We start from the raw sequence: 144,179 nt of genomic DNA, 5'->3' as shown, positions 1-144,179 counted from the left end.
AGGGGCAGGAGACGGCAAATCCGGGCCCACTCTCGGGCAACATGTCTCGGGTGGAGCCACTTAAAGTTTCGGTACCTCAGTTTCCTCATCTGAGAAACAGGAGATGGCGGGAAGATCAAGATACAGTAAGAGGCGTGGAGAGCCAACAGTGTGGGCTAGAATCCTGCTTCTATCCCTCAGTTCTTGTGCATATGAACTTCAGTTTCACCATCTGGAAAACGAAAAAAAAAAAAAATTAATTCACCTCTCACAGATTTAGTATGAACTTTAAAGAGATGATGTACATTAAAATATGGAAAACAACTGGCATGGTAAAAGTGCCCGATAAAATCATAAATGCCTCGTCCTGAATGTTCAGCCATCCATCCACTCAGGAAGACGTGCTGAACACCTGCTGCGTGCCAGGCACTAAGTTGGGTGCCGGGGACTCGCAGGCAGAAATGACAGAGCGGCTGTTCTCAACTCACTCATCGCTTAGGAGGATACGGTGACTCGCCTCCAGCTTTTCATCCTTCAGGAAGTCACTCCACATCTCTAATCCTTGGCTTTTATCAAGCATAAAATGAGCGATGGCGTGGGAACTTGGAGTTAATCAGATGCAAACTATCACAGGTAGAATGGACGAACAACAGGATCCTCCTGTAGGACACAGGGAGCTGTATTCAATAGCCTATATTGAAAGTGAAAAACAACGTGCGTATATGGACAATGGAAGCACTTTGTTGTACAGCAGAAACCAAGACAACATTGTAAGTCAACTACCCTCCAGTCAAAAATAAATAAATAAATAAATAAATAAACTAGGATGCCAGAGTGAACGCTAATAGAGTAACTGGGAGAAACAAACGTGCTCAGCAGCTTCTGGAACACAAAAAACCCTCGGAAACCTTTAAGGAAGGGCGGGGGTGGTCTCCTAGGCTCTTTACCTCTGTAGGGAATATGAATGCTCTAGGTACTACCCTCAGGGCTATTACTGTCTTCTTTCTTCAGAAAACAAGTCTGGAGGTTTAAGATTCTAGCTCTGATAGTTAGCAATAGAAATCATGATCCTGAGGGAGGTAAAACAATCAGAAACTATCATAGAATTAAGAGTGAGCGAGGAGACTTCTTTTATCATATTCACTGAGAAACGGGCTCTGAGGCTAAGATTCACGTGCGTGTGGCTCAATGGGGGTGCCTTAGGGTCAGCGCCTACGAGGGAGACGTGGCAGCCAGACCAGGGCTGTGATGCGTTTTCAGTCAGTGGTATCCGACTCTGTATGACCATAGGGACTGCAGCTCGCCAGGCTCCTCTGTCCAAGGGCCTCAGCCAGTCCCTGCATGAGCTCTGCAGTGGAGACAGCCCTGGGGAACTGTCAGCTGTCACCAGGAGACAAGGGGCCAAGCCTCTGAGTCCCTGACTGACCAGTCTTGGATGCGAGTTACCTTAAGGGAGATGGCTCTCTTCAGCCGAACATAATTCCTGAAGGGAATTCAAATATGAGGTTGGATCAGAGAAATGCAAATCAAAATCACACAGGGGTACCATCCCACACTGGTCAGAATGGGCAGGTTTTAAAAATCTACAAGTAACAGATGCTGCAGAGGGTGTGGAGCAAAGGGAGCCCTCCTACAGCATTCGTGGGAATTCGAGCTGGTGCAGCCGCTGTGGAGACCTGTATGGAAGCTCCTCAGAAACTAAAAATAGAGCTACCTGATGATCCGTCTTCCCTTGTAGCTCAGTTGGTAAAGAGTCTGCCTCCAATGCAGGAGACCAGGGTTCGATCCCGGGGTCGGGAAGATCCCCTGGAGAAGGGAATGGCAACCCACTCCAGTATCCTTGCCTGGAGAAGCCCATGGACGGAGGAGCCTGGCGGGCTACAGTCCATAGCATCGCAAGCGTTGGGCACAACTTAGCAACTAAACCACCACCACCACCACCACCATATGATCCAGCAATCCCACTCCTGGGCATAGATCCAGACAAAACTAAAATTCAAAAAGATACATCCACCCCTACATTCACAGTGGCCCTATTGACAATGGCCAAGACATGGAAATAACCTAAATGTCCATCAACATGTGAATAGATGAAGAAGATGTGGTACATATATATATTCAAAGGAATACTACTCAGCCACAAAAATGAATGAGATAATGCCATCTGCAGCAACATGGATGCTGCTAGAGATTATCATACCAAATGAAGCAAGTCAGAAAAAGAAAGACAAGTACCATGGGATATCATTTATATGTGGGATCTAAAGTATGGCACAAATGAACGTATCTGTGAAACAGATTCACAGACTTAGAGATCAGACTTGTGGTTGCCAAAGGGGAGCGGGGGAGGGCTGCAGGGAGAGGGATAGACTGGGAGTTTGGGGTCAGTAGCTGCAAACTATTAGATCTAGAATGGGGAGACAACAAGGTCCTACTGTATAGCACAGGGAACTATACCCAGCCTTCCGGAGTAAATCATAATGGGAAATAATACAGAAAAGAATGTGTATATGTGTATATATATATGTATATGTGTATATGTATATATATATGTATATGTGTATATGTATATGTGTATATATATATGTATATGTATATATATATATGTGGTTTGTTGTGTCAGTCTCTCAGTTGTGTCCGACTCTGTGACTCCATGGACTATAGCCTGCCAGGCTCCTCTGTTCATGGAATTTTCCAGGCAAGGAGAAGGGTTGCCATTTCCTTCTCCAGGGAATCTTCCCTACCCAGGGATCAAACCCAGGTCTCCTGCATTGCAGGCAGATTCTTTATCGTCTGAGGCCCCTGGGAAGCTCCATATATTTATATGGGGTCCAAGCAGCTCACCGTGGCATCTGCTCTGGAAGACACTATCATTGGCATAGAAGACGTTTGGAGCTGAAGAGAGGAAACGTTAAGAGTAGCCAACTAGGGAACCAAAGAGAAGAAGACGCTGCAATTAACTTGAAACGCAGCGAGTTGGCTCTTGGATGTGACTTTCTCCAGCTCTCGCCAGGCCCACATATCATGCAGGTATGAAGTGACGTTTTCTGAGAAGGCAGTAAGGAACGTGTTTATAAGACAAAGGATGATGCTGTCAGAAACACCCAAGGAGAAGCAAAAGTGGGTGTTCTCGAGCACAGCCTGGGTGGAGGCCCCCAGCCAGGAGCGCTGCAGTGTGTGTGTGGCATCAGCGGCGGTGGGGTATGTCCCAGGGTCTGCCTCGGCCACTTTCTGGACAGTAGACCACTTCTCCTCCCTGGGCCTCGACTTCCTCATCTTAAACACGCAACAGTGGATGGCACTAACCCTCAGGTCTCTTTTATTCCTGTGTACAAATAACTCCAGATCTGAATCGACCTTGTCAGCAAGAAAATGTGGTTAAAAAAATGGATGACTTGGCAATTGCTTAGCTTTCTGCAGGAAGTTTAATTTTGTAGCAAGGCTTTCTCTGTATCATTCATTTTCCTTCTATCCTGCCCGTTGAAATGCTTATGGACTTTTGTATTACTGAGTACTTTTTTTCCTATTCTTTTGCTGTTTTACATTTCTACTCTATTTTTCAATTTCTTGTCTCCTGTTCACTGTACAGTCCCTGGATAATTTTCGCTCACGCAATAGATATATGTTATCTGTGTTACAGAGATCTGCTCAGGCGAACATAAAAGGGGAAGATGGTGGTAATTGAAAGGACATCGAGAGGCTCAAAGGCTCAACGGGAAACTGGACCAAAGGCAGCGGGTTATTACTGTTGTTCAGTCGCTAAGTCCTGTCTGACTCTGTGCGACCCCATGGACTGCAGCACACCAGGCTTCCCTGTCCTTCACTATCTCCCAGAGTTTGCTCAGACTCATGTCCATTGAGTCAGTAATGCCGTCCAGCCATCTCATCCTCTGTCATCCCTGTCTCCTCCTGCCTTCAATCTTTCCCAGCATCAGGGTCTTTTCTAATGAGTCAGCTCTTCGCATCAGGTGGCCAAAGTGTTGGAGCTTCAGCATCAGAGGAACTGAAGTCCTTTTGGAGGCTAAGGAACAATCAGCAGCACAGAAACCATGGCGTGACTACAACAGCCCGACCTGAAACCTACCAACGGCGCAAGCGACTCTGAGCCCACACGCTTCCCTGCTTCATTTGCTGCAGATTTAAGTTGGGGGAAATGAGACCCTGTTATTGGCTGAACTGAGGAGTCCTGTGAGGCCCCTCTGCCCCCCACATGGCACAGCTTCCGATCTCTCGACAGAAGGCAGGTGAGGAAAGACGCTCATTGCCTCGGTGTCCACGGACTTGGGTGGGCATGGGGATCCACTCATCCATCCAGTAACTGAGACCACTCTCCAAGGAAGTCAGAACACTTTCAAGAAGGAATATGGATTCTGACACATCAAGAAATGGTGACTCGGTATGACAGACTGTAGGCTCTGTTATACTGAGTGAAGTAAGTCAGAGAAAAATGAGCATTGCATATTAACGTATATGCATGGAATCTAGAGAAATGGTATGGTTGAATCCATCAGCAGGGTGGGAATAGAGAGGCAGACGCAGAGAACAAACACACGGGGCGAACTGAGAGAAGCCGTGACTTATATACACGGCCGTGTGCAGAGCAGACAGCTGAGGGTGCTGCTGCAGAGCGCAGGGAGCTCCGCCTGTGCCCGAGATCACCGAGAGGGGTGGGGTGGAGGTGGGAAGGAGGTCGAGAGGGAGGCGACGTATGCGTGCTTGTAGCTGGTTCACCTTGCTGTACGGCAGACACAACATTGTAAAGTGAGTCTACTCCAATTAAAAATAAGTTTAAAAAGAAAGTATATAAGAAATGAATCAGTATGTAGGTAAACATAAAAAAAAAAAAAAAAAAAAAAAGATCAATGGCTGCTCCAACAGGTGCTGAAACAACTTTTTAGGTGGCTATGTGCTCACACATAAAATGCTGGACAGTTTGCCGAAAGCGAACAAATGCTTCGTTTTAAAATAGATGCAGAGGCAAAGCCATTTTAAATGTTCTCCTGCAGTAGCGGGGATTCTGCCTTGAGCTCTGGCAGAAGCACAATATCTAAGCTTTCTTTAATGGTGCTAGAATCTACAGTGTAAACTTGAAAGTCTTAATCTGAAAGGGAATGGTCTCCACAGCTGGGCACCAACTCACAGGCTTCCAAATTTATTTTCGATTATTACATTTCAGACAAACAAGACTGTTTGCTGAGTACATCTGCATACTGTCCTTGTCATTTCCCTGTATGTCTCTTTCTTGTCCAGAACAAATGTCGTGTTCTTCTAGTCTCCACCATGGGATCAAGCCTTCCTCTCTTCTACCGCAGCATTTTATGTGCCTGTCTTGTAGTTGTTTATAATTTTCCGCATAGAACTAAAGCTACTTATACCTAGATATTGTCCTCACTTTACTTTATACCATAAACTTCTTTAATACAGGAGCTGGTTGATATACTTTTTTAAAAAACATTTATGTTGTGAAATACACTCTATACAGAAAGTATAACCGAAATTTACACAAACTCCTTTAATATAGGAGCTATATTTGATTTACCTTGTTACCATTTTTACTGCGAGACATATATATTTTTTAACTGCATAAAACGTGTAGGTTTAGTTTAATAGTGGAAAACCCCAATATATCTACCATCCAAGTCAAAAATAGAACAGCAGCCTCTGTACATCCACTCCCATACATCTATTTGTATCCATTTGTGGTTTGCTGTCTTTTTATACAATAAGAGAAAAACGGCTGAAAGGTCTGGGAGAAAAAAGTACATGTGTGTTTAATTTCATCAGTAATCAAATAAATGCAAATTAGGACAACAATAAGAAAAACACTGACCTCTCTCCAAATTGGCATAATTTAAAAACCCAGTTATACCAAGCGTTGGCAGTGGGAATTCACACACTGTTGATGGGAAGATAAATTGGCACAACCACTTTGGAAAATAACACATATTATTTAGTAAAGTTGAAACTGGATATAGCCTATGATTCAGCAATTACACTTTAAAATAGATACACCCTAGAAAACTGACTGCATATGTGCACTGAAGTACTTGACAAAAATGGTCAAATCAACATAGCTCATCTTTACCCTAGAGATAAACCAAATTAACATGAACAATAGATTGAGCAACTAAATTTTGTATTTTTCTATTGGGTTGTCTGATTTTTTTCTCACTGATTTGTAAGAAGTTTAAAACAAACATTTTATACTAACACAAGTGCAGACACACACTAACTTTTTAGTTGGTTAAGTACACTACAAAAATAGTATCCAATCACCCCCCACACACACACCTCGCTTGTGAGTCAATCACAGACCAGCGACTGAGAAATCCCATGTTACAAATGGGCAATAGGACTCCTGGGCTTGGATCTGGATAGGTGAGTGGTGATATCCTACAGAAGTTTCCCCATAAAGTGGAACTTCTCTGGGGGGAAACAGTTGTTCTTGTAAGTCCAGGTTCTTCACACAATTTGATAGGAGCAAGTCTCAATTGTCTTTACTGCAGCATCAGCAGATGAATGGATAAAGATGTGGTGTGTATATATATATATATATTGCTGCTACTGCTGCTAAGTCGCTTCAGTCGTGTCCGACTCTGTGCGACCCCATGGACTGCAGCCCACCAGGCTCCTCTGTTCATGGGATTCTCCAGGCAAGAACACTGGAGTGGGTTGCCATTTCCTCCTCCAATGCATGAAAGTGAAAATCAAAGTGAAGTCGCTCAGTCATATCCGACTCTTAGCGACCCCATGGACTACAGCCTACCAGGCTCCTCCGTCCATGGGATTTTCCAGGCAAGAGTACTGGAGTGGGGTGCCATTTCCTACTCAGCCATAAAAAGGAATGAAACTGGGTCAGTTGTAGTGATGTGGATGGACCTCGTGTCTGTCATACAGAGTAAAGTAAGTCAGAAAGAGAAAAACAAATATCCTATATTAACACACACGTATGGAATCTAGAGAGATGGTACCACCAGTAAGTGGTAGAGTTTTGACTGGAGGCTAATTCTTCCGTCTTGGAATTCTGGACGTTCTCATCATCCCTTCAGAGCCTGGCTCAAGTTCTAACCTCTTCCAGGGAGCTTTCCCCACCTTCAGGATTCTTTGTCACCTCTGAATTGTTCTAAATATTATTTTCTTTTTTTAAATAGATAATTTATCAGATGCTTTCAAACTCAGTAAAACAAGCTGAGACCACAGAGTTTGGGAAGATGGACACACTAGTGATGCTATGTGTAAAGCAGATGACTAGTGAGGACCTACCGCAGAGCACAGGAGACCTACTCAGTGCTCCGTGGTGACCTGATGGGAGGCAAATCCAAAAAGGAGGAGATGTATCGTGTGAGCTCTGTATCAGCTATACACATCGCTGTTCACTTTGCTGTACAGCAGAAACTAAGACAACACTGCAAAGCAACTACACTCCAGTAAAAATTCATTTTTTAAAAAAGACGAGAAATGAATTCCCAGGTCTTTCCCTTCCAACTGTATCACTGCCAGGATCTTTCGGTTTGTTTCTTTTCAAGCCTTGGTTAAAATGTCATCGCTTTAGAGGGGCCCTCCTCCATCCATCATAGCTTCCTAAATGTTTTTTGTATACTACTCCCTTAACAATAATTGCAGGACTTCCCTGTTGGCACAGTGGATAAGATCCACCTGTCATTGCAGGGGACACAGGTTCGATTCCTGGTCCGGGAAGATCCCATATGCCACGGAGCAACTAAGCCCATGCGCCACAACTCCTGAGCCTGGGTGCCTAGAGGCTGTGCTCCACAATGAGAGAAGCCACCGCAATGAGAAGCCCGGCCATAGCAGTCAAGAGCAGCCCCTGCTCCCTGCAACTAGAGAAACTCCAAGGACAGCAACAGAGACCCAGTGCAGCAAAAGTAAATAAACATCTTTAAAAATAAATAAATAACCACAAAAGCCTTCAGTGGTCATCCATCTCAAAGTATGTGTCTTGTTTCACCACACTATTTGCAGGCTCCTTCCGAAGCAGGAACAATGCAGTCTATTCCTGGTTCCTTCACGGACCTCACACCATGCCTTTCCTGCTGCTTCTACCCAGTAAATCCTGGCTGGGGCTTGGCTGTCTCCGCGGGATGCAGCATTCAAAGAGCCTAGAATGACAAGAATGACATGCCCTGGTCCATGCAGCTTCCGTAAGATAGAGGAGCACTTCCTGCCAACCAAGCCATTGAACACTGTCACGAATCCCAAAGTGCATCACATCAGTCATCATATATGCAGGAGGATTTGCTTTGTTGAAGTAGGAATTATATCTGATATCCTTAAATCTGTTTGTATTCTCCAGACTGCCTTGCCACACAGCAGGAACTTATCATGAAAGGCTGTCTTTAAATGATTTATACATCAAATAAGTCATCTATTGAAATTTACTACAATATAAGGCTACTTTTCTTTTCTCAGAAGATTGAGCAGGGACGTCAAGATTTATGTTCAAATCTGGGCTCCTTTTGTTACCACTCAGCAAGTAAGTCAACTTCTCAAAAGGTTGATTTCCTCAGCTGCCAAATGGAAGCACGAAAATCCATCTCCAAGTGAACCAATGAAAGTAAAACTTTCTTTTGATACATCAAGAGTTTTACAGAAGGTAAAGGATGAATAAGAGTCAAGTAAGATTTGGTTCTTGTGAGGTGAAGCAAGTTAAACTGCAGGAATCAGAGTTTTCAATTGTAAAATGAGAGAATTGGTGTAGATTATTTTTAAAGTCTATCTTGGCTAAAGAGTCTATGAGTCTGTAATGTTCACTTCAATTATCCAGGACTCTACATATTTTAATTTTTCTTTCCATATACATAAAAGCTAAACAAATTATCTCATGCACAAAGGGAGACTCTTATTTAAAATAATTTCAATCATGAATCTTTATTCAAAAGGATAATCTACCCTGATGTAAATAGTTGTCCCAATTTATGTGCGTTTTGCATTCTGCTTTTGGACATTTCAGGAAGGAATTCCTCCTGGGCCTTTATTGTGCTAACTTGAGTTGCAGGCCTTTCCCAGTGTCTGTCCTGCCTCGGACCACTCCTGCAGGGAGAAGGTGGGGGTTGCTAATAACCAGATGAGCATATAGTCTCTGCTTGACAGATTTCCCAAGTGGACCTGAAAATTACTATGTCCCCACAGTACTTGGAAACAAGACGTCTCCTTCTGAGTAGCTTGTGTAAATGAATGCTCATGTAATATCAGCTTGAAATGGGTCTGCTGCAGAACTAGGGGCTTGAGGGATAGGAAGGTAAGTGATGGATGGGCATAAAGGCTTGGACCCAAATAGCGTGGACAGAGTGGAGCAGCTCAGGAGCCAAAAGGGGAACGTACAAGAACGGTTAAGTGAGAGCTATTACAGGAATCTCAGCTGTATCAAACATGCACTCATTATCATGGGCCTGTTGACATACTTTATTTTATGTTATCCTTACCGTTTAGGGCTTCCCGGTGGCTTGGTGGTAAAGAATCCACCTGCCAATACAGGAGATGCAGGAGACATGGGTTCAGTCCCTGGGTCCGGAAGATCCTCTGAAGGAGGAAATGGCAGCCCACTCCAGTATTCTAGCCTGGAGGATCCCATGGGCAGAGGAGCCTAGCGGGCTACAGTCCACGAGGTTGCAAAGAGCTGGACACGGCTAAGTGACTAAGCACACACACATCTTTACAGTTTATCCCAAATGTTGGGTTCAAAGCCATTAAATGACTTTCTAGAAGTCATAGCACTGAGAACAGTAAGAATCTTCATCCAGCCCTTGACCCTAGAACTAGGACCTTTACACTGATTTGCTGTCAACTGTACTGCCAGTGTGAGGTGACTCCAATTAAAAGAGAGACAATGTGCAGGCGTTAGGCTTTTAACTCTTAGAAGAGCCTAAACTGGGAGATAGAGGCAGAAAGAAACATGCCCAGAAACACACATTACTGGATATTGTCATAGTTTTAATACAAAAAAACTTTAATTTATCACAGGACCTAATTGCTTAGTGGTGAGAGAAGTTCTTGCCTAGGCTGAGGTTGAAAAGAGGATGAAAAGAAAAAAGGAACACAAAACAGGAAGAGGAGAAGGGAAAAGAGGAAGTAGAAAAAGAGAAGCAGGAAGAGAAAAGGGACTTCCCTTGTGGTCCAGGGGGTAAGACTCTGCTCCCAGCACAGGGGGCCCAGGTCTGATCCCTGGCTGGGGAACTAGGGCCCACATGCCTGCTCCAACTATGAGTCCATGGGCTGCAACCAAGACCCAGCACAGCCAAAATAAATAAATGTTTTTTTTAAAGGGGAATAAGAGGAAAAATTTAATGATATCTATCAACGTAGGAAAAGAAACTGAGCTATGAGTGGAATAGACTCAATGCTCGCATAGCTGCCTCCAACACTCACCTCCAAATCAGCACGGTGAGCTCTGTAACTCCTATGAGATGCTGAGAAGGACCCCTTGGTGAAGTGGATCCTGGCCATTAAAGCCTGTTCTCTGGTGTGTGTGGCTGAAAAGTCCTCCCTGCTCAGGCAGGGGGGCAGGAGGGTGGTGAGGTAGGTCCAGGCTATCAAGGCTTTGCAACCACAAAAAGCCCCCAGTGCATTCAGGTGATGGTGACCAGGTGCTAGAGAAGGTCTCTCCTTCAGGTTGGACTCATGTCCATTTCTGCTTCTTTCTCCATAAGACCCATGCTCAACCCTCCTCAGACCGAGGCTGCCCTATACATGGTAGAGTTTGATCATCTCAAAATCAACTTGACCTTCTAAGCTCCCTGATTTAACCCACTGAGATTTCTGGTTTGGGACTTCCCTGGTGGTCCAGGGGCTAGGAATTCCCCTGCCAATGCAGAGGACACAGGTTTGATCCCTGGCCCGTGAAGATTCCACATTTGGTGGGGCAACTAAGCCCACGCATCACAATTCCTGAGTCCCTGTGCCGAAGCTATTGAAGTTTGTGGGCGCTAGAGGCTGTGCCCCAAACAAGAGGAGCCACTGCAAGAAGCCTGCAGACGCAACTAGAGGAGACCCTGCTCAGGGCAACTGGTGAAAAGCCTGGGCGTGGCCACAAGAGCCACCATAGTCAAGAGAAAACAAATTAACAAAACCTTTTTTAAAAAAGACCTCTGGTTTTCACATTTAAGGTAAAAAAAAAAATTGAGATCTTGAAAACATGAAGTATGTGACAACTTAGATTCCTCGTAACTATAAACATCAAGCAGCTGATGAGAAGTAAGATTAATCACCACTCCCTTCCCACCCACTCACATCCGTTCACACCGCCTAGGCCACGAAAGCAGACGTGAAGGTGGACTTTGGCTGTGAGTCATGGTCATTCTGATCTTAAGAAGTACTTTTCTGCAGGCTTTTTAACTTTTGCTCATCTAATTACAGAGCATCTGAAAGGAACAGGATTTTCGAGGTGAACTGAATTATTGAAAAAGCAGAAGCAATGAGGGCACAAAAAACTTTCTTGTGTATTCATGAGATTCACCAAACTTAGGGATGAGAGACATGAGCGTTTCACTCAAAGACAAATATCCTTTCTCATAGCCCTTGGGCAAACATATTTTTTTTTTTTCTTTAAACCTTCTGCAACCTTTGGTAGTTATGTTAGATCAAGGCCAAAAGCATAGAACAGAGTGCAGGCACTCAAAAAGGAGCTATAGTTATGCAAGTTAAATTTTAAACAATTTAACAACTGAAGCAAGGTGGCTTATCGCTTCCTACCAAGCTTGTGCCAACACTTTAACGGGAGGGACTCCCCTGGTCGTCCAGTACTTAAGACTCTGAGCTTCCAGTGCAGAGTGTCAGTCCTTGCTGCGGACCTAAGATCCCACAGGCTGTGTACTGCAGTCAATAAATAAATACCATGTGGGGGACACTTCAGCTGAAGGAGATGGAGAATACAAAGGTGTGCAACCTGCGAGTGAGGTTGGGAATGCGAGCAGGCAAGAAGGGTGGCGGCGGAAGGACTTCATACTTGGACCGGCGCCCTATCCTTTCAACCTCAACCTTCTCTGAGACGCTATTAAACATATGGAAACCTCCTTTGTCCGCATTAGAAACTTTTAACTTTCAAATCCGTGGATCAAAGAAATGAAAAGCATAATTCCACGATACATATTATTCAATGAAGATGTAGTCCTTCTACCCAATTTTAGTAACAAATGGAAATTTCCTCCAATTAAAATAAGGAGAGGGAAATTCAGTGCACTCGGTCTATGCTTTGATCTTCTGCTTTAAAGCATGTCAGGAAACGAATGCAAGAAAGATTTAAACATCCCAGGATGTTGTTCACTAAATATAAGGTTATTTCTTCTGAGTGAGACATTTCAAAGGGCAGCTTTTTACCATTCACCTAAGCGCAGAAGTAAGCACTCTTCTTGGAGAAGAAAGAACTGAAATCTGCTAAACCTCACAGATGAGATGGCATCTAAATCTGAGGGAAACTTCATCCATTAGTACCTGCCTACTGCCTTGTCGTTGCTGTTTTTCAGTCGCTCAGTCGTGTCCGACTCTTTTCGACCCCATGGACTGCAGCACGTCAGGCCTCCCTGTCCATCACCAACTCCCAGAGTTTGCTCAAACTCATGTCCATTGAGTCGGTGATGCCATCCAGCCATCTCATCCTCTGTCGTCCCCTTCTCCTCCTGCCCCCAATCCCTCCCAGCATCAGGGTCTTTTCTGATGAGTCAGCTCTTTGCATCAGGCGGCCTGTGTATTGGCCTACCTCCTACTCACATTGAAAGACTGGGGATTAGGTTTGTTGAGTATTTTCCAGAGAGCACTTTTCACTTCTTTGTTCCTGAGACTGTAGATCAAGGGGTTCAGCATGGGAATCACCCACCGCGTAAAACACAGATGCTGCCTTGTCCGGGTCCACCAACAGGTGGAGCTGGGCTGTAAGTACATGATGATGATTGTCCCGGAGAAGATGGACACAGCCGGGAGGTGGGATGTACAGGTGGAGATGGTCTTCTTCCTTCCTTCTGCAGGACGTGTGTGTGCCATGGCAATGCATGTGAAGAGGCAGGAGATAAAGATGACTGGGAGGTTGAAAAAGCCACTAAAGCTCAAGAGGAAGAAGACTGCCAGCTGGCTGACGGCATGTGTCAGAGAGCAAGAGAGCCAGGAGTGGAGAGGTGTCACAGAAAAAGTGATTGATTTCATTTGAGCCACAGAAGGAGAGTCTGAAGGTGTCTGCGTAAGAGCCCACTGTCAGGAGGGCACACGCTCCTGCAGACACGGTGTTGGTGTGGTGAAGGGGCCTACACGTGGCCGTCATTGGCCGTGGAGGCCAGGACGAAGCACTCAACGGTGGCAAATCCCCCGAAGAAGGAGGACCGAGCAGCACATCCATTTAGGAGATGACTTTGTTCCCTGAGGGCCGTGCCACCACCATCTTAGGAGCTATAGCTGATCAGTAACCCAGATCTGCAAAGGAGAGGCTGCTAAGGAAGAGGTGCGTGCAGTGTAGAGGTGGGGGTCCGAGTAGATGACCACCATAATCCCCCCATCCCCACTCAAAGTGATGAGGTAGATGGACAGAAATACCAAAAAGAGGGGAACCTGGAGGTTGGGGTCCTCTGTTAATCCCAAGAGAATGAACTCTGTTGCTTCTGTGCTATTCTCCATTGAGGTTTACTTCAACTCAGCCTAAGAAAAGGAGCCATAAACTCAGATGAAAGTATAGAAGAATGATATAAAAATAGAAAACGAACATCTATTGAGAAAGTCCTATGTGTGAGGCAGATGCTAGACCCTTCTATTACATTGCAACAGTTAATCCTGTAAGGCAGGTGCTACAGAGGATGAGAGGGTTGGATGGCATCACCGACTCAATGGACACGAGTTTGAGTAAACTCTGGGAGTTGGCGATAGACAGGGAGGCTTGGTGTGCTGCAGTCCATGGGGTCACAAAGAGTCGGACACGACTGAGCGACTGAACTGAACTGAATTGATTATGCCCACTTTACAGATGAGGGAGTTAAGGCCTGGGCACTTAAGAGTGACCAGAACAACCTAATTAGTAGAGGTCAGAACTAAATTCCCATCTTTATACTTCTGAACCCAAAGTCTGTACACTCAAAATTTGAATTATTACCTGTTTACATCCTTGGGAAAACCACGATATGTCTGATAGACTAGTTTTTGAGATTTTATTTATTCAGTTTTAAGATGTGGAGACAGGAGAGAAAGGGAGAAAGAAGGAATTCAAGGGAGAAAACGCTTCAGCTCTGCATGACCTTGGTTTATCTGCAACTGCAGCAATGAGACTGATAAGGAGCCTTTCTTATTACATGAAAGGAGACAGTCCAGCCTCTTGAGTTCAGATGATAAATACACACACAAGTGTGGCAGCTGGCATCAGAAGATGGGCTCAGCTAGCCTGAGAAATGCTATCACTCAGAAACCATGGTAATACTCCAGTCCTAGCATCCACTTTCCACCATCGTAAACAGTGCTGCAAGGAACACCCTCGTAGATGTTTCTCACACCTCTTTCTTTCCCTTAAGATAAATTCCTAGAATTTTCTATTTTTATCTTTCCCTTTCTTATTAACAGATTTCCATTCAGTAATGTACCAATTAACTTCCCAACCTGCACCACTTTCTATCACGTTTCAGTTGAGTTCAATTCAGTCGCTCAGTTGAGTCCGACTCTTTGCGACCATGTTAACCGCAGCACACCAGGCCTCTCTGTCCATCACCAACTCCCAGAGTTTACCCAAACTCAAGTCCATTGAGTTGGTGATGCCATCCAACCATCTCATCCTCTGTCATCCCCTTCTCCTCCCACCCTCAATCTTTCCCAGCATCAGGGTCTTTTCAAATGAGTCAGCTCTTTGCATCAGGTAGCCAAAGTATTGGAGTTTCAGCTTCAGCATCAGTCCTTCCAATGAATATTCAGGACTGATTTCCTTTAGGATGGACTGGTTTGATCTCCTTGCAGTGCAAGGGACTCTCAAGAGTCTTCTCCAACACCACAGTTCAAAAGCATCAATTCTTCGGCGCTCAGCTTTCTTCACAGTCCAACTCTCACATCCATACATGACCACTGGAAAAACCATAGCCTCGACTAGACGGACCTTTGTTGGCAAAGTAATGTCTCTGATTTTTAATATGCTGTCCAGGTTGGTCATAACTTTCCTTCCAAGGAGCAAGCGTCTTTTAATTTCAAGTCTGCAATCACCGGCCACAGGACTGTTACGTTTAGCCAGTCCTTTTTATTTTCTTTTTTCCCTTTTGACATTTGGCATGTGTGTGTGCTCTCTAAGTGAGCAGACACAATATCTCACCATCTACAAGAGGCAGTTCCCTGATAGCACACATAAGAACACTGGGGCCTCTTAATTGCAGTATCTGTACAAAGTCCCAGAGCAGGATTTATCAACCACAGCGCCATTAATATTATGAGCTGAACAGTCGTTTGGTTGTAGGTGGCAGTGGCGGCGGGGGAAAGCCTGTCCTGTGCTTTGTAGGAGATTTACAGTATCCCTGGCCTCTGCCCACTAGATGCCAGGGACACACCCCCTTCCTTAGTTGTGACAACCAACAATGCCTCCAGACCCTGCCAGAAGCCCCAAAGGTCCATGGCGTCATCCCTGGTTGAGAACCACTGTTCAGGAGATTATAAAACTCTACTTGTGTTCACAGTTCATGTGACCACAATGTCATGATTTATGTGTCTCATGTATTTCACAGTGTACATATATATTATAGACCATATTCAGGTATATGTGGTGTGTTTACTCAGTCACCAGGTTGTGTCCGACTCTTGCAACCCCATGGACTGTAGCTCGCCAGGCCCCTCTGTCCATGGGATTCTCCGTGTTCTTATACAGATGCATATGTATGAAGAAACTGAGACTTGGTGACATAAACTGACTAGTTCAAGATCCAGAGCTGCAGCAAACATCGCTGCTCACTGGTGAGGGAGTCCAGGAAGGGAAAACTGCTTGCCAAGTACCTTGGTCCCTCAACTAAAGACATACCCGGCCTCCTATTTCATAAACCAAACATCTTCCCCAACAAGAGGTATGATAAACAAGATGGAAAAACTCCAAGAATGAAAAGCAGCTGACTTAGCGTGGTCTCTGAATTCTATTCCAAAACATCTTCTCAAATGCTTAGTCCATTTTCTTGGTTAATGCTGACCACCCAATTATATATACCTAAGCTGTAGGTCAGACTTTATTTTTCTGGGCTCCAAAATCACTGCAGATGGTGATTGCAGCCATGCAATTAAAAGACGCTTACTCCTTGGAAGGAAAGTTATGACCAACCTAGATATTGAAAAGCAGAGACATTTTGCCAACAAAGGTCCATCTAGTCAAGGCTATGGTTTTTCCAGTAGTCATGTATGGATATGAGAGTTGGACAGTGAAGAAAGCTGAGCACTGAAGAATTGGTGCTTTTGAACTGTGGTGTTGGAGAAGACTCTTGAGAGTCCGTTGGACTGCAAGGAGATCCAATCAATCCATTCTAAAGGAGATCAGTCCTGGTGTTCATTGGAAGGAATGATGCTTAAGCTGAAACTCCAATATTTTGGCCACCTCATGCGAAGAGCTGACTCACTGGAAAAGACCCTGATGCTGGGAGGGATTGCGGGCAGGAGGAGAAGGGGACGACAGAGGATGAGATGGCTGGATGGCATCACCGACTCGATGGACATGAGTTTGAGTGAACTCCGGGAGCTGGTGATGGACAGAGAGGCCTGGCATGCTGTGATTTGCCGGGGTCCAGCCCCAGCTGATCCAGGGTATTCGAAGGAGAGACGGCTAGGCGAGGGTCGGGGAACAACTGCTTAATTAAACGTTAATTAAGGATATAAAGAGTAATGGAATAAGGATAGCTCAGTAGGAAAATTCAGTGGAGAAAAGAGGCTGAGTAGCTTGGTTTACGCGGGGGACCAATAAAACTTCAAGACAAGAAGCTTGCACCACTTACGTAGGCCGCAGGCGTCCTTCCGTTCTCCCGAAGGAGAGGAGACGCTGAGGCCTCCCCGGTCGGATCTTAGAAGCCCAGGCATAATTAGTAAGCATGGTGGGTTCCGCGCTCCAGATGGAGACTCAACCAGAGTGAGAGAGAGAGAGAGACATGGGGAGACCAGTATTTCGAGAAACTGATCCCAATTCTTTATTTTCCATGGTCTACTTTTATACACTGAGGTGTTATGCAAAAGTCACGCGGGGTCAGCAGTCCTGACTTTTATCAAAGTCAGGTGCTTCATACAAATGTATACAGAGGTCTTAGGGGTGTTACATCATCTTCTGGCCAGGGGGCCTGCTGACAATTTACGACCCTCTCCTTGTGACAGCGGTCAGTCAACCAGGACACTTATTTCTCCAGGGGTGATTATTCTTAAAACAGACGCCACCCAAATAAAGTTACATTCCTATAGGGTGAGGGTGTAGTGGGTTTTAGTTAAGGAAAGAATTTACTTAGCCTAAGGTCTAACGTGATTAATATCAAAGGTTAATACTTATGTCTTCTATATATTCATTAATGTGTATAAGGGCAGGGGATGTGGAGACTTAGCAGTAAACATTGGCTCAACAAATGAAAAACCCTTCACCAATATGATTTCTAATCAGCCCATTACACTTATACTAATAATTTTCTAACTTTTCTAAAGAACCTGTTTTTAGAAGGTTTAAAGCATCTCCTGCCTCTCATGGTTGGGAGGCTGTGAGCAATCACATGTGGCCGGACAAGCCTGTCAGGCAGGCTAGAGAACCTTCAGAGGAGTTTGTAGGTTAAAACACTCTTGTCACGCCCAGGGATTATTAACTGGAGCTGTAAGCTAACTCTTTTTTCAGAGAGAGGTAGTGGGAGACAGCCCCCCGTAAAGTCAGAGGTGTAGGTGAAAGCACAAAGCAGAAAGTAGGCAGACTCTGGTTTTGGGGGTAGATGCTCGAGAATTTCCAGGGGGACTCCTGAGGCTCGATCCCGCCTTTGCGTATGCCGAGCCTCCTTCCTCATGACCTTTGTCATGGGCGGAGTGCCTCACGCTGGCTCCAGGCAGTGATAGAATTCCAGTTGAGCTATTACAGATCCTCACTCAATATGCAATATGCCGGCTCCCGGCAGTGATTCATGGGGTCGCAAAGAGTCGGACACAACTGAGCGACTGAACTGAACTGAAGTGAACTGAAGCTGTAGGTCTGATCTCTAACCTTTATTACCCACTCCCCATATTGAATTGCTCCAGAATGGCATCTTGGTACATTATTAGCCTTCAAAGTGTTTCTGTTCTCCTGATGGACAATCCTTTCTATTATGCATTGCAATCACTGTTCATAAATGTGTCCGGACCCAGAGCAGCAGAGAGAATCCAGAGTCAGGGCAGAGACAGAAAGGCCCTACTTGTCCCCAGCACCCTCTCTCGCAGCCTGAATCCACACCCCATTGCTGAGTGCTGTGCCCTTCCCACCAAAGCCCTCCAGAGGACAAGCTTTTCTGCATAGCCCTAAAATAAATACCAGAAGGAGCCTTGAAAAAGCAAAGACATTTTAACAAATATTAAAGATATTGCTTTATTTAATAAGTAACAAATAAGAGGGAATTCTCTGGTGGTCCAGTGGTTAAGAGGCTGCAATTTCACTGCCAAGGGCCCAGGTTCAATCACTGGTCAGGGAACTAAGATCCTACAAGCCATGCAGTGTGGCCAAATAAATAAAAAACATATAAGAAAGTGTGTTGAAAACTGAAAAACATTAAAACTTTAAGGATGAAGGGATTATAAAGTCAAAATCAGCAATAAAAGTGTTATCAAAATTGCTTCTAAAGGGGTTTGAAGAATCTCCCTCAATCATCACATTCCATGGGGGAATCTTCCAAAGAAGAATCTCAGTGGAAAACTATTAGACTAAATTCATGAAAAAGAGATAAAGCGTGTACCTGTTCTGTGCATCAATCTCCACTGCCTAGGCCAGTGCCAGGAGCAGAGTAGATTCTTAAATATTTGTTAAATGAACGGATGGACTAGAAACTCAACAGCTGAGTGAGAATCATAGCTTTAATGCTTACGAGTGTGGGACTGTAGGCAAGCCAATTTCCTCTAATAACAGAGAATTAAGTAAGATGAAATATGAGAAAATCTAGCCACTATGTGGTCTATGGTGGGTCCTCAATACAACTGAATTTATCTTTTTATTAAACTGTTGGTCAATGAAGAGAAAGCAAACTTATGGTTACCAAATGGGGAAGGAGGTTGGGGAGGGATACATTAGGAGTCTGGGATTAACAGATACACACTACTGTATATAAAGTAGATAAACAAGGCCCTACCGTACAGCACAGGGAGCGATAGTCAACCTCTTGCAATAACCATAATGAAGAAGAATACATATGCATATATGAAAGAATATATATGCGTATACACGTACACATAATCGGATCGCTTTGCTGTACACCAGAAGCCAGCACAACACTGTAAATCAACTACACTTCAATTAAAAAAATAAAAAACATTTTAAAAACCGACTGGTCAATCTTATAACCTCGGTTCCTGGATTTTATTAACACCAGCTGGTAGCAGCGATCTACATAGAAATGACTGCGTCATTTTCTGTTTAAGAAAAGGTGACCAAAAAATTGCCTAGGTGATTTTGTCTCATCTCAGGTTTTCACACGACACAGTAAAGTGGGGAAAATGGAACTGAGTCCTTTTTTACACCTTCTTCTGAGCCCCTTTCTCTTAGACAAACCCATTATTTTTATCAACAGTATGAAGAATGCTGGGGGGAAGAAAGTCAGAGAAATTAAACCCAGTTCCTTGGGAATTTCGAGGTCTTAATTCAGAGCTGCCTTCAACTATAGGGTTTTTGAAGCCTGCAAAAGAAAAGAAGCGCTGTTCAGTCTCTGAAGGCCTCAGATTTCAAAAAGTAAAAGATTTCCTGAGGCTACGGAGTGAGCGTAAAGGCAGTTCAGCCGCTGTTACAGTTTGTTTCAGAGCTTAAGTGAGTGGTACCAAACTACAGGAGAGGCTTGGGACCTCTTGTGTAGATGTGGACTCCTCTGGGAGGATGTTGCCTAAGTTCTCAACCCCAACCCAGGGCTCAGAACCACGCAAACAAGGGATCAAAGCACCACTTTCCCGAGGGAACGAGACATGACTGTGATATGAAAGAGGCTGAGAGGCCCAGGGGACGGCCAGGCCTTTGAGCAAAGGCTAAAATGATTGATGATCAAGTTCCGTCAAAATGCCTTCAAAGGAACTGCTGGGTCCAACCATCCCCACTCTGCCCATGGAAGACTTACTGTGAGTATCAGGATTTGGCTCTAAACCTTAGAGAGAGGTAGTGTGGTTGAGTGGTCTAAGGCCCTGGATTTAGGCTCCAGTCATTTTGATGGTGTGGCTTCAAATCCTGCCGCTGCCACACCTTGAGGGTTTCACTTTTGGGACTTCCCTGGTGGACCAGTGGCTAAGACTCCATGCTGCAAAGGCAGGGGGCATGGGTTCTATTCCTGGTCAGGGAACTAGATCCCACACACCACAAATACGAGTGTGCATGCCACAACTAAGACCCAGCACAGCCAAATAAATAAATATTTCTAGTCTTCCCTGATGGCTCAGACAGTAATGAGGCTGCCTGGAGTGCTGGAGACCCAGGTTCGATCCCTGGATCGGGAAGATTGCCTGGAGAAGGAAATGGCAACTCACTCCAGTATCCTTGCCTGGAAAACTCCATAGATAGAGTAGTCTGGTGGGCTATAGTCCATGGGGTCGCAAAAAGTCAGACATGACTGAGTGACTTCACTTCCTTCTAAGACTAAATGGGGAGAAATTCTAATTGTTATTTCACTTAATGTTCACTCAACTCTATAAGACCTCTATTATGTCTCCAGTCTTACAGTTGTAAAAACTCCAGTTTATACCTAGCACCCCAATCTTTGTTTCTAATAATAATCGCTAATAAAAGGAACCAGGGCTCCTTGGAGAGATGATTGCTTCCAAGACTAGAGCAAGGACCAGTCAAACCTGGAGCATCTCGCCACTCCGGAAGTAAGGAAGTGCTCAACCCTGGCTCGCTCCGGCCACACTTCAGCAGTGTGCTCTGCTACTCCTTTCGGGGGTCCACGCACAAGAGCAGGGATGGTCTCAGAACCTAGAAAAGCATCCTCTTTTCCACAGGGACTCACAGATGCATTCTCCAATAGAGTCAGCTAAAAAAGTGAAGCTTATTAACCTGTTTCTTATATGAAAATATTTTGCTTTACAAAAAAATTTGTGTTAGAATAAATTTAAACTTTTATAAAAAAAAAAAAATAAGTGGCTAAAGTAAGTACCAAGCTAGGTGCTGAAAGGGCAAAGATGTTTTTGCACCAGTCTTGGAATTTTGCAGATCTCAGCTTCTTGCACATCCTACTCTGAAGACTAGACCTTCCTCATCGCTCTTTCATTTGATCACTACGCAATCGGGGGGAATGGAGAGAGAAAGAGGGAGGGACATTTAAAAAGACAGGCAGAGAGGGGAGAAGAATGGGAGGAAGGAGAAGAAGAGAAAGGAGAAGGAGGAGGAGGGGGGAAGGAGGTGAGAGAAGGGGAAGGGAGGGATGAGGGGCAGGGGAGGAGGGGGAGGGGAGGAGGGAGAGAGAAGAGGAGGAAGGGAGAGGGAGGAGGGGAAGAGGGGAGGAGGGGGAGGGGGATGAAGGGGAGGGGAGGAGGGGAGGAGGGGAGGAGGAGGGGAGGGCAGGAAAGAGAACAAGAAGGAAAAGGGAAGAGAAGAGGCAAAGGGAGTGGAAAGAAGGGAAAGAGAAAACTTCACCTTGTACGTCTAACATCCTAACTGAGACAATCTAGTCAGGATGTCTGTTTTCATAAAATAATTTAGTTCTCCCCTTTATCCGTGTTTAATATTATAGACCAAATTAAACAGCTTAAAATGGAGACTATTAACAAGGTAAAATGGAATAGTCTTGGGTGTTGGTGAGAGAGAACCCGCTGCTCATCAGTTCCTTGTGGTCCTAATTTACCTCCCTCCTTTTCTCTCCCAAAGGCTCTGAGTTCCCAGGGGGGACACTTCCACTTGGACTCCTGTGGCTCCTTCACTGTTGGGAACCTCAGAAGATCAAGCCCAGACTTCACCATCAAACGGGTATACTCTGGGGTTTTAGAAAAGTGAAGGAGAAAGAAGGGGCCAATCCTGACTTTTCAGTTAGCTCAAGGCCACGTATCTTTGATTGAATGCTGCCACCTCGCGGCCACTGCGAGGCTTTCCTGCGATGAGCTTACTGGGGTGCCGGCTGGGGGACCAGAGCCTACGTTCCCTGGCACCCTGACCAGTGAGTTCACTGAGGAAAGACGCTTTGGACTTACAAAGAATGAAGAAGCTACTAGTCTTCTTAAAACGCTAATTTTGTGGACTCGTGGATGTCAGTGCCTTTTAAGACTCAAGAGATCATGAGGGGTTAAGGTAGCCAAAGCAGCAGTGGCCCAGTGGGGACAAGGGCCGTCCCTAGAGCCAGACGCACAGGTTCAAAGCCTAGCTCTCCCCGTCCCCAAGCCCCTGTGCCTGGAAGCCTCTCCATACCTCTCTTTCTCATTATGGGGTTGTTGTAAGAATCAAGTTAACGGACATAAAGTACCTAGAACACTGAACACTATAAATATGTGTTATTTTGTAAATATCTAATTTGATTGAGGATTAAACAGATTTATAGAGATGAAGTGATCCACCCAAAGCCACAAAACTGATTAGCAATATATTTGAAATTCAACGGACATGGTTGAGTTTAGGAGATCGTGAAGGACAGGGAAGCCTGGCATGCTGTAGTTCATGGGGTCGCAAAGAATCAAACACGACTGAGCGACTGAACAACAAAAGGCTCTGAGACCCCTGACTCATTTCCATCCATCAGTTTACCCAGAATCTCCCAAGCTTCTCTCGAGTCTTCAGCCCCACTGAGGTCTCTGCCCTTTCCACAGGTGACGCCATATTCTTTACTAAGATTGGGGCCACCTGATTTTAATGTCACTTCAGTCACCCCATCTAATTTCACATTGCCCCCTTCTGCCTTCCTGGCTCGGACCTTGCCTTGCCCTCTTCTTCTCCTCCTCCTCGAAGCATGCTGTTGATCCAGCCTCTGCTTACTCCTGTGAGAGCGTTACTGTAGCTACTGGCCCATCCTTCATACCTTCTCTCGCTTCCTCTTACCCTGTGTGTCCTCAAGCATGCATAAGTTACCCACCCTTCCCCAACTCTCAGAAGGCTTTCTCCCACCCTAACAGACACTGTGCTCCCCCAGTATCCCTCCTTCTATCATAAGATTGTCATCTGCATCGTCTCCCGCTGCACCCTCAAGCCACCGCACCACGGCGTCAACTGTTTCCACGTCCGTTCTATTGAAACGGTCTCTGAAAGGCCACTCGAGAGCCTGCCTCGCAGACACACAGGCATTGCCATCATACAGGGACCCGTGCGTAGGAGGGCTCCGTCCTTGTGGTTTAATGCTCTGCAGTTGCTCTTTTCAAGTTATCAGTAATTTTATCTTCAAATGTGTGTTTTGCAGGTAAAATCTCCGAGCACACCCAGGAGGCTTGGGACCTCCGCTCATACTCCCCTCTGCTTCCCCTTCTCTCTTCAATCCACCGTGTTCAGAACTGCAACGACTTGCTTGTTGCCTACAGGATAACATGAAACCTCTCCAGCCTGACAGTCAAACCCAACTAGCCCAACACACCTTTTTTGCTGTATTTCTCTCTCTTTTTTTGTTTTACTTTTTATTTTATATCGGGGTACAGTTGATTTGCAATGTTGTGTTAGTTTCGGGTCTACTGTAAAGTGATTCAGTTATGCATACACATACATGCGTTCTTTTTCACATTTTTCATCACATATAGGTGATTACAGAATGTTGAGTAGAGTTCCTGTGCTATACAGTAGGTCCTTGTTGATTATCTGTTTTCTATATACTCAGTGAGTGCTGTGTGCTGAATTGTTTCAGTCGTGGCTGACTCTTTGCAACCCTTGGACCATAGTCCATCAAGCTCCTCTGTCCATGGGATTCTCCAGGCAAGAACACTGGAGTGGGTTCCTATGCCTTCCTCCAGGGGATCTTCCCAGTCCAGGGATCAAACCCACATTTCTTATGTCTCCTGCATTGACAGGTGGGTTCTTTACCTCTAGCACCTCCTGGAAAGCCCATATAGTAGTACATATATGCTAATTCTCTTTTATTACTATCAAGTACCCTACTTCATCGTACATACCCGAAAAGGCCCACAGTGGATCCTCAGTAAAGGAACTCCTCTCCACCACACACCAAGCACTTTTCCCCTTTGCTTACTTCTCGCCTCTCCCCTTGGGGTTGGAATGCTCCAGTTTTCCTTTCTCATTTTCACTTGAAGATTCAAATTAAAGCCATCTCCACCATGAAGTTTTTTGCTGAGATTATGAAAAACATATGTGTGTCCTTCTATTTATAACACTTTTCCAAATTGCCTTGTAATATTTTGTTGTTGTTGTTCAGTCGCTAAGTCGTGTCCGATTCTTCGCAACCCCATGGACTGCAGCACTTCAGACCCCTCTATCCTCCACTATCTCCCAGAGTTTGTTCCAATTCATGTCCCCTGAGTCAGTGATGTTATCCAACCATCTGTTTAGCTCTGTGCATCATCTGCCTCCTCTCGTTTTCCTTCCTAGTTCCTCTGTCTCGCACTGCCCTGACCTCTGCTGCCAGGCAAGAAGTCCTTCTGTACAGACAAGGTCATCTCAGGCCTGGATATGTGACTTTCCTAGGCCATAAGGTCCTCGAGGATAAGACTAAGGCTTACTCATCTTAGATTTTCCTCAGGGGCCTAGAACCGTGCCTGAAAACAGAATGACCAAATTTTGCACCTTCTATCTGATTCTCGGTTTAATAAAGTGGACTAGGAACAGAGATGTCATTTGAGGAGCTCAACTTAAAAAGAAATGTATTTGCCTCTAACTCACCAAACTAGCATTCAGATCATCAGACGTGGTAATCTTAAAAAAGCACTGTATGCTTCTCATTAGGAATGAAAATGGAAAAGTATCTATTTGTAGATTTGCAAACCCTGAGGGCTTTTTTGTTTGTAAAAAATAAAAAAGAGCAGCTTAAACTGGTGCTTTGAAATATCTCTCCCCCTCGCCTTTAAGAGAGAACCAGCTGCGTCAGCTGTGTCCCAGAACATTGGCGTGTGTAAACGCACAGAAGCTGGACCCTTCCTAAAACGTCTCATCTCAGCCTCCATCTCAGCTGTTCCCTTTAGTATCTTTTTCATCTTAAGATGCATGCGTACTAAGATGCTTCAGTCGTGTCCAGCTCTCTGCAACCCCGTGGACTGTAGCCCGCCAGGCTCCTCTGTCCATGGGATTCTGCAGGTAAGAATACAGTACTGGGTTGCTGTGCCCTCCTCTGGGGGATCGTCACAACCCAGGGATCAAACCCGTGTCTTTTACATCTCCTGCACTGGCAGGAGGGTTCCGTACCACTAGCGTTGCCTGAGAAGCCCTAGAGATAGAGCTAATGTAGGTTAAATGAGGCCATGAGGGTGGGACCCTAAACAACAGGACTATTGTTCTTATAAGAAGAGGAGGAAACACCAGGGAGACACACGCACAGAGCAAAGGACACACGGGGACAACGGGGAGGAGGCGGCCACCAGCAAGACAGAGAGAGGCCTTAGGAGACACCAAACCCGTGGACGCCTGGATCGCGGACTTCTGGCCTCTAGAATCGTTAAGAAAATAAGTGTCCGTTCTTTCTGCCACCCAGGCTGTGGTATTTTGGTATAGCACCCCTGGCAATACAAGTGATGATGATGGCAAGGACTTCCCTGGAATTTTGTTTGAATTATGGTCAGGCCATTGACAGGCGGTGCCTACCAGCGCCTTGGAAGGCCCCTGAACTCTTCGCCCCTTGGCTCTGCTTCCTTAACCTGGGCTCACTGTTTTCTATCTACAGGAAGCAGCTAACAGAATGGATTTCCTGCACCGTGGAAATCGTTTCGTCTTGAGCACTACTTTGTCAATATGTTGCTGCAAAGGGAGATTATCAGCTCACACTCAAGTTCTTCTCCTAATCTCCCAGCATTTTCAATTCCACCAGCTTTCATCCTGAGCCCTGAAAAAAGATTTATAAAATCATATAAATACAACTAAAAGCCTGCTATATTTTCATAGTCTCCATGGAAATGCTAGCGATGGAAGCTGTACTGACTTCCTCACGTACCTCTTGGACTATTTTGTTAACGCCTTTTATGTGTGGTTCTTGGAGGTTTACAAAGCTCTTTCCCACTTATTATCTTGGTTAATCCTCAGAGCAAACCCACATGGGATTATTACCCACATTTAGCATATTGTGAAACTGAAGTTTGGAGAAGATAAATAACTTAACTATGGTTGACACCATCTGTAAATGGTACACTCAGCCTCTGAACTTGGGTTTGTCTGATGTCAAGGCTACAGTTCTGGCCACTGTATCCCAAACAACATAGGTTGCACCACTGGATCGCCTTTCTTGCCCCGGGGCCCTCAGCCGTCCTTGAAAATTGGGCCTTATCTCTGAGACGTATTTCACACTGTTGAAGTAAAGCCTAAGAGAAAGAGTCCCAGGCACGGGGTTGTATGAGCAAGCGTCGCCCGTTCCACCGCCACCACTAAACTTGAGTCATCGTGGCCAAGTTGCGGAAATGTCATTTTTCATGGGTGAAATGGAAATGCCCACTCTTTGCCTCCCTAAAGCCCCTCAACCATCGCTACAGTTGATGAAATGCATTAAGCTTTCTAGAACTGGGGACATTTTATTTTATTTTAGTTGAGGTATTGTTGCTTTACAATGTTGGGCTAGTTTCTGCTGTACAACAAAGTGAATCGGCTTATGTAAACACATGTCCCCTCCCTCTTGGACCTCCCTCCTCCCACCCGCCTCTCACCCTTCTAGCTCATCACAGAGCCCCAGGCTGAGCGACCTGTGCTATGCCCCCCTAGCTGTCTGTTGTACACACGGTCATGTATATATGTCAATCCCAATTTCCCAACTCACCCTAGCCCCCTTCAGCACTCCCACGCCCACACGTCTGTTCTCTACATCCCTGTTTCCATTCCCGCCCTGTAAATAGGCTCATCTGTGGCACTTTTCTAGATTTCACAGGTATGCATTAATATACAATATCTGTTTTTCTCTTTCTGACTTACTTCACTCTGTATGACAGACTCTAACTAGGTCCATCCACCTCACCATAAATGACTCAGTTGTGTCCATTTTTATGGCTGAGTAATATTCTACTGCATACATGTACCCTATTAAAGTTCTGAAAACAAACGCTTACTATACATCCCAACTGGAGGAGGCCATGGCAACCCACTGCAGGATTCTTCCCAGGAAAATCCCATGGACGGAGGAGCCTGGTGGGCTACAGTCCATGAGGTCACAAAGAGTCGGAGACGACCGAGCGACTGAGTACGAGCCCGCACTCCAAATGTGGTTTGAAGACGTTTCCAGTGAATCTCTTCTAACCGGCTTACCTCCTCCTAACTCCCCCCACCGATGCTCTGAGTTCCTGGGTCTGCTGGTCCTTACTGCCTGGGGCAACTGATGCTTCCTACCGAAAGCACCTGTCGCCCAGATTAAGGGCTTTCTTTGGTCAGAAGCATATCCAGCTTGTGTAGAGGGCAGGCCAGAGACAGCAGAGGTCGGGTGGGGGATTGGTTGTCATCTCATGTGGTCTAATAAACCCCAGAAGTCGTCGAGAGTTTTGAGCTCCGACTTTCCACCCTAGTAAGCTGTTTGTTAGTGCGTGTTAGTCCTGACTCACTTCCCTACTCTCCTGCCTGTACACCCACAAGGCTTCTAAATAAACTACTGCACACAAATCCTAGGCTCGGGCCCACTTCCAGGAGAACCGAAACTAAGAGGCCCTCCAGGCCGAGTCTGTGTAAGGGATTAGCTGTGTGCCGGGGCCCAGCCCCACTGCTGCCTCTTTTGCCCACAGAGAGTGCTATATGCCACCCTTCTTGTTTCCCCATGTTTCCTGGAAGCACCCCAATTTTCAACTTGTCCAATTCACACATTCACTTATAGAGCCCATAACTCCCTTCCCTTCTTTTTTCCCTTTCTCTTTCAAAAATTTCAGATTATTTTAGGAAAATATCTCTCCCTCTAAGCACCCCTTGCAGGCACACCTTAAGCACACCTTACTTCTGAGCTTCCAACATCTCTGAACTCGTATCTGAAAATGGAAGAGCAACCAGACGGGGAAAGTCATATTTTCCAAGTGTCATTGGACATAATGAAAACGTTCCCCCTCAACCTCCAAAATGTTAATAAGCGTCCCTACAAGCTCCTCTCAGAATTACTATAAATATCTTCTTTCTCTTCCTCAACTCCTTCTAACCCAATTTTCTTCAAGTACCAGTTTTCAGAATAAAGGTAAATACAACAATTCTCTTACAATTTTCCAAATTGTCCTTCTTTTTTTTGCAAGTAAGACATCAAGTTTTTCGAACATTTTCTCACTACAAATGCACGTATCACAGTGACATTCAGGATTGAGCCACTTTCTACGGAGGCGCACCGGACAAAGCGGCACGTGCAGCAGGAATCGCGACTCGTGTGTTATTGCGGTGTGACTGCTCCAGTGTGTGGTGCGACTCTCTGTTGTACGATGACACCGTTGTGTGCATACATGTTTGGCCTCCCTCTTCGACCTTCCTCGCACCTCCCGAGGCCATCACAGAGCGCCGAGCTGAGCCCCCTGTGCTCTACAGAGGCTGTGTCTATTTCACACGTGGCGCTGTGTATACGTCAGCCCCACTCTCCCAACACATCCCACCCAGCCCTTCGCCCCCTGTGTCCACACGTGTCTGAGTCTCTACTCCTGCCCTGCAGATAGGTTCATCAGTACCATTTTTCTAGAGTGCACCTATATGTGTTAATACATGATATTTGTTTTTCTCCTCTGACTTACCTCACTCTGTATAGATTTGAGAATAGATTCGAGACACTGCTGTCTTCTGGCTAAGTTGTACATCTGTAACAAGCACAGCTCAAGCTCCAGCACTGGTCTGAGGATTCTTTCCTCCTGATCCAGGGTCTCTCAGCAGATTTCCATTTCCCCTTTCACCTCTAGGTTCTCAGCACGTACAGGCTGCTCTGATGGAGAGTTTTATCTAATAACACTAACCTCACAGCATTTTGAGGGCAAGTAGTCACTTTCTCAGTCTCATATTTTAATGAATGCCACCTCTGTTCTTATTAAGGACCTGCTGACACCTAACGGGCTTCCTTTGTAGCTCAGAGGGTAACAAATCTGCTTGCCATGTAGGAGATCCGGGTTCGATCCCTAGGTTGGGAGGATCCAATTGAAAAGGGCATGGCAACCCTCTCCAAGTGTTCTTGCCTGGAGAATCCCATGGACAGAAGAGCCTGGCAGGCTACAGTCCATGGGGTCACAAAGAGTCAGACACATCTGAGTGACTAACAGACTCAGTATTCTTGCCTGAAAAACTCCCAGGACAGAGGAGACTGGTGAGTTACAGTCCACAGGGTTGCAGAGAGTCGGACAGGACTGAGCGACTGAACACACACACACATACACAGCTGCTACGCTTGCCCCTAAACACGGTCGTCACTGCTTACTTTTTTTTTTTTTAATATTTTTATTATTTTTTTTTAATTTTATTTTATTTTTAAACTTTACATAATTGTATTAGTTTTGCCAAATATCAAAATGAATCCGCCACAGGTATACATGTGTTTCAGCTAGAAGATCTCCTTTCTCAGATTCTCAAACTGAAGCTGCTTTGGATATGTCTTAATGCTGTGCCCACCCCCACTTCCCACCCAGGCTCCAGGGAAGGTCAGTATCTGCCACGTGTTTCCGTCACATCCTCACTCCAGGCTCCCCTCCGCTTTTACACTCTGTGACGTTCTCGGGCACGTTCCCCCAGGGCACTGGAAAGATCTGCTTGGCTACCTTCTGTATTATCTTGAAACTCTTTTGCTCTTCAATGTATATACTCATACAGAGTCAAGATTCAGCGACCTCTTTTGGTCAGTCCCCAGAGTTTTTAAGTTTCCACATCTCCTGCACAGGGCCCTTGTGTTTTTAAAAACTTAGTTCTGACCCTAACTCTGGAAATGATCTAGTTTGGTTTAAGGCGGGCTGCATAGTACAATTCCCCCAGCAGAAGTCACTGGTGGGTATGCAGACTTCCCTGGTGGCTCAGACAATAAAGAATCTGAGAGTAACGTAGGAGACACGGGTTCAATCCCTGAGTTGGGAAGACCACCTCCCCCCCCGACCTACCCCCAAGCCCCGGAAAAGGGAAAGGCTACCCACTTGAGTATTCTTGCTTGGGAAATCTCATGGACAGAGGAGCCTGGCGGGCTACAGTCCTTGAGGTTGCAGAGTGGGACATGAGTGAGTGTTTTTTTTTTCTTTTTTAATGTGATCTAAGCTAGTGCAGTTAGGATGAATCTCAGGACTTTCGCTTGCAAAGCTAGAGAAAAGCACTCTGTCTCCCTCTACCGCTCACAAACAGGGAGCTTATGCCCAGTAGCCATCCTACAAGGTTACATGCTAGAACTCGTATGGAAAAATGACTGTTGTCTTTGTCTAAGTATCACCATGGAGGACTCTATTCCAAAGGACCATTGGCCAAACTGAGTGATTCCTCCTTGAGAGTAGAGTTCTCAATCAATGGCACATTCTTCTATAAAAATATATATCCTCATGGGCAGGAAGAACTCTGTCTTTTGAGAGTAGGTTTTATTTTTTAAAAGCTATAAGGGGACTTCCTTGGAAGTGTAGTCGCTAAGACTCCATGCTTCCACTGCAGGAGGCACAGGTTCGATCCTTGGCCAGAAAACGAAGATCCTGCATGCTGCATAGCATGGCCAAAAAATAAAAACAAAATTTTGGAGACTTCCCTGGCAGTCTGGTGGTTAAGACTCTGCACTTTCACTGCAGGGGCCTTGGGTTCTAATCCGTGGTTGGGGAACGAAGGTCCTGCAAGCCACGTGGCACAGCCAAAAAAAATTAATTAATAAAATTAATTAATAAAACCTATAAGTTATTCAGAACCAAGTAAACAGGTATATTATCAGTATGAGAAAAGTATTATTTTTTAAAAAAGGAGAACTTTTAACTTTTCAGTGGTTTCCTTGTTGCTGAAACACTAGTCCAGAAGACAGAATCCCCTTTTGGACAAATATAAAACCACTGTCCTTATGAAAATAAAAATTTTCACTTCTTAATTTTACCTTAGTAAACTGCGGTTTTTCTTTGACATTTTTGAATACATAGGTTCTTCTGAAATCTCAAAATAGCCAATCCTTAAAAAAAAAAAAAAAAGTCACCACCTGAACGTTCTTTCTGGTTAAAACCCCAAGTTTCTTTTGTCAAATCCCAAACCAACTATGAACACCTGCAAACACCATCACAGAGTCATATGCAGTCAAGAGGATGTTTAGAAACGGAATATGTATTTTGCTTAGTCTGGTACTTGGCCAGCGGGATGAAAGGCCAACTGGCTCCCTGTCTCATCAGCCTCCCTCACAGCTCGGGTGCATTTGGAGTTCCTATTTTGTCGAATTTCACTGTTACCACTTCCTTTTAACCCTCAAATCCCCCTTACCATTCACTCCAATAAAGGGGGCCAACAGGATAAAGCTTGGCAAGAATCATTTCATCCATTCCTGCCCTCCTAGAAGTTCTGTCCCCACACTAATAATCTAAAGACATCAATCTATTTTAAAAATTCAGTCCTATTTTAAAAAATACCTCCAGGGAAGGGGATTTCCTCAGTGATTTAAAAAATTTTCATAACAAATAATCATATGGTTATTTTTAATATTATGGTAAGAGAGATATGTTACAGAGTATATCAAGATTTCTTTTGAGGAAGCATGACTCCCTTTAAAACTGACTTGAGATAGAACTTGAGAAAGTCAGACTCTTGAATAGTCTGACAAGCTTTTCTACAAGTTTACTCATAATATTTTTCAGAGGAACAAATACTTAGGTGGAGCTTTTTTTAGGAGGGGAGGGGGGTGGATTTCCTAATCCAAACTGGAAAATGGTGAAGTGAGGTTTAAAGCGTCCTTCTTCAGAGATGCTCTATGAACAGCCATCCTGCATGTTTTCATGCGACCACTGTGAAGTTGAAGGAAAAGGCACATTCCACTTTTTAAAATAGCTTTATTGAGATATAGTTGATATACAAGAAAACTGGAAAAATACATACAACTTTATGAGTTTGGAGATATGCATCCATATGCAAATATGAATTTGCAACTGCCTAGTGGGAATTATTTTCCTCTGAAGGTAAACGAAGCAATGAAAAAATTTTTAAGAAGCTTTGCCATCTTTTAATCAATCACTTAAGTGCAAAAAAATAAAGTGAAAGCTACGGGCCCCAATTAAAAGTCAATGACTAGGAGTCCCTCCTTTTCATTTCTTCTGATGTAAACAAAAGGCCCGTTGTACAGAAGTAAACAAGAGGTATGATACAAACTTAATTGCTTATTGTGCCTAGCATACAACATGGGAAGCAGAAAATTTATTTACCAAACTAATATGACACTGAGTCATTAAAACCACAAGTTCCTTTATTTATCAGTGATGTCAGGAGTCGAAGTTTTCCAGTTATAATCTACGTTCTCTTGAAAAGGAGAAATACACTGAAGGGAAATACAAGGAACTTAAGAGTGACACCGTGATTCCTAACAGCAAGAATAAAGCCCTGCAGCAGGGACCACCACACTGCTGTAAAGCAATTATCCTCCTGTTAAAAACAAAACAAAACAAAAAAAAACCCAGGAACAGAGCCCACAGCAGGGATTGTGGGAAAGTCAGTCACAGGGAAATGGGGGTAGCTTAAAAGACCCAGTTCTAAGGCTAAACAGACAAGACCTATCTGTAGGACCATCAATAGAGGTGAAAGTGGAGAAAGCTGAGGAAGGCTGGAGTGGAACGAGTGTGTGCATGTGAAAATACACGTGCAGAGGCACTAGACAGCAGGTCCCAGATCAAAATTCAACTGTATTGTTAAAAAAAAAAAAAAAAAAAAAAAAAAAACGGCTTGAGACCAAAACTTAAAGCCGGAAGCCTTCAGACATCACCTCTAGACGCTCCCTTCTTTGTCCATCACCTTTGCTTTCTCTCTAAGCCTACTGAGCAGAAGAAGGTCAGGAACTAGAAATGTACTCTTCCCTCTCTTGGCTTAAATTTTCCAGCAGATCAGAGGAGGGCACGTGTGGGCTCAGCTGAGGTTACACCGGGAAGAGCTTGTTGAAGCAGGGGTGGCAGTACGTCTTGTCATTCTGCTCCTTGAAGACCCCCTTGGACAGCTGCGTCAGGCAGAAAGTGCACACGAAGTGCTCGGGGTGGAACTTGTAGCCCATGGCGCTGATGCAGCGGCCCGTGATGGGCTGTCCGCACCCATGGCAGAGGGTTCCTCGGCGCTGATGGTAGTGGAGCTCACAGAAGGGACGCCCGTCCAGTTCAAAGAAGGAGCCGGTAGAAAAACCACTAAAGCACTCCTGGGAGGTGGGGGGAAGAGAAAGACAAGGGGTGCAGATGTCAAGAAGTAAAGTATCAGCAAAATTTCAGCCTGGAAATCCCTGCTGGTTTCCCGCCAGTGGACACACAGAAGTTAGAATATTGCCCCTCTGCAAACCAGACGAGCAAATGCCCACATGGATGATGTGTCTCGTGTTTCTTTTTTTAAAGAAACTTTAAATTTTGTATTGGAGTATAGCCGATGAACAAGATGGTGATAGTGTCAGGTAGACGGCAGAGGAACTCAGCCATACATAAACACGTATCCATTTCCTCCCAAACTCCCCTCCCATCCAGGCTGCCACATAACACTGAGCAGAGTTCCCTGTGCTATTCGGTAGGTCCTTGCTGGTTATCCATTTTCAGCATAGCAGGGTGTACATATCCATCCCAGACTCCCTAACTTTCCCTCCTCCTCAGCCTCCCCGCCTCCTCGGCAAGCATAAATTCACTCTCGAAGTCTGTGAGTTTGCTTCTGCTTTGTAAATAAATTCATTTCTTCTGTTGCTGTTCAGTTGCTGAGTTGTGTCCGACTCTTTGTGACCCATGGACACAGCCTATTTCTTTTTAGATTCCGCATAGAAGGATGTCATACTGTATTTCTCCTTCTCTGTCTGACTTCACTCAGTAAGACAATCTCTAGGTCCACCCATGTGGCTGCAAATGGCATTATTTCATTCCTTCTAATGGCCGAGAAAAACTTGTATTTCTTTTACGAAGCCCATGTCAAATTCTCTTCCCGAGCTGTGAACCCTCTTACCAGCTGCGCCTCAGAAAGAAGAACCCTGCCTTTCCCGAAACCCAAAAGATAAGCGGGGATACCCACCCCGCACACGAAGCACTCTGGGTGCCAGACGGTGCTCATGGCCGAAAGGTAGTTTTCCAGCACTGGCCGGTTGCAGCCCCCACACCTGGGTGCGAACATGCCCAGGAAGTCCTTCCGGCAATACGGCTTCTTGTCCTTCTCATGAAAGCCTGGAGAGAGGGAAAGCAAGGGTTTGCTCTTGCGGTTTGAGACCTTAAACCAAGTTAGAGACGGAGAAGAGGGCAATGGCGTAAACTCTCCCACGTTGAAAATGCGCTAATAGACACCTACGTCGAGGGGCTGTTATAAGAAACGCGTGAGGCGGTCGAGCCACAGTGTTTCTGAATCGGGCCTGAGTCTTGCAATCCATGAGCTGTAGCCCACGAGGCTCCTCTGTCCATGGGATTTTCCAGGCGAGAATCCTGGAATGGGCTGCCATTTCCTTCTCCAGGGGATCTTCCCAACCCAGGGATCAAACCCATGTCTCCTCTTTACCACTCAGCCACCAGGGAAGCCTGTCTGATTTGCGCAAGCATTTAATGAGCGGTAAGGTCTATTCCTCCTCAATGCCTCTGCGCTAAGTATTCCGTCAGCCTCTGCATTCCCAGGCCTTGATATATGGCGAGCCCCGCCTCGTGTTTCAGAAATCAACTCAAATATCCTCTAATCAGAGAGAATCTCTGCAGCCTGTATCTATCTCTTCATCTCTTTTCCATTGCCTTTTCTCTCTCACTGGAATGTTTGCTCTGAACGAAACTAAGTATTTTGGTCTGGTCACTTTATAATCCCCAGTATCTAAAACAGTGTCGGGGTGGGGCGGGGAGGGGGTTGGGAGAAAAGTGCCTAATATTTAAAAAGAAAGCAATATTAAATAATAATTTCCAAATTGATGCAGAAATCCAAATGTAATCATTCAAACCATACAAACACGTGAATTAGAAATGGATGGGGCTTCCTCGGTGGCTCAGTGGTAAAGACTCCACCTGCCAATGCAGGAGACGCGGTTAGACCCCTGATCTGGGAAGATCCCACGTGTCACAGAGCAACTAAGCCCGTGCTCCACAGCCACTGAGTCTGCGCTCTAGAGCCCGGGGCTGCAGCTCCTGAAGCCTCAGTGCCCTCGAGCCCGGCTTCCACAAGAGAAGCCCCTGCAGGGAGAAGCCCGCGCCCCACGGTTAGAGAGGAGCCCCGCCTGCCAAAGCTGCAGAGACGCCCTCGCAGTGAGGAAGACCCAGCACAGCCCTAAATAAACAAATACTGTGTTTTTTTTAATGGATGGGTTCCTCTTTAACTGGGGAATAGAAAACTGTGATAAAATTGGCTCAAATTTCAAAAGGAAGTTAAAGATGAATAAATGTAGCTACATTAAAAATATATAGGAATGACTTACGTATGGCCAAAAAAGATCATTAGCAAAGACAAAGACAAACGAGAAAGTGAGGAAAATATTTGCTACCTATATGTCAGAAAAATATAACTAAATCAAGGAGCTCCAAACTGGATATACAATTTCAATTATTGTTTTATAAAATGTAAAAAAAAAAAAAAAAAAGAAAGAAAAATCAATCTCTAAAATTTTAATCAAGTTTTAGCAAATTAACCACATATCAAATTGACAACATGACTAAAGATGGCCACAATGCATTCAATGGCTCTAAAACACAATATTTTGACTGTATAATTTATTTATACATAGACTGTATTCTAAAAAGAGCTACAAAAATCTTTTAAACTTTTTTCAATAAGGTTATAAAAGCATTTATTCATGGTAAAACCATTTGTTCATAGTAAAACATTTTTTCAGTTTTCCTGTATGAGATGTATTTCAAGATAACTAAATAGTTAATGATGAAATGGTACTGTTTATATAATCCCATCTAATAAACGCTGAACGAGTGATGGGAAAGTCACCATGTCACAGCTGAGATCACTGGCGATAGGCAGTGATCATCAATGGGGAGCTTGCAAATGGGGGCGAGGCTGCCACCAGTGGCCAATCTTGGCACCAACAGAAGCAGGTCAGGCTTCCCTGGTGGCTCAGACGGTAGACTCCGCCTGCAATAAAGGAGACTTGGGTTTGATCCCTGGGTAGGGAAGATCCCCTGAAGGGAATGACAATCCACTCCAGTATTCTTGCCTGGAGAATTCCATGGTCAGAGGAGCTTAGCGGGCTACCTGCCATGGGGTAGTAAAGAGTCAGACATGACTGAGCAAGTAACACTTTCATTTTTCAAAAGTAGGTCAACCAGTCATTACATACCTCTAGATATGACTCAATAAGAAGTACATAGCAGCCAGTATCTATGACCTATTCTCCCCTAAATACTAAACCTAAACTGAATCAAGTCTCTAGATCTAAATGAACAATTTACAGAAAATACAGGAGAAGGCGGGGTAAGATGAAGATAGAGCAAATAAGGTAAACTTCATCATGAGGCAGCGGCCAGTCAAATCAAGACTATGGGACATTTTATAGAACATAGGTTCCAGTTTCTTAATGAATCAATGCTACAAAAAAGTGAGGAAGAGAGGATTGTTACAGAATTCAAAAATTTTGAGGGATAAAGCAGTCAAAGGCAGTACATAAAGGATCTTGCTTGGATCCTGATTCAAACAAAGCAACTGAATAACAGCATTTAGAAACTTGAGAAATTGGGAGGTGGGTTTTAAATGAAAATAAGGAACTGTTAATTTTGTGAAGTATGAAGGGTGTTTGTTTATCAGTTGGAGATGATGTGTGCTGAAGTATTTAATGGTGAGATGATATGATTTTTAGGATTTGCTTTTAAATTATTCCCTCAAAAGAAAAGGCTAGGTGGTTTAGTAGTGGTTAGAAGAAATTTGTTTGGCAAAATGTTGGTATTTATTGAAATTTCCATAATAAAAAGCTTAAAAATAAACGTGTTGAGGTGTAAGTGCTTTCGTTTTAATACTTGAAATGCTCACTGCCAGGTGCAGATTAGAAGACCCCTGGCTCTTAAAGGTCCTGTGTCCCGGTGATGCGAGGTAAGAAGCCCATGGCGCCTGCTTTTAAAAATCCTTGAAATAAGTCTGCTTCACAAACTGACAACTAGCCCAGAAAGAAATACTTTTAGGGGTACTGTGTTCAACATCATGATTAAGAATGAAACATTAAAGAAAGTATTGAAGTTCCAAGTTTTACTGATTAGTAGTTTAATATCTAATTCGCCAAGTAGTAGAAACAGTGTTAAATAAATATATACGCAATGCTGCAAAACATATGGAGGTATTCATATATTTTTATATTCCTAGTGACAAAGATAAATGTTACTATTCCATTATTCTTTTAGGAAGTCATTTGATAATGTGTATCAATATTTTTAAAATATATAAATATCTTGATCCTAGAAATGAATCTACATAAATAATTCAATAGAAGAAAATTCTATGTTTAAAGATAGTCATTACAGCTCTCCTAAGACAACAGAAGCAATCTAAATATATTGTTACAAATACATTTAGTTGTTTTCAGTATTTGGAACTATAAATAATGCTTTAGTAAACATCTTCAGGCATAGAGTCTTTTAAAATTTGTCTACATGAAGCCCTGATGGAGCAACTGATATTATTAAAATTATTATAAAACTATTAAACAACATGGGAAAATGCTTAAGTGGAAAAAAAGAATTTCAGGTATACTGTAACTTTTATATATACACAAATATTAATAAATGGAGAAAAATATTGGTAGGACAAATTTTTTGTTGCACTAGGTTAAGAAGTTAATAGATTACAAATAAAATTTTATGCAAGGTTTTATTGTCTTCACATCACAAAAAAGAAAAATATAATAAACTGATTCATCCCCAAGCACTTATTCATGTAATATATTCCCTCTGCTTCAAAAATCATTTCCTAAGACACCCAGATGGTTTGGTTCTTCACTTAACTCAGGGGTCTGCTTAAGGGAACAACAGCTAGAGCACTTTATTTCAAGTAGAACCCTGTTACTCTCCCTCATCCCCTCTCCTAAGGTACAGAGTAAGTTAGTTAATCGGTTAGTTGGCTAGTTTGATTACCGTCTGACTTTCTCACTAGGACACACGCACCACGAATGCAGGGACTTTGTTTTTTGTCACTGTCTCCCTAGTTCCTAGAATAGGACCTGATACATATATAGAAGCTGCTCAAAAAACATGCACCGGATTAGCAGACCTGTGAACAGTACTACAACAGCAAGGTTGAGACCATCGGCTTCAGAAGAGGGTCGCCCCGCGTCAAGATTAACTGGAACATGTATAAACAGGTGAACTCTTCTAGAAGAAACTCTCCTTAGAGATTCCACCTAAAACAAAGAGGACCAGCAGCAACCCCGTTTTGGCAACACCTACTGTTTTACTGGTTCCAACTGAGGGCTCTCCCTGCAGGGCTAAATCGAAATTAGATTCTTCATGGCAACCCTCCCATTTTACAAGGGAGAAAAGGGAAGCTCAGCAAAATTACAAATACCCAGCTAGGCAGTGGAGGAACCGATTCAAATCTAGGCCTAGCTTCAAAGTCTAACTCGGACGCCACATCCCTGACCTTAAAGGCATTGTTACCTTGATCTCTCCGTGGGAACTGCGAGTATCAGCTGAGCTTAAATATCATAACCCAATAATTTGGTAAGTAGAAGAGTGCTCTAAATGTGCCCCACTCAAACAGCATGTAAGCAAAACACAAGAAACATTATTTCTAGAATATTATTTCTGCACTTTGACAGTAGCAACCAGATCCAAAAAAGGCAATAGGAGAAGCCAGAGGTTCAAGCCTAAATCGCGCAGCCGCAGTGGTCCATAACCTCAGGTCATTTTGTGATATGCCTTGCCTTGTTCAACTATGCTTTCTTTGAAAAGCAGACGATTTAATAGATTTCTGAGGCCTCTAGATCTAAGAATGTAAACCAATAATTTTTTTAGGCTGTCCTGTGTCCTTCTTTTCTGGCTCTGAGATAAAGAAGAGCTCAGTTGTTCTCTTTGTCAAAGAACGTCTAGAGTCTGATCAAGGACAGCTGAAAGTGGGCATCTAAGTCACTTCAGACATGCCCAACTCTTTGGGACCCTTTGGACTGTATCCCACCAGGCTCCTCTGTCCGTGGGATTTTGCAGGCAAGAATTCTGGAGTGGGGTGCCATTTCCTCCTCCAGGAGATCCTCCCGACCCAGGGATTGAACCCGTGTTTCCTGTGTCACCTGCATTGCAGACCGATTCTTTACCTGCTGAGCCATCAGGGGAAGCCAAGCAAACCAACACCCACAGCCATCCTTCTTGCTTCTGCGGCACACAGACTCTAGCACACATCAGTCACCCGGAGAATCGGTCAGCACGCTGACTGCGTGGCCCCACCCCACCCAGCGCTTCTGATTCAGTAGGTCTGGGTTGGCGCTCGAAACTATGCATCCTTGACAAGCCCCCAAGCTGATGCTGATATTTCATAAAACAAATGGGGTAGAACTGAGCTTGCCTAGAAGTAGGTGTTACTTGAGAAAATTGTGAGACAGGCCGACCGCCCTAGGAATGACTCTCGTCTAGGCATTTACAGGGTAGCTGGTCTCAAGCGTGAGACAGTAGGGAAGTAACAGCCTCTGTTTCAGCTCAGGTGAGCCCCAGGAGAGGACTCAAAAGCAATCAGCCCAACTCACTGTGATACCCCTGCAGTGAGTAATCCAACAAATTAAGAAAGTTTCAGCACTTAACTTTTTGGAGGCTCTCTCCGGGGCCAATTACTCTGGAGGACAGATAAGAAACACTAACAATTTGCAAAAGTACCTTCGAGAGAAGGGTGTTTGTACTCTGGTGAGGCTCACAGCCATGGGGGAAATTAGGGGGCACTGGCGTGGCCTGGATAATGAACAATTAAAGAGAAAGACACGGGCACTGGGGACCCGGTCCCTATGGGAGGACGCTAAGGGCTGGTGTGCTTAGCAACGTGAGCCTTAGAGAGGAATCCTCTGAACTGAAACAAAAATGCAGATGAATTTAATTTCCCAGGAGGCTCAACGGTTGGGCTGTCATTACAGAAACTTCGTGCGTGACTATGTGACCCAGGGCCAGGCAGGATGCCACCTAATTAATGGACTAAGCATATGGCAGGAGGCACGTTTACAGAAAACAATGGATGAAAGCAAGCATACAACCCAAGAGGAGCTTCTGCTTAGTAAAGGGCCTTTTTTGTCACTTGTCTTAATAAATATGCTTTAAGCGTGGCTTCATATCGATTATATAAAGTCATAAATGACCAGTTCAGCCTTGTCTAGTTAGAAGGGGGCCAAGCCAAAAACAATACGAACTAGCTACCTTCAAGGCATTTCCTGGTTATCCTATGGATTGGGGTATTTTTCTTTTGTATTTAACTTATGTCTCTTCTTAAAATATGTATGCACTGGTGTCTGCTCTCAGGCACCTTCCACATCATAATTATCCATGGGCAGTATTCACTTGCTGACTCTTTTACCCAACACACCCTCAGACTTCTATGGCAACCAGTATAATATAAATTGACCATGACTTAGATTAAATCTCAATGAAAAATGCTGTTTAACTACAGTGCAATCTAAACATGAAAGACCTAATGATTTGTGAAAAGCACTGAACAAGCTTGAGTGAGCAAGCAAATTACTACAAAGCACTTTGCTAGTGGATTTTATCAGTCCTACTCTATCCAGGTCTGTCTTCAAATAAACTGTCCCATGTCTATGCCAAGAAAGCAAAGAGACCCAACAGCAGAAGACGGATTAAGTCTCCATCAAGGGGCAGTTACAATGGTGCAGAAAAAACATGGAACATGCAGAAATGAAACCTGAGTCTAAATTCCAGTTCTTTGATTTTCTAGCTGCATGACTTAAAAAAAAAAAAAGTGACTTTACCTCCCTGATGCTCAGTGCTTCCATCTAATACTTGGTAAAATTATTCTCCCAGAGTTGTGCTGGGGATTAAGTGAATACTAGTCAGGAATGTACATAGGGTTTCCCAGGTGGCACTGGTGGTAAAGAAGCTGCCTGCCAGTGCAGGAGGCGTAAGGCGTGTGGCTTTCATCCCTGGGTCGGGTTCCATCCCTAGAAGAGGGCATAGCAACCCACTTCAGTATTCTCGCCTGGAGAATTCCATGAGCAGAGGAGCCTGGAGGGCTGGAGTCCACGGCATCAGAAAGAGCTGGACCCGACTGAAGCAACTTAGCACACATACATGTTAACCTGCCTGATATTTAAGACCTGACCTCCAGGAGAACTAGCATAACATGGGGCTTATCTTCATACCCTTTATTTAAAACAGAAAGATTCATGGGAAAAAGGAGAAGAGGGAAGACCATGCCACAGGTGAAATATCAAAATAGTCTAAAATTTAAAGTAGGTGTTAGAGTGGCACCTAGCTGGGCAGAAACAAAACAAACAGCAACAACAAAAAACCTGAAACCTGATAATTAAAGAGGGAGATGCTGGTAAAACTGAAGCCATCCTGGGCTTCCTGGTGGTCCGGTGGTTAACACTCTGCTTCCACTGCAGGGGGCACGGGTCTGGGCCCTAGTCAGGGAACGAAAATCCCACATTCCTCATGCTGAGTAACATGGCCAAAAAAACCCTCAACCACCCTGAGCTCCAAAACATCAAAGGGGCTCAGGCTCAGATTATTTTAAATTCATGAAATAGTCTTCAAGGCTGGAAGCAGGATTGGTTGAAAGTCTGAAGAACTGTCAGAAAATCAGATTCCCCATCCGAACCACAGATGCAATGATGATTTCTGTAAATTTCAAGTCAGAGGGTCTCAGTGTTCAGGGATGCTGGACATTTGTTATAAGAAAAGAAGTCAAGCTTTCTACTAGAAGTGTTAGTCACTCAGCCGTGTCCAACTCTGCAACTCTATGGACGATAGCCCATCAGGCTCCTCCGTCCATGGATTCTCTTGGCAAGAACACTGGAGTGGGTTGCCGGTCCCTTCTCCAGGGGATCTTCCTGACCCAGGGATCGAACCTGGGTCTCCTGCATTGCAGGCAGAGCCACAACCAGCTCAGAGCCTTTATCGTCTGAGCCGCCAGGGAGGCCTGACGGAATTAAAGTTCTACGTGTTTTAGTAAAAAATGGGAATTAAATAAAAGTTGGCATACTGAATGGTAAAAACCCCATCCCCTAATCCCTTTTACTATTTTTGTAAAGCTGACAGACAGCACAATTCTTTGGTAAAATTTATTCAAGACAGAAGACCTAAAATATTAATATGCAAGGGTCTGCATAGTAATACTGCAGCGCCCTACCTGAGAACCAGCCCACCAGTCAGTGCGTTCTGCCTCACCCACAGAGCTTCTGGTTAGCATTAAAGTGTCTCATTCATTCTTAAATAAAGAATGGGCAAGCAAAGCTCAGCAGCACTTGGCAAAGACCAATGCAACAGGATAGAGGGCATCATGATGTGATAGATGTCAAAGTTCAAAGTGGGCGGCAAGACGTCCCTCAGAGTAGATAGTTATGGACTATCTGCACAAATCTTGGACTCTTCACTTACACCTAGGATATAAAACAGGTAAAGAGAAAGGATCTTTTCCCTGATGCTGGGAAAGACTGAAGGCAAGAGGAGAAGGGGAGACGAAGGATGAGATGGTTGGATGGCATCACCAACTCAATGTCCATGAGTCTGAGCAAATTCCAGGAGATGGTGAAGGACAGGGAAGCCTGGTGTGCTGCAGACCATGGGGTTGCGAAGACTGGGACATGACTGAGCCACTGAACAACAACAAAGAGAAAGGGAAGCTGAGACAGGGATTTCTTTGAGAAAGCTGTGCCAAGTGTGCTCCACCACCATCGCCAAGAGGCATGAGGTACGGTCCCAGGAACCTCAGGTCAAGAGAGGGACTGCAACAGGACCACTCTGAGGGCTGGGTATGGGTGCCCTGCCAGGCGTGGGGTACAGTTGATGGTATGTGACTCATCCCCAGAAAAGATCCACAGGTGAGAGTCTGGTTAAAGGGCCTACGGCCGCTGAATAGAGAGAGGCACCTGAAATTAAGTGCAGTCATTCTAGCCAGCTTCCCTGGTGGCTCAGATGATAAAGCGTCTGCCTGCAACGCAGGAGACCCGGGTTCAGTCCCTGGGTCGGGAAGATCCCCTGGAGAAGGAAATGCAACCCACTCCAGTACGCTTGCTTGGAGAATCTCACCGTCAGAGGAGCCTGGCAGGCTACAGTCCACGGGATCACAAAAGAGTCAGACACGACTTGGCAACTAAACAACAACAAAAAGAAAGTCAGAGTGAAATATACACCAAGCCCAGAGAGGTCAAAGCAAATTAGACAACTTAGAACCTTTCTGCCCTCCAGGCTAAACCCTTCCACCCCTGTTTCAACCCTGGAGGGATCAGCTATGGAGATTAGCAGTGGGTGTGAGAATAAAAGCAAGAAAGGACCCGTGACCGGCCACACCCCTCTTCCCTGGCCTCCTGCAGCTTAAAGGCCCCACCAGGGGAGAGAGTAGCTATCACTTTAGATAAGTTGGAGGCTTTAGTTATTATACAGAATGAATTACCTAAGGATTTAGACTTGTGTTTTGTGTCTTACTTTTCTATTTAGAGTAGTTCATTAAGAATAATCAAAAAAGACATAAGACTGCCTCAAATTTTTATTTAGAAGAAAACTTTCCCTGTGAATTAATTCTAAAAGTACAGGAAAAGAAAAAGAAGCTTTCTGATTTCATACATGAGTCATATTGGTTCAAAACAAACATAAAAAGAAGTCAGGAAAGAAAAATCAAGACAATGCAGAAAACAGAAGGGAGTAAAAAGCCTGCAAGGGGGGGCAAAACAGGTCACACAGAAAGGGTCAGGAACAAGAACAAAATCTTAATAAAAAAACTTTCAGCCACGGAGGCAGGAAGACAGTGAAGCACTGTCTTCAGAATGATGAGGGAAATAGCTTCTACTTAGAATTCTATGTCCAGGACACTTAAGGCAGACAAGATATTTTCAGATGCTCAAGGTTTCAAAGTTTCTACCAGGAGCTACTGGCGGGTGTGCTCCACCAAAATAAAAGCAATAATACATATTCAAAGATGGAGGAAAGGATTTAGTACAAGGGATTCCCAAGATAAAGTATTGCTTCTCAGCAGGCAGGCTGGAGCAGAAGGATGAAAGTCTCCTGGACAGATATCTCCAAGAAAAAAAAAAAGAAACGAATGGAACTGACGTATTACCAGAAGTGGATGACCATTTTGACAAGGATTCCGCAGCTGTGTCAGATAAATTAGTGATAATTACAATGAGAATTAAGCTAATGAAAAAGGGATCCAGATGTTAATTTCAGGAAATAACACATGTGTATGAAAAGGACACCATGATATTAATCGTCATCTTCGTCATCTTCATGTGCCAGGCACTGTTGCAAACGCTACATTGATATTGTCTCTTAAAATCCTCATAATGACCCTATACAGTAAGCATTATCATTTTTTCTTACTTAAAAAAAAATCTTTTTGGTCGTGCCACATGGCATGTGAGAGCTTAGATTCCCAACCAGGAATCAAACCCACGTTACTGCATAGGAAGCGCAGAGTCTTAACCACTGGACCACGAGGGAAGTCCTAAAGTAAGCATTAGTATTAGGTCCATTTTACTCATGAGGAAAGTGAGCTCCAAAGATCCCTTTAACATCGTATGGCTATAAATGCCACAGCCCAGATCTGAACCAGGCAGATGAACCCCAAATCCTCACTGTATATCACCGTGTGTTACATGACTCAGTGGTGAGCAATATTTATGCGACTGTCCACATGTCCACATTGAATACTGACCTGATTTATAATTATGACCTAATTATAACTGAGAGAATAAAGGAGGGGAATTATGTTGGGGGTGGGTGGAGGAGTAATAACATTTCTAAATCCTTATCTGTCTTGGTAGAAAGTTAACACATAATGGCTAAAATTGGACAAAAAATCAATATAGAGGAATATACTGTCTAAAATATACAAGTAAATAATGTGCTGTGCTGTGCTTATTCGCTCAGTCATGTCCGGCTCTTTGCAACCCCACGGACTGTAGCCCGCCAGGCTCCTCTGTCCATGGGATTCTCCAGGCAAGAATACTGGAGTGGGGTGCCACGCCCTCCTCCAGGGGGTCTTCCCGATCCAGGGATGGAACCTTCGTCTCGTTTACCACTAGCGCCACCTGGAAAGCCCCACAAGTAAATAATAGAAGAAGCTAAAATATTTAGAGAGGAGAACTGGCCTTGGGGGTGGAAAAAGGAAAAGCAGGGGAGTGTTCTTTTTTAATATTACTCTTGGCGTAGTATTTGCATTTTAAACTATGCATTTGTATGACTTTGATTTAAAATTTTCATTTAAGCAAAAGGTATCAATGTCAGATCAGGTAGGAAGGGATGGCGTTTGGTACCGAAATGGGCACCTGGGTGGTCGGGGCAGGAACCAAGACCAGCAGAGAAGATCAAGGAAAAGCCCTGCTGGTCCTCTTGTAACCACCCAGGCCGTACCTTCTTCACCGAACACCTCTCCACAGTGAGCGCAGAAGAAGTGCTCGGGGTGCCAGGTTTGGTTCATGGCCGTCAGCACTTTCTGGAAAAGCAACGGAGAGCGATTAGGAAGCTGCAGAGCTGTAAAACAGGAGCCGGGCTCTAACAAAAACTGCGCGAAGGCGGGGGCAGCGGGGCTCACTTACGTCCAGGATGGGGGCGGCACAGTACGCACAGCGCGGAGAGAAGAGATGGTGGTAGTCCTCAGCGCAGTAGGCCAGGCCACTCCGCTCGAAGAAGGGACTGGAGCCGATCTCCCCTTTGCAGTGGGCGCACACGAAGTGCTCGGGATGCCACGCCTGCCCCAGAGCGTGGATCACCTGCAGGGTGAAGCAAAACTTGGCGTGGGGGCCCGGGCACTCGGGGGTCCGCAGTGTGCACGACTCTGGGGCGTGCTCTTTCAACAGCATCCATGGAAACGACATCCCCTGCAGTTACACCACACTGAGGCCAAGACCTCGGGTGCACTCACGCGGCCTGTGGTCCATGGGTATGTGTGTATGTATGAGTCGCTCAGTCGTGTCTGACTCTCTGTGATCCCATGGACTGCAGCCCGCCAGGCTCCTCTGTCCCTGGGATTCTCCAGGCAAGAGTACTGGAGTGGGCTGCCATTCCCTTCTCCACCTGTGGTCCATACTTCAAAGATAATGGCATGGTGTCCACATTCCCAACTTAATAAATGCTCATTCTGCTATACTGCCCCAGAAAATTATAGACACGAAATAGAGCACAGTGGTGACGGACGACATGCTTGGCCTGGAAGGGATCCCGCAAACAGGAGACCAATGACAGTTTTTATTCCTCTGATCTGGACACCTCATCTCACACCCTGTGAAAAGTCAGGTCTCGATGCCCTTTATAATGCCTTGGATGAAGGATGGTGCCCAAGCAGGAATTTGTGGTCATGCTATGATGCTGGGAGCAGCTGAAAGTCATAATCAGTCACTTTGCGCTGGGAAGATTTGAACCAAGGGAGCAGAGGGACAATTATTCTCCATAAGGCAGTAGAGGAAAACGGTTATGAGCTTGAACTCTCAAGCCACAGTCTCCTGGATTTGGATCTTACATCCACCTCTTACTAGACCTTGGACATGTCAGTTAATGACCCTGGGCCCTCAGTTTCCTCATCTTTACAAAGAGCTTGCAACCATTGAAGGGCTGGGTGTATGCGTGTGTGCGCTCAGTCACTCAGTCGTGTCTGACTCTCTGTGACCCGTCCACGGGATTCTTCAGGCAAGAACACTGGAGTGGGCTGCCATGCCCTCCTCCAGGGGCTCTTCCCGATTCAGGATTGAAGGGATAATGCAACCATTAGATAAAAGAAGACTTGTACAGTGCTTAGTCCCACACCCGGAGCACTGTGAAGGATTTGTAAGTATTACTACATTGTCTTAGGTCATAAGAAGAAAGAGCAGTCTTTGGAGGGTAGAGACCGACACACACAGACGTGGATGGCCGTAGCATCAGTGTCTTGGCCCGCCCCACCTTTCCAGCGATCGGTTTCTGGCAGGAGGCACAGTGCCCCTTGGGTACTGTGGCAATCCCCAGGTTCTGCAAGTCCTGCTCCAAGCCCCCCAGCATGGAGTCCAGGGAGGCCTTGTGATCCTGCTTGTCGGATACGGGTTTCTTGCTGGCATCTGCTTTCGCTGTAACCTGTACCAAGAAGAGAACCACAAAGAGAGTCATCCTCATTGGCATTTTCTGCACTATCTCTTAGTCTTTCCCTGAACTTCCTCCAAGGCGCTGGAAGAATCTAACATTGCAACACCAAAAAAAAAAAAAGCTTTCATCTCCCTTTCACTCTAAGTTCCTCAGGCTGAATGAACTCTGACTAGTCTTCCTGTTTGCAAATCTCTTCTGGCAGTAGGAAATTGAACGTAGGAAGAGGATACCTTATCTCTTGTGATGACTGCAGGTCAACAATTCATCTCTTTATGCATTTATGTTGCAGTGTTGATTGGGCAGCTAGTTTCTGCCACTCACTGTTCTAGGCTCGTGGTGCAGAGCAATTCTCAAGACTAACCAAGTGTCTGCCCTCATGGAATTTATTTTCTCTGAGTAACAGACAGTAAGCAATTAAAGAAATAACAGATGATATGATGTCAGGTTAGAAATATGAATTATATATTGAGACAAAAGAGAGTGGGATGGTGAAGAAGAATGGATTCAGATGAGGGCAATCGGAGAAGGCTAAGGAGCTGATACCTGAGCAGATATTTGAGTGATTTACTGAGACACAGAAATATTGATAATTGTGAGAACAGCATTCTAGAGGGAAGGAAGGCCCAGAGGGATGAGATAGTCTGATACATAAAAAGTAAAAAGAGGTCGGGAAAGCTAGAACAGAGGAAGTGAGGATGAGTGAGGCAGGAGAAAACAATGGAAAAAGAGGCAATGATCACACAGAGCCCGCAGGACAAAGCTTTGGTTTTATTAATAAAAATAAATAATTGTTATTACTTAATAAAGCTCCGGTTTTATTCCAAGGGTGATGGAACCATTAGGGCACTTCAGGCATGAAAGGGAAAGAATCTGATTCACAAGATCCCTGCGCTAGCTGAGTGAGGAATTAGGTGTGGACAAAGCAAGAGGAATCAGAGGCGCTCATTACGCAGGAGACTTTCAACACAGCTGGGATCAGAGATGACTTGGGCCAGTGACGGTGGAGAAGGTGGTGAGAGGTGGTCAGATAAAACTTGGTGGCAGGTTGGATTTATTAAAGAGAAACTCCAGTGCAGCTGTGATAAAACATTCAACGGGAAAACTTCAAGTAACAGAACCGTTGCCCAGCTCGTCTCTCTCAACTCCCAGTTTCCAGAGGACCGCGCCTTCCAGACCAGGGGGCCGCAGTGCTTCTCCACGGCCTCTGGCGCTGAAGTCGGAGCATCTCCCGTCCACTGCCCCCACCTCACCTTTCCCATTTCATCTTTGATTACTCAGTAAAAAGCCCCCATTGTGTAAAGCCAGCCAGGCTCCCAGCAGTCTCCTGAAAGTGATCCGTTACCCTTTGCCTTCAGGCCTCTGCCTGGGACAACCTCCCACTATCTCTCTAAGCCAAAATGCTCATTTCCCTTCGAGAAACTTATCATTTGACACACTTCCTTCCTCTCCTATTATATAATGTTAGTTCATGCTCAAGAGATTCGTGTTCTAAAGGTTAACATCGAAAAGGCCTGAAAATAACTAAGTAAAAACACAGCAGTGTGTCTGTGTCTATATATACAATTACATCTATTTGCTGGTATATTTCAGAGTGCTTCTGAAAGGATTATGTGAAAAATAGAAAATACTGAATACCTCCGGGGGCAGAACTGGATGGCTGGGAACACTTCACTGTACACTGTTGTACTCTGGATTTTTGTATAGTGTAAAGGTATGGCTATGCCAAAGCCTTTGACTGTGTGGATCACAATAAACTGTGGAATATTCTGAAAGAGATGGGAATACCAGACCACCTGATCCGCCTCTTGAGAAACCTATATGCAGGTCAGGAAGCAACAGTTAGAACTGGACATGGAAGAACAGACTGGTTCCAAATAGGAAAAGGAGTACGTCAAGGCTGTATATTGTCACCCTGCTTATTTAACTTATATGCAGAGTACATCGTGAGAAACGCTGAGCTGGAAGAAGCACAAGCTGGAATCAAGATTGCTAGAAGAAATATCAATAACCTCAGATATGCAGATGACACCACCCTTATGGCAGAAAGTGAAGAGGAACTCAAAAGCCTCTTGATGAAAGTGAAAGTGGAGAGTGAAAAAGTTGGCTTAAAGCTCAACATTCAGAAAACGAAGATCACGGCATCCGGTCCCATCACTTTATGGGAAATAGATGGGGAAACAGTGGAAACAGTGTCAGACTTTATTTTTTGGGGCCCCAAAATCACTGCAGATGGTGACTGCAGCCATGAAATTAAAAGACGCTTACTCCTTGGAAGGAAAGTTATGACCAACCTAGATAGCATATTGAAAAGCAGAGACATTACTTTGCCAAAAAAGGTCTGTCTAGTCAAGGCTATGGTTTTTCCAGTGGTCATATATGGATGTGAGAGTTGGACTGTGAAGAAAGCTGAGCACCAAAGAATTGATGCTTTTGAACTGTGGTGTTGGAGAAGACTCTTGAGAGTCCCTTGGACTGCAAGGAGATCCAACTAGTCCATCCTAAAGGAGACCAGCCTTGGGTGTTCTTTGGAAGGAATGATGCTAAAGCTGAAACTCCAGTACTTTGGCCACTTCATGCGAAGAGTTGACTCAATGGAAAAGACTGTGATGCTGGGAGGGAGGGAGGGATTGGGGGCAGGAGGAGAAGGGGACACCAGAGGATGAGATGGCTGGATGGCATCACCGACTCAATGGACTTGAGTCTGAGTGAACTCCGGGAGTTGGTGATGGACAGGGAGGCCTGGCGTGCTGTGATTCATGGGGTTGCAAAAAGTCGGACACAACTGAGCAACTGAACTAAACTGAAAGATACGGCTAATTCAAAAAATAAACATAAATTTTTAAATGTAAATAAACTAAGACACACATTAAATCAATTTTAAAACATCACACAATTAAAACTGCTAATGTAGATTTTTTTTTCTAGTATTTTCAGATATGGGGTTCCCTGGTGGCTCAGTGGTAAAGAATCTGCCTGCCACTTCAGGAGATGCAGGTTCCATTCTGGAATCGGAATGATCCTCTGGAGAAGGAAATGGCAACCCACTCCAGTATTCTTGCCTGGGAAATCCCAAGGACAAAGGCTCCTGGTGGGCTATAGTCCATGGGGTTGTAAAATAGTTGGCACGATTTAGCAACTAAACAACAATTTTCAGATATCCAGTGTGATGAGGAATGCACTCAGCTTTATTGTAAATATTAAAAAAAAAAAAACAACTTGTTTCTAATATTTATTCATTGTCTCTCTAATAATATGCATTAGCCATAATGCATCAGAAACAGCACTGAAAAGCCAAAGGTGAGCCACAGAGATAAGATTCCTGCCCTTCAAACCACACACATTTTTATACACTGCCTTGAAATTACTTCATAGTCACTTCAAGGGTGCGTATCAAATACCCCAACCAATTCAGAATGGTTGGATTCTCTACCTTAAGAATTGTAGCTCAATAACCTAAACGGGAAAAGCATTTGAAAAAGGGTCCGTGTGTACGTAAGTGAATCACTTTGCTGGGCACCTGAAATTAGCACACTGCTGACCAACTGCGGCCGTGGCGCTGGTGTAGTTGCTCCGTCGTGTCCCGCTCTTGTGACCCCGTGGACTGTAGCCTCCAGGCTCCTCTGTCCATGGGGTTCTCCAGGCAAGAATACTGGAGTGGGTTGCCATTTCCTTCTCCAGGAGATCTTCTTGATCCAGGGATCAAACCCGGGTCTCCCGCATTGCAGGCATATCTTTACCAACTGAGCCACCAGGGAAGCCCAGAGACTAGACCAAGAGGGGTGGATTTCCTGTCAGTAAGAGTTTAGGACTCATCCTTCCTTTCAAAGCCACGCTTGCACTGCCTTGCTATCCTCCAGCTTGCCATGGGCGTCCTCTATCTAACTCAGGGAGGTCTCTTTAACAGCCCTTCCACACTTTATCCAGCTTTAGTGGCAAACAGTCTGTCTTTTAGTGTAATAAATGTCACCTCGTCTTATGTCTCATTTTATTAAGCACACTCCAAACCCCTTGAAATCAGAACCTGTATCACAGAGTCTTTTATATCCAGATAAGACATCTAAAAAAAACCCAGCACAAATAAACTTATATACAAAACAGAAATAAACCCATAGACTAAAAAAAAAAATTATGGTTACCAAGCAGGTAAAAGGCTTCCCAGGTGATGCTAATGACAAAGAACTGCCTGCCAATGCAGGAAATGTAAGAGACGAGGGTTCGATCCCTGGGTCGGGAAGATCCCTGGAGGAGGAAATGACAACCACTCCAGTCTTCTGGCCTGGAGAATCTCATGGACAGAGGAGCCTGGTGGGCTACGGTCCATGGGGTCACAGAGAGTCAGACATGACTGAAGCTGCTTAGCACATTTGAGGATAAAGGGTGGGAGGGATAAATTAGGAGTTTGGGATTACCATGGACACATTCCTATGTATAAAACAGATAACCAACAAGGACATACCCCTGTACAGCACAGGGAACCATGCTCAATATTTTGTAATAACCTCTAACAGGAAAAAGTCAGATAGAGATATAGACGGAGATACAGAACTGAATCGTTCTGCTGAACACCGGAAACAAATACAACACGCTGTAAATCAGCTACACTTCAGTGAGCTCATCCACTGAGTTAAACTGAGTCCTGAAGAATCAGTAAGGACTTGGGGGAGTTTCTGAAGCGGGAGGCAGGGCGGAGGTCTGCAGAGAGAAGCCCTGCGGGCTGTGTCACAGGACGGTGCTCACCTGCTGCTGCAGCTCACACAGATGCGCCATCAGCTCATCCAACTGTGCGGCTGCTGAGGTTTTAGAAGCTGGTGGCGATTCCTTTGGCTCTTGAATCTCACTGTAAGGAGGAAAGAAAAAAATCAAACTAACACACCAAAACTCAAATAAGCGTTAGACCGTGCCTAAAATACCAGAAAATGCAGTTTTAACTATTAGCCCTTTGCATGCATGCTAAGTCGCTTCAGTCATCTCCGACTCTTTGTGACCCCGTGGACTGTAGCCCGCCAGGCTCCTCTGTCCATGGGATTCTCCAGGCAAGAACACTGGAGTGGGTTGCCATTTCCTTTTCCAAGGGATCTTCCTGACCCAGGGATTGAACCTGCATCTCTTACGTCTCCTGCATTGGCAGGTGGGTTCTTTCCCACTGTGCCACCTCGTTAGACCCACTAACCCCTTAGATAGGACTAAAACTAGACCAATTCAGCAGTTTTACTTCCGAGACTCTATCCTACAGAAAAATCGGACATATCTATAAAGATACATACACTAAAACATTCCTTGAAACACAGAAGCAGTATAGTTTTATGAGCAAATTAAAACTAAATGGAGATACAGTCACATAAATTATGGCCCACCCACACTATAAAATACCCTGTGGCTAAAAAAAATCTGTCAACAGATTTATATGAACTAAGGAAGACTTCTAATTTATACTGCTAACTTAAAAAACCAAGGCCCAGAACAATATGAAAACTCTCCTTCCATCGACACCATTTCAGAAACATGGATGCATAAGTCTGGAGCTGCACACACAGATCTGTAAGAAGACAGGCCTGAAAGCAGTTACCTGTTGAGCTGGTAATTAGGTGGTGGGAGGAGGGACGCTGCTGGTGGCGGTCTCGCAGCTCACCCTGGATATTTCCAGTTTGCCTGACTTTTTTGGTTTGCGTTTGGCTGTGCTGCGAGCCTTGTGGAATCTTACTTCTCTGACCAGGGACTGAAGCTGGGCCCGGCAGTGAAAGCGCAAGTCCTAAGCACTGAACAGCCAGGTGGACAGCCAGGGAATTCTCTGCTCTGTTTTTTTTTTTTTTTTAAAGACTATTTTTCAGAGCAGTTTTAGGTTTATACGCAATAGTGAGCAGAAGATACCTCTTTGACTTTTTACATACGTGAGTTCATAAACTAATTGTGTGTGTGAAGTTATATTTTCAAAAAAAGGTCAGCTATCCTAGGAAAGAGACACTGAGAGAAGCCGGTGAGACGCCAGGAGCGGCAGGCTGGGTGTCAGCAGCGTGATTCTCACGCGCGTGTGTAGCGTAGATGCACACGCGCCTTCACCAGCTACGATTCCATTAAGTAACTTTTGGTATACTACGTTAATATAGTCACAATGTTGCGGGTCCTATGAAAAATTATGTTCATATAAAATGAGTAATGTTAAATGTAGAACATTTTAAAACTGCAGAGGAATACAAAGAAAAAAATAAAAGCACATATTCTCCTTCTTTTGAGAGGCACTGAACGCCCTAGACACGATGCCTTATGTTTTTACACTCTTCTATGATTGTGTATGATTTTAAGAAATTTGAATATTACTGGTTTTCTTCATGTTTTCAAGTTAACATTTTCCCATCCCCTAATTCACATCCTTATCTATCCTTTGCAACCATAATAGTTAACAATTATTGAGTATGTATATAACACTGCTGCTGCTGCTGCTAAGTCACTTCAGTTGTGTCCGACTCGGTGCGACCCCATAGACGGCAGCCCACCAGGCTCCCCTGTAACCTGGGATTCTCCAGGCAAGAACACTGGAGTGGGCTGCCATTTCCTTCTCCAATGCATGAAAGTAAAAAGTGAAAGGGAAGTCGCTCAGTCATGTCTGACTCTTAGCAACCCCATGGACTGCAGCCCACCAGGCTCCTCCGTCCATGGATTTTCCAGGCACGAGTACTGGAGTGGGGTGCCATTGCCTTCTCCAGTATATAACCCTAGGCCCCCTGTAAAGGGTTTTACATGGGCTCTCTTTAAATCCTCATAAAAACAATAAGAGGTAAGTAGTACTACCCCCAGAGAAGGCGATGGCACCCCACTCCAGTACTCTTGCCTGGAAAATCCCGTGGACAAAGGAGCCTGGTAGGCTGTAGTCCATGGGGTCGCGAAGAGTCAGACACGACTGAGCGACTTCCCTTTCACTTTTCACTTTCATGCATTGGAGAAGGAAATGGCAACCCACTCCAGTGTTCTTGCCTGGAGAAATCCCAGGAACGGCGTGGCCTGGTGGGCTGCCGTCTATGAGGTCGCACAGAGTCGGACACGACTGAAGCGACTTAGCAGCAGCAGCAGCAGCAGTACTACCCCCAGATGAACAAACTGGGGCCTAGGGACGTTAAAACCTTTGCTCTACCCTATACAAAAGGCAAACAACAGAGTCTGGGCCTGCAGACTGCTCAGCTGGTGTTCTCTATCACTAAATTATCTTCTGAAAGATGTATAAAGGCAATACAGCGTGTGCTATAGTCTATTGAGCTGATCATTTATTGTTAGATACCTCGATTGTTCCTGATTTTCACTGTTGTAGTCAACACTGCTAAATAAGCGTTTGATACCTTCACTTGCACAGAGTGCACCCTGAGAAGTGGAATCACTGCGGTATACAAGTAACGGAAGCTGGACTAGTGTTTGTCATCAAGTTAATCAAGAAGCTTAGCTAACAGCCCACCAAACTATGTGTGTGTGTATGAGAGAGAGAGACACACACACACACACACACATAAAGCCATAAATAAAGTCAAATATTCTAAAGCATTCACTAAATGTGTTTTCATACATGACAACAAAAATCTTACTATTTTACTTATTTTATATATTTATCAACTAGGGAAAAAGCAGAAGAAAGATGGACATCTTCCTCTCTTAACAAAAAAAGACCGTCTCTTGGGTGCAATATGTGCTACTGGCTCACGTACATTGAAGCATGTAAAATATCATGTATGGAACGAGTCGCCAGTCCAGGTTCGATGCACGATACTGGATGCTTGGGGCTGGTGCACTGGGACGACCCAGAGGGATGGTATGGGGAGGGAGGAGGGAGGAGGGTTCAGGATGGGGAACACATGTATCCCTGTGGCGGATTCATTTCGATATTTGGCAAAACTAACACAATATTGTAAAGTTTAAAAATAGAATAAAATGTAAAAAAAAAAAAAGCTCAGATTAAAAAAATTAAAACAAAACAAAACACCTAACAGCAAGGGCAATGTCGGAGGAAAGCGGATTTTTTCCCTCTTAAAGGACTTTGTTCTTTAGGTACGATATAGCTTCCTGCCAGACACAAGTTTGGGGTTTTTTTTCTTTTTTTCGAAGAACAAAAATGGTCAGGTATGCAAGTGACGGATTTAGTCTTCGGAGGTTTCCAAGGACAAAGTGCAAAGGAGCTCTCTCTCTCCCACAACTCTTTTCAGTCTTAATCCCTCAGGAACTGCTGCCTCAGGCACGTGTCTTAGGAGTACAATAGGTGGCAGGACTGAACACCTCTCTCCTGTGCCTTCTCACCCCGCCCTGTATAATCCAAAACCTGTTCATCCCGCAGATGGGCATCCTTGTTCTTAGTGAAAGGACTCTCGCTGGTTAGTTCCCCCCATTTTTTTTGTTTTTTTTTGGCTGTGCTGTGTGGCATGCAGAGTCCTAGGCCCCCAGCCGGGGATCAGCCCCGCGCCTCCTGCACTGGGAGTGCAAGCCCTCAACTGCCGCCTGCCAGGGGAGCCCCTCTCTCTAGCTGCTAACTAGACGCATAGTGCAGTGTAGAAAGAAAGAGAGATCGTTGTCATAATACCCTAGGAGTAACTGAGTCGACAGTATCAACTTCTAAATAAGAAAGGAAAGACCTCTTGAAGTGTCAATGATGACTTCACTACAGGAAATGCTCCTGAAAAGAGAGAAACCCTCAAATCAGAGCTCCTTTGATTTCTCCCTCCATCTCTAAGATGATGCGTGCTTGCTAAGTCGCTTCTGTCGTGTCTGACTCTCTGTGATCCCCTGGACTGTAGCGCCCCACCCCCCACCCAGGCTCCTCTGTTCATGGGATTCTCCAGGCAAGAGTACTGGAGTGGGCGGCCAAGCCCTTCTCCAGGGGATCTTCCCAACCCAGGGATGGAACCTGTATCTCTTAGTCTCCTGCACTGGCAGGCAGGTTCTTTACCATGGACGCCACGTGATAAAGCACGTAAGTATGCCATTAGTAACAACTTCATTATGCAAAGGTCTTAATAATACCAACAGGGGTGTCAGGATGGCCGAGGGGTCTAAGGTACCAGATTTGCTGTATAGCACAGGGAGCTCAGCTCGGTGCTCTGTGATGACCGAGAGCGGCGGGCTGGAGTGGGGAAGGGTCCAGAGGGAGGAGATATATGTATACTTAGAGCCAACTCACGTTGCTGTTCAGCAGAAACAAACACAACTTTGTAAAGCAAGTATCCTCCAATTAAGAAAAAAATCCTATGATAAACCATAAAAAAAATACAAATATAAAAGTTGAGTTCAAGACTTATCAAGTGAAGGGCTTTATTTTTTCCCCTATTTATTCCTCTGCAATATGTTTATGAAATGTCCCTCCCTATTCTTAACTAAAATTATTTTGGGTCATATAAAAGATATATTTCTAAAAATCATCATATTGTTATATCCACATCTGGTATTGAACATACTTTCAAGGTTGAAAGTAATGTTTGAAAAAAAAAAAAGAAAGTAATGTTTGGTTAATTTAAGTAAGTCAGAGGGAATACTGGAAACAGCAAGCAGGAATCTTGCTTCTGTGTCTCATGCTTAATCTGCACACAGAAGCCTTGTGGGCTCTGAATTTTATCAGCCTCGGGTTTGGATCAGCCCGTTACATATTGACTAGGTCACCTGCATTTCATATCACTCTCCTACACAGATCGACACGGTGAGTATCGTTCAGTAGTGGTATTTGCATCGATTGAGATCTGCTCAGGAAAATTCAAAGACTGAGAGTAAGCAGAAGGAATTTAATTCAGCAATTTAACCACACGGGTGATGGAGAGCTCAGAAGCAGACAGGAAATACCGAGGGAACTCAGAGATCAGGTTCAGCAAGAAGCCATTAGGTCAAAGGCACAAAACGAAGAGGCAAAGTTACCAGACCCCAGGAGCCCAGGTTCCCAGGCAGAGGAGGGAATCAGAAGCCATAAAAGGAGATACAACTGCTGTCAGAGACACTGTGGAGAGAGAGAGACTGGGCGAGCCCACGCCCTAAACGGCCTTGCCTTGCACCCCTCTCCCCCCAGCACCCCCACCTGCCCGGCCCAGTCTCTGCACAGCGCCTTCCATTGTTTGCAGCCGGTGGGAGCCTACTGAGCCTGGAGCTGGTAAAACCCCACCCGCAGGGGTCAGCTCTCCTGGCCCAAAGATCTGTGTGTGTGTGTGAGTAACTCAGTCTTGTCCGACTCTTTGTGACCCCATGGACTGTAGCCCTTCAGGCTCCTCTGCCCATGGAATTTTCCAGGCAAGAACACTGGAGTGGGCTGCCATTTCCTTCTCCCCAAAAATCTGTACTTAGAGGAAAGGCGCCGGGATCAGTGGGTCACGAGGCCAGATACACGGCAAAGTGGCTGCCGGTCGGGCTGGGTTTCATACTAGATATCCCTGTGTTTACTAGCGTTTCCATTCAAGTCTTGGTTTCTTCAATATAAAAAAATATTAAATGAGAAGCTACAGTGTCAGATCAGATCAGATCAGTCGATCAGTCGTGTCCGACTCTTTGCAACCCCATGAATCGAAGCACGCCAGGTCTCCCTGTCCCTCACCAACTCCCGAAGTTCACTCAGACTCATGTCCATCGAGTCAGTGATGCCATCCAGCCATCTCATCCTCTGTCGTCCCCTTCTCCTCCTGCCCCCAATCCCTCCCAGCATCAGAGTCTTTTCCAATGAATCAACTCTTCCATGAGGTGGCCAAAGTACTGGAGTTTCAGCTTTAGCATCAGTCCTTCCAAAGAAATCCCAGGGCTGATCTCCTTCAGAATGGACTAGTTGGATCTCCTTGCAGTCCAAGGGACTCTCAAGAGTCTTCTCCAGCACCACAGTTCAAAAGCATCAATTCTTCGGTGCTCAGCCTTCTTCACAGTCCAACTCTCACATCCATACAGGACCACAGGAAAAACCATAGCCTTGACTAGACGGACCTTTGTTGGCAAAGTAATGTCTCTCCTTTTGAATATGCTATCTAGGTTGGTCATAACTTTCCTTCCAAGGAGTAAGCGTCTTTTAATTTCATGGCTGCAGTCACCATCTGCAGTGATTTTGGAGCCCAGAAAAATAAAGTCTGACACTGTTTCCACTGTTTCCCCATCTATTTCCCATGAAGTGGTGGGACCGGATGCCATGATCTTCGTTTTCTGAATGTTGAGCTTTAAGCCAACATTTTCACTCTCCACTTTCACTTTCATCAAGAGGCTTTTGAGTTCCTCTTCACTTTCTGCCATAAGGGTGGTGTCATCTGCATATCTGAGGTTATTGATATTTCTCCTGGCAATCTTGATTCCAGCTTGTGTTTCTTCCAGTCCAGCATTTCTCATGATGTACTCTGCATATAAGTTAAATAAACAGAGTGACAATATACAGCCTTGACGAACTCCTTTTCCTATTTGGAACCAGTCTGTTGTTCCATGTCCAGTTCTAACTGTTGCTTCCTGACCTGCATACAAATTTCTCAAGAGGCAGATCAGGTGGCCTGGTATTCCCATCTCTTTCAGAATTTTCCACAGTTTATTGTGATCCACACTGTCAAAGGCTTTGGCATAGTCAATAAAGCAGAAACAGATGTTTTTCTGGAACTCTCTTGCTTTTTCCATGATCCAGCGGATGTTGGCAATTTGATCTCTGGTTCCTCTGCCTTTTCTAAAGCCAGCTTGAACATCAGTGTACCACGTACTTAATGTTTTGCCTTTTTTTTTTCTTTTTACAAAGGAAAGAGATGGGAAGGCCTAAGGGGAACACCCAGCAGGCAGCTTCCTAGGACTGGAATAAGCTGGCAATACATATTAGTAAGTTGGCTTCACTCTGACATGAACAGAAAGCCCCCTAAGATGGGAAGTCGTGCCAAGGCTTCAGAAGAGAGCACAGGCCCTCCTTGTATCTTTGTGCCACGTGTGAGTTACTGGTTGCAATTCTGAAACCACGCTCATGTGGTGTATTTCTCTTCACCAAGCGTGAAGCTTTAGCATTTACATTTTAAACCCTTTGATTTGTTTCCCAGAATGCTGTCTATTTTTTTTTTTTTTTAATTTCAAGCTATAACTGAAGAGAGAACAGAAACAGTGGCCCTTTAATTTTTTAGATCGTCAAACTCTGCCTTGGCCAGAAAAAATCATTTAGTAAGTAGAATCTGCAGCAATATGTAATTTTTATTAAAAGGAAATCCCTCCACCGCTAAATAAATGTTGAGTAACCCTGAAAATTCATTGGAAGGATTGCTACTGAAGCTGAAGCTCCAATACTTTGGCCACCTGATGCAAGGAGTTGGCTCATTGGAAAAGACCCTGATGCTGAGAAAGATTGAAGGCAAAGGAGAAGGGGGCGACAGAGGATGAGATGGTTGGATGGCATCACCGACTCAATGGACATGAATTTGAGCAAATTCCGGAGACAGTAAAGGACAGAGGAGCCTGGCATGCTGCAGTCCATGGGGTTGCAGAGAGTCAGACACGACTTAGCAACAGAACAAAACCCACATATATTCATCAATCTGCCATGGAAACCCACTGTCTTAGTTCGGCCCTGATCCTAGCTCTGATTTTGTCAGCGTCTTGCTGACATTTCTTTGGCTGTTTTCTCTTTAGTGAACGGAAGCTCGGTGTCTGGAACAGCTGGGTCACAGCACCTGTGCTGACTCGGGCTGTTTACATTTTGTCAGGAGGTAAAGGAAAAAACAGCGCCCACCCGCGCGGAGGAGAAGATGACCCGTCCGGAAGCCAGGCTCCCTGAGAACCTGGCACGTGTCAGCGGGCAGAACTCCACCACTGCTCACAGACCGTGGAATGAGGGGAGGGAAATAGGAACGCTACTAACAAACACTTGAGAAAGCAAATGATGGCCCAAACATAGGTTGGTAACAATTCTCTAGTAGCCTTCATGTTTAAAATATTTAATTAAAAAGAAAAATACCTGTAGACATTGGGTCCCTGGATTTCGGTAGTATACACAAGCTGCACCTAAGACATGCAAGTGACAGAGAAGAAGTAAGAATGAATTTCTCATTATTTGCATGTTGGATACACAACAAAGTCCCACGGTAAAGCACAGGGAGCTATATTCAGTATCCTGTGATAAACCATCATGGCAAAGAATATGAAAAACAGATAATACATACATACATGTGTGTAGATGATAACTGAATCCCGTTGCTGCACATCAGGAAGTAACATAACATTGTAGATCAACTACGCTTCAATAAAATTTTTTAATAAAAGATAAATTTAAAAAGAATCCTAGTACTTACCCACAGCCAGAGTTAGAAGATGTTTGGAGCTTCTAAAGGGGACTGATGACTAGCATATGTCAAATCTTTCACAAGGCAGAGGAGTAGCAGCCATCCCATAGAGAAAGGCCAAATTCTCAGCACAGCAGCTGCCTTGTGAACAAATACAGGGACCACCCAACCCACCCCGCCCTCAAAGCACTGAAACAGGGATGTCACCCCTCGCAGAAAAGAACCACAAAACAACATGAGTCAGGGCGAAGCCCCTTGAACTATACAGGATGGAGTCGGGGAAGAGTACAACGCGGTTCAATTTAACACACGGGAAAAAATAAGGCGTGACTCTAAAGGGTAGCTGACCCGTAGTTTATTTCATGAGCATATATTTATTAAGTGCCTGTCAGGTGTGAGGGCTAGCGGATGCAGGAGTCAAAAAACAAAACAAAAGAATAGAAATTGTTCCTGAGCCTTACATTACGGTGGTGAGAGACACATGATTAATATGTAAAAAAATAATAAACATTAATGATGGGTAGGAGATAAGAAAGGGGCTTCCCTTGTAGTTCACTGCTAAAGAATCACCTGCCAACACAGGACATGCAGGTTTGATCCCCAGGTCAGGAAGTTCCCCTGGAGAAGGAAATGGCCACCCGTGCCAGTATTCTTGCCTGGGAGACCCCATGGACGGAGGAGCCAGGGGGGAGCCTATAGTCCATGGGGTCACAGAGAGTCAGACGCTCCTTAGAGACCAAACAACAACAAGGGAGATGAGGAAAGGGGGAGGGATGGCGTCCACCGATATACTGGTTGGGAAGGAGCGCTTGGGCAGGGACTTAAGGGAATGAGGACACTGTGCAGATATCACGGGCACCGCGGTCAAGCACCTACGTGGCCTGAGTAGAGTGCGCCAATGAGACAAGAAGAGTCAGGGCCCAGTTCATGCAGCTCGGTGAGCACATACTTTATTATTCAGACTGGGACACCTTTGAGAGTGACGTGAGGTGGAAGTCGCTCAGTCCTGTCCGGCTCTTTGTGACCCCGTGGACTATACAGTCCATGGAATTCTTCAGACCAGAACACTGGAGTGGGCAGCCATTCCCTTCTCCAGGGGATCTTCCCAACCCAGGGATCCAACCCAGGACTCCAGCATTACAGGCGGATTCTTTACCAGCGAGCCACCAGGGAAGTCCTTGCAAGTGAAAGAGAGTACTAAAAATAACTAATATTACATTAAAATGTGTATTTATAGGCCAATATTTTTATTTTATCATATTGGTAGACCTATCAACTAATTCTACTCAAAATAAAATTTTCTAGAACATTTTAAAATGACACATAGCTATGAACATGAAAGCAAAAATTTTTTTTAAACTTTTTATATTGATTATTTGAGCATTTTAAAATGGCACAAGTAAACATTTTTGAGATATATGTATGCATATCTTAATTGGCTACTTAGCCATTGTTGTCTTTAACATCATGATGCTAAAGTTTTTCTGAAAAAATGCCTTTTTTCAACATGATCTTATTTATTTTTACCCTTTTTATTAAATTTCAGTCTTCTTTGAAGCTGTGTTTTACGGTTAATATATCTGAAATTGTTGACACTGTTTCTCCATAGCCCATAATAATTTTAATTGAGAAGATACTCCCTGTCTAGATGGTGATGAACCTTTAAGCTTGGAGCAGATTCTGCTGAGTGGAAGATATCCTCAATCCTATTTTTTGTATTAAAATGTGCAAATATTTCAGCTCCAATATTTTCACACGTGCAGTATTTCTGCCTCCATTCAGCACAACTTTCTTCGATATTTTTACAAGACAGAGGTCTTAAATGATGCCTTCTAACGTTTCATCAAATGTAGATACTGCAAAATCATAGGCCTTCACAATTTCAACCCATTCTGATGGGAATATAAATTTATTCAACTAAAATCAGGAGGTCCATCAAAGTTGAGATGTTTCCAAAACATGATTTTCAAATTAGGTCATGAAAATGTTTGAGGGCTCATCTTTTGATTGGTTCATTTCCTCCCAGGCTTTTGTAAGGAGAAATCTGAGCTACTTCCTTTTTGCAAACTTTGTTGCACATAATTGCAACTTGTTTAAAAACTTCAAAAGCTGAATTTTCATGCTACATGCATTAAATAATCTGATTAAATATTTCCAACTGATTTTGCCCATAACATGGCCTCTATTGAGGTTGCTTTACAAAGTGACTTTTCAAAGGCTCAGACATTTATAAAACCCAGTTGATGGCAGGCAATGAATAGAGAAAATATATACAGCCATGCTAATATATATTTTTAGATTCAACAACAGCTTCTGTCACAAAAGTTTTGTAGATGAGATACACACACACACACACACCCTGATTGTGTGTGTGTGTGTGTGTGTGTGTGTGTGTGTGTGCACATGTGATAAGTTGCTCAGGCATGTCTAACTCTTTTTGACCCCATGGACTGTAGCTCACCAGGGTCCTCTGTCCTTGGGATTTCTTAGGCGAGAATACTGAAGTGGGTTGCCATTTCCTTCTCCACTGATTGTGTGTAAATATATATAGAGAGAGACTTTGTAAATTTTAAGAACCACAGTTTCTATTCTGATTGGTAGAATACAGAAGCTTATTTGGATGCAGTCATGAATTTTATGCACATCACGACCAGTTCCAACTACCTATCCGCTCCACAGGCTTTCAAGTATGAAAAAAACATTGATTTTACCATTAGGCTGTGCTCCATCAAAATTTGTATCAGCATTATCACCCCCTCAAAACAACATTGATCTCCATTGTTGAACCTTTCAACTAAATTTACAATGGCATTAGCAATATCAGATGTTTCATTTTAGACAGAAGAATAAACTTCTAAGTACTTTTCTGTGGTCCTTTGAATGAGCTGTAACAATTAAACCAATTTGGAACTAAAGTTTCTAATTGAGGCCTCTAACTGATTTAATCTGACATTATCTGGTGGCTTGCAAAAGGAGTCAATTAATTATCACTAGTTCACTTAATTACAAGCACAAGAAAACTTAGAATTGAAAATGAGCAAAATTAATTGAGGAGAGTCATTTGGTCCGTATGGAAGGTGTGTATCACAAGGGCATGTAAACACACCTCCTGCAGCTTCACATACTGAATCATCACCTGGCACGTTCTTCTTAAGTATTAACTTCTCAAAACCAAAACTACACGTTTAATTGTCTTAAGAAAGTTGATGATCGGACTCCTCTGGTGATCCAGTGGTTAAGAATCTGCCTGCCAAGCAGGGAACACAGGTTCAAATCCTTGGACAAATGCTGAGCCCAGGTGCCCCAGTCTTGAAGCCTGCACTCTGTACAGTCCATGTTTCTTGACGAGAGAAAGCCCACCGAAACTAGAGAAAAACCAGCAGCAATGAAGACCCAGCACAACCGATAAATACATCATAAAGCTTTTTAAAAAGAAGAGATGATGATGAGTGTGTCTTCTGCACAAAGTATTTGTTCAACTTTGTTAATATTTACCATCCAACATGGGGCAGCAGGGAGTAGAAATATCATTGTTGGTTCAAAAACCAGAAGACACAAATATTATGAAGAAGCATCAAGATCTACTTCAAAAGTTAAGCATAAATAGATTCCACTTAGGGGGCAGATGCTTAAGCACTGGACCACCAGAGGAGTCCCAAACATCAACTTTATTGAGACAGTTAAACGTGTAGTTTTGGTTTTGGTTTGGATTTGGGCCAAATGCTGCTGGAAGTGTTCATTACAGAATTTAAAAACATTACCAAATAATAAAATTAACATCTTTAATATACAATCAGTGACAAAACTTCTTTAACAAGAATACTGGATCATGGAAAAAGCAAGAGAGTTCCAGAAAAACATCTATCTCTGCTTTATTGACTATACCAAAGCCTTTGACTGTGTGGATCACAATAAACTGTGGAAAATTCTTCAAGAGATGGGAATACCAGACCACCTGATCTGCCTCTTGAGAAATTTGTATGCAGGTCAGGAAGCAACAGTTAAAACAGGACATGGAACAACAGACTGGTTCCAAATAGGAAAAGGAGTAAGTCAAGGCTGTATATTGTCACCCTGCTTATTTAACATATGCAGAGTACATCATGAGAAACGCTGGTCTGGGAGAAACACAAGCTGGAATCAAGATTGCCGGGAGAAATATCAATAACCTCAGATATGCAGATGACACCATCCTTATGGCAGAAAGTGAAGAGGAACTAAAAAGCTTCTTGATGAAAGTGAAAGAGGAGAGTGAAAATGTTGGCTTAAAGCTCAACATTCAGAAAACGAAGATCATGGCATCCGGTCCCATCACTTCATGGAAAATAGATGGGGAAACAGTGGAAACAGTGTCAGACTTTATTTTTCTGGGCTCCAAAATCGCTGCAGATGGTGACTGCAGCCATGAAATTAAAAGACGCTTACTCCTTGGAAGGAAAGTTATGACCAACCTAGATAGCATATTCAAAAGGAGAGACATTACTTTGCCAACAAAGGTTCATCTAGTCAAGGCTATGAGTTGGACTGTGAAGAAGGCTGAGCGGTGAAGAATTGATGGTTTTGAACTGTGGTGTTGGAGAAGACTCTTGAGAGTCCCTTGGACTGCAAGGAGATCCAGCCAGTCCATTCTGAAGGAGATCAGCCCTGGGATTTCTTTGGAAGGAATGATGCTAAAGCTGAAACTCCAGTACTTTGGCCACCTCATGTGAAGAGTTGACTCATTAGAAAAGACTCTGATGCTGGGAGGGATTGGGGGCAGGAGGAGAAGGGGACGACAGAGGATGAGATGGCTGGATGGCATCACTGACTCTATGGACATGAGTCTGAGTGAACTCTGGGAGTTGGTGATGGACAGGGAGGCCTGGTGTGCTGCGATTCATGGGGTCGCAAAGAGTCGGACACAACTGAGCGACTGATCTGATCTGTACCCTATGGCAAGAGTGCTCAGCCTCTGTTTCTTCAGCAAGATGTGTATGACGTTAAGCCACAGTTTCCTGTATTTCTCTCTGACCCTGAGGAGACTCTCTGAATCTCACAGATTATCTCACAGACCACAGCAGGGCACAAGCAGTGCTATGACAAGCGGCCAGCAGGGGAAAAAATACCTCCTCATTTTTCTTGCCACCACTTAAACCCAGAGGAGTCAGCACCACTGACTGCTGTGCTTAAGCTCTGGCTGTAAGAGCAGCACCATGAGCATCACCCTCCAAAGGGTGCTGCCAGTTAGATTTTGTCTTAACAGGATCAGGAAATGAGAGACTAGTCATTGTCATTAGTCGTCTCTTAGATCCTAGACCTCGCTTGTAGCTCAGTTGGCAAAGAATTCACCTACAATGCAGAAGACCCAAGCTCCATCCCTGTGTGGCAAAGATCCCCTGGAGGAGGAAATGGCAACCCACTCCAGTGTTCTTTCCTGGAGAATCCCATGGACAGAGGAGCCTGGTGGATTACAGTCCGTGGGGTCACCAAGAGTCGATCATGACTTAGCGACTAAACCACATCTATTAGATCCAGCTATAATTAAAACTGAACATTCAAAAAACAAAGATCATGGCATCTGGTCCCATCATTTCATGGCAAATAGATGGGGAAAAAATGGAAACAGTGACAGATTTTGTTTTCTTGGGCTCCAAAATCACTGTGGATGGTGACTGCAGCCATGAAATTAAGAGATCCTTGCTCCTTGGAAGAAAAGCTATGACAAACCTAAACAGTGTATTAAAAAGCAGAGACATCGTTTTGCTGATAAAGGTCCATAGAGTCAAAGTTATGGTTTTTCCCGTAGTCATGTATGGATGTGAGAGGTGGACCATAAAGAAGGCTGAGCACAAAGAATTGAGGCTTTTGAACTGTGGTGTTGGAGAAGACTCTTGAGAGTCCCTTGGACTGCAAGGAGATCCGACCAGTCCATCCTAAAGGAAATCAGTCTTGAATATTCATTGGAAGGACTGATGCTGAAGCTGAAACTTCAATACTTTGGCCACCTGATGCGAAGAGCTGACTCATTTGAAAAGACCCTGATTCAGGGAAAGATTGAGGGCAGGAGGAGAAGGGGCTGAAAGAGGATGAGATGGCTGGATGGCATCACCGACTCGATGGACACGGGTATGAGCAAGCTCCAGGAGAGCGTGAACAGGGAAGCCAGGCGTGCTGCAGTTCATGGGGCTGCAAAGGGTCAGACAGGACTGAGTGACTGAACAACAGCAATAATAAAATAAGGACTCCGCTCACGGCACATGTGTTTTATATACTCCCACAGGAGACTGTGAGAGAAGCCAGAAGAACCAAATGGGGGTTTATAATCCATGCTGGCTTACTTTAAAGCTAATACTAATCTTTAAAATTTCACAAAAATATGGAAAATCTGGGGTAAAAGGTAAAGTCAATAAGAGGATGTCAAGAAAATAAGCAAAAACCCAGGTTCTTCCAAGTGAACCAAGACATATGGTCACCCATGAATCAGGTCGGTGTGAAGACTGTGGCTTTTTACTGCAAATGAGACGAGAATTCATCGCGGGGTTCTGAGTAGGAGAATGAGGTGATTTGATTTAAGTGTTACAGGATTACCCTGACTGCAATTTGGAGAAGAAATTGCAGGGGGTCAGGTGAGGGGGCCAGTTAGGAGTCTATGGCTATACCTCACAGTGAGAACAGAGACAATGGCTCCCCAGAAGAGAGAAATGCGTGTCCTGAAAACTGTACCGGCATAGCTGGAAGGAAGAGCGGTTAAAGAGGAAGCCTTCCCACAGGCCCGGATTTCAAGTCTGCGCTACTGGTGACCATACGGTGTGCAAGGATGGGTCAGCATACCATAGTTCAGGGGCTTCCCTGTGCTACAGTGCTTAAGAGTCCGCTCTTCCAGTGCAGGACGCACAGGTTCAAACCCTGGCCGGGAAACTAAGATCCCACGTGCAGAACAGTGTGGCCCAAAAGAAAACAAATCATCGTTCAGAAACACCAGATATGAAAAGCATCTTCTTGATTCCTCCTGTAGTAACCCATTCTCACCAAGTAAGCTTCTAATTATAAAGTAGATGCATGTAGACTTATCCATAGGGAAGGATATATATCAACATGTATCAACAAATGTTATTCGTATCTGCTCTACTTGATCCTTTAAATTCTAACCAGAAGTTAATAAATTGGATTTCCGGGGAGGTTAATTCATAATCTTTCCTGAGCGTAGTTTTTTTGTGTTGGTTCCCTAGAGCTTCCTCACCTCTGGATATACAAATAATTGAATTTCCTAATATATTCAGCAGAAAAGAAGAGCCAGAAAGTGAATACCCTAAAAAAGCCATCCTGACAAGATTTAGCTAAACTGTCACCTGGCCTTGCCCAAGTGATCTCTGGCCTTACTGAGTGACATTCCAATCAAACTGCAACATGCATGTCTGATACCCAAATGGTGATATCAGAATATCCCAAGTGAATTACACAATACTCTGCCAGCTCCAGGCTCTAATAAGAAAAAAAAAGTTTCCAAAGACTTACTCTTCCAAGATACTTTTCTCAGAGCTCCTCCTCTTTCCAAAAACAACCACCTTTATCATTTAAAAAAAATTTTTTTTTAATTTTTAAGGAGAAGGTTTTTTCTGTCTCTTGGATATGTGATTCTCCTTTTTGCATAATTTTATTTGAGATACAATTAATTTTCAGAAATGCACTCAAATATGTATATTCAAGATACTTCAATAAATGAAAACTTACTGGAAAGGGATTCGTGTCATCAGGAATGGAAGGGACCTTTGAAGTCTCATCAAGGTTACTGTCCTTTCTCGAATGCTGATCCACTGGAGGAGAAGCTGCCTTGGAGTATTCATCACTTTCCTGGAAGGTAGAGTATTCCAGTTCCTCCAACAAGGCATCTATATCAAAAGATACAAGGGAATCATGATATGGACTATGCACATCTTCTAGAATAATTATCCTCTCGAGTACCCCTGCTACGCCGCCATTTATCTCCCTTTTCTCTTAGGTTAAGAGTTAAATCTAAACTCAAACATCCTCCCTTACTCCTTATTTGACTTCAAGAATATGGTCTGTTTTACCAGGAGATGTTTAATGCCCTCTGCATACTGTAGCCTATCTCTTATTTCCGACAGCTGCGTTCAATCACATAGTCTCACTCTACAGTTTGACTTTCTATCAGATCAGTCGCTCAGTTGTGTCCGACTCTTTGCCACCCCATGAATTGCAGCACGCCAGGCCTCCCTGTCCATCACCAACTCCCAGAGTTCACTCAGACTCACGTTCATCGAGTCAGTGATGCCATCCAGCCATCTCATCCTCTGTCGTCCCCTTCTCCTCCTGCCCCCAATCCCTCCCAGCATCAGAGTCTTTTCCAGTGAGTCAACTCTTCCATGAGGTGGCCAAAGTACTGGAGTTTCAGCTTTAGCATCAGTCCTTCCAAAGAAATCCCAGGGCTGATCTCCTTCAGAATGGACTGGCTGGATCTCCTTGCAGTCCAAGGGACTCTCAAGAGTCTTCTCCAACACCACACTTCAAAAGCATCAATTCTTCAGTGCTCAGCCTTCTTAACAGTCCAACTCTCACATCCATACATGACCACAGGAAAAACCATAGCCTTGACAAGACAAACCTTTGTTGGCAGAGTAATGTCTCTGCTTTTGAATATGCTATCTAGGTTGGTCATAACTTTCCTTCCAAGGAGTAAGCGTCTTTTAATTTCATGGCTGCAGTCACCATCTGCAGTGATTTTGGAGCCCAGAAAAATAAAGTCTGACACTGTTTCCACTGTTTCCCCATCTATTTCCCATGAAGTGGTGGGACCGGATGCCATGATCTTCGTTTTCTGAATGTTGAGCTTTAAACCAACTTTTTCACTCTCCACTTTCACTTTCATCAAGAGGCTTTTGAGTTCCTCTTCACTTTGACTTTCTATATTGCCCTGTATTCATTTTTATCATTGAGAGTCGATCACCCACGAAGATCTCCAATTAGAGAAATGTAAACAGGGGCGTCCCTGGGGGTCCAGTGGCTAAGAGCCCGCACTCCCAATGCAGGGGGCCTGGTTTCAACCCCTGGTCGGGGAACTAGATCCCACACGCCGCACTGAAGAGCAAAGCTTCCACGTGTGCAACTAAGACCTGGCACAGCCAAGGAAATGAGTACATTTAAAATATATTTTTAAATTACTTTTGATTGGAGGATAATTGCTTTACAATATTGTGTTGGTTTCTGCCATATAGCAACATGAATCAGCCATAGGTATACACATGGCCCCCCTCTGGAACCTCCTTCCCACCTCCCTCCCCACCCCACCCCACTAGGCTGTCTCAGGGCAATGGATTTGAGCTCCCTGCGTCATACGGTGAATTTCCGCCAGCCGTCTAATTTCATATACACTAATGTATATGCTTGCATGCCACTCTCAGTTTTTCCCAACATCTCCAGCCCCCGCTGTGTCCACAAGCATGTTCTCTACGTCTGCATCTCCTGCTGCCCTGCAAACAGGTTCATCAGTGCCATCTTTCTAGATTCCATATATATGCGTTAATATTTAATGTTTATCTTTCTCTTTCTGACTTACTTCTCTCTGTATAATAGACTCTAGGTGTAAATGCTACCTGTTTTCCTATCAGAAAAATATAAGCAATTATTTTACAGTTTTCCCAAACATACCAGTACAGTAAAACTGATTCTTAATCCTGATGTTTTTTTTTTTTTTCCTTAATATCCCCAGCATGTAACAAAATTCTCAAGGTATTGGTACTCTGTCTTTTAAAGTGTGGGGAGAAAAATGGATTGATTGGAAACATACAGCAAAATCGAACAAGATGCTTCAGTCCAAACAGTTGAAATTTGTTTCTCTTGTAGTTTTCTTAGGAGAAACCAACGGACTTTCTTGTATGAGTATTACACTATCAACTTTCTCTTTTCAGGAAATTAATAATTAATAAAATCAACACAGGACATATATTTATTTACATTATTCATATAAATATAAATTAAATATAATATGAATATATTGTATGATATATATAATAGTGATATATTTATGTATTAGCCATCCTAATACTTTGAGTCAAGTGATAGTATTGTCCTTATTTTGTAGATTAAGAAAGAGAAAAATATCTTGTGTAAGGTCACACTGCTCCTGAGTGCCAGCTAATGGCTCAGAGGGCAAAGAGTCCTCCTGCCAACGCAGGACATGCAAGGAGATGCAGCTTCAATCCCTGGATCGGGAAAATCCCCTGGAGGAGGAAATGGCAACCCAGTCCAATATTCTTGCCTGGAGAATCCCATGGACACAGGAGCCTGGTGGGCTACAGTCCACAGGTTTGCAAAGGGTCAGATATGAGCGACTAAGCACAGTCTACTGAATGCAGAACCTGGCTGATCCTGAACTATCTGATCCCTGACGTCTGCAAGTCAGAAATGCCAGACCTCTTTTCCATGTGGATTCTCTGGGTCATCTTTCCATGACATGTGCTTCTCTGAGGCTGTTTTCTCATCCACATAATGAAGCAATTGTATCACAATAGTAGTTTTTAAATTGCAGATCCACACCCAGGAGTGAACCTCCAGTGAATTTCTTATCAGAGACTGTAGCGTTTTAAACTTTACAAAACACTGGATTATATTATTCCTAAAGGATCTACCTATTGGAGAAGGAAATGGCAACCCATTCCAGTGTTCTTGCCTGGAGAATCCCAGGGACAGCGGAGCCTGGTGGGCTGCCGTCTATGGGGTTGTGCAGAGTTGGACATGACTGAAGCTCTACCTAGCTCTAAAGTCTTCAGATGGGGAAAATGAACTTTACAGGTCATTAAAAAATGATTTCATTTCCGATGTTGGGGGATGGGTATCTCTTAATGGCATAAGAAAAGATCTGACCATTTTTTTTACAAATGAAATCTTCTACAGATCTTTCTCAAGCATCTGTCTCACAAATATGTTGAATTGTATGCACCATTTTGGACATAAACAAACTGAGCTAAACTCTTCAGGGCTAATGATCCTTCAACAAATAAACTTTAGTGGAAAAGAAGAGACAGAGGAGGACCAATAGTTAAAAAAGATTCAAGAAATTTATAACTGAGTACTACTGCCTGGAAAATCCCATGGACAGAGGAGCCTGGTAGGCTGCAGTCCATGGGGTCGCGAAGAGTCAGACACGACTGAGCGACGTCCCTTTCACTTTCACACATTGGAGAAGGAAATGGCAACCCACTCCAGTGTTCTTGCCTGAGAATCCCAGGGACAGGCGAGCCTGGTGGGCTGCAGTCTATGGGGTCTCACAGAGTTGGACACGACTGAAGTGACTTAGCAGTAGCAGCAGTGGATGAATCTTAAATAAACAAGCAAGAACCAAAGAAGTAAGAATTAGAAATAGTGACTAATTTCAGTGACTGAAAATTCAATAAGTAGTAAGCACTGTTAATGTATTTCAGGTGTGACAAGGATATTTGATAATATTGTAGTTTCTGTTAATATTTTAGGTGTGATAATGGTCACTCATGACATTCAGTTCAGTTCAGTTCAGTTCAGTCGCTCAGTCGTGTCTGACTCTTTGCGACCCCATGAATTGCAGCAGGCCAGGCCTCCCTGTCCATCCAGAATTACTATTAAGAATTTTATGGATATGATATTAGGGTTACTTGCATAATTATATATATATGTTTATAGATGAAATCATACAATGCCTGAAATTACTTTAAAATAATCTAGGAGTAGAAGGAATGGGTGGATGTATAAATGAAGTAAGATTGACCAAGAGTTGTTAACTGTTTAAGGTGACTTAGGGGTACATCAGATTTAAGTATTTTTTTTCCTCTTGTAAATTTTAAAATTCTCTATAATAAAAGGTTTTTTCTTAATTTTTTAAAGAAAACTAAGATAGAAATAGAAAACAAAACTTTTTCTCTCAGACTGAATGCCAAATTTCTGAGTTCCATATTTTTATTCTGTAGCCCTCTATTAAGATACAGCTTCTTTCTTTTCTATTTCCTAAGCTTTACTGCAAACAGAAGTCATGGTTCCTCTTGGATTCAAAATAAAAAGGCATTTACAATAAAGATGAGGGGAGACAGAGGGGGGTTCAGGATGGGGAACACATGTACACCCATGGGTGATTCATGTCAATGTATGGCAGAAACCACTACAATATTGTACAGTAATTAGCCTCCAATTAAATAAATTTTAAAAAAAGATGAGGGGAGAGGGAAGACCCTCTACAAGAGAAGCAAGCCATCTTCCTAAAAGTAGGTTACCCTTACAAGCACCAGCTAACCAGAGTTACTAAAACTCCTTTCAGTCATGAGTTAACAGCCCTTTCTCTTCCTGTTTCCTATGCGTATATATATCACCAACACTCTGAGATTATCTTGCCTTTTGGCCAGATTATGTAATTTAAAGATGACTAATTTCAGAGGATGAAATGGTTGGATGGCATCACTGACTTGATGGACATGAGTTTGAGCAAACTCCGGGAGTTAGTGATGGACAGGGAGGCCTGGCGTGCTGCAGTCCTTGGGGTCGCAACAAGTTGGACCCGACTGAGTGACTGAACTGAACTGAACTGAATTTCAAATGTATGACAAATAAGAGATTACTGCTGCAGGGTTGGGTGTATCAGACTGAAAACTCTACCATCCATTTTTATAGCCCTTTGTCTGAGGAAATCCAGCAATGTCAACATTCACAGGAAAAGAATTAAGGGAGGTCTCTTGAGCGTCTCGGTGGATTGTAATGACTTCGTTCAGAGCTACAGTTTGCTCCTGGTTCGGGTTTGGGTGAGATCTCCTGAGCGGACATAAACTGCCCACAGTGGGGGCAGTGCCGCCAAGAGGAAATACTGGCCTGCTGGGCTGACTGTCCTCCCCACTGCCTCCCCACCTGGGAGAAGGCAGACCCACCCGAGCCTTTCTGCTGGACGTTGAGCTGCCGACCGTCTGGAGGAGTGGCTGAGGCGCGGTTGTTAATGGCCTGGTGAGGTCCGGCCACCTGGCTGGCACGCGTGAGCGCTGCCTCCAGGCCACCTGGTACTTTCTGTATTTTGGGACCAAACTCCTCTGCCATTCATCCTGCTGAGGAAATGTGAAACTGCACCAATCTATCTTTTTTTAATCTTTTAATTATCTGGGTTGTCATATTGGCTGGAACACCAGGGCCAACAGACTTCTAAAGGAACACCTTGTCACTTAATCAGGCTTTGGTTTAGTCATTTAGTCAGGTGTTCCTACCGGTGACGCTGAACAAGTTATTTTGTCTTTTTGATTCCTTATTTGAAAAAAAAGACGTGGATACTTCGTATTTCAGAGGATTGTTTGGAACACTAACGTGATTAACATATATAAAAATGTAGAGTTTCAGCTTAAGTCACTGAATAAGGATTAGTTCCCTTTCCAATTACGACATGAAAGCCATCTTTCTCTTTAGTCGGTCAGTCGTGTCTGACTCTTGCCACCCCGTGGACTGTAGCCCGCCAGGCTCCTCTGTCCATGGGATTCTCCAGGCAAGAATACTGGAGTGGGTTCCCATTTTCTTCTCCATGAAAGCTATGCTGCTAAGTCGCTTCAGTCGTGTCCGACTCTGTGCGACCCCATAGACAGCAGCCCATCAGGCTTCCCCGTCCCCGGGATTCTCTAGGCAAGAACACTGGAGTGGTTTGCCATTTCCTTCTCCAATGCATGAAAGTGAAAAGGGAAAGTGAAGTCGCTCAGTCATGTCCGACTCTTAGCGACCCCATGGACTGCAGCCCACCAGGCTCCTCCATCCATGGGATTTTCCAGGCAAGAGTGCTGGAGTGGGTTGCCATTGCCTTCTCCTTGAAAGCCATGACATATCCCTAAAAAAGCAGAGCTGGATTTGGGTGGAACTCAGCCAAAAACATGAATCTCTCCAACCCTCACACAGGATAAGAATTGGGATTCTACGCCAAGTTCAAAATATATTCTACTCCACGTATTAAAATAGACTTTACTTCCAAAACAGTTCACATTTTAATATTAAATACCCTTTTCCTTTTCATTAACATCTCTTCCCTTCTGTAATTTGCCTTTCTTCCTTCCTCTACTCCTCTAACTCTCAAAACACGTTTTTAAAAAAAGACAATATGCAAGATTTTTTTTGTTGCTGCCATTTGCACTTTTGACATACAACCACCCAAGACACCATGGAATTATACAGCTTGGACGCTGGGTAAAGTTTAGTGACTCAGCGTTTGTAAGCATGATGGCAACAAAAATTGGCAAAGGATATGGCATGAATCCCGAGAATGACAAGCCTGACGGCACGCCCAAGGTCTGAAATCAGGGATCTCTCTGAGCAATGCGGCCCACGGTTTCAGTGCTGGTTTCAGTTGCTTTGGAGTGGAAGGAGGTATCATATTTGCAGGCCGTGGTCATCTGTTCCTTCAGAGCTGCTCTCAATAAAAAGCTTAGCAATGAAGGCGCTGGAGTAACAGTGCTGTGTCTTCTTGATTTAATGCTCAACGATGGAACAGATGAAAAACTCTGGCCTTTCTCCACCCTTTGCGGATCCCTCATTCTCACACTTCTAGTCCATTTATTCTCCTTGTAACAACCCTTTACCCAGTCCCCCCTATTTCTTCCCCCCGCAAATCACATTTCTGAACTTACCGACTCTGTAGCCCCACTATGATCTCCTCGCAGCCCCCCAAGGAGCTAAAACGCTCCTAACAAAATCACAATTTCAAGCACAATTCAGTTTGAAAATATTTGTGCAGAGTTTACTCTGTGGTTAGTACCAAATTCTTTGCCTATTGTGCCTCTAAAAACAGCAAACCCATAGTTCCCCAAAATAACATAGTTCCTCATGCTTCACTCTTGGTTGGCCTGAGGTCAGGAAAGCAGTGAAAAGAAAATCTTCCAACACTATCCTCCATCTGGCTAGAAGTACACCCCACCACACATGGAGATGGCAGCCGAGTCTTCAATCCCTTCGAGTTGCTCCTCCAAGAAGCTCCTCACTCACCCAGTTCCTCCATTGCCTCACAGCCGAGATGCCCTGGTCCCGCACACAGATTGTAGAGCACTGTGTTGGCATGTGCTGGAGAAGAGGACCACAAAGGGACTGAATGAGCCAGCGTGAAGCAGCCTTTATAACCCTTTTTTGGTTCCTTTATTTGCTTAGCACTTCCTCTCTTTAACCTCTGAGCTTCTTCCCTAGTAGTTCAGAGGTTAAAGCATCTGCCTGCAATGCAGGAGACCTGGGTTTGATCCCTGGGTCGGGAAGATCCCCTGGAGAAGGAAATGGCAACCCATTCCAGTACTCTTGCCTGGAGAATCCCATGGACAGAGGAGCCTGGTGGGCTACAGTCCACGGGGTCACAAAGAGTGGGACACGACTGAACGACTTCACTTTCCTCTCTTTTGATGAGATTTTTTTTTTCTTTTTTCTAAGTCAGAGTTTTAAAAACTGAGACATAGAAAGATGGGTTGTTGGATTTGAGTTCTGGTTGTGCATTGGCCAAGGTGATAAAGAAGCAAAATTAATTTTGAAAAATTTGAGAACTTACTATGCGCCTGGATTTATCTTGAATTCATGGGAATGGCAGATTTGTATTTGTGTTTCTTTCCCAGAGTGGGTAGGGTAGCCTGCTGTGAAAGATTCTGAATTTTTTTTTCTATGATGCTGAAAGACCATGGAAGCATAATCTCCTTCATAAAATTTCCATCAGAGTTAACTAGCACTCAATTCATTTTGCTGTCTTTATTTACCCAATTATTCATAAATTATACTTATTTGCTTTTCTAAATAGATCATCAACCCATTAAAGGCAGAACAGGATTCTCTGGACCAGGCTTACAGTTGGATTCTCCGGCAAGGTTTATTTCAGTGGTTTAAAATGCAATCATCTAGCGGTGTCATGAAGAAGGAAACTAGAAGATTTGACACCAGGTTCTTAGGGGCAGATGTTTCAGTCATGCACACTTGCTGTCTAGTTAAATGGCCTTAATTTCTCTCAAAAGTGACACTGGGGTCAACTTTCCCTGTTTTTTGGCTACTGGGATTTTATTCACCTTGAATAAAATAAAGCAATTTCAAAAGGTCTGCTATAAGGTGGCAGTACATAAAGAAGTAAAACTATGGTCTTGTTAAATAGATATTATCCCCATTTTTACCAGTAGTGAAATAGAAATTTGCTAAAGTTAACAGAATTAGTAAGTAGCAAAGCTACTTACTATAATATATATAATAGATTTAATGTCAAAGCCTGTATTCTTTCCTCTACAACCCAGTGGTCTTTTTTTACGGTTAACTGAAAGGAATCACTCATTCTCCCTTCCTTTGTGACTCTTAAAAACTTTTTTATTTTTTAACGTAAAGGAGAGCCCACCTCTGCATTACTTTTCGCAGCCATTGGATGTCAGCGTCATTCCAAAAGTCTGCTCACTGCAAACACAGCTTTGAAAAACTCCCACCCACACTATGCCAGTTTTTACAACTGAAATGCCTTTAGCCCCATCAAAGTGCACAACACTCCACAGAGAAGATGAACATTTGCCCAATCTGAAGTGGTAACTGAGCCAAAGCACTGGAAGGAAAAAGGCTCTTCAGCACTTGGCTTGCAAAGTATTGGACTCCATCTGCAGTTTAACTAAATGATTCATGTGAAATGTAGAATTGGATTCTGAGAGCTCGTTTCCAGCCACTCACTTGGGAGATTTTTAACCCTGGGTGCTTTCGTTTCCGGGACTGAGAAGCATTCCTGCAGATCGCTCCTTCATTATAATGGAGGAAAGGAAAAAAAAAAAAGGGGGGGGGGGAAGCAATGCAAGAAGTTCAGAGCCATCACCGAAGGCAACTCGGTAGATGAGCAAATGGAAACTCCCGTTTGATGCACTAGTCATTGAGTTGCACACGCTGGTGGAAAAAGAAATTCTTACAAAGCTGCTGTTCTGACCGTGCTTCCTGTGTAGCAGCGACATTTAAAAACCGCAGAAGCAGATGGTTTCGGGGTGGGGAGTGGCGGGAGGTGGTGGTGGGAAGCCTTCAGATGTCTGGGGAGGTCACAAGAGTCACGCTAACAATGCTTCACCACTCTTCCTTCCAACCCAGGGGGCACGGGCAAGCCTAAGCAGCGGGTGCCAGTCCTCAGCCCTGATATCCAGGGGAAAAAAAGCAATTCCACAAGTCATTCCACAAACTTTTATTAAGGATCGGATGAGGGGCAGGAATTGTGCCAGACCCACTAGGAGCCGACGGGACCCGTCAACTCCTGACCTCCTGACGCGCACAGAAGATGGGATAATGCAGGAGATGTATGTGAATGCTAGCCGGTCCCCGCGGCGGTGCCGTCTAACTAGAGGTGAGGGCTACTGCGTGGCCACCCTGACATGGTTCGCCAACACCGAGCGAAAAGTTACGGGAAACTCTGCCAGGCGACTCCAACCAGCGACTGGCTCGGTAGGCGTACCCGGATGCGGGCGGGCGCTCAGGCCCAACCCGGAAACGCCGCCTCCCGGAAGAGCGAATTCGAATTAACGGGACAGTCGACTACCTCTCCCAGCGCGCAACGGTCAAAGCCTCCCAGCATCCTCTCCGCCTCGGGGTTCCCATCTGTCTTCCGAAGGCTCAGGGGGAAGCGGAACTTCACTTCCCAGGATGCCTCGGAGCGAGCCGACCAGGCGCGTGCGCCAGAAGGCGGGTCCTCCTTGCCCTCACGACCCCGCCTCTGTTCCACCGCCGCCATTTTTTCAGAGACTTTCATCCGGCGGCCGACGGGGCTTTTTTTCTTAAAGGAGAAGCAACAGCTCAAAAAAAAAAAAATTCCCCCCCTTCTTCCCCGCAAGACCTCGCGGCGCTGGGGACAGAAAGGCCACAGACAGGAAAGTGGGGCCGGGGTGGAGGCGGAAGGACGCCGAGGCTCCCTCCGCGGCTTAAGGGAGAAGGATAGAAAGCCCTTGTGGCGTTAGCGGCTCCTTAGGGCGGCAGGTGCGCGCGCAGCCAGCCCAGGGTGCGCGCGAGGCGGGGAAGGAGGTGCGTTTCCCACCCGCCCCCTCGCGAGGCCTGCCCCTCCCACTGTCCCGGGCGCGCGTTGAGCTCCGGAGGTGGGGGGGAGTAAAAAAGGTCACTTTGGGATTGTCGCGAGACGCAGCCGTTTAACGGTGAGAACGGGTGCGCGGGGAAGGAAACCTCGCGCGCTCCCTTGGAGCCGTTTCCTGATTGGTGGAAGGCTGGGGTGGGGGTGGGCGGAAGCCCGGGACGCCGCGACGTGAAAACCCGCGAGGGGCGGGGCCAAGGAGCCGCTCCTTCCCCCTGATTGGCCCGCTGCGAGTCTGTGGCGGGCGCGCGCGCGCGCCGCCAGCGCTACCGGCCCTTGAGTGGCAGGGGGCGGGGGGGGCGCCCTCGGAGCCGGGCGGAGGGGAGGGGGGAGAGAGGCGCGCAGAGTGAGTGAGCCGGCCGCTCCGGGGGGCGGGGGGAGCAGCGCCGCGGCCGCCGCCTCCGCCGCCGGGACCAGGGGGGGGGGGGGCGGACGTGTCCCGATGCCGGGGGAGACGGAAGAGCCGCGACCCCCGGAGCGGCAGGACCACGGAGGGGGGCCGGCGGCGGCCGAGCCCCAGCCACAGCCCCCTGAGGCGGCGGCGGCGCCTCCCGCGGGGCCCCCCAGCAGCCGCGTGCTAAGGGGAGGCCGGGACCGGGGCCGCGCGGCCGCCGCCGCCGCCGCCGCCGCCGTGTCCCGTCGGAGGAAGGCCGAATACCCGCGCCGGCGGAGGAGCAGCCCCAGCGCCAGGCCCGCCGACGCCCCGGGGCAGCCGGCCCAGGCCGCGAAGCCGCCGTCCCCGGCCCAGGGCAAGAGGAGCCCGCGCCTGCTGTGAGTAACGCCGTCTCTGCGGCGGTGGGAGCGACCCCCCTCCGCCCGCGCAGCCCTCGCGGCTCCCGTAGCGGCCGCCCCACGTGACGCGCCGCCGCTCTGCCCCCTGCCGGCCGGCTCGGCGCCCAGCCGCCCGGCCCCCGCCGCCGGCCCGCCCGCGCCCCGCCGCCCGCTCCCGCCTCAGCGGCCCCCGCGGGGCGCGCCTCTGCCGCCGGGCCCCGCCGGCCCGGGCTGTCCGCGCGCCCTCTGACCGCCTGCCCCTTCCCCCGCGCGGCGGCCTGCGCTGTTACGGGGCGTCCGGGCTGGGAAACCGGCGGCGGGGGCTTCGCTCTCAGCGCGCAGGATGAGGTCGTTCCCCCACCCTTCCCTCCTGATCAATCTCAGTTGTACTAGGATCGTTATGCAGTTTGTTTTTTAACGTACTAAATTTTCACATTCCTTTTCACTGGTTTTCTTAAAAAAAAAAAAAACTTATTAGTAGGATAAAAACGTGGCTTGCCAATTTAAAGTGTAGACTCTGAAATGCGTGTTTTATTTTTTTGACGACTGTCAAAAACAAAAACTTTCAAGATTTCCTACGTCTCATGCTTTGTATTAAGTGCTGCACTTTAAGTCTCACAAACTCATGTCATTGAGCTTAACATTATCTCCTATAGATAAAACTGAGGCGCACACACAAGTGTGTGTTTTTGGATATGTTTTAATATAGGGATTTCGTCCTTAAAATTTTGAATAATATGAAAGGAATTCTTCCCGAGAGGTCGTAGAGGAACCAAGATGACCAGGAATCTACATATTTTTTAAGTGGTTCATTAAAATGTTTCTATGCCTAAAGTAGTGAAGCACACGTGTTTGTAAATTGTACAAATGAAGAACATTAGGCATGGAATTAGTTGCTGAAGACTTTTGTGTCTTTTTGAGTTTCAAGTGAAAAATTTTAAGTAAAAGCAGGAAAAACTGAAGGTGAGGGGAGAAATCAATTTTAAATGCCCCGGCCGCCGCCGCCACACTACCTCCCCAGTAGAGATCCTGACAATATTTGGCTTACACAGGCCCGGTCAATTTAAAATTTGAAACACACCTACTCCACAATTAAGAGTGAAGTCTGTGACCGTGGCGTACGTGTCTTGGAAGACTCTCAGAAAGAAGTAACATTCAAAGGTATAATGTGTTTTAGATGTGCTTTCAAATTATTGGATGTTATTTGATTAACATGTGGCTCAGCTGGTAAAGTGGAGAAGGAGATAGCAGCCCACTCCCGTATTCTTGCCTGAAAATCCCATGGACAGAGGAGCCTGGTGGACTACAGTCCATGGGGTTGCAAAAAGTCGGACGCGACTGGGCGACTTCACTTTCTTTCAGCTGGTAAAGAATCCGCCCGCATTGCGGGAGACCTGGTTTGATCCCTGGGTTGGGAAGATCCCCTGGAGAAGGGAAAGGCTACCCACTCCTGTATTCTGGCCTGGAGGATTCCATGGACTGCATAGTCCATGGTGTCATAAGGAGTCGGACAGTTGAGCGACTTTCACCAATTAACATAATTTAGAGAATTGTGTAAATTAAATTTCTGTGGACACAAAAATTTGTACTTAAAAATGATTGAGCTGCAGTTGGGATTCGATTAATAATTGTTGTAAATAAATTTCATAGACAAAAAATTTAAAGTTTTTACTATCAGATTTTGAAAAGATGTCATTGGCCTTATTTGGATATAAATTCCTTGGACAGGTTAAACTGCTTGTGCCTCAGTTTTATTATCTATAGGAGATAATGTTAAGCTCAATGAGATGAGTTTGTGAGACTTAAGTGCAGCACTTAATACGAAGCATGGTAAGTAGGAAATATTGAAAGTGTTTGTTTTGAGCAGTGATAGGTTGCCTGTTATATACCTCTACTCTATGTAGTTACGGAGTAGTCAAACCTCTACTGGAGTTACATAGTTGGAGAAGGAAATGGCAACCCACTCCAGTGTTCTTGCCTGGAGAATCCCAGGGACAGAGGAGCCTGTTATATAGTAGAGGTATAACTACTGTGTAGTGGAGTTTTTCATGTAAATTCTGCCAAATTGGATTTTTAATTTTTTCTATAACCATACACAGGAAGGTTAATAACTTAATCTTTTAAAATTTTCTTCCATTTTCACCTACCCATTTGAAAGTTATATATGGCTATATCTCCTTAGCACCTTTCCCTCCCACTGATTCATCAGTTTTACTTAGAGAAAATCTTAAGTGTTAGTTTTACCAGCTCTCATGGTTTATTAATGTTCCCTAACTTCTGTCAAAAAAGTACGGAGTACTTTTATTTCCACAATGTAAACGTTACAACAGTTGAAGTTGGATAAGGATGACTTAATTAAATCCCTTCAGTTTTTTTCTCGGCAGTATTCCTTGTGGGGAGAAAAGAAAAGTCTTAATTCTTAAAAGTCCATCTCTCTCTCATCCAGTGTCATAAAAAATCATAGTGTTCTTTAAGCCTCAGAACTATTTCTTAACTGTATATTTTAAATTATAGAGTTTTGATTGGATTGTTTGATAAATTTTCACTTTAATTTTTTTGTTACACGTTTTCAGTTTACTACATACCCTGGAAATCGAAGAACTCCTACAGCATTTCAGCTCTGTAAACCTTGATTTAGCAAATAATTGGGTCTGGTAGTGCGCTGAGCCAGGATTTATAAAGAAAAATGAGACATGGGTTTCAATAAAGGGGGATGATGCATGAATTAGTGGAGGTTTGTCAGATGTATGCACGGTTTACAGATTTTCAGAGTGATACATTTTAAAAAGTAATTGAGAAACTTCATCCTTTAAGACATTTCAAGTTTTGAAGCGTGTGCTCACTGAGCCCTGGTCAAGCGCCTTCTGACCTTGATTTCAGCTGTTTTCCAGATAACGTTTCTCCCAATAAATTCCCAGTAATCAACTGTTTAACCTACCTTTGCTTTTCTTGATCAAGGAAACAGCAAAGTGACTTGTACAGTAGCTTCAAGTGTCAGTAAATAGACTTGGATTGATTGTAATCGCTTCCTCTTACAAGGGAAAATAGAAAAAAAGCATTGCTTTTTACTGCTTACTAAGTGACCTTGGGCAAATCACTTAATCTCCTTGAATATGCTTCTTCATCTTTAGCTGATAATTTATGATTTGTGGAATGAGCTTTACAGTTAGATGGCAATTACTGTCTTTATAAACTTTCCTAATCTTATAACAATTTTTCTATTTGCATTGACATACTCAGGAATTAATGAAAAGAATAGAACTCTTTGTGAAGGGGAATAAAAAGAATTTTTCAGTGAATGTGCTTAAGCAAAAGGCATTAAGTTAAATCTACAATCATTTTAAATTAAAAGCTTAAAGGCTAATAGTAAGGAAAGATAAACCAAATTTGAAGAAAGGTTATATATTAGTACTAAGACTTAGGCTCTTTATTTGCTGTATTTTAGCCAATAAATTCCAGAGTTAAGATTGTTATGCTTCAAATGCAGATGTTTATAGGTATCTGTGTATGCGTATATACAGGTATATACAGGTATCTGTGTATACATACACACACTCCAGCTTATTTCTGATTTAGAAGTTAAAACATCCATTCTCTACTAATAGGGAAACACTGTAATTGTTAAAGTAAGATTACCTTAAATGCAGAAGACTTATTTTCTTCCTGCTGTGTGATAATAAGTCCTTTGATTGTCTGATGCATTTCAGAATTCAATACTTAAATACTTTTTTTTTTTTTAATTTCTCACTTAGCTGTTGAGAAAAGCTGTTCTTTCCTCACCATAAGGAATATAGGAATATAGGCTAGAACAGTATTCCTAGTGGTAAACCTACAGGTTCAGATGGGTTACAAATGAAACAAATACTGCACTGTTTTCCAGTATATGGAATTCCATTTGCGGTTTGTTTTCTTGCAGAAAGTAAAATGGTAGTAAGCCTTTGCTTCACACTTTCTTTCTGTAAGGAGAAGGTGATGGTCATGATAGTGAAAGATGATGGTCGTGATAGTGAGAATGAAGAGGCAGTAATACTCTGAATTGGAAAAAATTCTGGATTCTGTGGCTCTTTAGAGAAGGCTTCAATTGTATAAGCCCGAAATCCTGAGTTTTCCTTTTGCAGTGATCTTGGTAAAGGACACACAGAACCATTCCCATAGGCTTTCAGAAAGTTTATTGCATAGTGTTTCAACATCTAACAATGATTTATGTAACTTTTCATTTAGAGCTAGGATGATGAGCAATATTCCTGTGTTAGTTGTTAATTGGGACATTAAAAATATAATGAATTATAATACCAAGCTTTAAAAAAAATGAATGAGATGAGAAAAATGATATCTAGTCTCTCTAAAGAGAACAGAATTTGTATTATGCTGTGGCTTCAGTATGTGCTTCGATATTCTTTGTAAGAGTCTTCGTTTGTATTAGGTTTATTTTCAAAAAAGAAAAAAAAGGAGAAAACTTTATACTGCTCAGAGATGCTGTTTGGCGTCTTGGGAAAGATCCAAGACAGGTCAACTTTGAATTTGGGTAAGGGCTGTAGAGGAGAGTCATCATCCTGTACTCAGCAGTTAACATTTGATAGAAATTTCCCCTAATTAAAAACATGTGAATGACTTTTTTTTTAACTGCCAGTTTATTACACACAAGACTCTTTACTCTTCCCATCTAATTTGTAAAGTTCAAGTTACATTTATTTCTAGGTCCAGTCTGCTGCCATTTTAAAAATAGATTTTGACTTTAGTTTAACAAATGAATAATTTTAGGATTTTCTCTTAGGTTCGTTAAATTTTTACTATGAGAATTGTCAAAATGTATCCAAAGTAGAGATAATGAACCCTCAGTATTTATCACCTGGATTTAACAGTTCCCGAGGTTTTGCCATTCTTACTACCTTTATCCTTGTTCCCTGTTTTTCTTTTGGCAGAAGTATTTTAGAGGATATCTCAAATATTTCATTGCACCACTAGTTACTGCATTTGTGTAAAATAAAGACATTTTTCTTCTATCACCATTTAATGCAACAAAATTAGCCGTAGTTTCTTTGTATCGATATTTTTTTTACAGTTAAAAACAACTATTTTGAATGATACTCTAGTTATGTGCTATCAAATATGATAGCTGCTTGTGGCTATTTAAATGATATTAATCAAAACTGAAAATTCAGTTCCTCAACTACATAGCTATTTCAGTCGCTCAGGAGACTACCATATTGGACAGTACAGATGTTGAATATTTTTTATCATTGCAGAAAGTTTAGCTGGACAGTGCTGCTCTAGATGTATCACTCTGGAGATGAACCTGAAAAGGATAAATGTTTGTATTTTAAGAAAATGTGCAAGATTATTCATTTACCATTTGATTCTCTTTTCTTTCAGATGCATAGAAAAAGTATCAACTGAGAAAGGTAAGATGGGTCCTTCTTAGCACTCAAACCTTACGTGACTACTTTATAATCTGATAGAAAATAGAATGAGCTTCAACCTGATCATTCAAATTGCTCCAATTTAAAAGTGACTTATTTAGTAATGAACTGTTGGAATAGATAGGCCATATTTAAGTAGTGGCAGGTTTGGGCAAGTGGAACATTTTAGTATTATTTAAAAACCTAATAATTGGAAATCAGATTAGTTGATGTCACTTTATTGTAATTTTTAAAGTTACTTGGTTTTTCAGTAAAATACCAGAGCAGAATGATACACGGTATACAGAGTACAGTATAGATTCTTGTGGAGAGTCATAAATGCATTTTGAAGAATGCAGAAAGAAAAGTGTTCTAAGATTGCAGCCTGGTGAATAATTAAATGGGCTCATTAGGTTATTTCAAATAGCAAACCAGATATATGTATTAAAAGTATTCTTATCTGGATTTTGAAGGGAAGCTAATATTCAGTTTTTTTTTTTAACACTTTTTTAAAAAGACTGTTCTGGCTTTGCAGATTGGATTATTAAAATTGCCCATACCATGTTGAGCCAGTTGCTCATTTATTAAATTTTTTTCCTAGTTATTGACTTTGTTCCTTAATACTGCGTTCAAATACATCGCATCCTTCTTAAAACTAAAACAAAGATACATTTAAGCATATTTAATTTACTTTGTCTAATCTTGGTCCAGTCCTAAAGTATTAATCAGTTAATTTATTATGTATATATGTAATATGAATACATATTATCCTCAATGTGGACTTTTCTCTTTTAAAGAATGCTTTGCAGTATGCATGTACAGGTCCAGTGTAAAACCTGAATTTATGCCATTTAGAAGAATGGTAGTATGGTTAGGAACCAGTAACTTGATTACTCTGTGAGTAATTAGGTATCAGTGACCAGGTTTCTTTTTTTCCTCTGAATTTTATAATCTGCTAGTATTTCATTTCATAGTATACCAGGCAGAAGTATTTCATACTAGGCAGGTTTTTGTGTAGAAGGCTTTGCATGACTGTTTTGTTTAGGAAGTTTTGGGTTTTGTTGCTGTTGATACTTGGAAATTAGAATATGTCTGCCAAGAATGGAAGCTCTTGTGTTCCTTATTCAGAGATCATTTTGGAAATTTTAGGATGTGGGGGGAATGTTGTGACAGGTGACAAGTAACAGCAACTTCTATTAAGACAAAAGCCACAACCTGCATCTGTCAGCTAGAATATCTCCTGAGTCTAAAGACATTATTTTGGGTTGCCTTGCAGTGAACTCACAGAATGTGGTGGAAATTAAGAACTCTGTTGTAGATGACTTTTTAATTGATCTTTTGTGTCGATTTCTTAAACCAGAAGTTGGCATGTTATGTAAAGTTTTGCATTGAGGAGAGATTAAAACTGCATTATGGGTAATTCAGTCTCAGTCAGTACCACTTTAATCCACTTGTTAAATGCCCTGGATTTAGAGTTAGAGCTCAGAGTTTGAATTCAATTTCTGTCTTTTATTGCAAATAAACTCTGCACAGCAACTATTAGAGTTGATAAATTGAGCAAGGTAGTGGGATACAAGAGTAACATACAGAAACCTGTTGTACTAACAGATTTCTTTATGTTAACATTGAAATATCAGAAAGAGAAAGTAAAAATAAAAAAAATTCCCTCTTAAAATTGCCTCCGAAAGATAAAATATCCAGGAAAAACCCTGACCAAGGAGGTAAAAGACTTAAATGTGGAGAACTGTAAAACGTTGATAAAGGAAATTGAAGGTGAATCAAAGAAATAAATATGGAACCACAAAAGATTCAGAATTACCAGATCAATTCTGAGAGAAAAGAACAAAGCTGGAAGCATAACCCTCCCATACTTTAGACTGTACTACAAAGCTACAGTCAAAACAGTGGTATTGACCCAAAAACACACATGAATCAATAGAGCAGAATAGAGAGCCCAGAAATAAACACATACACCTGTGGTCAGTTAATCTTCAGCAAAGAGGCAAGAATATCCAGTGAGGAAAAGACAGTCTCTGCAGCAAGTGGGGTTGGGAAAGCTGGGCAGCTGCATGTATATCAGTGAAGTTAGAGCACTTCTTCACACTATCAGATCAGATCAGTCGCTCAGTCGTGTCTGACTCTTTGCGACCCCATGAATCGCAGCACGCCAGGCCTCCCTGTCCATCACTAACACCCGGAGTTTACTCAGACTCACGTCCATGGAGTCAGTGATGCCATCCAGCCATCTCATCCTCTGGCGTCCCCTTCTCTTCCTGCCTCCAATCCTTCCCAGCATCAGAGTCTTTTCCAGTGAGTCAACACTTCTCATGAGGTGGCCAAAGTACTGGAGTTTCAGCTTCAGCATCATTCCTTCCAAAGAATATCCAGGGCTGATCTCCTTCAGAATGGACTGGTTGGATCTCCTTGCAGTCCAAGGGACTCTCAAGAGTCTTCTCCAACACCACAGTTCAAAGGCATCAATTCTTCGGCTCTCAGACTTCTTCACAGTCCAACTCTCACATCCATACATGACCACAGGAAAAACCATAGCCTTGACTAGACGGACCTTTGTTGGCAAAGTAATGTCTCTGCTTTTGAATATGCTACCTAGGTTGGTCATAACTTTCCTTCCAAGGATTAAGTGTCTTCTAATTTCATGGCTGCAATCACCATCTGCAGTGATTTTGGAGCCCAGAAAAATAAAGTCTGACACTGTTTCTACTGTTTCCCCATATATTTGCCATGAAATGATGGGACCAGATGCCATGATCTTCGTTTTCTGAATGTTGAGCTTTAAGCCAGCTTTTTCACTCTCCACTTTCACTTTCATCAAGAGGCTTTTGAGTTCCTCTTCACTTTCTGCCATAAGGGTGGTGTCATCTGCATATCTGAGGTTATTGATATTTCTCCCGGCAATCTTGATTCCAGCTTGTGCTTCTTCCAGTCCAGCGTTTCTCGTGATGTACTCTGCATATAAGTTAAATAAACAGGGTGACAATATACAGCCTCAACGTACTCCTTTTCCTATTTGGAACCAGTCTGTTGTTCCATGTCCAGTTCTACCTGTTGCTTCCTGACCTGCATACAGATTTCTCAAGAGGCAGATCAGGTGGTCTGGTATTCCCATTCTTTCAGGATTTTCCACAGTTTATTGTGATCCACACAGTCAAAGGCTTTGGCATAGTCAATCAAGCAGAAATAGATGTTTTTATGGAACTCTCTTGCTTTTTCCATGATCCAGCAGATGTTGGCAATTTGATCTCTGGTTCCTTTGCCTTTTCTAAAACCAGCTTGAACATCAGGAAGTTCACGGTTCACATATTGCTGAAGCCTGGCTTGGAGAATTTTGAACATTACTTTACTAGCGTGTGAGATGAGTGCAATTGTGCGGTAGTTTGAGCATTCTTTGGCATCGCCTTTCTTTGGGATTGGAATGAAAACTGACCTTTTCCAGTCCTGTGGCCACTGCTGAGTTTTCCAAATTTGCTGGCATATTGAGTGCAGCACTTTCACAGCATCATCTTTCAGGATTTGGACTAGCTCAACAGGAATTCTATCACTTCCACTAGCTTTGTTCGTAGTGATGCTTTCTAAGGCCCACTTGACTTCACATTCCAGGATGTCTGGCTCTAGATCAGTGATCACACCATCATGATTATCTGGGTCGTGAAGATCTTTTTTGTACAGTTCTTCTGTGTATTCTTGCCATCTCTTCTTAATTTAATATCTTCTGGTTCACACTATACTTAAATTCAAATTGGCTAAAAATGTAAATATCAGATATGACACCATAAAACTCAGAGAAGGTAAGCAAAAAGCATCCTCTTATGTAAATGATAGTAGTGTGGACTGAGAGAAAATATTTGCAAATCTGCAACTGACAAGGGTTTAATTTCCAAAAAATACAAACAGCTTATGCAGCTCAATATCAAAAAAACAATAAAAAAAATGGGCAGAAGACCTAAACAGACATTTATCTGAAAAAAACATACAGATGACTTAACGAGCACATGAAAAGATGCTCATCAGTGTTAATTATTCGGGAAATAGAAATAAAGGTATAATGAGGTACTGCCTCATACTGGTCAGAATCACCATCATCTGAAAGTCTATAATAGTAAATGCTGGGGAGAGTGTGGAGAAAGGGGGGCACTTCCACACCATTGGTGGGAGTGTGACTTAGTGCAGCCACTGTGGAGGGCAGTATGGATGTTTGTTTAAAAGCTAAAAATAGAGCTATCATAATCCAGCACTGCCTCTCCTGGGTGTATTATCAGAAAAAGATGAAAACTCTAATTCAAAAAGATACACATGCCCAGTGTCACGCAGCACTGTTTACAGTTGCCAAGAGATGAAAGCAACCCAAGTGTCCCTCCACAGATGAATGGATACAGAAGATGTGTATTGTGATTGTGTGTGTATGTATATATATATGTATATTTTCCAGTGTATGTGCACACATGGGTGCACACACACACACACACACACACTGAAATATTACTCAGCCATAAAAACATATGAAATAATGACTTTTGCAGCAACATGAGTAGACCTAGAATTATCATACTAAGTAAAGTAAGTCAGACAAATATAAATAACAGATAATTGCTTATATGTGGAATCTGGAAAAAAAAAAAAAGATACAAATGAACTTAAATTTATGGTTACCAAAAGGGAAAGGAGGGTGGAATCAGGACTTTGGGATTAACAGATACACACTACTATATATAAAATAGGTAACCGACAAGGACCTATTGTATAGCACAGGGAAGTATAGTCAGTGTCTAGTTATGATGGAAAAGAACCTGAGAAAGTACGGTGGGGGTGGGTGTGTGTAAAATGAGTCCCTTTGCTGCTCACCTGGCACTAACTTGACGACGTTGTAAGTCATCTGTGCTAAAGTTTAAAACAGAGAAACACCTGCATTATGGGTGAGTCAGTCTTTAAGCCCCACTTTAATCCCCTAGATAAATGCTCTGGATCTGCAGTTACAGCTCAGGGGTTGAATTCAAGTTCTGCCTTTTATTGCCTGGTTAGTACTTGGATGGGATAAATTCTGCCTTTTATTGCAAATAATCTAGTAAACTGAATCCAGTAAAGACTCAATAAAAAGTAACTGTTGTTAAGCTTATAAAATTTCAAAGAAATCCTCTCCAACTCCCATCTCAGTCTCTGTAAGTTCAGTTATTACAGTAGTCGTTCAGCTCTGAGCTGCAGATATAGGTATGTAAGTGTCTTATAGTTCTACAACTAGATCACTGAATATAGAAATGGAGACGATTTTCTAAAGATATCTCTTTGTTTCATTAGTATTGAAAAGATGTTTTCAGGATTATTTTTACTCTTACTCCAAACAACTTGGAAATTAAGTTCTCTCCTTCGATTAAAGGTGAGAACTCTGGACATGTTTGAATAAATGATAATGCACACTCAAAAAAGGAACTGCTGTTGTTTTAAAATTATTAAATTGCAAAGTGCCATGGTCATTTTTCAAGCTGAAATAGTAGTAAAGAAGTGCATTAGGTCCCTGTGCCTACTGTGTTTATTTAACCCTGGTGGATGTGTCTAGAACGCAGTAGAAAATTGCCTCGCGAATAGTTCATTCAGCAAGTGATGGTTGAGCATTCGCTGTGTGTCCAGCACCATCCTAGATACTAGGCTGTGTGGTAAATAAGTGTGGGGTGAAGACATTCTAACAGTGTGACACAGTGAAGGTTAAGGAATGGTCTGCTCCAGTGTAGTTACTGATAATCCCAGTGTTACTTTACCTGCTAATTCTGATCTCACAGACTTTGTTTCTGGGTGGTGTGCAGTGTAGATACCACAACACACAGTAGTTGCATGTAAGACAGCCCCTCCTTTTTTTCCCTTAAAGAATATCTCATGAAATTAGAGCTTGGAGGAAACAGTTTGGAATCCTGGTTGTTTAAAGTTTTGATTGTATTAAAGTGTGGGCTTCATCCTTTATTTAATATCATTTTGCTGTTTTTAGTTACTCTTCCTGTTGTAGTGATGTTTGGAAAAGATTGCCTAGACAGAATCACCAAATGAGTTAATCAGATCTAGGGATTTATTTAGATTGTTTTCATCAGAGTATTTCTCTTTTCCTGTGGTGGTATATAAATTCTTAATTTTTACCATTTGAGTTTCTGCACAAAGGATGTACAAAAAACATTGTCTTCACAATGATACTCTTCTAAAGTTGGCTTAAATATCTAGTTTTGTTTTCATTTTTTAAAAAAGCAAAGGACTTGCTTTCTCTGACTTTTTTAAATATGTTGAGATCGACTAATATTAATATTTCAAAATGGACTTTACTAATTATTTATGGAAAACAAAGTAGAGCTAATTATAGAAATACACAGAGTCACACAATCAGGTTTCTGAGACTCAAGTTCTGACTATTGTAATGCTTATGTCTCAAGAGGCTGACAGTACACTAGATAGACATTTTATCTATTCTGTTTCCTTCCTAGCCCTTTATCTTAAGGTGACAGGAACCACATTATTCCTCTCAGGGTGAGAAAGATCTGCTCAACAACTTGTTCCTTGTTAGGAATGCCCCGTAGCCTTCAGACTTTTTTCTACTTCAAATATCCAGGCCTCCGATGGTTCTTCCCTTCTATTCTAGTTGCCTAGACGTGCAGACATACCTCATGACTAGTGTGGATTGTGACATGGGCTTAGCCTTGATTATCAGTTCCTATTGGTTATGGGATGTTTTATCAATCAGGTCAATGAGTCTTTCTGTCCCTTACATATACAGAAGATAGGTGTATAATAGTTTGCCTATTATGATTCAACATATCAGAACCATCTTGACACAGTTATAAGTTTATCTTGTTATATATAATCAGATCAGATCATTCACTCAGTCGTGTCCGACTCTTTGCGACCCCATGAATCGCAGCACACCAGGCCTCCCTGTCCATCACCAACTCCCAGAATTCATCCAGACTCAGGTCCATCGAGTCAGTGATGCCATCCAGCCATCTCATCCTCTGGCGTCCCCTTCTCCTCTTGCCCCCAATCCCTCCCAGCATCAGAGTCTTTTCCAATGAGTCAACTCTTCGCATGAGGTGGCCAAAGTACTGGAGTTTCAGCTTTAGCATCATTCCTTCCAAAGAATACCCAGGGCTGATCTCCTTCAGAATGGACTGGTTGGATCTCCTTGCAGTCCAACGGACTCTGAAGAGTCTTCTCCAACACCACAGCTCAAAAGCATCAATTCTTCGGCGCTCAGCCTTCTTCACAGTCCAACTCTCACATCTATACATGACCACAGGAAAAACCATAGCCTTGACTAGATGAACCTTTGTTGGCAAAGTAATGTCTCTGCTTTTGAATATGCTATATAGGTTGGTCACAACTTTCCTTCCAAGGAGTAAGTGTCTTTTAATTTCATGGCTGCAGTCACCATCTGCAGTGATTTTGGAGCCCAGAAAAATAAAGTCTGACACTGTTTCTACTGTTTTTCCATCTGTTTCCCATGAAGTGATGGGACCAGATGCCATGATCTTCGTTTTCTGAATGTTGAGCTTTAAGCCAACTTTTGCACTCTCCTCTTTCACGTTCATCAAGAGGCTTTTGAGTTCCTCTTCACTTTCTGCTATAAGGGTGGTGTCATCTGCATATCTGAGGTTATTGATATTTCTCCCAGAAATCTTGATTCCAGCTTGTGCTTCTTCCAGTCCAGTGTTTCTCGTGATGTACTCTGCATATAAGTTAAATAAACAGGGTGACAATATACAGCCTTGACGTACTCCTTTTCCTATTTGGAACCAGTCTGTTGTTCCATGTCCAGTTCTAACTGTTGCTTCCTGACCTGCATACAGATTTCTCAAGAGGCAGGTCAGGTGGTCTGGTATTCCCATCTCTTTCAGGATTTTCCACAGTTTATTGTGATCCACACAGTCAAAGGCTTTGGCATAGTCAGTCAAGCAGAAATAGATGTTTTTCTGGAATTCTCTTGCTTTTTCCATGATCCAGAAGATGTTGGCAATTTGATCTCTGGTTCCTCTTCCCTTTCTAAAACCAGCTTGAACATCTGGAAGTTCTCGGTTCACGTATTGCTGAAGCCTGGCTTGGAGAATTTTGAGCATTACTTTACTAGCGTGTGAGATGAGTGCAATTGTGTGGTAGTTTGAGCATTCTTTGGCATCGCCTTTCTTTGGGATTGGAATGAAAACTGACCTTTTCCAGTCCTGTGGCCACTGCTGAGTTTTCCAAATTTGCTGGCATATTGAGTGCAGCACTTTCACAGCATCATCTTTCAGGATTTGGACTAGCTCAACTGGAATTCTATCACCTCCACTAGCTTTGTTCGTAGTGATGCTTTCTAAGGCCCACTTGACTTCACATTCCAGGATGTCTGGCTCTAGGTTAGTGATCACACCATTGTGATTATCTGGGTCATGAAGATCTTTTTTGTACAGTTCTTTTGTGTATTCTTGCCATCTCTTCTTAATATCTTCTGCTTCTGTTAGGTCCATACCATTTCTGTCCTTTATTGAGCCCATCTTTGCATGAAATGTTCCTTTGATATCTCTGATTTTCTTGAAGAGATCTCTAGTCTTTCCCGTTCTGTTGTTTTCCTCTATTTCTTTGCATTGATCGCTGAAGAAGGCTTTCTTATCTCTTCTTGCTATTCTTTGGACTCTGCATTCAGATGTTTATATCTTTCCTTTTCTCCTTTGCTTTTCTCTTCTCTTCTTTTCACAGCTATTTGTAAGGCCTCCCCAGACAGCCATTTTGCTTTTTTGCATTTCTTTTCCATGGGGATGGTCTTGATCCCTGTCTGCTGTACAATGTCACGAACCTCATTCCATAGTTCATCAGGCACTCTATCTGTCAGATCTAGGCCCTTAAATCTATTTCTCACTTCCACTGTATAATTATAAGGGATTTGATTTAGGTCATACCTGAATGGTCTAGTGGTTTTCCCTACTTTCTTCAATTTAAGTCTGAATTTGGCAATAAGGAGTTCATGGTCTGAGCCACAGTCAGCTCCTGGTCTTGTTTTTGCTGACTGTATAGAGCTTCTCCATCTTTGGCTGCAAAGAACATAGTCAATCTGATTTCTGTGTTGACCATCTGGTGATGTCCATGTATAGAGTCTTCTCTTGTGTTGTTGGAAGAGGGTGTTTGTTATGACCAGTGCATTTTCTTGGCAAAACTCTATTAAGTCTTTGCCCTGTTTCATTCCATATTCCAAGGCCAAATTTGCCTGTTACTCCAGGTGTTTCTTGACTTCCTACTTTTGCATTCCAGTCCCCTATAATGAAAAGGACATCTGTTTTGGGTGTTAGTTCTAAAAGGTCTTGTAGGTCTTCATAGAACCGTTCAACATCAGCTTCTTCAGCGTTACTGGTTGGGGCATATACTTGGATTACTGTGATACTTAATGGTTTGCCTTGGAAACGAACAGAGATCATTGTGTCGTTTTTGAGATTGCATCCAAGTACTGCATTTTGGACTCTTTTGTTGACCATGATGGCTAATCCATTTCTTCTGAGGGATTCCTGCCCGTAGTAGTAGATATAATTGTTATATATAATAGTTATATTGAGATCCTTTTTCCTCCACAACCAGTTGAGAGTTGCAACAGAACACCCTGGCAGAAGAGGCCCAGGGTCCTGAGTGGGCAGACCTCCACTCAGCAGATAAGAATCGGAAACCCCTAAGAGATACTCGTCTCGACCTGTGGACATAATCTTATCCTTACACCGAGATTGTGGGTGGGCAAGATCCTCTGACACAAAGAAATTAGCTCTGAGTTAATGACCCCTTATCTTTTCAGTCCCAAGAAGGATCAAGCTCCTCTGAATTAAAACTAGCCGGGTTGATCTAACTGTTAATATACCCAGGCAAGTAGTCCCTTTAGCTTTAGTACAGTTAATTCCCTACTGAGAATTCCTGAGAGTCTGTCCTTTGCTTATATATCTCCTTAAATGTGACTGGCTTGTTTGATCCTAGACTCCCAATATCCTACCTTCTTATTGACTGATTCTGTTTGTAACTTTAACTCTGAGAATTTCTAAACCCCATTTTCTTTACTGAGACTCTCACTATAAACTTTTGTGTCAGTTATATATTGTATAACAAACCATCCAAAAGCTTAGTGGTTTAAAAGACAATTGTTTGTTATTTCTCATTTGGGCCATTCTCATCAGTGGTCTTTCAGTTCAGACATTTTCATGTCGTGTGGTCTCAGGACAGTGGTCCAAAAGCTGCAAGGCCTCTTGAAGTCATCCCACGGAAAACAAGATCAGCATACAAAAATCAGTTGTATTTGTGTGTAAATATTGCTTACGATAGTACCAGAAGTATGAATTACTTAGGGAGAAATGTGACAGAAGATGTCAAGTATACACTGAAAAGTACGAAACACTGCTGAGGGAAGTTATTAATAAAACCTAAGTTGCTGGGAGGGACTGGAGGCAGGAGGAGAAGGGGACGACAGAGGATGAGATGGCCGGGTGGCATCACCGACTCGATGCACATGATGAGTTTGGGTGAACTCCGGGAGTTGGTGAGGGACAGGGAGGCCTGGCGTGCTGCAATTCACGGGGTCGCAAAGAGTCAGACATGGCTGAGCGACTGAACTGAACTGAAAAAGCGGTGTGCCTTGTTCATGAGTTTGAAGATTCATTTTTAAGATTTTATTTCTCCCCATATTGATCTGTAAGTGCAGTATAATCAAAATCCCAACAGGTTTTTTGGTGACCAGTTTTGACTTTGAAAACTTCTTGAAAGAGTATTGGGGACCCATAGGAGTTTGCAAACTACACTGTGAAAACCTTAGTTTCCACTCAAATCCCAACATGTTTTTAGCAGTGGGATTGATTCTCTAAGAGAAAGAGAAAGAGATGGGTGACTTCATGGGCTTCCAGCTGTGACTGCCACACGTAGGTGTTCCGTGTTTATTTAACTGTTACTTGATTGAAGGACGTTTGGAGGACGTTTGGTATTTCTCAGGTTCTCCCCCAACCCCCGGGGGCGAGGGAAGGTAGATTACAGGTAATTTTTTTTTTTTTAAGAGATTATTAAGATACACCATACATATATAAAAGCACACTTATGGAAGTGTACAGCATTGTGTATCCACAAAGCAAGTCCAGTCTCGTAAACATTCCCCATCAAGAAACAGCACAGTCAGCCATCCCTGAGTGTGACCACTGTTGTTACTTTGAACAGCACAAAGTAGTTTTGCCAATTTTTGAGTTCTGTGTAAGTGGAGTAATTCGTTTTGTACTCTGTGTAGGGCCTCTTTTGCTCCCCATTATGTGACATTCTTCTGTGTTGGATTTGTTATGGACTGTTTATTTTCATTGCTATGTACTGTTCCATTGTGGGAATATATCACAGTTTATCTATTTTTACTACTGGTGGGCGTTTGGGTAGTTTGAGTTACTGGCCTTTATGACTCCGTGCTGCAATACCTATTTTATTAACACAGTTTTATTGAGGCACAGTTTACATATCGATAGTTTAAAATACACATGTTTTTAAGTGTGTAATTCTGTCTGTGTAGATATGTCTTTTCTGACATGTTGTATACAGACTTGTACTTACAATATGTGAGGTTTTCTGTTTTGAGTCTGACTTCTTTCACTTAGCACAAAATTTTTTGGGTTACTCCATGTTGTAGCATGTATAAATATTTTCATTCCTTTGTGTGAAAATACTCCATTTGATCTAAACAGATTGTTCATCACTTGATCTGCTTTTTAAATAGCTACTGTGAATAATGATGGTGTGAATGTTCGCTGCAGTTTTAGATTAAGAATTCACTTTCTTGAAATAATAATTCTTGTGGTCTTTTAGTATCTTACATAAATGAGCTGCTTTTTTGGCACTTGAACCTTCGAGACTTGGTGGAAATGAACCAGCTCTCAAATCTGAATTAAGCTTTTGGACTGGCACTTTCCCATTTCTTTTTTATATGATAGGTGTGGTGTAGTGGAATGTAGACTTTGGACTTAGATATATCTGGGTTCCAGTCTTAGCTCCACCATTTAATATGTGAGCTTGCGAAAGTCAGTTACTTGTTTTCCTCAACTATTAAAAAAAAATATTATCTGGCAAGATTATGAGGACTAAGTTTAGAAAAAGGGAGAAAATATTAGGCACTTAACAAGTATTTAAGGTTTGTTAGTTTTTCTCCAAAAATGTAAATATTTAATTAGAGATAAGACTTACACTCTAATTTGTTCCAGCCTGTTAACCAGCCATTCCCTGTTAACTCTGTAATCTTGGATAAGTTGTTTAATTTCTCTCAGCCTCAATTAGAAAAGTGAGGAGCCAGTCTGAAGGAGGACCAGATCATATTAGGGTAAAACTTAGAACTTGAAGTGTTTTATCGTGATGAAATGGCTGTCGCCTTTTGGATTTGATGTTAGATTGTTTTAAAAGGATTGTCAGCTGCTCTCAGATTGAGAAAATTCACTTTATGTTTCATCTTGGTACCTAGAAGAATTGGGAGATGCATGCCTGCCAGCAGCACCAGTGTCTTTTTGTCTCAGTTCCTAGCATCCCCCGCTCTCGGTTTGCCCACTCTTCCTCGTCCCACCGTGTGGTATTCACGGCACTCACAGTGGCTGCCTGGTACCTTACTCGTGGAACAGAGTGAACCATCCTGAAACATAGAATTCAGTGCCATTTAGTCCATTGACAGTGCTGTGCTCCCAACACCTCGATCTGCAGAGGCCCTGTACCCATTAAAGGGAGTCATTTCCCACCCAGCCCCTTTCCAGCCTCTAACAAACACTAACTTAGTTTTATTTGTTATATAGGAGTACTGTTTAACAATATTATGTTCGTTTCAGGTGTACAGCAAAGTGATTCAGTTATACATGTATCAGTGATTCAGTTATACATGTATCCTTCTCATTCGCATTTAGATTGTTACAGAATACTGACCAGAGTTCCTGTACTATACAGTAGGTCCTTGTTCGTTATCTATTTTAAACATAATGGTGTGTATCTGTCAGTCCCAAAGGTGCTTGATTCCTCCTTATGAGTAATACTGCGTTTTGTTTGTCCATTCAGTGTTGGACAGCTGTCTTGGTTGTTTGCACATTTGTGGATTGTACTTTACAGAGATCCATGTACAAGTATTTGAATACCTGTTTTCAACTTTGAGGATATATATGTAGGAGTGGAGTTGACAGGTACTTTGGCCGCCTGATGCAAAGACCTGACTCATTAGAAAAGACCCTGGTACTGGGAAAGACTGAGGGCAAGAGGAGAAGGGAGCGACAGGACGAGATGGTTGGATGGCATCATCGACTCAATCAATGATCATGAATTTGAGCAATCTTAGGGAGATAATGAAGGATGGGAAAGCCTGGCGTGCTGCAGTTCTTGGGGGTTGCAAAAAGTCGGGCATGACTTAGCAGCTGAACAACAACCAATGGTAATTTTGTTTTTGTTTTTTTGAGGAACTGCGAAATATTTTCCACAGTGGCTGCATCATTTTACATTCCCACTAGCAGTGTACAAAGAGTTCCAGTTTCTCTACATTCTGATACTTGTTATTTCCCATTTTTAAAATTGCTATGGTTGTAGGCATTGTAGTGTGTATGAAGTAGTAGTCTCATTGTGGTTGTGATTTACATTTCACTGATGACTTATAGTGAGCGTCTTTTTGTGTGATTTTTGAGCATTTGTCTGTCTTTGGATAAATATCTGTTCAAGCCCTTTGCCCATTTTTTAACTGGATGGTTTGTCTTTTGTTGTTAAATTGAGTTTTTTAATATTCTGGATATTAGACTCCTATAAGATATGTGACTTGCAAATATTTTCTTCCATTCTGTAGACTTCACTTCTAAGTTATTTAGTGCTAGCTCTTCACATTTAGGTCTCTGATCCATTTTGAGTTAATCTTTGTGTATGGTATAAAGTAAGGGTCTGGCTTCATTCATTGTATGTATCTCCATTTGTTGAAGAAGCTATTCTTTCCCCACAAATGGTCTCGGCAACCTTGTCAAATTATTTGACCATAGGTGTTTGGGTTTTGGGGGCTTTCCCAGTGGTTGGGTGGTAAAGTATCCCCCACAGTGTGGGAGCCACATTAGATGCAAGTTCCATCCCTGTTTGGGAAGATCCCGTGGAGGAGGTAAAGCATCCCAGTTGGGTGTTCTTGCTGGGACAATCCCGTGGACAGAGGAACCCTGGCGGGCGACAGTCCACATGGTCACAAAGACACACGACGGCGCTCACAGAGAGCACGGGCGCGCATCTGGACGTCCGCGTGGCTCCCTGGCTGTGACTCTCCACCCTGTTCCAGGTCCACACTACTATAGCTTTGTAGTAAGTTTTGAGATTGGACAGAGTACTCCAAATTCACTTTCAAGATTGTTTTGACTAAAGTAGGCTGCTTGCATTTTCATATGAATTTTAGGATCACACTGTCAATTTCTACCAAAAAGGAAGCTGTAATTTCTGATAGGGATTCTATTTAATCTGTAGATCTTTTGGGGGAGTATTGCCATTTTAGCAGTATTTAAGTATGTTTTTCTTTTTGATTGAATTGTAAGTGGAATCATTTTCTTAATTCTCCTTTTTGGATTGCTCATTGCTGGTATAGTTTAAAAAATTAATTTTTGCCTGTTGATCTTGTATTCTGCAACTCTGCTAAATTTTTGTTACCTTTAATAGTTCTTCTTTGCAGATTCTTTAGAAATACGGTCATTTTATTTGCAGATAGATTTAGCTTTACTCGCTCCTGTTTGTGTGCCTTTCTTCTCGCCTAAGGCTCTGGTAGAGAGTTAAATCCATGAGGAGGAAAAGGCATCGATGCTTTGTTTCTGATTTTAGGAAAGGAGCTTTTGCCAGTAAGTATCTTAGCTCTGGGGTTTTGATAAATGTCCTTGACCAGGCAGAGGAAGTTTCTTTTGTGTGTTCTTATCTTGAAAGTTTGTTGATTTTGTCAAATGCTTTTAAACTACATCAATTGGGATTGATTTTTGTGTCTTGAACCACCCTCCTGATCCTTGGATCACTTGGTCATAGTTTTAATGTGCTGCACTGTCTCGATATGCTGCTGAATTTGGTTTGCAGGAATATTGATCCATAGTTTTCTTGTATCTTTGTCTGGCTTTGATATCAGTTATGCTGTCCTTATGGAATGAGTTGGGGAGTTGGGAGGTTCCTTCTAGGCTTTTTTCTTTATCACTGTGAGGTTTCTGATTACCAACTCAGTGTCTTCAGTTGTTATTAAGTGTGTTCAGATTTTTGGTAGTTCGAGCCTCCTTTTTTCCCCCTCAGTCTAACTAGAGGCTTGTTGATTTTGTTGATCTTTTCACAGAACTAACTTGCTTTCATCTTTTTCTCTGTTGTCCTACTGTTTTCTTATTTATCTCTACTTTTTATTCCTTTGTTTTGCTAGTTTTGGGTTTGGTTTGCGTTCCCCGCCCCTTTTTTCTTTAAGGTGTAAAGTTCAGTTCAGTTGCTCAGTCATGTCCCATTCTTTGCTGCCCCATGGACTGCAGCATACCAGGCCTTCCCTGTCCATCACCAATTCCCAGAGTTTACCCAAACCCATGTCCATCGCGGTGGTGATGCCATCCAGCCATCTCATCCTCTGTCGGCCCCTTCTCCTCCCAGCTTCAATCTTTCCCAGCATCAGGGTCTTTTCAAATGAGTCAGCTCTTCGCATCAAGTGGCCAAAGTATTGGAGTTTCAGCTTCGGCATCAGGCCTTCCAATGAACACTCAGGACTGATCTCCTTTAGGATAGACTGGTTAGGTCTCCTTGCAGTCCAAAGAGACTCTCAAGCGTCTTCTCCGACACCACAGTTCAAAGGCATCAATTCTTTGGGGCTCAGCTTTCTTTATAGTCCAACTCTCACATCCATACATGACCACTGGAAAAACCGTAGCCTTGACTAAACAGACTGTTGTTGGCAAAGTAATGTCTCTGCTTTTTAATATGCTGTCTAGGTTGGTCATAACTGCTTCCAAGGAGTAAGCGTCTTTTAATTTCATGGCTACAATCACCATCTGCCGTGATTCTGGAGCCCCCAAAAATAAAGTCAGCCACTGTTTCCCCATCTATTTCCCATGAAGTGATGGGACCGGATGCCATGATCTTCGTTTTCTGAATGTTGAGCTTTAAGCCAATTTTTTCACTCTCCTCTTTCACTTTCATCAAGAGGCTCAATTTTGAATTCCTCTTCACTTTCTGCCATAAGGGTGGTGTCTTCTGCATATCTGAGGTTATTGATATTTCTCCTGGCAATCTTGATTCCAGCTTGTGTTTCTTCCAGTCCAGCGTTTCTCATGATGCTCTGCATATAAGTTAAATAAGCAGGGTGACAATATACAGCCTTGACGTACTCCTTTTCCTATTTGGAACCAGTCTGTTGTTCCATGTCCAGTTCTAACTGTTGCTTCCTGACCTGCATACAGGTTTCTCAAGAGGCAGATCAGGTAGTCTGGTATTCCCATTCTTTCAGAATTTTCCACAGTTTATTGTGATCCACACAGTCAAAGGCTTTGGCATAGTCAATCAAGCAGAAATAGATGTTTTTCTGGAACTCTCTTAATTTTTTGACGATCCAACGGATGTTGGCAATTTGATCTCTGGTTCCTCGGCCTTTTCTAAAACCAGCTTGAACATCAGGAAGTTCATGGTTCACATATTGCTGAATCCTGGCTTGGAGAATTTTAAGCATTACTTTACTAGCGTGTGAGATGAGTGCAATTGTGTGGTAGTTTGAGCATTCTTTGGCATTGCCTTTCTTTGGGATTGGAATGAAAACCCTAACTTTCAAGATAAGAACACACAATAGGAACTTTTCTGCCTGGTAAAGGACATTTATCAAAACCCCAGAGCTAAGTGATGGGACCAGATGCCATGATCTTTGTTTTCCAGATGTTGAGCTTTAAGCCAACTTTTGCACTCTCCTCTTCCACTTTCATCAAGAGGCTCTTTAGTTCTTCACTTTCTGCCTTAAGGGTGGTGTCATCTGCATATCTGAGGTTATTGATATTTCTCCCAGCAATCTTGATTCCAGCTTGTGTTTCCTCCAGCCCAGCATTTCTCATGATGTACTCTGCATATAAGTTAAGTAAGCAGGGTGACAATATACAGCCTTGATGTGCTCATTTTCCTATTTGGAACCAGTCTGTTGTTCCATGTCCAGTTCTAACTGTTGCTTCCTGACCTGGTATAAAGTTGGGTTATTGATTAGACATGTGTTTGTTTGTTTGTGTTTTAATGTAGCCGCTTATGCCACTCTGCTGCTTTTGCTGCAGTCCATGTTTTGTGATATGTTGTGGCCTTTGTTGGGTGAGTGCTGTTGCCTCTGTAGGTGCAAACCCAGAACACCAGAGAATTCACTCAATCTTTTTAAATATCTTAAGTGGCCTAATATATGGTCTTTTCTGGATAATCTTCTGTGTGTACTTGAGAAAATTGTATATTCTGTTGTTTTTGTATCTGTTAGGTTTTTTTTTTTTTTTTTTTTTCCTGTTTTAATTATTTTAAATACTGTTGTGCAGGTCCTCTATTTCCTAGTTGAATTTCTGAGTAGTCATTTTATCCATTACTGGAAGTAAGATACTGAAGTTTCTAACTTAATAACACCTGTTTTCCCCTTCAAATCTGTCGTTTTTACTTCATGTATCACATATGTATAGATTTGTAATTTACATTGTTTTGATTGACTTTTAATATACAGTGTCTAACTTTGTGTCCTTACAGCAGTTTTTGACTTGAAGTCTATTTTGTCTGATACTTGTAGAGCCATTTTCTGTTGATTGGATTGTTTGCTCTCAAAAGATGTTGAGAACCTGTGAATATAAGATTGTTTGGATAGGATCATGGAGCTTCATGTTTGCATGGGTTTGTGTCTTAGACTTGGTTGGGGGTGTTTTGTCCTTTATTTCTCTGAGTATTCTTTGTGCTACAGTTACTGAAAACTAACCAAACTGATCACATGGATCAGTCTAAGTCAATGAAACTATGAGCCATGCCATGTGGGGCCACCTAAGGTGCACGGGTCATGGTAGAGAGTTCTGACAAAACATGGTCCACTGGTGAAGGGAATGGCAGGTCACTTCAGCATTCCTACCTTGAGAACCCCATGAACAGTATGAAAAGGGAAGAAATACGACACTGAAAAATGAACTCCCGTGGTTGGTAGGTGCCAAATATACTACTGGAGAAGAGTGGAGAAATAACTCCAGAAAGAATGAAGAGATGGAGCCAAAGGGAAAACAACACCCAGCTGTAGATTTGACTGGTGATGGAAGTCAAGTCTGATGCTGTAAAGAATGATATTGCATAGGAGCCTGGAATGTGAAGTCCATGAATCAAGATAAATTGGAAGTGGTCAACAGGAAATGGCAAGAGTAAACATCGACATTCTAGGAATCAGTGAACTAAAGTGGACTGGAATGGGTGAATTTAACTCAGATGACCATCATATCTACTACTGTGGGCAAGAATACCTTTGAAGAAATAGAGTAGCCATCATAGACAACGAAAGAGTCTGAAATGCAGTACTTAGGTGCAATCTCAAAAACCACAGAATGATCTCTGTTCGTTTCCAAGGCAAATGATTCAGTATCACAGTAATCCAAGTCTATGCCCTGACCAGTAATGCAGAAGAAGCTGAGGTTGAATGGTTCTGTGATGACCTACAAGACCTTCTAGAACTAACACCCAAAAAAGATGTCCTTTTCATCATAGGGGACTGGAATGCAAAAGTAGGAAGTCAAGAGATCCCTGGAGTAACAGGCAAGTTTGGCCTTAGACTATAAAATGAAGCAGGGCAAAGGCTAACAGTTTTGCCAAGAAAATGCCCTGGTCATAGCAAACACCCTCTTCCAACAACACAAGAGAAGACTACACATGGGCATCACCAGATGGTCAACACCGAAATCAGATTGATCATATTCTTTGCAGCTAAAGATGGAGAACCTCCATATAGTCAGCAAAAACAAGACTGGGAGCTGACTGTGGCTCAGATCATGAACTCCTTATTGCCAAATTCAGACTTAAATTGAAGAAAGTAGGGAAAACCATGAGACCATTCAGGTATGATCTCAATCAAATCCCTCATGATTATACAGTGGAAGTGAGAAATAGATTCAAGGGATTAGATCTGATAGACAGAGTGCCTGAAGAACTATGCATGGAGGTTTGTGAAGTTACAAAAGGCGGTGATTAAGACCATCCCCAAGGAAAAGAAATCCAAAAAAGGCAAAATGGTTGTCTGAGGAGACCTTACAGATAGTTGAGAAAAAAAGAGAAACAAAAGGCAAAAGAGAAAAGGAAAGATGTACCCATCTGAATGCAGAGTTCCAGAGAATAGCAAGGAGAGATCAGAAAGCCTTCCTCAGTGACCAATGCAAAGAATTGAGGAAAACAACAGAATGTGAAAGACTAGAGATCTCTTCTGGAGAAGGCAATGGCACCCCTCTCCAGTGCTCTTGCCTGGAGAATCCCAGGGACGGGGGAGCCTGGTGGGCTGCTGTCTATGGGGTTGCACAGAGTCGGACACGACTGAAGCGACTTAGCAGCAGCAGAGATCTCTTCAATAAAATTGGAGTTACCAAGGGAACATTTCATGCAAATCTGGGCACAATAAAGGACAGAAACAGTATGGACCTAACAGAAGCAGAAGATATTAAGAAGAGGTGGCAAGAATACACAGAAAAACCATAGAAAAAAAAGATCTTAATGACCCAGACAACCACGATAGTGTGATCACTCACCTAGAGCCAGACATCCTGGAATGCAAAGTCAAGTGGGCATCAAAGCTAGTGGAACAAAGCTAGTGGAGGTGATGGTATCCCAGCTAAGTTATTTAAAATCCTAAAAGATGATGCTGTTAAAGTGTTGCACTCAATATGCCAGAAAATTTGGAAAAACTCATCAGTGCCCACAGGACTGGAAAAGGTCAGTTTTCATTCCAATGCAGTGCCAAAGAACGTTCAAACTACTGCCAAATTGCACTCATCTCACATGCTAGTAAAGTAATGCTCAAAATTCTCCGATTGAGGCTTCAGCAGTATGTGAACCGAGAACTTCCAAATGCTCAAGCTGGATTTAGAAAAGAGAGAGGAAACAGATCTGATTGCCAGCATCCGCTGGATCATAGAAAAAGCAAGAGACTTCCAGAAAAAATCTGCTTTATTGACTACGCCAAAGCCTCTGACTATGTAGATCACAACAAACTGTGGAAAATTCTTAAACAGATGGGAATCCCAACCCACCTTACCTGCCTCCTGAGAAATCTGTATGCAGGTCAAGAAGCAACAGTTAGAACTAGACGTGGAACAACAGACTGGTTCCAAATTGGGAAAGGAGTACTTCAAGGCCGTATATTGTCACCCTGCTTATTTAACTTCTATGTAGAGTACATCATGTGAAATGTAGGGCTGGAGGAAGCACAAGATGGAGTCAAGATTGTAGGAAATCAAGATAATCAGGAAATACCAGTAACCTCAGATATGCAGATGACACTGCCCTTAAGGTAGAAAGGGAAGAGGAACTAAAGAGCCTCTTGGTGAAAGAGGAGAGTGAAAAGCCTGGCTTAAAACTCAGGGTTTAAAAATCTAAGACCATGACATCAGGTCCCATCACTTCATGGTTAATAGATGGGGAAGCAATGAAAACAGTGACAACTTTATTTTCTTGGGTTCCAAAATCACTGTAGATGGTGATTGCAGCCATGAAATTAAAATTTTGATGTTTACTTCTTGGAAGAAAAGTTATGACCAACCTAGACAGCATATTAAAAAGCAGAAACATTATTTTTCCAGCAAAGGTTCATCTAGTCAAAGCTATGGTTTTTCCAGTAAAAGCTATGGTTTTTCCAATAGTCATGTAGGATGTGATAGTTGGACCATAAAGAAAGCTGAATGCTGAAGAATTTATGCTTCTGAACTGTGGTGTTGGAGAAGACACTTGAGAGGCCCTTGGACTGCAAGGAGATCCAACCAGTCCATCCTAAAGGAGATCAGTCCTGGGTGTTCATTGGAAGGACTGATGTTGACGCTAAAACTCCCAATACTTTGGCCACCTGATGCGAAGAGCTGACTCATTTGAAAAGACTCTGATGCTGGGAAAGATTGAAGGCAGAAGGAGAAGGGGACAACAGAGGATGACATGGTTGGATGGCGTCACTGACTTGATGGACATGGGTTTGGGTAAACTCTAGGCGTTGGTGATGGACGGGGAGGCCTGGCGTGCTGTGCTCCATGGGCTCGCAAGTAGTAGGACACAATTGAGCGACTGAACTGAAGAGATTGCTTCTGCTCCATTCTGTACTCTCCTTCTGGGACTGTGTATATTGGTTTGTTTTAATGGTCCCCCACTGATCTCTTAGTCTCTGTTAATTTTTCTTCATTTCTTTCTGTTCTTCAGAGTGGATGCACTCAGTTGACCTAAGTTTGCTAATGTGTGTCTCCTTTCTCAATCTGCTGTTTAATGAAACCGTCTAATGAATTTTTCATTTCAGATATTATACTTTTTAGCCCCAGAATTTGATTCCTTTTTATAATTGCTATCTTTTTGTTGGCATTTTTTCTATTTGTTGAGCCATCATTCTTCTGATATCCTTTAGTTTCATAAGATTTCCTTTAGCTGTTTGAGCATATTTTGAAAAACCATGTTCTTTGTCTTATGTGGTCTGTCTGAAGGCTGCTTGCTTGTGCTCAGCTCATGACCTACAGAGGTTTCCTTACATGGCTTGTGTAGCTTGTTTCTTGCTTCCGTGTTTACTTGGTTGTTGTAAACCTTTGACTGTATCGTAGAGTTCTCAGAGTTGATTGCGGCAGGTGGTACATGTGTGCATTTCTGATGAGGGACATTTTTGCTGTTGTCACTTTGACAATGTTTTTTTAAAAAACTATCGAGTTTCAGGTGATGTGTGGGTTATTCAATAAAACAGGCTGCTGTGCTTTATTTGTAAAGATAAGCAGTTCTCATCAGATTACCATCATTTGTCCTGTGGATAATACCCACTGTTTGAGAACATGTGGGCATATCCTTTCATCATGAAGTAGAGAAGAGCTTTATTGAGTATAGGAGGTTATGGAATAGGTTTCAAGCCCACATTAGTGTAGCTAGGTTGAATAAAAGAAATACTTTTAATTTTCTCTTTATTATTTAATGTTGCAGTACTTTATAAAGGGTTTTGAGTTTCTCCCTTTGAAGAAATTTTCTTAAAAGCAGTGGTGACCTAGATGTAAAAGTCCTTGATTACTAGCCCAAGACAGGATTTTTAATTTTAGGTCTACTTAGATAATTTTGTGGTCTTGAACAAGTTGAAGCTCCCACTGCTATTCATCTCTGCATTTCAAGTGAATTCTATTTCATTACTTTAATATGATCTCATAAAACTTTCAAACCAGTGTAATTAAAACTGAAACAACTCCCAGTCACCACCTTGCTCTGCAGTAAAGGAAGCTAATTTTTTTGTATCTTTTTTAATAAGCACTTTCCCCTAAATATGGAAAGTTACATTGTTTCCGTTTTTTATTTTAAACATGCTATAGTGAGCCTCCATGTGCCAGTTTCTCTTCATAGGGTAGATACTGTGAGGCAGAATTACTGGAAGTGTTTTTAGATCTTCCCTGGAAGGTGGCGAGTATTTATGTTTCTTATAATATGTACAGAAGTGTTGTGATATATATAGATTGATATGTAGATAGGTAGATTTATACTATCTATACACATATATAATATTTAGACATTTTATGGATGTGGATTTTATAAGTGTGATCTTAGTTTTGTAGGATAAATTCCTAGTAGTTGAACTTGATGGGAAAGGTATATGTACTTAAAATTTTGATAGATATTGCCAAATTGTCCATTATAGAAAGGTTTTACTGACGTCCACATGTTGATCTCTATCAAGACTTCCTATTTTCCTACAACCTTGCTGATACAGTGTGTTGGCAGACGTTTCGATCGTTGCCAGTATTCTAAGGGAACACTGCCTCGGCACTGTCGGCTTCATCGGAGTGTCTCCTGTTATGAGTGGGTTGAGCTTTGTTGTCATTGTTTTTGTTTGTTCACACGTTTGAAAACCATTTTTACTGAGTTGCTATCTTTCTATTGGGCCGTTAGACTTTGATTATAGTGGAATTTGCCATGCTGAGAACTTTTTATGTTTATAAAGTTGGATGTATCAGTCTTAAAACCTAAAATCCTGTGCTATTCTTACAAAGGACTTATCCTTTCTGAGATTATTGAAAGGATCTTCCATGGTCAAAATAGGCTCACTTTTAATATACTGACTAAAATTGAATAGATGCAAAGGAATTCCTCTTGATGGAACTGCTCTTTTGCACTTACTTGCAACATTGTTTGATTGTTAAACCATCTAGAACTGTGCTTCTTTCTTGCTCAGGTGTCTGTAGATCTGGTCATCTTTTGGGGACCACTCTCTTCTGTCTTAGATCTAACGATTAAAATATAGAACAAAAAGTTAGATCTTAGGTATATATCTCTTAGCATTTTATTTTTTAGTATATATATAAACTATAAATATAAAATTGCTGCTTTGCAACCTACATAGCTATTTCTTTAGACTGATGACAGTAAGGATAAGTTTTTATCACGTTTTCCCCTCATCTTACTTCTATTATATCAGTAAAATTCTGTCCACAGGTGGTGGGGGGTGAGTGTTATCTTCAGAGATACACAGAGATGATTATTGGCCAACTGTAAACTCTAAAAGAATGGTATATGTTTTCCTCTAGATCCCAAGGAAGAGAAAGAGGAGGAAGAATCTGCCCTCGCTCAGGAAGCTCCCGCGGCAACAGCTCGGCCTAGCCGGGGCTGGCGCGGTAGCAGCCGCACATCCGTCTCTCGGCATCGCGACGCAGAGAACACCCGCAGCTCTCGGTCCAAGACTGGTTCCCTGCAGCTCATCTGCAAGTCAGAGCCAAACACAGATCAGCTCGATTATGGTACAGTGCCAGTAGAGTGTGATTGTTTAATCACTAGTTGCCTATTGATTTTTATGTCATGTTGAACATTTACCAGAACAGCCTGACTTTTAGGGTCACGTGTGGTGTTATAGGAAGGATCTTTTTTGATAGCTTACAAAGAATTCTCCATTTGTTTAATAACCCTAAACCATAATTTGGTTTGAGTCTCTTGGCTGCAGAGAGAAAATATCTATACCTTCATACCACAAGTTCTGTTTATACCTTTTCTAGATGCTGCAGAAGAGCATCAGTCTCCAGGTGGCATTAGGTAAGAAACTGCAATATTTCATATTTAAACCCTTGGGGACGTAGAGGGGATGAAGACTGGTCAGTCAGATCACATGACTCAGAGGTTTTCTACTTGAAATAATAGTTGTTTTTTAACTGTTAGTGTCACTGAGCCATCTTTGCCTTGCCTTTGAAATGAGAATATGTCTGGGATTTTTGTCTTTTTAGTTCCAGTTATTATTCTGTGGGGGAAAGAGCTAGGTTGCAGTCCAGCTAGATCATTAGAATGAAAATCCTAGATGACGCTGTGAATCTTTGGCTGCGTCTAAGTAAATTGCTGAATAAAATCAGTCAGATAGACTTACAACAGCTGGGATTTCTAATCTCTGTTTGCTTCTTTTTAGCAGTGATGAGGAAGAGGAGGAGGAAGAAGAGATGTTGATCAGTGAAGAAGAAATACCGTTCAAAGATGATCCAAGAGATGAAACCTACAAACCGCACTTAGAAAGGCATGTCTCGGGTTTGTTGGTGAAAAATAAGTTAGGAAAGCATTTTTGCATGCTTTTATTTCACCTTGTTGCCAAACTAATGGATATGGACTTAATTTTTAAAGGAGTAATTTTGCATCTGTTTTACAAACCTAGCATTATCCTCTTACTCCCTGCTACAGCACGCTCTTCCGTCTGTAGAACTTTGTTTTGCTCATATTCAAATTATTATGACATCTGCCTGTTTTAAGATGTCATGAGTTTCCTGAATACTTAGAATTTTTTTGCTTTTGTTTTTCTTTACATCTATAGTGGGATTTGATTCTAAGGCTTTGTTAGCTTGGGGGTGGGGGTCATCTCATTGGCTTTAAATATATGTATGGTTACTGTCCGTATGAAGAATAGTGGCTGGAAACCACATTTCGTATCCCAAGGAGCATAATTTTATAATAAATCAGCGATAACTCCAGGCTTTATCCTTCTATCACAGATGTTCTTGAAAGGATCCTTTGCTCGATGCCAATGTTGAAATATGTTTGTATTTTCAGGGAAACCCCAAAGCCACGGAGAAAATCAGGGAAGGTGAAAGAAGAGAAAGAGAAGAAGGAAATAAAAGTGGAAGTCGAGGTAGAGGTGAAAGAAGAAGAGAATGAAATCAGGGAAGACGAGGAGCCTCCTAGGAAGTGAGTAGGCAGTTACTTCTGAAAATGGAGGCTTAGCAGATTTTCAGGTCACTGTTGGAAAAAAGGGTAGGAGTGGGAGGAAAGATGTTGACCTGTACATATTGCTGTCTCAAGCAGCTGACAGTTTGATTGGAAAGACTTCTCTCAAAAGCTTGAAAAGTTTCATTCACAGCAGTACTTAACGATGTTCCATTGAGTACAGTAGGTCAGTGGCTGCAGGGACGCAGGGAGGGGAGTAAAGAGAGCAAAAACAAGTATGGCAAATAAGGCATGTGATGTCATGGCTTTGATGAGGTGAAAGCGCGTGCCTGGCAGTTAGTTCCTGTTGCAGAGAGAGCTGCTTTTAAGCGTGTAGGCTTTTCTCTCTCTTACAAGGAGAGTATATTCTTAGGGCTTTTAGATAATAGACTAATTTCTTCTACTTTTTCAGTTAACTTATGGTGCGGTATTATTTATAGGTAAAGTTGCTTCATAGTGAAATCTTTGGTTTTGCAGGATTTGTTTTTGGGTTTATGTGTTGTGGGTTATCTGTTGTTTCTGCCACCAGCTGTTCAGTCTTGAGTGTGTGTCCTCAGTTAATCTTCTACCGTATAGGCTTCAGTCTGGACTATGTGGACAGTTACTCTGTTCTTTAATTACAGGAGGGGAAGAAGGCGAAAAGATGACAAAAGCCCACGATTACCCAAAAGGAGGTGAGTAATTTATAGTCCTGCAGGGTTGTGCCTTCTTGCTGGCAGTGGGCCCTTCACTCATATGTTAAGCCCTTGGGATTATCCTGTGGAAATGACTAGTTAAGAATTTCACAAAAGCAGCTTCATTGGTGTCCTTGATGCAAAGCTACTATGTTTTAACTTCCATTGCAGGATCTTCAAGTTTCTAAAAAATTTAACACTTCTTTGCCTTTGGGGGAGTTGCTGGTTTATTTTGTGCTCTTTTTAAAAAACTAAACATTTGGCAGTCTGATTATTTCTAACATAAATTCTGTGCAAGCTATAAGCTAGTAAAAGAGATTTTAATTCTTCGTACTATAGAATAGCTATCCCCTATAGTGCAGTCGGAGTGAAAGCCAGTGTGCATACTGCCTGCCTGCTGTTGCTGACTTTTCCCTTCCATGTTGTTACTAGAAAGAAGCCCCCCATCCAGTACGTCCGCTGTGAGATGGAAGGCTGCGGGACCGTCCTTGCTCACCCGCGCTACCTGCAGGTCAGTGGGGCTGTTGCAGAGGAGGCGGACTCGCAGGGCGCTTCCCGTTACTCGTTCCCGTGCTCACTGAGACTTTCTAGTTTGTGAACTGGTGCAGGCTTCATCATTCCTGTGTAATGTCAACAACAATCATTTATTAAACATCAAATGACTTGAGTTGGGTTTTTGTTGTTGTTTTAAGTGATTAAGAACCTGAATGTAAATGTTTCCTTGGAATCTTGGGGTATTCCAGTGTTTCTCACGGTGTAAATGCGCCTGATATAATAGATGATTGTGTGATAACACACCAAGACACAGTTAAACAGGTTCTGTTTTTAGTGTCTATTATTAAAGAGTAAGGTTAACAAACTAAAACGTAAGATTTCTTGATTACTATTTTGAATAAATTTTTAGTTTGAGGTTTTTATTTTAAGTGAGTTTTTTTAACGAGTAAGGATGCAGCTTGTATTTAGGTCTGGCAGAAGACATGAAATACTAATTACTAAAGCTTAAGAAGTGTTTGGTCTTTAGCAGCAAGTATAACATACGACTAAGGCCTTGCGCCCTGATTCTGGTTGTGTTCTAATCAGGATGGCTGGGGCTCTCTGGCCACGCGCCCTCGCTGCGCTAAGCCCTTCGCTGCGCTAAGCCCTTCGCTGCGCTAAGCCCTCCGCTGCGCTAAGCCCTCGCTGCGCTAAGCCCTTCGCTGCGCTAAGCCCTCGCTGCGCTAAGCCCTTCGCTGCGCTAAGCCCTCGCTGCGCTAAGCCCTTCGCTGCGCTAAGCCCTTCGCTGCGCTAAGCCCTCCGCTGCGCTAAGCCCTCGCTGCGCTAAGCCCTTCGCTGCGCTAAGCCCTCGCTGCGCTAAGCCCTTCGCTGCGCTAAGCCCTCGCTGCGCTAAGCCCTTCGCTGCGCTAAGCCCTCGCTGCGCTAAGCGCTAAGCGCTGTGCGGACACGCCCTCTGCTCCCACAGCGCTGACGCGGCTGTCGTCACCTCCCTGCCACACGTGGGGACTGGAGCTCCCAGTGTGTCTTCCGGGGTCACGAGTGCGCGAGCGACAGAGACAGGTGCTGAAGCACTCCATGGCAGTGCTCCCTGTTCACATACAGAGGGCTTGGTTTTCTTTCAATACGTTTGACTTTGCAAAGGAATGAGCTAAGCTTTCTGGAAGCCCTAATTTTTCTCTCTCTTCACTTTGTTTTACTCTTTCAGCACCACATTAAATACCAGCATTTGCTGAAGAAGAAATATGTATGTCCCCATCCCTCCTGTGGACGACTCTTCAGGCTCCAGAAGCAACTTCTCCGACATGCCAAACATCATACAGGTACTTTCTTAGAGTAGCTAAATGCCCTGTGAAGTGTGTAGAGTGGTAACAATATTTTTTTCTAACCTATCCATCCATCATCACCAAGTTTGTTTATAGTACTCTTTGTTTTACAGCCAATAAACCAGAGGCGGAGCAGCATTAGGTAACCAGTGGTTACACAGCTAGTTTTTAGCAAAAAAAAAAAAAAAATAATTTTGGGAGTGGTTTCTAATTCTGCTTCAGTTAGATAGATGCTTGTAGTAACTACCTGGACTGAAAATGAGGAGTATGTAGAGAAAGCCTTAATGGTAAGGAGGCTTGCTTATAGTTTGTATTACCTACGAAAAATCTCCCAAGACTTCTGCTATTATTGGAATCACAAAGGCTAGCTATTGAATCCACATGTAACCTCCTGTGGGGCTTCTCAAGTGGCTCAGTGGTAGAGAATCCACCTGCCCGTGCAGGAGCCACAGGAGGCACGGGTTCAACGTCTGGGTCAGGAAGATCCCCTGGAGGAGGCATTGGCAACCCGTTCCACTGTTCTTGCTGGAAAAGCTCACGGACAGAGGAGCCTGGCAGACTACAGTCTGTGCGGGCATGAAGACTTGGACACTGCTGAGCAACTATGCACGCATGTAGCCCCCTACAGGAGCTGGTGGCTGGAGAAGAGAAGCTGAACACCTGTGTCACACATGTTGTTGAAGGAGTTCAGACAGGGTTCATTTTCAGCCACTGGACAGTTTCGGTCAAGTGCAGCTAAATAGGAACAGATTGGGCTGGGTAAGGTTAGTGATGATTCCAGTAACGCTGCGTTATTATAAGGGTGAAACGGGGCGACGTGTAAGGTGCTGTGTGCTGCACGGAGCCGGGCACCTGGTGGGCCCGGCACTGGGGTGTACCTGAGGTCCTCATGGCTCCACAGGCTGCAGTCCTTGCCTCCCGCTGCGTCTCTTCAGTGAGGACGCTGCCCCCACTGTTTCTCTAAAGGAGCTGCCATTCCTCTGCCCCTTCTCCCTGTTACACTGTTTCATTCCATAGAAAATAATTTCTGACAGCCAGTTTAGACTACTTGAGCTAGATTTTATAAGCCGACTATGACAAACACTGGTTTAGAAATTAAGTCCTTTCCAAATATTTGTATGTAGTTGATACAATTTTATGATGTCAGTGTTGAGAGTTTTACTTTTCCAAATGAGTGTGAATTGGCTTCCTTTGAAAATATAATTTCCTTAAGTATGTGAAATGCTCCACATGGGTTCGTCATGCTCCCGTGGAGCTGGGAATGTGGCCCAGACCTGAGAGACGGTAAGCTTTGTCCCTGGGGTAGGAGCGTGCGTTTCAGACCCTACTGTTGATGAGGAATGCAGACGGACAGGCCTGGCGTCGTGAGCTCCCTGCTAGAGGTGGCGTGTCTCAGGCCCCGCCTTGACCTGCTGAGTCCGCCTCTGCGTCTCCTAGAGCCCCAGGTGCCGTCTCCGTGCGTTCAGGTGGGAGAGACGTGGCTCTTCTCCCACACTTGCTTTTAGAACTGTTTGGGATGGAGGGTAGGATTACATTGGATGTTGTTTGCCTCTTATCTTGTTTTCACTGTGACTGTTTCTGGTCATTTTAAGTGAAAGGCATACGAAGAGTGTAGTGGCCATTTGTTCAACAAGTAGACATTAAGCATCTGTTGGTCCACTTTCTCCCCAACCAGTTGATAAAGAAGAAAATAAGTCCAGTGCTCCTTTGCCCCATAGGATTTTTTGAGAGAAGTTTAAATTGTTTATCTTGGTTAACATTTTTTTTTTAAAAAACCTGAAACAGAAGCTATGAGTACCACTTTGTGTGTGGATCAGTTTTCTTTAGGTAATGTCAAATTCTTTTTTTTAATGCTGTTGTTCGTTGAACGCCAGCTTCTTTGTATGTAACCGTTCAGCTTTCACAATCTGTGAAAAAGCTGTTTTAAGAATAAAAGCTATGAGAAATAAAATTGTTTACTTGCCAAGCAATTTATCCTGCATCTGACTTACTGGTAAAACTGAGATTAGGATTCACGTTCTCATATTTCTCTCTAGCTGTGTTTTTTATTTTTGTTACTGTAAACACATTCTTATGTTAATCAATGGCTAGACTGGAAAAAAAAAAGATGGAAACGACACTTTTCTTTCCTGAGTGTGCTGTGCAGTCTGTGCAGGATTCCAGTCGCCCCACCAGGAACTGCTCTTGGCCAAGAAGCTAAACCACTGGGCTGCCAGGGAATTCCCTCCTGCTGTTTATTTTCGTTTTGTTTATCCAGGGTGCTTACACTCTACATTGCTTTTACTCTAAATTCACCTGCCTAATTATCTGCTTACTTTTAGTAAGCTAGGAAAAAATACTTAAGAGGGATTCCAAATGGAACACTAAGTAATCACACTGTTTTTCTCAGATCAAAGAGATTATATCTGTGAGTATTGTGCTCGAGCCTTCAAGAGCTCCCACAACCTGGCAGTGCACCGGATGATCCACACCGGCGAGAAGCCGCTCCAGTGAGTACTCGCTCCCGGGGCGCGCCCCGCTGGAGGAAGCCCCTCTCCTGGCGCATGGCTTTTCCCCATGTGAGAGTGGGCGTTGACTGGGGGGTCATGCCTACGGACCTGTTACGATGACTGAGTCGTTTGTACATGCGACCCTGACCCTGGATGAGAGGGCCCTTCCTCTCTCTTTTTGATGAGCTGTTTTCTTTCTCACTCTCTCAGATGCGAGATCTGTGGATTTACTTGTCGGCAAAAGGCATCCCTTAACTGGCACATGAAGAAACACGATGCAGACTCCTTCTACCAATTTTCTTGCAATATCTGCGGCAAAAAGTTTGAGAAGAAGGACAGCGTGGTGGCGCACAAAGCGAAGAGCCACCCCGAGGTGCTGATCGCAGAGGCCCTGGCCGCCAACGCCGGCGCGCTCATCACCAGCACAGACATCCTGGGCACAAGCCCCGAGGCCCTCAGCCCGCCCACCGGCGGCCAGGGCCTGCCGCTGCTTCCCGAGCCGCTGGGGAACCCCGCCCCCGGAGAGTGCCTGCTGCTGGAAGCCGAGGGCGTGTCCAAGTCTTTCTGTGGCGGGGCCGAGAGGGTGAGCCTGGTGACCGATGGCAAGCTCTTCGTGGGCGGCGGGGGCGGCACGGGCGCGGACGGGCTGGTCATGAACTCGGATATCCTCGGTGCTACCGCAGAGGTCCTGATCGAAGACTCGGACTCGGCGGGGCCATAGCCAGGGGCGGACCGGGCGCTGGGACGGCTCAGACTTTGTATTTAAAAGAAAAAAGGACAAAAAAAAAAAATTTAAAGCATTTAAAATCTAGTGAAATAACTGAAGGGCCTGCTCTTTCCATTGGGTCACAGCACACACACACACACACACACACACACATCCATACACACACACACACCCCCCCTCTTCTCCCTCTGTCATTCCCTTTATAAAATTGACGTTGCCTTTCCCAGAAAGCTCGACAAAGAAGCCGCTGCAGCAGCTCTTAAAGGAAGGGTTCTTTCTAAACTCTTTTCCAACCAGGCAGACTTCTCCTCATCAGCAGACCCCCCTTTCACCCTGTAACTTCAATGTGCTCTGGATCAGCTTTTAACTCTTAATAATATATTGATATCCTCTCTACCCCTCCTCCTCTCCCGCTGCCCCGTGGTCCTGGCTTCTACCCTTGCAGCACATGTATCTTCCAAGTATCATATACTTCTAATCTCCGGAGGCTGGCAGCTTGACTTGGCACTTTAGGGCCCATGAGCAGGGTGAGCTGTTAAAACAGCACACATCTCTCACCCCCTCTCCCTCGACTCTCTCCAGGTGAAGGAAGGAAGGCAGGCTGCGTGGGGACCACCTCCCTCCTCTTGGCCTTCTCCGTCTTCCTCACCAACCCCCCCCCTCCCCCGCTCAGTCCCTCCATAAGGTTCTCAATGGTGCTCACTTGCTTGCAAGCAGGCTCCCGGCAAGGAGGGGCCGCCCGCGCCGTGGTCTCCGACCATAGACAGGGCTCTATCGGTGAGAAGTCCCAGACTAATGACAGAAATTTGCACTTTGAACATGTGTGTTTTTGTGTTGTGGAACCTGAGATTCCTTATTTATTAATGGAAAGTCTGATTTTTTTTTTTTTTTTTTTGGTCTTTGTTGCTATATTTTGTGGGGCTGGGCAAGATTACATTTTTCTGACGTGGGTTCCTTTGCATAAGAGGTACATGTAGAAGGCAAGATAGAGGGTTGAAGAAGCACAGCCAGCCCCTGAAATCATAGCGCTCCAGTGGCCTTTGCAGAAAGCTGGTCCTCAGCACCAACAGAATCACTACAGTGCTTTTCTGGAAGCCTCTTCAGGGAAGGACAGCGGGGGTGTGGTAACTTGTGCTCTTTGAGCTTGCAGAGCATCGAGGTTCAGGAATTTTGAGGGGATGAAGGTTATTCGGGGTCTGAACTACAGAGCAAGGTTTTCTCCTGAGAGTTCTTCATTTGCTTCTCTGTGCCCATCATTTCTCTGTACACACCCCCCGTCAGCCCAGCTCTGGCCCCTCTGTCTTTGCTGTGTTTCATCGTGGGTTTGTCTCAGCTCCCAGTTGTGGAAGGGCACTGCTGTCCGAGAAGGAATCGTCCGAGTCAGACGGTTTTAAGTCACGGGAACTTGTTCTGTTGTGTTTCCCTTGTAATGACACTTCAGAAGAAGGACGTCTTCAGCGCAGTGGATAGTCCGCACGATGCTTTGGCCTTCACCTGAGATTCCAGGGATTACCATTGCCCTTGAGGTAGGGATTTTCATGGGTGGATCGCTTACTACTGTCCATGGGAGAGAGACAGTTTTGTACAACTTCATAACTTCCAGAAGACTAAAGACCTATTTTGGCTCATTTTTAGAGAACCAGAAGGGCAGTTTCTATCCTACATACCTCAGAAACTGGAATTAAAGGCTTGCCCTGTTCATTGTTTGTTAGAAATGTATAATGGCTGTTGGAAAGAATGAAGCTTTGCTGAGAACAGAATAAGGAACAGCTTGTTTTTCACAAACACTAAAACTACAAAGCTTATTAGTTTTCTCTCTGATTTTTCCCCCCTCCTAAAAAAAAGGGTAACAAAATGCCATCTCTGAAAGAGGCTTGCTCTGCACCCCCTGGGTGTGAGTGTTGGAATGCCAGGGGGTAGGGAGGGAAGCGTCTGCAGTGAGCATCTTAGTGCTGCTGTTTGTGTTCCCTGTGGAGGCTTTGCCATCGCCTCCAGGCCTGGGCAGAGAGTGGAGTAAGGATGGAAGGAATACGGAATGTGCTTTCCTGGCCGCAGTGAGGACTTGGAGTTGACTTCCGTGTGTGGAGTAGATGTGAAACTACTATAAGATTAATTGGACGGGTCTACAACGAAGTTCTTTCCCCGTAGAAGTCCACTGGCTCACTAGCAGGCGTCTGTAGCCGGCACTTGTCATGGTCACATTTGTCTTCTCCTTGGTCTCCGTGAATGACACTGGCAGCGGTTAGTCATTGCATGTTTTAGCCACCTACACAAAAGCAAACTGCATTTTTAAAAGAAAACTGGGAGAAAGAGGGAAAATGTTTTCTTCCCTTGATCCCACTCCTCTCCACCAAAAGCAGCTCATCGGTTCTCATGATTTGAAACTCCCCTTCTCACTCTTCATAGCTACCGTTGGCCTGTAATTTGCTTCAATAAATTATTGTAGCAGATTGCGGTGAATTTTCAGGTATTTTTCACGGGTTTAGTTTGTTTTTTTTCCTTTTGAGAAAGGGATGCCAGCAAAGGAAAGAGTTGCTTTAAGTGACTGTCACCAGTTTCTCTTCCCTTTAACTTTCTGCTCCTCAGATGTTTACGTCACCATCTTTCTAAGAAACTCGGTCTTAAAATTCTCCGTTTCCTACTCTTAATCAAATTCTGGTACATTTTTAATACCTTCTCCCCACAGCATATTCTCCGTCTTTAATTGGCAGTTCTGAATTCTGGAATCGTACTTGAAACAGGCGTTGTTTCTCCGGGGTGTGCTTCCCCCTTGTTTGGTTGCCCGGGGTTATTTTGCGTAATTGAGACTTAATATGTTTCAGAGAATTTAGATAAACACTGGCCAGGATGACTGGGAGTAAAAATAGATACATTAAGGTATGGAAAAGCACCCACATAGAGCACTTGAACCTCCTTAGAACCTGTTTGGAGAAAAATATAGAGTGTACTAAACCTCACTAAGGTTATTACGGTCAGGCTGTTTGAAGCACCATCTTTCCCTCCTGCCTTTTTCCCACCTTCCAGTGTACTCAAGAAAATTGAAAAATTGTAATGAATCAATTTAAAATATTTTATTTCCTAAAAGCCTTTTTTGCCTGTTGTAATGTGCAGGACCCTTCTCCTTTGATGGGAGAGAGACCTGAATCTAGGTCGAAAAGGTTATGTAAAAAGAAACTATAATAAAAGGGATACTCTGCTTTTCAAATCCTTGTTTTCTCTTAATCTAGCTAAGGCATATCCAAAATAAAATGTAAAGAAGAAAAATAAAAATTGTCTTCATGGAAGCAACTGGTCTTCCTTGGTTGTACTGAGTTATAGTTATGCTGGGGTGAAATAATTGATGCTGCTCAATGAGAAAACCAAGTGCCCTCAGAACAGGCTGATGTGGCAGAAACTGTTGTTTGCACTTGTTGCGAATCAGGTAGTTAGCTTTTAACTCTGTTTAGTTCTCGATTTCTAATACTGACATGCCATTCTGATCATTTGGCAAAATTGGAAATCCTTTCCATGTTTCGACAATCTGGAAAAGGTGGCCATTTTAATGTAGTAAAGGAAGCTGTGGGGCTCATTTCACTCTGATGATGACAATGCTCTGACAGCATTTAATATCAGTGCGCCTTCACAAAACTCTATGTCCATAAAAGTACAGACTTAAAAAAAAAGATAAGACTCCTGCTGCCTGCCTTAAAGGCCTGCTGGGACAGTCCCCCCGCCCATTTCTTTCCCTGTGTCCCTTGATTGTTGTTTGTGGGACTTTTCCCCTGAGAAGGCATTTGTTTCGATTCACAGGTAGTGTCTGTGATAGAATAGAACTGCTTGACTCATTTGGGGATGAAACATGTGACTCAACCCAGTTGGCATCACCCTGGAACCTACAGCTACATGCGATAAAGCGACGCTGTGAGCACTTAAACTCTGCCTTCGCTTCTCAGTCCCGTTTATTCTGTCACGAATTTTGTTAAGAATTTTCATTTTGTTAAGAAGCAATGTGGTATGACTGGGATAAGGAAGAAGAAGAAAAGCATGTTGTCACTTGAGTGAGACTGCCTCAGAAATGTTACCAAGTCAGGGTTGGGTGTTTCCTGTCCTTTGGAAGAGAACAGGCCTAAACAGTCCCTGCCTCATCTTGGAAAGAGAGGCACCATGATTGAGATGATAGTGATGCTCCCTTAGCTGACTTGTAATCAAGTGCAAATTCAATTTTAAACAGAGCAAAAGGGTTGGAGTGGGGAAAGTGCTGTATTTTTACAGGGTCTATTTCACGTAAACTTTGTTTCCCGAAAAATATGAACCACCCAAAGAATGAAATTGGAAAGTCAGTGGGAGAAACAGCTATAGAATCAAAGACCTATATTTAAATTTTCAACCTAGGTACCGGATTTTGTGCACATGAATTAACTTCTTTAAGCCTGCATTTCATATGTAAAATAAGAAAACTTGATCTTGTAAAACTATTCTAAAGATCAAATAAAGGCTTTAAAGCAGGTAACCATGTCTGGCCCAGGGTAGATGCTTAATGAATGGCAGCTGTATCAGTAATAGTAACAATATTATTGTATACCAGGCCAAAGAAGAGAGAGAGGGACCTGGGGGGCACAGGGCAGGTGGTGAAAAGATGGACTGATTGAACTGTGTATGAAATAGGTCACATTAGGCAGGGCGTCCTGAGAGAGTGTGACAGCGACCTTGTTGCTAAGTGCAAAAGCAAAACAGTGCCGTGAGGACAAGTACACGAGGCGCTGAGGAGGAGAGGGATGGAGGCAGACGCCGCAGGACAAAAAGCCGATTGAGAAGGGGCCTCTGATGCCACGGGCGCAAAAATCCACAGCCAGGAATTCGCTGCAGCCTCTGAGCCAGGCCGGGGGTGGGGGTGCACAGTCCTGTTAGGAGAGAGATGCCCAGTGCATTTGGCCCGCGAGGCACATTTCTGATTGGGACCAGTGTAGACAGACCCAGCTCCCTCGTTTGCTGGGCCTGGCCGTTAGTTAGGGGATGGCTGTCGCGGAGCATTCGCTGCTGCCCCCCCACCGCCGGGACCTGTGTAGCCGCTCCATCTGGCTAGCACGGAAGATCCGTTCAGACCTGACTGCTCTGGTGGACTCTTACGTAAGTTGCCGACCTTGCTGTTGTCTGTTTTCACTTCTTCTCTTCTGATCCCGCCCTTCATCGTATTTCCGCCCCGTTACCGTTACAGAAGCCCTAACCAAGCAGTTGTTTTATACACGGCACCTGTCGTTTGACACGGCCCTTTCCCTGGAGAGAAGTCCTTTAAGACGTTTCTTTCTATATGCTATTTAGGAAACATGCTCTTGAAACAAGGAAGTATACGTGGGGTTCTAGGTAGATTTGTCTGTATGTCTTGGAGGCTGTTCCTAATTTGAATACCTGTCTGAATTCTTCCAGAGTAGATGAACCATGAGCCCTCCCAAGTTTGGGTTCTTCATATATACGTTGTTCTGACTTTTTAAACTATAAACAAAAGTCTGAGGGAGGTGTATAGCGCTGGGTGAAGAGCAGTATAAACCAACCAACTTTTCCTGTTACAGTATTAGGACCCTATACAATCAGAAGTGTTTGTGTGTCTAAATAGAAAGGTCACTTATAAAAAAAAAAGTCTCCTGGAAGAAACCCTGGGGAACTGGGGAGGGTGTCCAATTCTTAAGGAGCTAACCAAGGGGCTAGGTACATTTTCTGTAGAGGAAGATTCCCGTCAGTCTTCACCTAGGGCCTGCTGTGGGAACTGCAGACTCCTGTGGAGAGCTCTGAATTTAAGTTTTCGGAGGGTGGGTTTCTCTTCCTAAAGCCCCAACATTCAGAAATCAGACTTTAAAATACAAATTAAATATATAGCTATTGACTTCTCTAATAAATGACTGTCCCCACCAGTGAGAGTGGGCAGTGGAGAGAGCTGTTAGAACAGTTCTTTCAAGGCTGTATTTTAGAGCTGCTAAAGCCCCAACATTCAGAAATCAGATTTTAAAATACAAATTATATATATATATATATGTGTGTGTGTGTGTGTGTGTGTGTGTGTGTGTATATATATATATATATATATATATAGCTATTGACTTCTCTAATAAATGACTGTCCTCACCAGTGAGAGTGGGATTTCAATTATTTCAAGGCTGTATTTTAGAGCTGCTTAGGTATGGCCAGTGTCTTTAGGTATATTTAAAATACTTAAACTCCAGTATGATGGTAATATTCTAGGTGCCAGCAGGGAGTGTCAAGTGGGGAGGAAAAGCTATTCTAGACCAGACAGTGGCTTTCAGCCTTTGGCACCTAGCAAAAGCTACGGATTCCCCCAAGAAAAGTGAACAGGTAGTCCAAGTGGTGTGTATAAATTCTGGGAGGATAGGGTCTTCCTAACGCCAGTCACAGATCCCAAAGGAAGAATTCCTCTTGCAGACTATTTTCTTTACAATCTGGACCCTTGACCAGGGAAGTGAGTAGCCTGCGTGTGGGACTTGGAGGTGATGTGAGAACGGTGGAGTGACTGCAGGAGGGGTGACGTTTCTCTGTATCCTTGGCCAGATGAAGCATCAGGGTCTGAACGGGAACATGAACCTGGACACTCTGGAAGGCGTGCCGACAGCCAGCTCCAGCAGATGGAGCGAGCTGACTGAGGCAGAACGGCTCCAAGAGAACCTCCAGGCCTACCGCGCCTTCCACGGGATGTTGGCCCGGCTGTTGGAAGACCAGCGGGCACACTTCACCCCGGCCGAAGACGACTTGCACCAGGCGATACACGCCGTCCTCCTCCAGGTGGCGGCCTTCGCGTACCAGCTGGAGGAGTTGATGGCGCTGCTGGAGCACAGGGTGCCCCCCAGGGAGGCCGGCGGGCCGCCCCTTCTCCCTGGGGACGCTGGTCTCTTTGAGAAGAAGCTGTGGGGCCTAAAGGTGCTGCAAGAGCTTTCTCGGTGGACGGTGAGGTCCGTGCATGACCTGCGGACCATCTCTCGACAAAGTGGGGTCCCCACACGTGGGAGCCATTGTGCCACCAAGGACAAGAAAATGTAGCAGTTATGCTCCCTCTCACTTGCTTTCTCTCCTGACGAAATAGACACTGTTCTCTGAGGCCTCAGTTCCCCAGTCTTAGCTTTGAAAACCTCTAAAACCACAGCCATTTTCACAGGGTTGGAGACATGGACAGATGGGCATACAGGTTTATTCTGGGGTGAGTGTCTGTACGTGTGTGTGAGCGTGTGCCATAAAGGAATGATGGGCACACAGGTTTATTTTAGGGTGTGTGTGTGTGTGTGTGTGTGCATGTGCCATAAAGGAATGATGGGTACACAGGTTTATTCTGGGGTGAGTGTCTGTACGTGTGTGTGAGCATGCCATAAAGGAATAATGGGCACACAGGTTTATTCTGGGGGGGGTGTGTGTGCGTGTGCGTGAGCATGCCATAAAGGAATAATGGGCACACAGGTTTATTCTGGGGTGCGTGCGTGTGTGTGTGTGCACGCGTGTGCCATAAAGGAACGCGGGCAGGGGCAGCATCCCCCTACCGCAGTGCTCCCATCTTTTCTACCCACTCAACAATCTCTGCTGGCGTGTAACAGCCTCACAGGATAAATATAGTTTTTAACTCCAGTCGTGGATGACTCTTCTGAGAAGACTGAAAGAGTGAATTAAAAATCATGGACTCTCACCAGTTCAGACTCTCGGATAATAAAGATCGTGATTAGAGTGTGTTGAGTATCTGCTGTATTGAAGCGCCCTGCCAGGGGCTTTACGGGAATCATGACCTCGCACAGCCCCGCTGAGGGAGGCGGTGGCATCTCCGTTTGGCAGATGAGAAGACAGGCTCGCAGGAGTGGGTACAGCTTGTTCAGGGTTACCCGCCTAGCAGACCCAGACGTTCCGCGTCCCAGAGCCCGTGTGCCCTTCCCTTGAGAGGCCTGCTTACGGGCCTCTGTCACGGCTCCTCTTTGCTGCAGAGGGTTGGGAAGGGCGACCGTGTACTCTGTCCCCAGGGCTGAGGAGACAGCCCCCAGCTGTGTCCTGAGGGCGTTAGCGGCAGCGTTAGCACTTGCTGCCGGGACTTGGCCAGGAGGAGAGCCTGGAGACCCTCAGATCGGTCCACCACGCCTCTGGAGGCTGGCGGTGTGCAGGCCCGCGGTGTGCTTTCGAGTGCGCGCTGATGCCCTTGAGTGTGGGCTTGGGCACAGCGTCCCCCAGGCTGCCGCAGTCCGCTGCAGTCAGCACCGCAGTGCGTGACACAGGCCCTGTAGCCCGGACCTCCCTGAACGGCGGGTAGGACGCTGCTTGGCTGAAAAAGTCGAAATCCTCCTCCACCGGCGCCCTCTGGCCTTAGTCACGCGGAGGGCGTGAGGCCCACTGTGTTCCCAGCAGAGCTTCTGAGGCCCCGCAGCACGGCCTTCCTACGCCCCGGCAAAGGGCACGGCTCTGCGCGCAATGTTCCTGGGAGGAACTCGGACAGCGACTCGTGATCGCGGGTGTTACGGGAAAGGCCACTTACAGCCGGGCTTGTGAGCGAGCGGGGCGGGGCGTCAGAAGTTCCCGGCTGTCGCTCCCTTCACAACGCCAGTGGATGCACGCTCAGGGCTGGGGCTCAGATCAATCTGGCTTACTTACTCGGGCTTTCTTTTCTTCTTTAAAGGACCACGGGCTGGCTGCCTGTGGCTCTGTGCCCCGCGCCCTGTGACCTCAGGGTGCACAGCGCTCCGGACGGGCTCTGGCGCGCAGGGAAGGCGGGGTGCCCGCCAGAACGGCCGCAGGCCCGACTGGACGGGAGTCCGAGAGGCGGTAGGGGCACGAGGCTGAAGGCCGGCGGGGGCGGGAACAGAGAAACCATGAGAAGAGCCAGGGAAGAGTGTCCTTACCAGAAGAAAAGGAGGCAATAATGCACAGCTGGGTCCAGCCAGCACTAGAAATTTATTGCTGTGTCTGTAACGCTGGCTGTGGTATGTGTCCCTTTGCGGTGAATGCATAGAGGTGCATTGCAGTCAAGCCTTTCCTTGTTTCAATGGTTTCTTCTGCTTAAGAGCAGTATTTTGATAAAACACTTGCTTACTGATATGAAATGCTTAGATTTATCTGTACAGTACATTAGGCTCTTTTGGTTTAATGAAGAATGATCTGACTGACATTTCTTAGTGAGAAGTACTGATTACACCTTTAAGTCCCCCAATGGGTACAATTTTTTGAAAAAGATTTTGTGTGGGGTGTGGAAGGGGAGTGCGTTTTTAAAGCCTTAATTGAATTTGTTACAATATTGCTTCTGTTTTAAGTTTTGGTTTTTGGGCCAGGAGGCATGTGGGCTCTTACTTAGCTCCCCAACCTTGGATGGAACCTACACTCCCTGCGCTGAAAGGCGAAGTTTTAACGACCGGACTGCCAGGAAAGTCCCTGTGCAATTTTTAAAATGTATTTATTGGCTTCTTCGGGTCTTGTGCGGTGCCCAGGATCTTCGGTCTTCGTGGTGGCATGCGGGATCTTTAGGTGGGGCCTACGGAATCTCATTCCCCGACCAGGGATCGAACCTGGGCCCCTGCAGGGGGAGCGTGGCGTCTTAGCCACCGGACCCCCAGGGACGTCCCTGCTGTGTGTTTACATTGAGCGGACGTGGCAGGGCAGACATCTGCAGGAGTTTCAGACGCCGTGGAGCGTGGCTTCAGCTCTGCCGAGTCACACCTGAAGGAATTTTTATCTACTAGAAGCACATCTGAATTGGCAGCAGGTCCAGGAAAGGTGTAAGTGCTAACTACTGGATGGGATCAGGTCACAAAAGTAGCGTGTCTTCTGAGGGCATTCCCCAGCAGCGTGCTAGGAGCTGGGTGTCGCTTTCTCCTGCAGGAAACGTGGACAGACTTCTTAGAAAAGGATAAAGGGGAAATGGGCACTTGTCCATAATAACAAAGACATAAACGCGTGGATCTGAATGTGCAGACACTGCATCATGCTTATCTGAAATGGATGCAACGGACTAAGGGACTGACAATATTTCGTACATATATATGCTGCTGCTGCTGCTAAGTCACTTCAGTCGTGTCCAACTCTGTGCGACCCCAGAGACGGCAGCCCACCAGGCTCCCCCGTCCCTGGGATTCTCCAGGCAAGAACACTGGAGTGGGTTGCCATTTCCTTCTCCAATGCATGAAAGTGAAAAGTGAAAGGGAAGTCGCTCAGTCGTGCCGACTCTTAGCGACCCCATGGACTGCAGCCTACCAGGCTCCTCTGTCCATGGGAGTTTCCAGGCAAGAGTACTGGAGTGGGGTGCCATTGCCTTCTCCAGTACATATATATAATGCTACATATAATAAGGCCTCTTTTAAATTTATTTTTAATTGGAGGGCAATTGCTCTACAGTGTTGAGTTGGTTTCTGCCATATGTCAACATGAATCAGCCATAGGCGTGCAGACGACCCCCTCCCTCTTAAACCTCCCTCCCACCCACCACCCCCAGCCCACTGCTTTAGGTTGTCACAGAACACCAGGCTTAATAAGGTCTGAAAAGGCAAAATTTTAGTTCACAGCCCCTAACTCCTATTTTGTAAAGAGAACTGGGACTCCCTTGATGGTCAGGTGGTAAAGAATCTACCTTCTAATGCAGGGGACATGGGTTCAATTCCTGGTCAGGGAATTAGGATCCCACGTGCTGCCAGACACCTAAGCCCAAGTTCCACAGCCAGAGAAGCCTTCTCCCCGCAACAAAGAGCCCACATGCAGCAGTGAAGACCCAGCACAGCAGAAGTAAAGAAACAAACACTACCGCCGGAGAAGACCTCTCTGTGGGGACACAGTCCTGAACCTGTCCAGGAACTGCATGGATGAGAATTGGCAAATTCTTCATGCATTGATTTCCAAAGGTAATTTGGGAAAAGACTCGAAAATTAGCACAAACTGAAAGTCCACGCCTGGAAGAAAATTGACGTTAAGACAGTCAGGTTCGAGGGAAGTGAGAGTTTTAATACAAATGGAAAGTGTGAGGTCGCAGCCCGGGAGTTGCAGTTGATTCAGGCGGCTGTGGACTCAAGCCCGATGGGTGACTCATCGTTGTGACTGCCGGTCAAAGAGGGACAGGACCAGTAAACAGCTGAAAAGTCGTTTAGAAGGATTTCTGTCTGTGAACCCTCAGCTCATGACGTAGCTGGGTGCTTCTCTTTCTTTTGGGTAAAATGGAAATGCAGGAAGCGGGGAGATGAGAAAGGGATTGGTGACGAGAAAAAGGGGGAAAAAGAAAGATGTGGATGTCACTCCAATTGATGCATCTGTGTGTGTGTCTGTGTGAATGTTCGGGCCAGGGCATTTAAAAAAGGATGCTTTGGCCTCCTGCCTCTCATCCTGCCTCATCTTCAAGCCTCAGACCCAAGAATGAGCCACCCAAATGGCAGTACATTTAAAAAGTGATAACAAGGGACTTCCCTGATGGTCCAGTGGCTGAGCCTCCAAGCTCCAAACGCAGGGGGCCTGGCTTTGACCCCGGTCCTGGAATTATATCCCGCATGCCGCGACTAAAGAGTCTGCCTGCCATGGTGAAGACCAAAGACCCCGAGTGCCGCACCTAACACCTGAACAGCCAAATAAATATTTTTTTAAAAATGAAGATAAAAAAGAAAGTCATCATTTCATTCAGAAGCTTCTATTGAACTCTAAGGTCTACAGATCAAAATGATAAAAATATAATTTGACCTTTTGATGAAATACGTGTGAGGGGCGTGAGGTATGAAAACCTGCATGTGTGTGGTTCTTAAAATACCCTATTTTGACAACAGTCTATTTTTGGCAGATGGATGCCAAAGTGAAAGAATAAGGGATCCGGTAACGGCTAACAATAAAGATTTTGCCTCAGCAAGACCACGAGTTGCTGCTTTTATTTCTGTATCTGGATGAACAGGGGGAATTTCAAGTGATTTCAACACGGGATGAAACGTAATCCCTCCGGCCAGGGCCAGGCTCACTCGAGCGTGCTGGGAAAAGCTGTATGATGCCAGGCCACTGGGCACAGCTCCCAAGGCTGGCCAGGCAGCCTCAAAAAGATAGATTTCCCCTACGTTTACCAGCTTGCCTGCAGCTGACGGAGATTTTCTTTTATCCAGCTTTACATGCAACAGAAGAAACCTTAGGCAGAAACCAAGTTGAGGAAAATCCACGGTGTTAAAACACGCCTATGAGATTCTGCATTTTTCTCCACATGTTCAAAGTCATATGAAAGGGGGTACTGCACTGCCTCACGTTAGACGCCTCTACGCCGTTTTATGTCATTGACTCAGTCTTCTGAAGCCCCTGATGCTGGGAAAGACCGAAGGCAGAAGGAGAAGGGGGCGGCAGAGGATGAGATGGTTCGACAGCATCACTGACTCAATGGACATGAATTTGAGCCAACTCCGGGAGACAGTGGTGGACAGAGGAGCCTGGTGTGCTGCAGTCCATGGGGGTCACAAAGTTGAACAGGACTTAGCGACTGAACAACAACAACTCCCTTGAAATACTTTCACTAACAGGGCGAACACCAGTGAGTGTTAACTTGTCCGAGTTCCCTCCTCTGGTATACGAGAGGTTTGGAGAGTTCTGGCTCCAAAGCTCACCCCACTACCCCTGGCTGCCGTGGGACCCCTAAGAATCAAGATTGCTCCATCCCGAAACATCCATTCTCCATCCCTGTGATTCACTCTCCTTGCACACGGCCAGTCTCTGTAACAAACTGGACTAAGTTTCCAAACTCGGGAGCAAGTCAGTCTCTCCTGAGCTGAAATGGCAGTAACAACTCACTTCACAGGCTTTTATACAGCGCAGACACGTTTGAGTATCTCAAAGTATTTGTCAGTGACATGCGAACATCGAGTATACTTAATGCCTCCAACAGCGTGGACTAATGGCAGACTTCTTGCTGAGAAGAGAGCTCTGCAAGCATCTCAGGGCTAAGTCCCGGGGGCTTCCTAGGGGTCATTCGGCCAGAGCCTAGACGTCACCCGGCTTGTTGCACTGTGGGCCTTTGGCCACTAGAGGCCGATGTGGTTTCACGCACAGCTTCCAGGAAATCACCCACCTCCCTGGAGAGCTGAGACCAGGCTGTCCACTGCATCCAAAAGACGGTTTTCACAAGCATCACACACGTTCTGGAGACACATGGTAAAGAGCCAAGGAAACATGCAAACCAAGGCACCCTCCAGGAGCAGTGTTAGTTGCTCAGTCGTGTCTGACTCTGTGACCCCATGGACTGTAGCCCACCAGGCTCCTCTGTCCATGGGATTCTCCAGGCAAGGATACTGGAGTGGGTAGCCATGCCCTCCTCCAGAGGATCTTCCTGACCCAGGGATCGAACCCAGGTCTCCTGCATTGCAGGCAGACGCTTTACCACCTGAGCTAGAGGGAAGATCCAAGACACCCCCAGGATGCATTAAAGCAGGTGTTTAGACTTGGCGTCATCCTGCCGCATACCACCACCCTCCTCCTCACACGGGAGGGAACTCAAACTTCATTTAGTTTAATTGCATCATTAAACACCTTGCAGGACTTCCCTGGTGGCCCAGGGGCTGAGAATATCTTTACCTTGCAGTGCCAGGGACACGGGTTCGACCCCTGGTCCAGAGAGATCCCGCACGCCACAGATCAAGTGAGTGTATGCCCCACACCTACTGAAGGCCTGGCGCCCTAGAGCCGGTGTTCCACGACCAGAGGAGCTGCCCACCACGATGAGAAGCCTGCACCGCAATGAAGAGTAGCTCCTGCTTGCTGGCAACTAGGGAGAGACCCTCACGCAGCAGTGACAACCCAGGGCAGCCAAAAATACATGAATAAAAAGCAAACAAAAGACGCACTGCACAAGGAAGCCAGAGGCGCACCCGCTGCCCCAGCTGAGCACTAGGAGAACAGGTTTGGTCCGGGCATTCTGCACTGGGCTCCCCAGCTTCTCCATCAGACCGGCCTCGTCTTAGGGAGCCTCTGGGCGGCCCCTCTGCATGTGTTCACTCTTTCATACCCAGAGTGGCAGGCACCTCCTGAGAACCTGGTGAGGCAGGTACTGAGGGTCCAATGTTATAGCTGGAGAAACAGAGGCATGAAGGATTGATGGTCCCCTGCATGTTCTCCTGAGAAAAGACAACAGAAAGTGGGGTGCAGATTCAGTCATTCCAGAGTCTAACCAAGGTCTGGAGGAGCCCCGAGGAAGGGAGGATGCAGAGCCACTTAAAAGAGCCTCTTTGGGAGCCAGGCTTTGAAAAATGACCGGGATTTTGCCCTAAGGAAAAAATATAAGCTGGGGTGGGGGGTGGAGGGGCGGGGAAGGCGATGGGCAAGAACATCTCAGATAGAAGCAGCAGCCCTTGTCAAGATCTGGCCGCCAGAAGGCATGTGGCATGTTCCAGAATGTTCTCCATGCCTGCAGCTCGGGGTTCTCCAAGAGCCCCAGTGGGAGGTCCGGCAAGAGGAGCAAGTGGATGATGCCTTGAAGAAGGACTCTAGGAAACGTTTGTGAAGATGGGTAGCGCTGGCATCTGCCCTTTGTTTTAGAAAACAGACTCAGACAACAATCAGAGGTGGGAGCTGCCGGAGACAGAGACTCGTTAAAAAGATGCTCCTCTGCTCCCGGTAAGGTACGTCCAGCTCTTAGCCCAAATGTTAGAGGCTTTCCTGATCCCTTAGACCCGGCGCTCGGGTGGGGCGAGGCAGGCAGCACGCAGCGATAGGACCGAGGGGCTTCCCTGCTGGGGCCAGTGGTTACGCATCTGCCCACCAGTTCAGGGGACACAGGTTCCCTTCCCGGTGTGGGAAGATCCCACAGGCCCAGGGTCAGTAAGACCAGGGGCACAACTCCTGAGCCTGCCTCTGAGCCTGCGGTCTGCAGCGGAGAAGCAAGCACAGCGAGAAGCCCGCACTGTCGGCAGAGAGCCCACGTGCGCCAGCGTCCAGCACAGCCAGAGGCAAAGGTGAAATGTTAAAGACGGGCTCTAAAGAGTGATAGTACTGTGACCAAGAGAGTCATAAAGCGTATATAGAAACTTGAAAATGTGATGCAGGATCACTGAGAGGGAAGCCAACAAGGCCTTTCTCAACTGGTTATGTCCCCCCAAGACCTGAATGCTGAACCGAGCCAGCCGCCAGGAGACTTGCGGGGAAAGCAGTGACGTCAAAGGGAGCGTTACCTGCGGGTCCTGAGGAAGAGGGAGCTTCCTGTCCTCAAGACACTGCTGGAGAGAGCCTGGTGTAGCATGCAGGCTTTGGCTGGGGGGTTCGGGGGAGCGCGGAAGCAATCAGAGGTTTGCTCTGGTCTGGATTGCTCTCACAAGGTAGGGGCGAACTGGGGCTTCCGTGGTGGTCCGGGGTACAGCCACCCAGCTCCCAGCGCAGGGGGCCCGGGCTCCGTGTCTGGTCAGGGCACTAGCTCCCACCCACCGCAACTAAGGGGTCCTCGCGCCACAGCGAAGCTGGGAGGCCTCACGCGCCACCAGATAAAAAGGTAACTGTTTAGCTTCTCGGGGAAAAATGTGTCTGCAAAGCCAAGCTTCAAGAGAGTTTTAAGGAAAAAATAAAGTCTGTCTGTCTATGTGAGCGAGAAGGTGCAGCCAAATAAATAAATAAATATTTTTTAGAAGGAAAGAAAGTGAGGCAAGTCCGCATCTGGTTATTCTGCCGATGGCACAGTGATCTTACTTTTGTGTGTGATTAGAAAAATCCACGCAGTGACCTCATTCTGCGGCGTGGATCACAGGCTCAGGATAACTCTGAGCGAGGTTTCAACTCTGTGAGATTGTTGAAACATTTAGGGTCACTGGCTGTGAGCCTCAGACCGACCTGTGAGAGTATCACAGTCCTGAGGGATCATCGTTTCCATCTGGACACCCCTGGACACCAGGGCTACTTTCTTCCTCTGTCCCTAACACTAAGATTCTGTGAGGACAGGGAGCTGAGCTTTCTTTGCACTGCTGAGCACAGACGATGGGCTGACAGCCGACGCTGACGGATGTCAGTGTGTGACGAGCACGTCCATGTAGCTAACCAGGGGTGGCTCCTTCCAGACACAAGTGACCAAGACGTCAGTCACAGAGCTGGCCCTGCTTTCTAACAGACTCCGATTCCAGAACAAACGACCCCTGATTGAATCCTTACCCAAACTAACCAACCCAAGGCCAAGGCCTGTGGCTTTGAAACACCCTAACACGTCCATTCTGAGGTGCTCTTTGGTTGCTCCAGGTGTTGGTCTGGTGGTCTTTGGCTAAAGGATAGCAACCCTGCAAAGACAAAGCATTGGAAGAGTTTTCAGCTGTAAAGTGACATGTTAGGGTCTGCATTTTTAAAATGAGTAATCAAACTACTACGCACAGATGGGCCTATGGGGGCAAGACCAGAAAGAAACAGAAAAATCCAGATGATGGAAAACCTGAATTAAGAGTGACAGTAGGGATGGAGCACAGAGAAGGCCTCTGAAGACCAGCTCAGAGGACCTGGAGGGGAAGATGGTGATAAGGCTAGTGAGCCCCAGAAAGAGGGAGGGACCGCAAAGCACCCTCCCAACCAGGAGGGGAGGGAACACAGGAGCATCCCTGCATGCAGATGCTGGGCGGAACACGAGGGGAAGTGAAGGGAAAGTCACGCAGTCGTGTCCCACTCTCTGCGACCCCGTGGACTGTACAGTCCATGGGATTCTCCAGGCCAGAACACTGGAGTGGGGAGCCTTTCCCTTCTCCAGGGGATCTTCCCCACCCAGGGACTGAACCCAGGTCTCCCGCTTTGTGGGCGGATTCTTTACCGGCTGAGCTACCAGGGGTAACGTAGGAGATGGGAAGCCTGTTTTTTAAATACGGTGAGAGTGGAGCACAGAAGCAGGGTGCAAGGGGCAGGGGAGAAGGAAGCTGAAAGGGGAAGTTGGGCTCAACCATGAGGGTCTCGGTTTAGATCAGCGACCCTCTTCAAAGTCAACATAAAAGACACCTGGACAAGAAGGAAGGAGAGGAAAAATAAAACCCCCCAGGGGTCAGGTTAGTTCTTCTGCCTTAGTCCTAAGGGCACCTGAAAGGGTCTCCTTGTCCACGTCCAAGCACAGACCCCCCCCCCTCTTATTCTGATGGTCACAACTGCTGGAGTAGACTTAGGGTGCATCAGAAAATCACCCTGTTCTGCATTTCCCATCTTCGACAAGTTTGCATCATGCAAGAAGGGTTTCAACATGTTCCTTGTATCCTACCTGTACCCGCACCTCCCTTTCCACACGACTGCCTCCTGGTCTCGCGTCAAGGCCCAGGTCACAGACCATGTTCTTCGTGAAAGCCTCTCTGTGTATGCACCGTGCCCCTCTCCTTTCCGCCGCCGCCCTCCGGCCACATCGCCGACCGTCACCATGGCGGGTGTCACTGACTGCCGTGAGGACCGTCGCTGAGAACAGCAGCAAGCGCTGCTGCTGCACTGGGCTCTCTGCACAAAGCAACTCATCTCACCCCCACGGAGCCCACCGCCCTGGAGGCTGGGGTCGTTTCTACCATACAGAGGAGAGAACTGGAGTTCAGAAAGGCCAAGTGACTCCCCAGTGTGGCAGAGCTGGGAACTGGCCGAGCTGAGATTCAAACTGAACTATTTTAAAATCATCAATTCAGTTCAGTTCAGTCGTTCAGTCGTGTCTAACTCTTTGCAACCCCATGGACTGCAGCACACCAGGCCTTCCTGTCCATCACCACCTCCTAGAGTTTATTCAAACTCATGTCCATCACGTCGGTGATGCCATCCAACCATCTCATCCTCTGTCGTCCCCTTCTCCTCCTGCCTTCAATAAAAGCCATACATTTTTATTAAATTTTAAAAAATTTGTATGGGGATATAGCTGATTAACAACGCTGTGACAATTTTAAGTGAACAGGGAAGGGACTCAGCCACACGCATACATACATCTATTCTCCCCCAGCTCCCCTCCCGTCCAGGCTGACACATCACACTGAGCAGAGTTCCCTGCGCTGTACAGAAGGTCCTTGCTGGTCACCCATTTAAAACACAGCACTGTGTACGAGCCATCAAAGGTCCGTTCTGCCACTCTGTGAGTCCCCAGCCATGCTTCCTCTTTCCATAGCTATTACATGACTCAGCACGTCACACAGCGTTACTTATGTCTATGTCTCTGCTCTGCTGGAAGGTGGGCTCCTTGAAGGCCCAGACTGTGTCTTCCCTGGAATAATGTAGATGCTCAGCCAAGGTTACCAGGACGAGAGGAGGGAGGCGGCTAGAGACAGAGATGAAGAGAAGGGAAGGTGGCGTGCACCAGGGTGACCACTGTTCACATCGATGCTTCCCTAACGTTTTCACGGAAATGATGCCAGTTGTCAGGCACACTGGGCTACCTTGGAGGGGGTTTGGATTCCACGAGAGAGGCACTCTGGGCTGGAGGGAAGTGGGGGGGCATGGCAAGGACTGTGTCTGGCAGCCTCTGTCCTCAGTCACTCTAGTGCTGAAGGGGTCAGTAGCTCTTGGTGGCCGTTGGACATTCTGTGCTTTATATGAAGGCTTAACAAACTATTTCCTAAAGACTGTGTGTTAAGTATTTTAGACTTTTGTGTTACAAGGTCTCTGTTGCAACTGTTCGACTCTGCCATTGCAGAGTGGTCTCTGGCTAAAGGGCATCAATACTGCAAAGAGAAAGCACTGGAAGTTTTAAGCTGTAAGGTGGTGACGTGTGAGGGTCCACAGTTTTATAAAATCAACAGTTACAGGTGAGACAAAAACATGGGGCCATGTTCCGATAAAATTTTATTTACAAGAAACAGGTCCCAGACTGTGGGCCATGTCTGCTGACCCCAGATTTATATGAATTTTATGTTTCAGAGCTTTGGGTCCGTCTCCTCTCAGCCTAATTTTTAAACTTTGATGAAGTTGTAGGGGGGGCAAAACTTTACTTCTGCCCGCCTTAGATTTTCAGCCGAAACTCTTTTTTTTTTTTAATAGTTTATTGCAGCACGCACTGCACTTTACTCAGGAGGAAACTGAACCAAAAGTAATTCAAAATGGTGGCTTAAAATTCCAATTTCTGTAGCATCTTCAGCAAGAATAATACATCTGTAGAGAAAGGACCAGATTAACAAAACCTTAGGCTTCCAAGGTGAGCAAACCATGGGAAGGTAAATCTATGTGGGTTGAAAGGAAAACTAATGGAGTAAAGTTTACCTGCAGATTCCTCTGGTGCCGACTCGGTGACTTAGAAAAAGTAGAATTTAAATCCTGCCCTTAGGCAGAAAGGCAGGAGCTTCTTCTGTGTTTGCTGCTTCTTAACGACCTTTTAAAGAATGCTGAAACTACCACACATTGCACTCATCTCACACGCTAGCAAAGTAATGCTTAAAATTCTCCAAGCCAGGATTCAGTAATACGTGAACTGTGACCTTCCTGATGTTCAAGATGGTTTTAGAAAAGGTAGAGGAACCAGAGATCAAATTGCCAATATCCGCTGGATCATGGAAAAAGCAACAGAGTTCCAGAAAAACATCTATTTCTGCTTTATTGGCTATGCCAAAGCCTTTGACTGTGTGGATCACAATCAACTGTGGAAAATTCTGAAAGAGATGGGAATACCAGACCACCTGAACTGCCTCTTGAGAAATCTGTATGCAGGTCAGGAAGCAACAGTTAGAACTGGACATGGAACAACAGACTGGTTCCAAATAGGAAAAGGAGTACGTCAAGGCTGTATATTGTCACCCTGCTTATTTAACTTCTATGCAGAGTACATCATGAGAAATGCTGGACTGGAAGAAGCACAAGCTGGAATCAAGATTGCTAGAAGAAATATCAATAACCTCAGATATGCAGATGACATCACCCTTATGGCAGAAAGTGAAGAGGAACTCAAAAGCCTCTTGATGAAAGTGAAAGTGGAGAGTGAAAAAGTTGGCTTAAAGCTCAACATTCAGAAAACAAAGATCATGGTACCCGGTCCCATCACTTCATGGGAAATAGATGGGGAAACAATGGAAACAGTATCAGACTTTATTTTTGGGGGCTCCAAAATCACTGCAGATGGTGACTGCAGCCATGAAATTAAAAGACGCTTACTCCTTGGAAGGAAAGTTATGACCAACCTAGATAGCATATTCAAAAGCAGAGACATTACTTTGCCAACAAAGGTCCGTCTAGTCAAGGCTATGGTTTTTCCTGTGGTCATGTATGGATGTGAGAGTTGGACTGTGAAGAAGGCGGAGTGCCGAAGAATTGATGCTTTTGAACTGTGGTGTTGGAGAAGACTCTTGAGAGTCCCTTGAACTGCAAGGAGATCCAACCAGTCCATTCTGAAGGAGATCAGCCCTGGGTGTTCTTTGGAGGGAATGATGCTAAAGCTGAAACTCCAGTACTTTGGCCACCTCATGCGAAGTGTTGATTCATTGGAAAAGACTCTGATGCTGGGAGGGATTGGGGGCAGGAGGAGAAGGGGACGACAGAGGATGAGATGGCTGGATGGCATCACTGACTTGATGGACATGAGTCTGAGTGAACTCCGGGAGTTGGTGATGGACAGGGAGGCCTGGCATGCTGTGATTCATGGGGTCGCAGCGTCGGACAGGACTGAGCCACTGAACTGAACTGAACTGAACGACCTTTAGCTCAAAATAATTTTGTAATTTCCTTGAATGTTCAACTTATTAATTTGTACTTTTATGAACGGTCTTTTAGCCACCATATCTAAAAATCTTTGCCTAACTCAAGCCACAATGATTGCTCTCCTATATTTTCTTCTTCTGTGTTTTTCATCTTCGCCACTTCGTAGAGGGTCATCCTTCTTAGGAGCCCCTTAAGAATGAATATGTGTGTCCATGCTAAATCATTGCAGTCGTGTCTGACTCTTTGTGACTCCATGGGCCTTAGAAAGCATCACTACGAACAAAGCTAGTGGAGGTGACGGAATTCCAGTTGAGCTATTTCAAATCCTGGAAGATGATGTTGTGAAAGTCCTGCACTCAATATGCCAGCAAATTTGGAAAACTCAGCAGTGGCCACAGGATGGAAAAGGTCAGTTTTCATTCCAATCCCTAAGAAAGGGAACACCAAAGAATGCTCAAACTACTGCACAATTGCACTCATCTCACACACTAGTAATGCTCAAAATTCTCCAAGCCAGGCTTCAGCAATACGTGAACCATGAACTTCCAGATGTTCAAGCTGGTTTTAGAAAAGGCAAAAGAACCAGAGATCAAATTGTCAACATTCACTGGATCATGGAAAAAGCAAGAGAGTTCCAGAAAAACATCTATTTCTGCTTTATTGACTATGCCAAAGCCTTTGACTGTGTGGATCACAATCAACTGTGGAAAATTCTGAGAGATGGGAATACCAGACCACCTGATCTGCCTCTTGAGAAATCTGTATGCAGGTCAGGAAGCAACAGTTAGAACTGGACATGGAACAACAGACTGGTTCCAAATAGGAAAAGGAGTACGTCAAGGCTGTATATTGTCACCCTGCTTATTTAACTTATATGCAGAGTACATCATGAGAAATACTGGGCTGGAAGAAGCACAAGCTGGAATCAAGATTGATGGGAGAAATATCAATAACCTCAGATATGCAGGTGATACCACCCCCTTATGGCAGAAAGTGAAGAGGAACTAAAAAGCCTCTTGATGAACGTGAAAGAGGAGAGTGCAAAAGTTGGCTTACAGCTCAACATTCAGAAAACGAAGATCATGGCATCCGGTCCCATCACTTCATGGGAAATAGATGGGGAAACAGTGGAAACAGTGTCAGACTTTATTTTTGGGGGCTCCAAAATCTCTGCAGATGGTGATTGCAGCCATGAAATTAAAAGACGCTTACTCCTTGGAAAGAAACTTATGGCCAACCTAGATAGTATATTGAAAAGCAGAGACATTACTTTGCCACAAAGGTCTGTGTAGTCAAGGCTATGGTTTTTCCAGTGGTCATGTATGGATGTGAGAGTTGGACTGTGAAGAAAGCTGAGCACTGAAGAATTGATGCTTTTGAACAGTGATGTTGGAGAAGACTCTTGAGAGTCCCTTGGATTGCAAGGAGATTCAACCAGTCCATTCTAAAGGAGATCAGCCCTGTGATTTCTTTGGAAGGAATGATGCTAAAGCTGAAACTCCAGTACTTTGGCCACCTCATGCAAAGAGTTGACTCATTGGAAAAGACCCTGATGCTGGGGGTGATTGGGGGCAGGAGGAGAAGGGGACGACAGAGGATGAGATGGCTGGATGGCATCACTGACTCGATGGACGTGAGTCTGTGTGAACTCTGAGAGTTAGTGATGGACAGGGAGGCCTGGCGTGCTGCAGTTCATGGGGTCGCAAAGAGTCGGACACGACTGAGCGACTGAACTGACTGACTGACTGGACTGTAGCCTGCCAGGCTCCTCGGTCCATGGGATTCTCTAGGCAAGAATACTGGCGATCTTTTAGACCTAGAGATAGAAGCCATGTCTCCTACGTCTCCTGCATTGGCAGGTGAGTTCTTTACCACTAGTGCCACCTGTGAAGCCCAAAGAATGAATACATGAATGATTGAAATGAAAGAATGGAAAACCCTTCTTTCTTTCACATCTTATCTCCAACTCTCTCTACTCAGGACTCTCCAGACCATGATGCTCAGCAGAGATTCCTCCAACGCCAGTCTGAGTTTTGAACCCCCAACTTTGCTGATTTATTTGCCTATGACTTAGTGATTGCCTGCCTTTCAATGCTGCAACACTCTATTCAGAAGAAACACACAGTCCATATTTATTTGCACCTCCAACTTGTTTTAAAAACAACATCACAATTTTAAAATTAAATTTAAAATTAATTTTCATTGTAAAATTCTCAGGAACTCCATGAGCTAACTAGTGACTATCTGGTTTACACCAGTCTGTCTTCTGTAAAGTACAGGATGGTTTAGACCAAGTCTAAAGCTACAGGTAGTGAGACTGTGGCTGAGATAAGGAGTGGGCATGGAAGCTGGGGCTCAGAATTTACCAGGTTCACCCTTGTGAATTTCCCTCCACAACTGCTCAGTTCTGTTATCTATTTCTTTATTTTTAAAAAATAATATGTGGTATTTTATGTAAATGCATATCATAAAATTTTGAAACAGTGAGTTAATCAAGAGGGAACATAAGTGTTGAAAAGTTGGAACTAAGATTGAGTTTAGCAGCAAGAATGTTGTAGAAGGAGCCAAATTTACTCTGAGCTCTCTGGAAGTCAAAATAATGACAAAGACCTCTTTGTTCTACACGACTCACAGTGCCCACGAGATCACAACAATCCCATGTACAAGAGACACGACTCAGTGTCCATGAGATCACAGTGACCCAGTGTCCAAGAGACATGACCCACAGTGTCCACGAGATCACAGTGACCCAGTGCACAGGAGACACGACTCAGTGCCCACGAGATCACAGCGACCCAGTGCACAAGAGATATGACTCACAGTGCCCATGAGATCACAGCGACCCAGTGCACAAGAGACACGACTCACAGTGCCCATGAGATCACAGTGACCCAGTGTCCCAGAGAAGCCAGTTTCAGGGGGAGGTGCTGTGTGATGTCCAATAGCAGCTGCCGGACAGCACGTTGTCCATCAGTCCCCATTCTGTTGTTGGCTGGGATGAGTTTCAGCAGCCCCTCCACCCTGTTTCTAAGGGTTCTGAAAGGAACTTGGAGACTCAGGGGTTTCCCCATGTTGCAACCTCCCCCTTTCCCATCCTTTTTGTCTTTATTTTTTGTCTGCTTGCCTCCAATATTTGGAAACAATGAAAACAGAGTTGTATTGATCATTGCATTTCTTCAAGCACTTATATGAGGCAAAATGAAGCTTAAAACTATTTCATACATGAAATAATAATATATTTATGAATCCCAGAAGGGCAGGTGACCTAAAAGGATTTAAGAGCTGAGTCATATACCCGAGGCCTCCCAAGAGCTCTTCTGGTTTTCTCCAATCAGCAAGCTTACAGAGCATCTGCTGGGATGCTGCTCATTTCCTGAGCTCTGGAAATGAGTCTGATGAACACAGCACCTTCCCTCCTGCCATTCAAAGAGTTCCTGATCAGGTTGGATGAAGAACTCATGCAAAGGGACAGGCTCACAGTTACATGCTGCTAAAGACATTAGCAGAGGAACCAGAGATCAAATAGCCAACTTTGGTTGCATCATAGAGAAAGCAAGTGAATTCCCAAAAGCATCTAATTATTCTTCATTGACTATGCTATCTGTAGGAACTGTGGGAAATTTTTAAAGAGATGCGACTATCAGATCACCTTACCTGCCTCCTGAGAAACCTGCATGCAGGTCAAGAAGCAACAGTCAGAACCGGACATAGAATGGACTGTTTTCAAGTTGGGAAAGGAGTATGTCAAAGCTGTACATTGTGACCCTGCTAATTTAACTCATATGCAGAGTACATCATAAGAAATGCTGGGATGGATGAAACACAAGCTGGAATCAAGATTGCTGGGAGAAACATCAACAACCTCAGATATGCAGATTATGCTACCCTTATGGCAGAAAGTGAAGAGGAACTAAAGAGCCTCTTGATGAAGGTGAAAGAGGAGAGTGAAAAAGCTGGCTTAAAACTCAACATTCAGAAAACTAAGATCATGGCATCCGGTTCCATCACTTCATGGCAAATAGATGGGAAACAATGGAAACAGTGAGAGACTTTATTTTCTTGGGCTCCAAAATCATGGTGGATGGTGACTGCAGCTATGAAATGAAAAGAGCCTTGCTCCTTGGGAGAAAATCTATGACAAACCTAGACAGTGTATTAAAAAGCAGAGACATCACTTTGCCAATGGTCATGTACGGATGTGAGGGTTGGGCCATAAGGAAGGCTGAGTGACAAAGAATTGATGCTTCTGGACTGTGATGTTGTGAGAGTTGTGATGTCGTGAGAGTCTCTTGCACTGCAAGGAGGTCAAATCAGTCAATTCTAAAGGAGATCAGTCCTGACTATTCACTGGAAGGACTCATGCAGAAGCTGAAGCTTGAGTACTTTGGCCATCTGATATGAAGAGCCAACTCGTTGGAAAAGACCCTGATGCTGGGGAAGATTGAGGGCAGGAGGAGAAGGGGACAACAGAGGAGAAGATGGTTGGATGACATCATTGACTCAATGGACATAAGTTTGAGCAAACTCTGGGAGATAGTGAAGGACAGGGGAGCCTGGCATGCTGCAGTCCATGGAGTCGCAAAGGGTTGGACGTGACTGAGTGACGGAACAACAATGAAACATCAGTGTGAATCTGCCTTTAATGCAGGAGACGCGGTTCAATCCCTGGGTCAGGAAGATCCCCTGGAGAAGGAAATGCCAACCCACTCCACTATGCTTGCCTGGAGAATGTCATGGACAGGGGAGCCTGGCGGGCTACAGTCCATGGTTTGGACACAACTGAGCACCAGCACTAACCAACACAAACCAAACAATTTTTAATTGTAGTTTTTCACAGTGGCTCCAGATATGAGATTGAGATGTGAAATCATCAAGGAGACCAATTCCTATCAAGCAAAGCGCAAGTCTAATAGTCCAAGCAGACCAGGGACACATTGGGTTGCCTCTGAAGGTCATGGGCTCCCTGTTCTCGAGCTGCTCAAGCAGACACCACTGGTGAACAGGCTGCACACAGACCCCAAGCCCGGCAGCCCTGAACGTCTAGGAATTTATCTCCAGGTTTGTCCACAGACACGGGATGCTCTGTGACCCTCTCCCAACGTCTTGACTCTCCCCAGTCTTTGGGCTGCTCCAGGTTTGTGATACCCTTTTCCACAGAAACAGGATCAGCCCATTCAAGCTTCGGGTGCTGGTGGACAGGTGGACCAATTTTAACACAGGCATCATCCGGCCACCAAAACAGGGAGGAGTGTGTGTTCTTTCGTGGAAACCCCACTTCATTGCCCTGTGATATTTACACCAGGGCTGAAATGAACAAGTGCTCTGTTTGCATAGATTCCCTAGTGTTCAGGAGACCCTTCTTTTTCTTTCTTTTCCTAACAATCCAGAAAATGACGGATAACCTTAATCATGATACCAACACTTACCAAGTCTGTTTGAAAGATCCAGGGCCTTGGTAAGAGGGCCCTGTCTGGCCAGGGATTTTCAGCTGGAAGTAGCATTTACAGATTCAAGGGGAAAGCATCTTTGGGGCCATCTGTGGAAAAAAAGATGGGTTCTTTGGAAGCACAGCCCCTGGTAACCAAGGTAATAGGGTGAAACTTTATTCTTTTTTGGCTTATGAATAACCGATCTGCTAGAACACTCTTCTACCCACTCTTTGCCTGAGTAGGTCGTGTTCATCCTTGACGTTTTAGCCTAAAGCCCACTTTCCCTTTTCTTGTATACTTATTGATTTATTTGGCAGGGCTGAGTCCTAGCTGTAGCATGTGGGATCTTTGACCTTCATGGTGGCACATACGTGAACACTTAGTTGAAGCACAGGGGATCTAGTTCCATGGCCAGGGATCGAACCCATGGCCCCTGCACTGGGAGCTTAGAGTCCTAGCTGCTGGAACTGCAGGGAAGTCACTTAAAGCCCACTTTCTAAGAGAGGCCCTTCTTATTCCCAAGCAGAGTACAGAGCTGGGGCAAACGGTGCAGCAGAGCCCAAAGGGGCAGCAGCTGGAGGCGGTCAGCCCCCTGCCGCCCGCAGAGCCGGCTCTCTCACAGGAGATGTGAGAGCTACACCGCCATTCTTGCCTCCACGCACTGCTCCAAGTTTGTTGAATGTGAATACTGTTTTCCTCCTTGAGTCATTTCTTTGGAATAGATTCCCAGACACGGAGACATTGAATTAAGGAAGGAGTATGAACAATGGCCAGGTTCTGAGACCCAGACCCAGGACGCCCTGCTGAGGGGCGGCCCAGTGACCACATCACTTTCCCGATCTCTCCTCCATAGAACCCTGTGTACGCAGCCTGTGCATGTAAACAAGTATATGTGGCCAGCCCAGGAAGAAACTGACGGGAGACACTGACACCCCCACTTACAGATAGATGCACGCTAGCTCGCTTCAGTCAAGTCTGACTCTCTGTGACCCTATGGACTGTCACCTGCCAGGCTCCTCTGTCCATGGGATTCTCCAGGCAAGAACACTGGAGTGGGCTGCCTGACGTACCATGAAGTGTGGAATCAAGAAAGAGAAGACAGGACTTACCTGGTGGAACAGTGGATGAGAACCTGTCTCCCAATCCAAGGGAAAATGGTTCAATCCCTGGTCTGGGAAGATTCCACATGACCAGAAGCAACTTAGCCCAAGTACCACAACGACTGAGCCCAAGTGCCTAGGACCCAAGCTCTGCAACAGGAGAAGCCACCATGATGAGAAGCGGGGCATCACACAACATAGTCCCTGCTTGCTGCAACTAGAGAAAGCCGGTGTGCAGCAATGAAGGGCCAGCACAGCCAAAAATAAACAAAATGATAAATAAAATTACCAAAAAATGCCCTATAACCCTTAGATTAAATAAAAAAGGAAAGAGAGAGAAGACATGTGCAAAAATAGCTGCTGCAAAAAGGAAGGAGAATCTCAGGCACTGCTGCTGCTGTTCAGTCGCTCAGTCGTGTCCGACTCTCTGCGACCCCATGGACTGCAGCACGCCAGGCCTCCCTCTCCTTCACCAACTCCCAGAGTTTGCTCAGACTCATGTCCATCGAGTCGGTGATGCCATCCAACCATCTCATCCTCTGTTGTCCCCCTTCTCCTGCCTTCAATCTTTCCCAGCATCAGGGTCTTTTCCAATGAGTCAGCTCTTCACATCAGGTGGCCAAAGTGTTGGAGTTTCAGCTTCAGCATCAGTCCTTCCAGTGAATATTCAGGGTTGATTTTCTTTAGGATGGACTGGTACATGCTACAGCACAGATGAAACTTGAAGACGTTAAGCTAACTGAAATACATTAAGCGGCTTGAAACAAGCCAGTCACAAAAAGGAACATGATGTGTGGTTCCACTTACCTTGGGTATCTAGTATAATCAATTCTTAGAGACAGAAAGTAGAGAGCTGTCCCAGGGACTGAGGCAGGCAGAGTGGGGACCGGGAGGTGCTACATGAGTGTGGAGATTCAGTTTTGCAAGAGGAAAAAGTTCTGGATGCTGGTTCCACAACACTGGATATACTTAACACTACTGAACAACACGATCAGAAAAGGGTAAGATGGTACATCCGCTATGTGTTTTTCACCATAATTAAGGGAAAAGGAAAAGGACTTTCTGGCTCACAAAACAGCCTGCCAGGTGCTGTCTGCACTGCCTTCTGCTGGGTACTACCCGCTTTCAGAAT

At 44.4% G+C, this 144,179-nt stretch overlaps 3 protein-coding genes across 5 annotated transcripts; 2 read left to right on the top strand and 1 right to left on the bottom strand.

Annotated features, from left to right (window-relative positions):
- Positions 1-32,986: 32,986 nt before the first annotated feature.
- On the bottom strand, positions 32,987-75,814 carry LPXN (leupaxin). 2 transcript variants are annotated; one of them, XM_006056637.4, is made up of 9 exons: positions 75,657-75,814; positions 68,406-68,563; positions 60,371-60,417; positions 52,207-52,306; positions 47,293-47,460; positions 45,954-46,127; positions 45,769-45,850; positions 34,322-34,470; positions 32,987-33,476 (listed from the first exon to the last, which is right to left on the bottom strand). In XM_006056637.4, exons 1-9 carry the CDS (start codon positions 75,667-75,669, stop codon positions 33,207-33,209), a joined length of 1,161 nt encoding a protein of 386 aa, XP_006056699.3. In that variant the 5' UTR covers positions 75,670-75,814; the 3' UTR covers positions 32,987-33,206. The 2 variants fall into 2 exon arrangements, with proteins under 2 accessions (XP_006056699.3, XP_025121790.3); XM_025266005.3 differs by lacking the exon at positions 60,371-60,417.
- Positions 75,815-79,052: 3,238 nt separating this feature from the next.
- Positions 79,053-119,261, top strand: ZFP91 (ZFP91 zinc finger protein, atypical E3 ubiquitin ligase). Of its 2 annotated transcripts, none has more exons than XM_025266004.3 (11): positions 79,053-79,500; positions 84,874-84,902; positions 108,623-108,832; positions 109,085-109,121; positions 109,489-109,590; positions 110,118-110,252; positions 110,894-110,944; positions 111,377-111,455; positions 112,644-112,758; positions 115,151-115,250; positions 115,461-119,261. In XM_025266004.3, the coding sequence occupies exons 1-11, from the start codon at positions 79,172-79,174 to the stop codon at positions 115,969-115,971; spliced, it is 1,698 nt and encodes a 565-aa protein (XP_025121789.1). In that variant the 5' UTR covers positions 79,053-79,171; the 3' UTR covers positions 115,972-119,261. The 2 variants fall into 2 exon arrangements, with proteins under 2 accessions (XP_025121789.1, XP_025121788.1); XM_025266003.3 differs by having other exon boundaries at positions 109,486-109,590.
- Positions 119,262-119,407: 146 nt separating this feature from the next.
- Positions 119,408-123,660, top strand: CNTF (ciliary neurotrophic factor). Its single transcript, XM_006056633.4, has 2 exons — positions 119,408-121,083; positions 122,515-123,660. Exons 1-2 carry the CDS (start codon positions 120,970-120,972, stop codon positions 122,998-123,000), a joined length of 600 nt encoding a protein of 199 aa, XP_006056695.1. The 5' UTR covers positions 119,408-120,969; the 3' UTR covers positions 123,001-123,660.
- The last annotated feature ends 20,519 nt before the right edge of the window (positions 123,661-144,179 follow it).

This window comes from Bubalus bubalis, chromosome 16 (assembly GCF_019923935.1).
Source record: "Bubalus bubalis isolate 160015118507 breed Murrah chromosome 16, NDDB_SH_1, whole genome shotgun sequence".
Taxonomy (NCBI): domain Eukaryota; kingdom Metazoa; phylum Chordata; class Mammalia; order Artiodactyla; family Bovidae; genus Bubalus; species Bubalus bubalis.
The sequence above is the reverse complement of the archived record's forward strand: the minus strand, read 5'-3'. Positions and strand labels throughout refer to the sequence as shown.

Excerpts from the sequence above, each read along its gene's own strand:
- LPXN (XM_025266005.3), bottom strand. The coding sequence starts at position 75,728 with ATGCCAACACAGTGCTCTACAATCTGTGTGCGGGACCAGGGCATCTCG. Across the intron at positions 46,128-47,292 it reads AGAAACCGATCGCTGGAAAG|GTGATCCACGCTCTGGGGCA; the intron begins GTGGGGCGGGCC and ends TTCACCCTGCAG. Across the intron at positions 34,471-45,768 it reads AGAGGTGTTCGGTGAAGAAG|GCTTTCATGAGAAGGACAAG; the intron begins GTACGGCCTGGG and ends CCCTCTCTCCAG.
- ZFP91 (XM_025266003.3), top strand. The coding sequence starts at position 79,172 with ATGCCGGGGGAGACGGAAGAGCCGCGACCCCCGGAGCGGCAGGACCAC. Across the intron at positions 111,456-112,643 it reads CTCACCCGCGCTACCTGCAG|CACCACATTAAATACCAGCA; the intron begins GTCAGTGGGGCT and ends TTACTCTTTCAG. Across the intron at positions 115,251-115,460 it reads ACCGGCGAGAAGCCGCTCCA|ATGCGAGATCTGTGGATTTA; the intron begins GTGAGTACTCGC and ends TCACTCTCTCAG.
- CNTF (XM_006056633.4), top strand. The coding sequence starts at position 120,970 with ATGGCTGTCGCGGAGCATTCGCTGCTGCCCCCCCACCGCCGGGACCTG. Across the intron at positions 121,084-122,514 it reads CTGCTCTGGTGGACTCTTAC|ATGAAGCATCAGGGTCTGAA; the intron begins GTAAGTTGCCGA and ends ATCCTTGGCCAG.